General features: G+C 43.6%; 4 protein-coding genes and 1 long non-coding RNA gene across 6 annotated transcripts; 3 read left to right on the forward strand and 2 right to left on the reverse strand.

Moving 5' to 3' along the window:
- Positions 1 to 15,883: 15,883 nt before the first annotated feature.
- On the reverse strand, positions 15,884 to 71,230 carry BAZ1A (bromodomain adjacent to zinc finger domain 1A). The gene is made up of 27 exons (XM_073638962.1): positions 71,073 to 71,230; positions 63,291 to 63,569; positions 61,743 to 61,877; positions 58,361 to 58,462; positions 55,491 to 55,578; positions 54,725 to 54,850; positions 54,538 to 54,616; positions 40,540 to 40,697; positions 38,354 to 38,449; positions 37,792 to 37,930; positions 37,548 to 37,694; positions 37,303 to 37,398; positions 36,727 to 36,951; positions 36,469 to 36,634; positions 35,511 to 35,618; positions 34,111 to 34,226; positions 33,130 to 33,657; positions 30,545 to 30,705; positions 29,897 to 30,036; positions 28,879 to 29,027; positions 21,202 to 21,294; positions 20,866 to 21,113; positions 19,429 to 19,622; positions 18,517 to 19,013; positions 17,503 to 17,648; positions 17,320 to 17,407; positions 15,884 to 16,731 (listed from the first exon to the last, which is right to left on the reverse strand). The coding sequence occupies exons 1-27, from the start codon at positions 71,183 to 71,185 to the stop codon at positions 16,541 to 16,543; spliced, it is 4,608 nt and encodes a 1,535-aa protein (XP_073495063.1). The 5' UTR covers positions 71,186 to 71,230; the 3' UTR covers positions 15,884 to 16,540.
- LOC141153805 (uncharacterized) lies at positions 71,012 to 79,455 on the forward strand. Its single transcript, XR_012247357.1, has 4 exons — positions 71,012 to 71,249; positions 74,083 to 75,857; positions 77,836 to 78,177; positions 79,002 to 79,455. It is a non-coding gene; the product is annotated as an uncharacterized lncRNA (long non-coding RNA).
- Positions 79,173 to 98,760, reverse strand: LOC141153804 (uncharacterized). The gene is made up of 8 exons (XM_073638965.1): positions 98,594 to 98,760; positions 95,961 to 96,082; positions 91,299 to 91,437; positions 86,282 to 86,403; positions 84,891 to 85,001; positions 81,586 to 81,692; positions 81,014 to 81,104; positions 79,173 to 79,403 (listed from the first exon to the last, which is right to left on the reverse strand). The coding sequence occupies exons 1-8, from the start codon at positions 98,688 to 98,690 to the stop codon at positions 79,287 to 79,289; spliced, it is 906 nt and encodes a 301-aa protein (XP_073495066.1). The 5' UTR covers positions 98,691 to 98,760; the 3' UTR covers positions 79,173 to 79,286.
- A 208-nt stretch (positions 98,761 to 98,968) lies between these two features.
- On the forward strand, positions 98,969 to 117,255 carry SRP54 (signal recognition particle 54). 2 transcript variants are annotated; one of them, XM_073638964.1, is made up of 16 exons: positions 98,969 to 99,170; positions 107,123 to 107,229; positions 108,016 to 108,107; positions 108,258 to 108,342; positions 108,589 to 108,693; positions 108,778 to 108,844; positions 109,735 to 109,792; positions 109,874 to 110,024; positions 111,091 to 111,239; positions 111,379 to 111,479; positions 111,654 to 111,740; positions 111,902 to 111,975; positions 115,094 to 115,202; positions 115,679 to 115,849; positions 116,247 to 116,342; positions 116,799 to 117,255. In XM_073638964.1, exons 2-16 carry the CDS (start codon positions 107,152 to 107,154, stop codon positions 116,888 to 116,890), a joined length of 1,515 nt encoding a protein of 504 aa, XP_073495065.1. In that variant the 5' UTR covers positions 98,969 to 99,170; positions 107,123 to 107,151; the 3' UTR covers positions 116,891 to 117,255. The 2 variants fall into 2 exon arrangements, with proteins under 2 accessions (XP_073495065.1, XP_073495064.1); XM_073638963.1 differs by having other exon boundaries at positions 98,970 to 99,186.
- A 5,642-nt stretch (positions 117,256 to 122,897) lies between these two features.
- Positions 122,898 to 130,237, forward strand: LRRC14B (leucine rich repeat containing 14B). The gene is made up of 2 exons (XM_073637546.1): positions 122,898 to 123,865; positions 127,779 to 130,237. The coding sequence occupies exons 1-2, from the start codon at positions 122,946 to 122,948 to the stop codon at positions 128,419 to 128,421; spliced, it is 1,563 nt and encodes a 520-aa protein (XP_073493647.1). The 5' UTR covers positions 122,898 to 122,945; the 3' UTR covers positions 128,422 to 130,237.
- The last annotated feature ends 13,942 nt before the right edge of the window (positions 130,238 to 144,179 follow it).

Below are 144,179 nucleotides of genomic sequence, written 5' to 3' on the forward strand. Positions count from 1 at the left end.
AAAAAACACAAAAAGAATTGTCCTAAAGCCAAATTGGATACAATTCCATACCAAACCTAAAAAAGGGGGTGGACAAAAGTATTGGCACTGTTTGAAAAATCATGTCATGCTTCTCTAATTCGTGTAATTAACAGCACCTGTAACTTACCTGTGGCACCTAACAGGTGTTGGCAATAACTAAATCACACTTGCAGCCAGTTAACATGGATTAAAGTTGACTCAACCTCTGTCCTGTGTCCTTGTGTGTACCACATTGCGCATGGAGAAAAGAAGACCAAAGAACTGTCTGAGGACTTGAGAAACCAAATTGTGAGGAAGCATGAGCAATCTCAAGGCTACTAGTCCATCTCCAAAGACCTGAATGTTCCTGTGTCTTCCGTGCGCAGCATGGCACTGTGGCTAACCTCCCTAGATGTGGAAGGAAAAGAAAAATTGACGAGAGATTTTAACGCAAGATAGTGCGGATGGTGGATAAAGAACCTCGACTAACATCCAAACAAGTTGAAGCTGCCCTGCAGTCCGAGGGTACAACAGTGTCAACCCGTACTATCCGTCGGCGTCTGAATGAAAAGGGACTGTATGGTAGGATACCCAGGAAGACCCCACTTCTTACCCCAAGACATAAAAAAGCCAGGCTGGAGTTTGCCAAAACTTACCTGAGAAAGCCTAAAACGTTTTGGAAGAATGTTCTCTGGTCAGATGAGACAAAAGTAGAGCTTTTTGGGAAAAAGCATCAACATAGAGTGTACAGGAAAAAAAAAGAGGCATTCAAAGAAAAGAACACGGTCCCTACAGTCAAACATGGCGGAGGTTCCCTGATGTTTTGGGGTTGCTTTGCTGCCTCTGGCACTGGACTGCTTGACCGTGTGCATGGCATTATGAAGTCTGAAGACTACCAACAAATTTTGCAGCATAATGTAGGGCCCAGTGTGAGAAAGCTGGGTCTCCCTCAGAGGTCATGGGTCTTCCAGCAGGACAATGACCCAAAACACACTTCCAAAAGCACTATAAAATGTTTTAAGAAAAAGCACTGGAGACTTCTAAGGTGGCCAGCAATGAGTCCAGACATGAATCCCATAGAACACCTGTGGAGAGATCTCAAAATGGCAGTTTGGAGAAGACACCCTTCAAATATCAGGGACCTGGAGCAGTTTGCCAAAGAAGAATGGTCTACAATTCCAGCAGAGCATTGTAAGAAACTCATTGATGGTTACCGGAAGCGGTTGTTCGCAGTTATTTTGGCTAAAGGTTGTGCAACCAAGTATTAGGCTGAGGGTGCCAATACTTTTGTCCGGCCCATTTTTGGAGTTTTGTGTGAAATGATCAATGATTTGATTTTTGCTTCATTCTCTTTTGTATTTTTTCCTTGCAAGCAAATTAAATGAAGATAATAAGACCAAAGAATTTGTGATTGCAATCATTTTCAGGAAGAAACTGAGTATTATCTGACAGAATTGCAGGGGTGCCAATACTTTTGGCCACCACTGTATATGGTTTTGGAATTAGATGTTCCACAAACACTATGGTTTTGGAATGAGATGCCTCACAAAGACTATGGTTATGAAATGACATGTCCCACAAAGAATATGATTTTGGATTGAGATGTCCCACCAAGTCTATGGTTTGGAATGAGATGTCCCACAAAACCTATGGTTTTGAACTCTATAGGGGAGATGACAGGGAGTTCACTTCTGGACCTAAATTGACCATATGCTATGTTCACACTATATGCTGACCTTGCAGGGAAGGGCCCAGGATTCTGCAGTGAAAAGTGTCCAGATGCCGGCAAGCGGCAACCGCTGGGAGGAAAAGGCTGGCCCCATGAGGGAAAAAGGGCATGCGGTTTCCCGCTCCACTGAAGGAGAGGGGGCGTGTCTGCGCCGGGCCAGAGAAAAGCCTGTGTGATAATAAAGAAGTAAGAGGGCGGGGCCTAGCGCCACGGCTAGGCCGTACAGAAATCGGGGGCTAGAGTAGGAAGGGAGCTTCGTGGCTGTCTAAAAAGAGTGAAGGAAGGGCCTCATGCCCGGAAAAGAAACATGCACCTACAAAATAATACTTAATAAAGAGCCACACACACTTGCAAGGATCACTGTGTGTCACATCACAACTGTGCACAGATCTTCCATTTGCCTCCCGGGGGTTAGAGAGGGGGGAACCTGTGAAACAAAAAAGTACCTCTTCATCCCTGAAGAAGTCTCAGAAGATCAGACGTCCAAACTTTACTGGATTGTGTGATGTCTGTACCTCCTGATGTCGTCTGGCTCTGGTAGGCGAGCAGGCAGGAATGTGGGGCCAGGGCCATCCTCTGGATCACCTGAACACATCTCGTGTGTTAGGGGTTAGGGTCCTGCTGGATAGTCAGATGAGGATATGGGGTGTCAATCCACGCCATACTCTCTGTCTCTACGGGGGTTAACAGAGTGACTGTTCACACTGTTTCCCTCCAAGAGGTTAGAAGAAAAGAAACTTCTGAAAAAGAAAGAAAAAAAAATTGTGAAAAATGCTGAAAATGGAGGCAGATATGGGTCTAGTAAAAGATCCATGTTCGCCTCCTACTGACACGAAGCTAAATTGGTTAGTCCTCTTCCATCAGTGGGTGTAGCCTGTTTGGGAAACTTTAGCCTTTTTTGTTTCTGCCTAGTGTCAGCCTCCCAGTGGCAGCAGCATACACCCATGGTTTTCTGTGTCCCCCAATGAAGGGTTAGAGAAAATGTGGTTGCATAAATATGCATTGCACACCCTTAAACTCATACTTTGTTAAAGTAGCCTTTGAATTTATGACAGCATTTTGTCTTTTTGAATAGGAGTCTATCAGCATGGCACATCTAGAATTTGCAATCTTTGCCCACTCTTCATTGCAGTAGGTCCAAATCTGTCAGATTGCAAAGGCTTCTCCTGTCACTCTTCAGGTTACCCACAGATTTTCAATTGGATTCAGGTCTGGGCTCTGGTTAGGCCAGTCCAAAACTTTGATCTTCTTCTGGCAAAACCATTCTTTTGTTGATTTGGAGGTATTCCTAGGGTCATTGTCATGCAGAATGGTGAAATACCTCTTAATCTTCAGCCTTTTAGCAAAGGCCTGGAGGTTTTGTTGCAAAATTGATTGATATTTAGAACTGTTTATCATTTTGTCCCCCTTGATCAAAGCTCCAGTTCCAAGTGCCAGAAAACAGCCCATAGCAGAATGCTACCTCCACCATGCTTCACTGTGGGGATGGTGTTCTGATGATGCGCTTTGCTTTAAACATACCTTTTAGAATTATGGACAAAAGTTCAACCTTGGTCTTATCAGACCATAAAATGTAGATTTCAACCAGTACTTGCCAGGAAGTCATGCAGCTCCATTAATCTTACGGTGGGCCTCTTGGAATCCCCCCGGACCAATTTTTTTCTTGTCTTTATATCAATTTTTGAGGGACGTCCAGTTCTAGGTAATGCTACTGTTGAACCAAATTTAACACACTTCTTGATGAGTCATCAGTGTGCATGGTTTATCTAATGCAGTGTTCCCCAACCTTTCTGACCTTGAAAGCCAAAATCAACTTTGAGAGGATCGCTAGCCACATCCAGCTCCCGTCCCCTGACACACAGAGCCCCCGTTACTGGTATAATGACAGCCAAAGCTTTTCTACAGAAATCACACCAAAGCAGTATACCAAGATCCAAAGGTTCCCACAATACCTCCATTCAGTATTCTTGCAGCAATCACTCCCACCACACTGTTGCATGCAGCTTCAAGCACCTCCTCTGACAGCATCATCCGGTGTCCAGCTTACCATACTTAAATTATCTCAAAACTCCCAAGGCCAAAATATGCACATTTAGATCTGCTCTTTTGTTCAGGGCTACTCACAAAATTCACATTAGGCCTCCTTCACACCTCCTGATATTACTGGTACTGGAGAAAACAGTACTGTGCTATCTGTGTCCGTGTGCAACATACGCATCAGTATTAGTGTTGAGCGAGTATATTCTGTTCCGAGTATGCTCGGGCCGAGCTCCGAGTATTTACAGCTGCTCGGTGATATGGTTGAATCGCTCCCGTGTGCATGATTTGCGACTGTTTGACAGCTTTATTACATGTGAGGAATGTGTAAGAAATAGACATTCCTTACATGTAATAAAGCTGTCAAACAGTCGCAAATCATGCACACGGGAGCGATTCAAACATATCACCGAGCAGCTATAAATACTCGGAGCTCGGCCCGAGCATACTTGCCGAAAGGGTTAACAGAACATACTCGCTCAACACTAATCAGTATGTTATGTTGCTCCACTTAGGAAAAAGCAGTACAGTCAGCGCTGTTCCCAGGCGCCAGGTACTGAAGGCAGCTCTCATCATTGTCGCCTGGTCTCCCTGTGATCAGCGTGACCAGGCAACAATGATCAGAGTTGGAGTCAGCACCCGCTGTGTGTGCTCACAGTGTGTATCATGTATTAAATAAATAAGTTTTAAAAAATGATGTGGCGTCCCCCATCATTTTCCTAACCAGCTGGGGGCTGATGTTAATATTCTGGGAAAGGGGCCAATAGCCATAAACATTCCCAGGCTATTAATAACAGCTCACAGCTGTTTGCTTAGCCTTTACTGGTTAGTAAAAGGGATACCCCCCCCAAAAAAAACTGACCTTGGGTCCCCCTAATATTACTAACCAGCAAAGGCTAAATAGACAGCTGTGGGCTGATATTAATAGCCCAGGAAGGGGCAATGGTGGGCTGATATTAATAGCCTGGGAAAGGGCCATGGATACTGGCCCCCTCTTCCAGACTAAGAACATCAGCCCTCAGCTGCCCCAGAAATAGCGCATCCATAATATGCAATGCTTAGCCTCGCTCTTCCCACTTGCCCTGGTGCGGTGGCAAGTAGGGTAATATTTGTAGGGTTGATGTCAGCTTTGTAACGTCAGCTGACATCAAGCCCAGGGGTTAGTAGTGGAGAGGCAAGATATTTCTCACGGTGCGAGCAGTGACACATTGATGTGATCCGTGTGTCATCAGTGTGCAGGTGTGTGGGACGTTTTGTGGCCCATGCTGCTGGTAAAAAAAAAAAATCGACATGTCAGCAAGTTTTGCACACGGTCTGTGGAAACACACTGACGTGCGCAGACCCATTGATTTGAATGGGTCTACATGTGTAAGTGTCTCCAGTACGTGTGAAAACTGTCACCACGCATACTGGACACACTGACATGTGAAGGAGACCTGATCTAATGCTTTGGAAAGGTTTTTTTTTTTAACCATTCTCCTGACTGATACCTTTCTACAATGAGATTCCTTTGCTGTTTGAAAATGCAAGGAAACTCCTACTAGAACAGCTAAACTTTTTATGGATTTAATCAGAATCTATGTAAATAATGGCAGCTGTGTACAGACTAATTAATAATTCTGAACACAACCACATCCCCATTTATATAATAGTATTCACATTTATAGACTTCTGATTAGTACAAAGCCAATCTCTTTAGATCTTGCACAGAGCCTTAATATTAAAATACAGTCTGGGTTTCCTCCTTTGTGATGCTTTGCCAGGCCTTTACTGCAGCTCACTTCAGTTGTTTCCTTAAAGGGAATCTGTCACCAGAAAAAAAATGCTATTAACCTGCAAATATGGGGTTAATTAATGTTAACGTGCCCGACGCCCGCATTCAGCCAAATGCTCTTGGGAGAAAATGAACTTTATTCCCCCCAGCAGCGTTTGGCTTCCAGTCATAAGGGCGGTATGGGTTCAGTTACTGCTCAGTATATAGAGCAGTGGTCCTCAAACTTTTTAAACAGGGGGCCAGTTCACTGTCGTCCCTCAGACCATTGGAGGGCCGGAATATAATTTAAAAAAAAAAAAAAAAAAAACTATGAAGAAATTCCTATGCACACTGCACATATCTTATTTTGAAGTAAAAAAACAATACAGGAACAAATACAATATTTAAAATGAAGAACAAGTAAAGTTAAATCAACCGGTATTTCAATAGGCAGCATAGGTCCCCAATAGGCAGGTAAATATCCCCAATAGGCAGCATAGGTCCCCAATAGGCAGGTAAATATCCCCAATAGGCAGCATAGGTCCCCAATAGGCATCATAGGTCCTCAGTTGGGAGGTAAATGTCCCCAATAGGCAGCCTGTTTCCCCTTTATAATGCCCCATGCAGGATGTCACCCCCCCATATAATGCCCCATGCAGGATGTCCCTTTCTCCCACCATATAATGCCCCATGCATGATATCACTCCCCTGTCTTTATAATGCCCCATTCAGGATGTCACCCCCCCCATATAATGCCCCATGCAGCATGTCACCCCCCCCCATATAATGCCCCATGCAGGATGTCACCCCCCATATAATGACCCATTCAGGATATCACTCCACTGTCGTTATAATGCACTATGCAGGATATCACCCCCCCATATTATGCCCCATGCAGGATGTCACCCCTAATATTATGCCCTACGCCTCCATACATTAAAAAAAATTTTTTTTAAAAAAATACTGACCTCACTTCTCACCTCCTGCCGCTGTTCGGGTCCAGACTCCAGCGTCGCCGGCGTCTTCCCGCTCTGCGCAGCCTGTGACGGCTCAGGGGAGGGCGTGGTGGAAAGACGTCACCGCACCCTCTGACCTGAGACATCACAGGGAGTGCACAGCAGGAAGACAGCGGATCTGCAGAGGCACGGGGAGAGAGGCAAGTATCCGGCTGCCGGGGCCCTGAGCAAGCGGGAGGGAGCGGGCGCTGACACCGCTCTCCTCCGCCCACAGCCCGGCAGGCCGAATAAAAATCCTCCGCGGGTCGCATGTGGCCCGCGGGCCGTAGTTTGAGGACCCCTGGTATAGAGCGTGGCGGCTGTAACCGCGCCCCCGTTCCTGACTAACACTGGTTCAGTATTGGGGTTGGCTGTCTGTCAAGGCCGGGGATGCAATGACAACCTCCTCTCTGTATACTTAGAGCAGTGACTGAACCCAAACTGGTGCCGCCCCATGACTGCAAGCAGCTTGCTGCAGGGGGGAATAAAGTTCACTTTCTGCAAACAGCGTTTGGCTAAGTGCTGGCACTTTTATGTTAGTAATGCTATTAACCTGAAGATTAACCCCATATCTGCAGGTTAATAGTATTTTTTCTGGTGACAGGTTCCCTTCAAGTTTGGTCTTAAATTTATTCTATGATTGAATGCGTACATGCATTCAGGCACATATGTAAGTGTAATAAGAAGTAAAGACACTAACGCCCAAGGGAAGGGGATAGGTACTACTCAAAGCTGCTGACAGAAAAACGGGTCCTGTGTGGCAAATCAGTGGAGAAAGGTGATCAAATACAAACTGGATACTGTGGCACTAAACAGCTAGTAATGCACATGGAAGAAACACACACACACACACACACACACACACACACACACACACACACACACACACACACACACACACACACACACACACACACACAAAAATATACAGTACAGACCAAAAGTTTGGACACACCTCATTTAAAGATTTTTCTGTATTTTCTTGACTATGAAAATTGTACATTCACACTGAGGGCATCAAAACTATGAATTAACACATGTGGAATTATATACTTAACAAAAAAGTGTGAAACAACTGAAAATATGTCTTATATTCTAGGTTCTTCAAAGTAGCCACCTTTTGCTTTGATGACTGCTTTGCACACTCTTGGCATTCTCTTGATGAGCTTCAAGAGGTAGTCACCAGAAATGGTTTTCACTTCACTGGTGTGCCCTGTCAGGTTTAATAAGTGGGATTTCTTGCCTTATAAATGGGGTTGGGACCATCAGTTGTGTTGTGCAGAAGTCTGGTGGATACACAGCTGATAATCCTACTGAATAGACTGTATTATATAATAATAATTTGTATTATGTTAAGAAAAAAGCTGCTAAGTAAAGAAAAACGAGTGGCCATCATTACTTTAAGAAATGAAGGTCAGTCAGTCCGAAAAATTGGGCAAACTTTGAAAGTGTCCCCAAGTGCAGTTGCAAAAACCATCAAGCGCTACAAAGAAACTGGCTCACATGAGGACCGCCCCAGGAAAGGAAGACCAAGAGTCACCTCTGCTTCTGAGGATAAGTTTATCTGAGTCACCAGTCTCAGAAATCGCAGGTTAACAGCAGCTCAAATTAGAGACCAGGTCAATGCCACACATCTCTACAACAAATGTTAAGAGGAGACTTTGTGCAGCAGGCCTTCATGGTAAAATAGCTGCTAGGAAACCACTGCTAAGGACAGGCAACAAGCAGAAGAGACTTGTTTGGGCTAAAGAACACAAGGAATGGACATTAGACTAGTGGAAATCTGTGCTTTGGTCTGATGAGTCCAAATTTGAGATCTTTGGTTCCAACCACCGTGTCTTTGTGCGACGCAGAAAAGGTGAACGGATGGACTCTACATGCCTGGTTCCCACCGTGAAGCATGGAGGAGGAGGTCTGATGGTGTGGGGGTGCTTTGCTGATGACACTGTTGGGGATTTATTCAAAATTGAAGGCATACTGAACCAGCATGGCTACCACAGCATCTTGCAGCAGCATGCTATTCCATCCGGTTTGCGTTTAGTTGGACCATCATTAATTTTTCAACAGGACAATGACCCCAAACACACCTCCAGGCTGTGTAAGGGCTATTTGACCAAGAAGGAGAGTGATGGGCCTCCACAGTCACCAGACCTGAACCCAATCGAGATGGTTTGGGGTGAGCTGGACCGCAGAGTGAAGGCAAAAGGGCCAACAAGTGCTAAGCATCTCTGGGAACTCCTTCAAGATTGTTGGAAGACCATTTCCGGTGACTGCCTCTTGAAGCTCATCAAGAGAATGCCAAGAGTGTGCAAAGCAGTCATAAAAGCAAAAGGTGGCTACTTTGAAGAACCTAGAATATAAGACATATTTTCAGCTGTTTCACACTTTTTTGTTAAGTATATAATTCCACATGTGTTAATTCATAGTTTTGATGCCTTCAGTGTGAATGTACAATTTTCAAAGTCATGAAAATACAGAAAAATCTTTAAATGAGACGGTGTGTCCAAACTTTTGGTCTGTACTGTATATTTATAATATAACGCTGCAAGCGCCCCCTGTCTGAAGCCTGTCTGCGACGCGCAGTCTGGCTCCAGACAGAAGAACGCATGGAGCCGTTACAGGCAAGAGGAGTGCATGGCGCCGAAGATCACGGTATGCGTAGACACTGAACGCATACCGCGATCTCCAGCGCCATACTTGCATACTTACCTGACTGGGAGGAGCATTGCAGCGGCGCCTCTCTTCTCGCCGGAGACCGGGGCAGGAGTGAAGGCGTCAGTCGGCGCATAGCGCTATCCGGCGCCATTTTACTGAAGACACATTTGCAATGTCTCTTCATCAAAATGGCACCGGACAGCACAGTAAGGGCATGCGCGTACTCCGGTGCCACACTTCTCCCCTGGCAGAACAGGACACAGCAGCGCTGGAGCACGGAAGAAAGGTGAGTATGTGTTTTGTTTTTTGTACGTGTGCATTGTGAAAGGGATGAGGGGTGCCATACATACCAGAATTGGGATGAGGGGTGCCATGTATACCAGGACTGGGGATGAGGGGTGCCATGCATATCAAATTTGGGATGAGGGGGCCATGCATACCAGGATTGGGGATGAGGGTTGCCATGCATACCAGGATTGGTTGATGAGGGGTGCCATGCATACCAGGATTGGTTGATGAGGGGTGCCATGCATACCAGGATTGGTTGATGAGGGGTGCCATGCATACCAGGATTGGTTAATGAGGGGTGCCATGCATACCAGGATTGGTTAATGAGGGGTGCCATGCATACCAGGATTGGTTGATGAGGGGTGCCATGCATACCAGGATTGGTTAATGAGGGGTGCCATGCATACCAGGATTGGTTAATGAGGGGTGCCATGCATACCAGGATTGGTTAATGAGGGGTGCCATGCATACCAGGATTGGTTAATGAGGGGTGCCATACCAGGATTGGGGGTGAGGGCAGCACCACATAACAGGATGGAAGACCAGGATGGGGGCAGCACAAATAGCAGGATGGGAGACTATATACCAATAAAAATGCTCGCCACCCGGGCGTAGAACGGGCTCATTGGCTAGTATATTATCTATATCTATCTCGAGAGAGAGCATGTACAAAGTAGTGTTCAGATAATTCATTCAAAAATCATGGTCATTCAAATTTACACATGGGTATTTATGATCCAATACCGCTCTATAAATAGAAGAAATAATTTGTGGTGTTTCTGCTAACACCGCAAATCTAGCGTTTGGGCTACAGATCTTACATATAGAATATAAATAATTCACTAATCTTTCTATTGAAAAGTTTCACTTTATAATGCTACAAATAGTTACCACCGCAGACCTAGCATTTCAGCTAACAATCATACATGTAAAACATAAGAAGAGGTAACCAAAAGAAGACCTGCAGTTTGCAGATATAGCATCATTGTTCTAGTTCACTGGAGAATGGGGGTTATCCCTGTACCTCGGAGTGCGCCTGTGTGTACTGGTGTCTGCTGTAGGGATCCTGTATCCAGAAGTCATTAGAAATGTGTGTGGTAAGATGCTGTGAGTCAGTTTGGTGAACTATAACAAGGATGCTAGATCAGCAATCAGTTTCTATTAAAAAGTGTCAGTTTATAATGCTACAAATAGCTGGACTGCTAGATTTGCAGTGGTAACTAACAATCATGCATGTGAAACATAAGTAACAAAAAGAAGACCTACAGTTTGGCAATATAGCATCCTTGGTGTAGTTCACTGGAGAATGGGGGTTATCCCTGAACGTCAGAGTGCTCCTCTTTGTACTGGTGTCCACTGTTAGGATCATGTATCCAGAAGCAATTAGAAATGGACATGGTACAGCAAGACGCTGCAAGTCCTCTGGTAAGTTTAACAAGTCTGTGCTACCAGAGCGCTCCGGATCTCGGGATATCAGCAAACTGACTCACAGCATCTTGCTGCACTGCGCCCATTTCTAATTGCCAATATGTAAGTGTGTATATTGCTTATATGGCATATATATTTTTTTTGTATACAGGTCTACATGGCATGTTATGTTTATATGTATAACTGGACTCACAAGTGTATATGCACATACATTTCTGCCGGAGGCAGACAGCACTTGTAAGATACCCAATTCATTAAGTGGTGTGCATCTTTTAATGAATTAGGTGCATCTTACTCCAGCTGCACCATTCATTAAAGAGTGATCTGTTATCCCCCATCTCAGTAAAACAGAAATCTGTCTTAACTGAATACAGATTTTACTCCAGAATTGAGAATTTTGAGATGGAATTATGAGTCCTGGAAGAGAAAGATGCTAATTTCTCTGATCAGATATATAACAAAGTTTATTATTTGCATGTCCACTACTGATTTATAACATTTTAAATGATGGTTACTCTTTAACCCCTTAAGCCCTGAGGGTGGTTTGCACGTTAATGACCGGGTCAATTTTTACAATTCTGACCACTGTCGCTTTATGAGGTAATTACTCTGGAACGCTTCAACGGATCCCCCTGATTCTGAGACTGTTTTTTCGTGACATATTGTACTTCATGATTGTGGTAAAATTTCTTCGATATCACTTGCGTTTATTTGTGAAAAAAACGGAAATTTGGCAAAAATTTAGAAATTTTCAAAATTTGAATTTTTATGCCCTTAAATCAGAGAGATATGTCACATAAAATAGTTAATAAATAACATTTCCCACATGTTTACTTTACATCAGCACAATTTTGGAACCAAAATTTTTTTTTGCTAGGACGCTATAAGGGTTAAAAGTTGACCAGCGATTTCTCATTTTTCCAACAAAATTTACAAAACCATTTTTTTTAGTGACCACATCACATTTGAAGTAACTTTGAGGGGTCTTTATGACAGAAAATACCCAAAAGTGACACCATTCTAAAAACTGCACCCCTCAAGGTCCTCAAAACCACATTCAAGAAGATTATTAACCCCTCAGGTGCTTCACAGGAATTTTTGGAATGTGGAAGAAAAAAAATGAACATTTAGCTTTTATCACAAAAATGTTACTTTAGACCCAATTTTTTTTATTTTCGCAGGGGTAACAGGAAAAAATGGACCCCAAAATTTGTTGTGCAATTTCCCCTGGGCACGCAGATACCCCATATGTGGGGAAAAACCACTGTTTGAGCACACAGCAGGGCTCGGAAGGGAAGGAGCACCATTTGAGTTTTTGATTGTAAAATTTGCTTGAATAATTAGCGGACGCCATGTTGTGTTTGGAGAGCCCCTGATATGCCTAAACAGTGAAAACCCCCCAAAAGTGAACCCATTTTGGAAACTAGACCCCCCTGGGAACTTATCTAGATGGGTGGTGAGCATTTTGAACCCCCAGGTGCTTCACAAATTAATCCGTAAAAATTAAAAAGTTTTTTTTTTTTCACCTTTTCATTTTTACGAAATCAATTTGTGACGCACCTGGGGGTTCCAAGTGCTCACTATGCATCTAGATAGGTGCCTTGGGGGTCTAGTTTTCAAAATGGGGTCACTTGTGGGGGAGCTCCAATGTTTAGACACAAAGGGGCTCTCCAAACTCAACATGGTGTCCGCTAACAAATTGAATGGAAAATCCGCTCAAATTGTTAGCGGACACCATGTTACGTTTGGAGAGCCCCTGTGTGTCTAAACATTGGAGCTCCCCCACAAGTGACCCCATTTTGGAAACTAGACCCCTCAAGGATTTTATCAAGGGGTATAGTGAACATTTTAAACCCAGAGGTACAACACAGAATTTGATAACATTAGGTCATCATATTGAATAAGTTGTCATTAGTCTTGAGCGCAAGTACTCGCTACTTGAGTTTGCATCGGGTACTCAGGTATGCCTGTGCTCGAGTGACATGCTCGAGTCCCAGCCCCGCATGTTTCATGGTTATTAGACACCCCAAAAAAAACATGCGGGGATCGCTCGTGCATGGCAGGCAATCCCCGCCTAAGTTTTTTTGGCCGCGAAGCATATGGGGCAGAGACTCAAGCATGTCACTCAAATACCCACGATACTCCATGCATACCAGAGCACCCGATGCAAACTCAAGTAGCGAGCACTTGCGCTCAACACTAGTCGCCATATCGCCATCTTTTTTTCTTACTTTTGAATAAAATCCCAACCCCATGACAACCCTAACCCCAACCCAACCCAACCCTAACCCTAACCCAAGAGTTTATATTTTACGCCGTTCCTCGTGCGGTATAAGTGATTAGACGACCTTATTCTTCGGGTCGGTGAGACTACAGCGATACCAGAATCATATGAGTTTTTTATGACTGACAGCTGTCACACACTAAGAGACGCATTTTTTTGTAAAATCTAGTTTTTGCATCGCCATATTTTGAGAGCTATAATTTTTCCAGATTTTGGCAGACCGTCATGTGATGGCTTGTTTTTTGCGGGATGAGTTGATGTTTTTATTGGTACCATTTTCAGGCACGTGACATTTTTTGATCGCTTTTTATTCCGATTTTTGGGAGGCAGAATAAACAAAAACCAACAATTCAGGAACTGTTTTTTTTTTATTTTTTATTCTGTTCCGCGTGTGGTAAAATTGATAAGGGAGCTTTATTCTTCGGGTCAGTACGTTTACAGCGGTACCACATTTATATAGTTGTTCTATATTTTGGCGCTTTTTTTTTTTTTTTTTTTTCACAATTTTTTAGCATCGCTTTATTCTGAGAGCTATAACTTTTTTATTTTTCGGCTGATGGAGCTGTATGGCTGCTTGTTTTTTGCGGGACGAGATGACGTTTTCAGCGGTAGTATTTTTATATAGATTCGTCTTTTTGATCGCATGTTATTCCATTTTTTGTTTGGCGGTATGGTGATAAAGCATTGTTTTTTATTTATTTTTTTACCGTGTTCACTGAAGGGGTTAACTAGTGGGACAGTTTTATAGGTCAGGTCGTTCCGGACGCGGCGATACCAAATATGTGTACTTTTGTTTTTTGTTTCATAATATTTATTGATGGGTACATTATATTTTTATTTTTGGCGGATTATTTTTTTAAAATATTTTTACAATTTTTTTTTTTTTTTTTTTTTTCACTTTTTGAGAGTTTTTTAACTTGTTTACTTTGTCCCACTCTGGGACTTTAACTTTTTTTTCTCTGATCGCCTACATGGCACAGGAATGAAGCACCATCCCTGTGCCGTGCAGGCTGTCAGCGCTGGACAGGGAGAAGATAATTTGGAAATGCACTGCGCATGTCCAAAAAAATCTTCCTGCTGTCTGGTGACCCGGATGTTGTCATGACGACATCGGGTCCTCATGGCAACATCCTGGAAGCCGCGGCAGACAGCGCTGGAGGCCGGAAGAGGAGGTGAGTATACCGATCACCTCCCCTTAGCCACCGCAATGCTACGATCGACTTCGATCGCAGCATTGCGGGGGTTAATGTGCTGGGAGCGGTGCGGGACCGCTCCCTGCACATAGCACCGGGTGTCAGCTGTGACAATCAGCTGACACCCAGCGGCGATCGCGCCCGCACAACCTGTGTGCGGGCGCGATTGCGATGACGTACTAATATGGCACAGGCTTTTAAAGCCCAGTGCACAAACGCATATTAGTACGTCATAGGTTGTAAAGGGGTTAAAGCCCCCGTCACACTAAGCGAGATCGCTGCCGAGTCACAAGTTTTGTGACGCAACAGCGACCTCAGTAGTGATCTCGCTATGTTTGACACTTAGCAGCGACCAGGCCCCTGCTGGGAGATGGCTGGTCGTGTTGGAAAGGTCTGGACATTTCTTTGATCGTTGAGGTCCCGCTGGGTAGCATGTATCGGTGTGTTTGACACCTTACCAACGACCTTGTTAACGACTCAGACACAGAAACACATAGGTGTGCATCGTTATGCAGATCGTTACGGGTCACCGCATCGTTGCTGCGTCGTTGGGAAGATCTGACTGTTTGACATCTCACCAGCAACCACATAGCGACGCAGCAACGATCCCTGACAGGTCGTATCGTTGTCGGGATCACTGTAGCGTCGCTTAGTGTGACGGGGCCTTAAGACTGGCATGCACAACACCAGTCTTAATGAAAGCAGGACCATTGTTCTCGGTAGCACATTGCCCAGTGTAAATAAGAGATGTGCTGCCGATAACATGATATGTATGAGGACAGAATGATCCATTAGTGATCGTTCTTTAAATCTGCAGCATGTCCATTCTTTCAGCCGTTTTCACAGTTTTTAATGAATGGGGGGAAAAAAATGCAGAAAAAAAACAATCAAAAACGCATGTATTTTATGCAGTGTTTTTCCTGCCAACACATCAGTATTTATATTGAACGTGTGCACATACCTTCCTTTAACTGCATCAGGTTTGTGGTCACCATGAGTACTATGATCACCAAGACCTACCGTAATTAAAGCTCTCATGCTGTAAAATCCTCAGAAAAAAACCCACAAACTAAACTGCACGTGTTTTCAGAACAGTCTAGCCATCCAAGACTTCCTTTTTCATACTTTACAGTGTTCAAAGCATTTTCAACTCTTTAGAGGCCATAAATTGGGGATATGAGTGGTTCTGTGTGCTCATCTGATCCTGGGAAAGGGGCACTAGTTTGGTCCATAAAATGCACCAGGCTAGTTAGTGCAGTGTGAGATTAACAGTGTGTGAAAAATCTCCGGTGTGCAGAGACATCCCCATTATTATTGGATCAGTGTGCACAAGAACTGAAGCTACGTCTGTCTGACCCTGGCGTAAAGCCTCATGCACACTGGTGTATTACAGTTTTATACAAAGCCATAAGAGGATTGCTATAGAAGCAGGTCTCCACTATGCTTTTGTTTTGGGGTTACAACCAGTGCACCACATAGGTTACATAAAAGTGATATTATCTTAAAAAAACACATTAGAAAGGTGGAAAACAACAAACATTTATTGCTTTTAAAACACAGGCATCTGCATATGAAGATCTCACTGTGCTGGTAACCTGCCACAGCCCTCAGTTAGGTTGGTCACACGGGGAGAAGGGTAGACACAGATTTTTTTTTTTTTTAATATGGAAAAGTTTGTCATAACAAACAGTTTAACGTCAAATACAAAAAGATTCATAAATACAAAACAAAATTTTCAATGCTAAATAAATAGCTAAGATTTTCAAAATACTCTTAAGTGTGTATGGGCCATCCCGCAAAAAATATACCCCAGTCTATTCAACTTAAGTAGTGTTCAGGTAGAAAATCTATAGTCACTCTCTTCCTCTCCTGGATATAAACAGTATGTTATAACAAGAAAATACAAAATACCTACATCAACCAATTATAAAAAGTCATGGCAATTAGGACAGTACACTGTAACTCCGATATACATATATACTTTTATAAACATACATGTATGTGGCTTGGACCCTATTGAGCAGTTGGCGCATTTGCCCTGAGTGCTGAAAGGTGGGGAGGAATCAGTGCCGGCTCGCGATCTGGCGACCAAGTGTACCACTTGGCAAATGAGTTCAGCAGGACAACAGAACTATTAACAAAACCTTAATGTCTCCGATAGAACGTGTCTCACAACACTCAGATGCGGGACTTTTTAACAGGGGGAGCAGTTGCATTTGGAGCGCTGCTGTTGAACTCCAAGCCCAATTTCTGAGCTTCACTCATGAAGAAAGATTGTAGCCGGACTCCTGCCTTAGCTTCATTGCTGTCAACATTGTTATACTCAAAGCAATTGGAGAACATCAATTCAATGTCGGCTACAAAATCAGCTGCAAGTGAGAGAAAAACAAAGGTTAGAAAGCTTAATATAAAGCAATGGAAAAAAAATATCTAAAGGAGGGTTTTACAGTTGAAAGAAGAAGATTTTGCAAAGTAATATTAGAAATGAATGTTTCCTGTGATCAGTGGGAATCTGACCATCAGGACCTCCAACTATTAGAGTAAGGGGCAGCTGACTTCACCAGAAGTGAAGTCTTGGGTAAAACTGTATGGTAAAATAAAGTGGCCAACCCCTTTAATACATTCCAAATGTGTTGTGAATTATGACTTTGAGCAAGTTATTCGTTAAAACATTTCCTCCTTTGCCAAGTGCATGCCTTCTACCGACTGAACAGCACTGCCATTGTCAACACGGCTGTTTAAGGGGATGTCCTGGCTTATGATATGGATGGTCCATCAGCCTCCACACTGCACATTCACTTTCCCATGTGCAGAGACAGGTCTGGCCACGTGCCCCTCCATCAGTGGCCATGTGGAGAATGGGAGCAATAAGAGGCAAGAATAAAGGGTAATGACACTGGGAATATCTGGGCCTAATCAGGAGGACAACAAACTGGAGCATAATTCTCATAACTTACATGCAGACTTATATTCACATTTGTTCACTTTCTCCCGTATTATATTTAAGGCAATGGGTTTCTTGATGATATCAAAGTAGTCTGGAACCTATGAAGATAATACATAATGGCTAAATACACTGACTGCATGGAGACTACAGGCAGCAAATATATAATATTCATGCAACTTAAATATTACAATACCTGGATCTTAGACACCAGTCTCATGAAAGGCCAGCTGTCATCGTGCCTCACCAGCTCCACCACCAGCTGCTCACAAGCAGATAGCTCGTGTACACCCTGGTGTCTCCCAGAACTCCTCCTGTTTCCATGATCCCCTGAGGACATTTCTGTAGGAATAAACAGGTACAAATAACAGTAAAGGTGAAGATGTAACAGTCAATCTAGGAAAGGGAATCAGATACGAGATATAATTACAAAAATCAGATTGAACAGAATTCATTGAAAGTAAGAGCAAATACAATTTTTTTCTAATTAATTTCTGTAGAAAAAAAAACAAACAAAAAAACCCCCTACAAATGAAAGTGTGCAGGTTTCCATCACTCCTTCAGTTCAATAAACACCAAATACAGTCGACAACCTCTTCACTAATTTCAAGGAGTTGCAGTAAAAGTTCATAAAAATGGTGCTGTAGTTGAAAACACTTAATATAATACCATTTCCATGACAATTTTACTTTACTAGCACATTAATGGAGTTAGCCAAACATTACATTTCACATCCACTGTCACATATTGGAAAAATATGAATAAATTGTAATTTTCAAGCCGTGTAGGCTATTTCCCTAGGTAACAGCGCTTTCCCTGTGTAGAGAGTGGTGACTGATCACAGCTCCCAAAGCAGCTGCAGGGAGAATATAACATCATTCTCCCTGCAGCCCATCACCATGTTAGACTGCCGAATAGGTTTTAAATGGTATTTATGTATGCACACTTAATAGCTGCCATTCATTAGGAGCAAATATCAGATAAGGGTTAAATACATTTGGAAAACTAGGTTTTAACACCCCATCACTTTCCGAGTTTTTCTCAAAATTGATAGGCCCTCTATTCAGATTGTGAGAAAGCTTGGGGAAAATCTTCAGGCGTTTTCCTATCAAGTAACATGACTGAGCTATTAGGATTGGCCACTACATATTTGGCAAAAAAGTCCAGAGTAGAAATGTTAGATAAGAAAGGTAAATGTTAGCAAACTTACCAGCTGCTAAAAGTCTCTTGCCTCTTCCTTTTGCTTCGACATGGGCAGGTGGTGAATTCTGCGATTGCGCTTTTCTTCCTTTCGGGGTCGGCTCAACATTATCGAGGGTAAATGGACGGAAGGCAAACGGGCTTCCTACAGGAGTGCTGTCAACAGATTTCATTTTACCTCTGCCTCGGCCCCTGCCCCGACCCCTGCCTTCTGCATGAACTGAAACCAGCTCTAAAAGAGAAGCATCATGCGCTTCTACATTTTCTTGTGGACTCTGAATGGATAAATGGGAACAGAGTTTTTTTTCTAATGGGGGGGCAGAATGGGCCTTTTTCCCTCTACCTCTTCCTTTCGGAGACTGCAAACTGTTTTTGGGTGTGACTGGTTGACTTTTCGGAGTATTCCCAGACTCTTTCTTTGTTCCCTTTTTGGGTCCTGGTTTTCTACCAGGTTTTCCTTTAGTCTTTAAGGGCAATTTTAATTTGGCTTTCCCCTTCTTTGTAGCGCTGAAAGAAAAAATAAATATACAGTAAAACTAAAATGCATGCAGAGAAAAAGCTAGAATTAAATCCATGCATTTTTTTCCTGGTGCTTACATTTTAACATGTCAAAAAGAGTTCACCAATACCAGATGTGAAACACAAAGGAGACATTTATTATGGGACTTGCAATGTAATTTTTACGCTGATCTTGTCACTATTGCTGCAAAAGTTTTTTCAGAACCTCTCCAAAGTCTTTTTTTTATTATTCTTTATCTACTATTGTATTGTAGAGCTCTTTGGATATTTTTGGGGTCACTGTCAAAAATAAGATCTATTTTCTCACCATTCTGTGCAGTTATACCGTTAGTATGATACAATGGGCCACATGTATTAAAATGGTCTGTCACACAAGAATACATCAAGTTTGTTTCTATCTGACCTCTCTTCTTCTGACATGGCAAACTCCTCATAGTCTTCATCTTCCAACTGCTCCGTCACATCATCATCTTCTAGCAAATCTTCCTCCTCTTCTTCTTCTTCATCACTATCCACTGAAGGCCTCTTACAGTTCGGTCTACGGGTCCTTTGTCTAGGTTTACACTCTGGGCAGAACCAGTCTCCTTCAGGAATAAACTGAACAGGAATCAAAATAAACTTATGTTTCAAGGAGATTTTAAAGAGTAAACAAAAAAAAATAATACATATATATAAATGTGTGTGTGTGTGTACACACACTTATTTTTTTAATAGCCAAAAATGTAAATTTATAAGTATTGTAATAGGGTTAATTACCCCATTTTGCTCCATCCTGCAGAAAACAGATGCTTAACTGTGCTGTAACAACTGCTGAGAAGCATGTACCATATCTTGTGTACGGATCTTCCAACTTTGATTGGGGGCAGAGTGTGCACGCTCAGCCTCATAGCAGCCACGTTAGAGGATCGCGTGAGCGGTAATTATAATGATGCTAAGCTAGGGAGCGCTGTGCAGTAGGAAAAGCTCTCGGCCAAGGAGACCTGCAGTCTGTGGACCTGGGTACAGGCGAGTGAAGTACACTCTGCTTTCCATATAGCAGCCATAGTGAGAGGAGAGCAGGAGTGATATGATGTCTGTACAGCATCATTACAATCACAGTGAGTGCTGTTCAGTCTCATTTGCTTTCCTCTCACTCTGCCCGCTATATAAAAGAAAAAAGCAGAGCACACTAAGGACTCAAGCCTTGCACCTGTCTCCATGTGCCTGTGACAGGGGTCTGTAGACTGGTGGTCTGTTATGCCAAGAGCAAATCATGTCAATCGCGCACATAGACCCATGCTTGCAAGAGGAGGCACATGATTAGTCCAGGGTAACCAATGTCCTGCTGAACTAGACATTTCCATAATGCAAACACAGAATAAAACCAGATTTTAAAAATTCTATAGATGCCACAATCTTGTTAAAATGCAGAAATAGGGAGGCGTAATAAGGTGGCGTAGACATGGTGGCAGTCTAGTGGGGTTTGGCCAGCTGACTCTTTCCATTTAAATTATATGAAGTATGCCTTATTTATATGCCATTTTGAAAACTCGGTTGAGGTGGATTCTATAAATTGTTACTGAAAGCAGCAATCTGATCAAACTCCAAATTTGCAAATACATTTCATTATTTGAATTGCATTGGCTTCAAGCAAAAGATGTCCAACAACTACCAGGAAACTCAATTCTCTAGGATTGCCCCTTCACCTGCTCAGCAAATATTAGCCCAGAGGTATAGGGTCAAGTTTGCAGATTTAAATAAAGGAGTAAAAGGGTTCAATAAAAACATCGTGGCAGTCTGGCGGGCCTGGGGAAGCGGACAGGTTCCCTTTAATTAAATTTAATATGATGGCTCAAATTACCTTCAGCTTAGGCCTCACACAGTAGATGTGGTGCCCTCTCTCACACCCGTCACACAGGATCATGCTCTCATTATCTCCTTTCTTGCGACAAACTTTGCACCTGGCGTTACGAATAGATCGAGACCACAAAATACTGCGTTCCAGTGTTGACAAGTGGAGGAAGATTTGAGACAAGCTGCCAGATGCTATTAAAGATTCTCGCCAGCGGTCCAGCAAGGTTCTCTGAACACGGCCATTGTCGCTACCATCTACAATGAAACAGGACAAATCACAATTATTGTTTCTGTGTTTTAATAAGTCTCCAGTGAGAAGATAGAATCTATTAATGTTACTCACCATCTCTTTCACCAATTTGATCTTCATCTTTCTTATTTTTGTCGGCTTTCTTTTTATCAAACTTAGAGTTCTTCTTACCGTCTTCTGCATCACCTGTACAATGGATGACCACATATTACTCCAGGTAAGATCTACCCATCTACTTTTAATTAGCGCTGCTGTACTATGGCAATCTTACTGCACAGATAACACTTCATTAAAGTGGTTGTCCAGGACTCAACAATTGGTGACCTCTCTATAGGAATGTGATTGCTGTTATTTTGCACATAACAGTGTTTAAAACAACTGAGAAAAAGCTCAATCTTCATAATTGCATTAATTTTTATATACACAAAGGCACTGGGAGCTGCACAATCAATTTCACATGAAAATATGAATTTTTCAATTTTTAAACTGAAAGTGAAAAGGGAATAATCAGCTGCTCAAAAAAAATAGTTGAGTCTGCATTTTCATTTACAAATGTTTACAGTATAAACTGAAGTGTGTTCATAGACTTAGCTTTTCTGTTAATCACTGAATATTTAGTTGTGTAACCTTTATTTTTGATAACTGCTTTACATCTGTGCAGCATGGAGTCACCCGTGAATAGATATTCCAGTCCAAGCTGACTGGACGACATTACACAGTTCTTTCTCCATCGCTTCATTGGGGGACACAGGTAACCATGGGTGTATGCTACCCTCACTAGGAAAAAAAAAAATGTAGCTCCTCCTCAGCAGTCTACGCCCACCAACAATTAGGAAGCTAATCAGTTTTCACTTAAGGCCCCGTCACACATAACGAGATCGCTAGCGAGATCGCTGATGAGTCACGGTTTGGTGACGCAATAGCGATCTCGCTAGCGATCTCGTTATGTCTGACAGGTAGCAACGATCAGGCCCCTGCTGTGAGATCGCTGATCGTTACAAAGCTTCCTGGACCATTCCTGGGTCGTTGCGCTCCCGCTGGGCAGTGTGCATCGCTGTATTTGACACCTTGTCAACGACCTCGCTAGCGATTCAGAACTGAGACACATTGAGGTGCATAAATTGGACTTTTCTGCGTTCATCGTCCCTGATTGGTGGTCGCTACTGCGTCCTTGTTTTTTCAGATCCCACCAGCGTTCTCCGGCTGTGACTCCACTTTGAACAAATCAGACATCTTTAGCGAAGTAGGTATTGTTTGGGGTCTCAAATAAGTTTCCATTTTTAATTCATTTATAGGACATCTACCAATTATCTGCTATCATTGCTCTTCAGGGAGGGAGGGAGGGCTTGGCTTCTATCTGTATATATCTGTATATATATGCTTTTGCATGGGCAGATATTTTAGGGGTCTCGTGCACACACACCCACACAGCACGTTTTCTGACACGCTGTCGTGGCCAACCGCTTCAGAGTTTTTCATACGCCAATTAACATGAAGCTTAAATCAATAGACTCTGTTCTTTTGGCCTGTTGCACGCTTCAAAACTTTCTTTGTCGACGTGATGCAATTACGTACTGTCCGCCTGGCTTTGTGGACTCTGTGGACCGAGCCAATGGGGAAGTGGAGCTCGGTGAATAGCGTGCAAACGATCCTGCAATTGCAGGCCTTCAACCAGTGGGACATGGCAGAAACACCCATGATGCGAAGACCTGCCGCGACAACTGCTGCCAGTATTTTAACGGTCCTGGTGCCCCGTCACACATAACGAGATCGCTAACGAGATCGCTATTGAAGCCAAGCCCTCCCTCCCTGAAGAGCAATTGACGCGCCCCTGGGCCTGCTGCATCGCGCGCACGGGGGAGCTTACCCGGATCCGGATCAGATGGGGGTAGTAGTCTCGTGGCGGTGACCCGGTCCGTGCCCAGGGAGTCAAACTGAGTGGCTGGCAGTCTTGGTAGTTGTTGTTTCTGTGATCGACTACGCCACCCGTTGAGTGCGGCTTTGAAGCCGCCGCTGCAGAACAGTCCACTGAGGCCAGGTGTATAAGGATGTGCAGCGTGGTGGTATAACCCCCAACGGGAGGGGTATGGCCTCAGGGCAGCGCGGATAGATGATGGGGGTGATGGTGGTACACGAGCGCAACAAAGACAACTCGGAGTCTTGGTGGTGCAGTTCAGGGTCTTTACTCACGGTTACTCGGTTACTGCTCCAGGCCACCGCTGCAGAGGTGGCCGCCTGTGTCGCGCTGTGCTCACCAGGCGAGGGGCTCGGTCAACTCCCAGGTCTTTCCGGAGTGCTTTGCAGGACCCCCTTTATGTCCCCTGTTTCTGGTCTTCAACCCCACTAGTGACCACGCTTATGTCCAGCTGCCTCGGACCTTCTTGGTGGGCAAACGTTGGCCTGCGTTTCCCAGGTCCTATGTGGTGCCTTTCTAGCGGGTGTGGTGAGGGGCTGCTCCACATGTAATGTCGCAGCCTCCGGTTCTTAGTTGAGGGTAGTTTCTCTCCTCCACTAATTTGGGATCCGGTTCCCATCTTCTTGACCTGACCCCCCTACTCAGGTAGCGGCGGGCGTATGGTGGCTTCCAGCCAGTCCACACCCCTGGGGTCCCCTCTTTCCTTTCTGGAGCCCAGTCTGCTCCTCTTCCTCCTCCAGGCTCAGGCCTCCTGACAGGGCCTGCCTGTGGAGCAGAGCCCATAAAGCAGCTCTGCTCCCTGTCTTCTCCTCTCTCAACTCTCTTTCTTTCTAAGATGGTGCCTCCCTTTATACTCCTGTACAGAGTGCACCCAGGATCTACTTCCCCCACGCACACACTACCGGGTTCCCTTCTCTAGGTGTTCCCTCCCCCCACTCCAGCCAGGGACATGCTCACTCGTGCCTGCATAACTAATGGGAGCACCGTCGAGCTGTCCCCCGGAAATGTGGTGTAGTGCATGTGGGTGTTAGGGTCCTGAGCCACACTCTATCCTTACCTGGAAGTGAGATATCGCACATCTGGGTGAGATGCAATACCTCTGTAGCAACCGAACCCTCGGGGTGCTACACAATGATAGCAGATAATTGGTAGATGTCCTATAAATAAATTAAAAATGGAAACTTATTTGAGACCCCAAACAATACCTACTTTGCTAAAGATGTCTGATTTGTTCAAAGTGGAGTCACAGCCGGAGAACGCTGGTGGGATCTGAAAAAACAAGGACGCAGTAGCGACCACCAATCAGGGACGATGAACGCAGAAAAGTCCAATTTATGCACCTCAATGTGTCTCAGTTCTGAATCGCTAGTGAGGTCGTTGACAAGGTGTCAAATACAGCGATGCACACTGCCCAGCGGGAGCGCAACGACCCAGGAATGGTCCAGGAAGCTTTGTAACGATCAGCGATCTCACAGCAGGGGCCTGATCGTTGCTACCTGTCAGACATAACGAGATAGCTAGCGAGATCGCTATTGCGTCACCAAACCGTGACTCATCAGCGATCTCGCTAGCGATCTCGTTATGTGTGACGGGGCCTTTAGTGTCAGTAGGAGGCAGACACAGGTCTGCACTCAAGCCCCTTTCTACGTTTGGTTCCCTTGTTGTGTGTTAGTAATCATCTACCTTTGTTTTTCAGATTCTTCTCATCAGGGCAACAGAATGTAACTGCTCACTCTGTCTTCCCACCTAAGAGATAGAGAGAACAGAGTGGTCTGATCCACATCATACCCTCTGATCTGCGAGGCAGGATTGCTACCATGTCTCGTTCCTCTTTTCCAGAGACAGCCCCGCGGTCGGACACCCCCCCCCCCTCCTCTCTGAGTCAGACTCTGATCTACTGTAGACCCGGACCAGAATTCCAACCTACAGAACATGGACAGCCTAATATCAGCTGTCAGAACAAGAGTCAAGAAGGAAGAGCCTCTCCCCACAGAGCCCTCTGTCACCTTCAAGAAGAACAAACACCCCCCGCAGGTGTTGTCCAACCACAATGAATTTGATGGTGTGTTTGCAGAATGGGAACACCCAAAAAAACATTTCCAGAGCAGGAAAGGTTAGATCATCGCCCTGATCTCCTTAATAAATGGCCAGAGTCCCCTGTTGTGAACTCACCGGTCTCCCGGCTGTCCAGCAGCACCATCCTCTCGCTCCCGGACGGTGCCTCCTTGAAGGATCCAACAGACAGGCACGTTGAATCTCAAGCCAAGTCAGTTTTCAAGGCCACAGGCTCATCCTTTTGCCTCAACGAGGGTTGCCAAGGCGGTCTTCTGCCTGGTCACAGCCCCTGTATCAGGGCATACTATCTAAGGCCCCATCTGACAAGTTAGCGGGCCTGGCAGACCAAATCGCCTACACAAGAAAGTATCCGCTTTCCGTGTTCTTAGATGCCGATGCTTTCTCGGCTATATCAGCCAGCAACGTCATCGCCATCCGCAGAATACTGTGATCCAAGGCCTGGAACGCAGACGTGGCTTTCAAGAAGTCTCATCAGTCTTCCTTTCCAGGGGTCTCTTCAGAACCAAATAAACTCTGATGCCACTGGCGGTAAGAGTACCCCTCTCTTCCCCAACCAAAGCCTAAGCGTCCTCCCATCCCCAGGAGACTAGTTTTTCAGTTCCGTACCTTTCGGCATTTTGCATATTCTGGGCACTCTGTTAGACGGGAACAGTCCGCAGTTCATCAGGAAAGGAGAAGGCCGTCCTTCAAGCAGGCCCCCTCCTGGTGCCAAATCAGCACGCTTCAGATCTAACAGATTTTCATCTGCATGATGGACTGTCCCCACTTGGGAATCCTCTCAAGGTGGGTTGCAGTCTTATTTCCCTCTCGGGACGAGTGGCTCTTGTTGATGCCTGGGTCAGGGAGAGAATTTTCTTCCCTCCACCGCTATCTCTTCTTCGACTCCCTTTTTTTCAGGCCATCTCTACACGGCTTCAAACAGGTGTCATTGTTCCTGTTCAAGAGCACTTCTCAGGTTTTTATTAAAACTTTTTTGTGGTGCCAAAGAAAAAGGGGGCAGTTTGTCCCATCCTGGACCTTTAGCTCCTGAACAAGCGGGTCCAGATCCGTCACTTTAGAGTGGAGTCCGTCCGTTCGATGATGGCTTTCATGGAACCCAAGGAATTCCTTTGCTCAGTGGACATCCAATATGCCCATATTCACACCTCATCAGATTCCTCCAATTCGCAGTTCAGGGTTCCCACTGCCAATTCATAGCCCTTCCCTCTGGCTTAGCCTTGGTGCCCAGTGTCTCTAAGGTCATGGCAATTGTACACCCCAGAGGGATTCTGGTCATCCCATATCTAGACGACCTTCTGATCAAGGCTTCGTCCTACCCGGAATGCTGTGAGAGTGTCCAGATCACTCTCGATACACTTACTCACCTAGGCTGGCTCGTCATCAAGGCGAAATAGCTTCTGATCCCGGGCTCAATGCGTAGTCTTCCTCGGCATGCAGCTTGACACTGCACGCGCCAGGAGTCTACCTTCCCGAAGAAAAAGGTCGTAGCTCTGCTGCTTGGGATTCGCTCCCTCAGGTGCCCGTTGCCGCTCCCCCCCCCTCCACCTCTACCCATTATACCCAGTCTCGTCAAGAAGATTAAAGCGTACCAGTCATCCTCGCGGCCTTGGACTGGCCAAGAAGTGGTCTGGTACGCCAAGGTGGTAAACCTCCTTGCAGATGTCCTGTGGAAACTGCCAAGATTGATCAGACCTGCTCTCTTCCACCAGAAATCACGGTCTCTCAATTTAACGGCACAGCTGTTGAAGCCGCAATAAACTCCAGTCAGGTCATTTAGACCATGATCAAGGCGAGAAAACCTATATATATACCCCAAGAGCCAGGTCTCCGATCTCTCGATCCAGTTCAAAAGGAATCTGGCCTCCCGCTCCCAGGTCAAGATTTTGTTACAGGGAGTTACACATTCGGTTCCTCCATATCGTTCACCCACAGAGCAGTGGGACCTTAACCTAGTCTTGAGTGTTCTCCACAGACCTTCCTTAAAAGCCATTCGAGACATCGCCCTCATTCTTGGAAGGTTTCCTTCCTTGTCACGATCACCTCTATCAGGAGAGTCTCAGAACTGGCGGCTCTCTTGTGCAACTCTTTTCCTTGTCCTCCAACAGATTCCTTCCTTTCTTCCCAAGGTGGTGTCTTCCTTCCACCTTAACGAGGACATCGTTCTTCCATCCTTCTGCCTGTCTCCAACCCATCCTCTGGAATGGTCACTCCACAAGTTGAATTTTGTTAGGGCTCTGTGCCTATACCTGAAGAACAGCATCCGTTCTGAGTCTTTGTTCGTGATCCCTGATGGTCATCACAGCGGACTCCCCATCTCCATGGCCACTATCGCTCATTGAGTTTGCTCTGCCCTACTGGAGGCATATTGAGTCAAGGATATACCGCCCCCACCGGGAGTGAAGGCTCACTATCCGCGCTATGGGGGCCTCCTGGGCAGTCAGTCACCAGGTCTCTGCAGCACTGCTCTGCAAGGCAGCTACCTAGTCCATACCTTTTCCAAATTCTGCAGGGTGCATACAAAGGCAGGAAGGTTCTACAGGTGGCGGTTGTCCGCCATCTGACCTGATCTGGGCATATTTCCTACCCTTGGGACGGCCAATGGTTACCTGTGTCCCCCAATGAAGTGAAAGAGAAAAGAGGATTTTGGGTACTCACCGTAAAATCCCTTTCTCCGAGCCTTCATTGGGGGACACAGCTCCCACCCTGGTATCATTTACGTGCTAGGTTCGGTTACATGTTTGAATTCTTGTTGCTTCTTCTACTGCTTTCTCACTAACTGATTAGCTTCCTGCCAGTTGGTGGGCGTTCCCTGCTGAGGAGGAGCCAACTCTTTTTTGCCTAGTGTCAGCCTCCTAGCGACAGCAGCATACACCCATGGTTACCAGTGTCCCCCAATAAAGGATCTGAGAAAGGAATTTTACAATTCTCTTTTTACATTCTTAGGTTTTGTATCAAAAACTGCATTTTTGATGTCACTCCACAAATTCTCGATTGGATCGAGGTCTGGGGAGTAGATTAGCCACTTCATAACATCAATCTTGTTGGTCTGGAACCAGGATGTTCCCCTTTTTCTGGTGTGTTTTGGGATCATTGCCCTACTGAAACACCCATTTCAAGGGCAATATTTCTTCATGCTGAAGGAAACATGACCTCTTTCAGTATTTTGATTTATTCAAACTTGTCCATGGTTCCTGCTATGCAATAAATGGGTCAAACTCCATAGTATGAAAATCATCCCCAAACTGTTTCTTGCAAATAGTTTTGCTTCATGTAGGTGTCTTCTGATGGTTGCAAGACTCACAAGTAACTGAAAATCTTCTTTGATCTCCCAGGAGCTGATCACTGGATGCGATCAAAATATTGTATTGCTCCCAAAATAGTATCAATAAAAACCATCAGCTGAGGGAAGAAATAACAAGCCCTCACTCAGCACCATAAATCGAAAACAGAATACCCATAAAAAAAAATTGCGGAATTGTTAATTTTTTGCAGTTTCACTGCACTTGGAATTTGTTTCCTGAATTCTAGTACATCACATGATAAAATGAGTGGTGACATTCAAAAGTATAACTCGTCCTGCAAAAATCTATGTGTATGGAAATATAAAAAGCTTATGGCTCTTAGAAGAAGAGGAAAAAATGAAAGAGCACAAATGTAAAATCGCCCAGTCAGGAAGGGGTGTAACAGTTAGATCCTTGCAAACAAGTTAATGATTAGACTTTACCCTACAAAAGAACATGCTTCACCACCAGACACAATAACAGTCTCTGCCAGCTTACCCAGAGGAGCCTTTAGGTATTTGCGTTCCACTCCTTGCTCTATCTGCAGTAATGTTTGTGCCAGGTAATGTACAGAATTCGTTGCTGGGTGAGGAGTGCTGGTACCAGAGGATGTGCCACTTTGGCTTTTGGTTTTCAAAGTCTGGAGCCTGCAGGAAAACATAAGACTTACTATTGAATCCATACACCGCTGTGTGCGCACACGCTGGCATGAGGCCAATGCTCCTGCCTCCTGAAGTGCTTCTGAGTAGCACTTTGAGCAATTAATGGGGGTCTCAGCTGACAGCTAGGATTAAGCTGTAATGGTGCAGGACGCTCATTGATATCTGCAAGCAGATCATGTGTACCCAGTTGTACCAAGTAATTTAGAACAAGAGCGACTTTTAGCAGTGGCTGTTTTACTGTATGTACCTGCACATTGTAAAGTTTTAATTCTGTATAACAAAACTTGGACCTCTGGGTCTTGAGACCCCCACTAATTGCTCAAAGTGCTACTCTGAACCACTTCAGGAGGCAGGAGCATTGGCCTCATGCAAGAGTGTGCACACATGATCAGCTTGCAGACATCAATGAGCGTCCTGCACCATTACAGCTTAATCCTAGCTGTCAGCTTATCACCAGAGCAGCATCCACAGGAAAGGGTGAAGCATCAGGTGGGCAATAGTGTTGCACGAACGTGTTCGGATAAGGGGCTATCCAAGCACACTCGAGTCCTAACCGAGCATCTTCAGTGTGCTCGGGAGAATATGTTCGCGTCGCCGTGGCTACATGATTCACAGCTGCAAGACATGCAGGGATTGTCTGACAAACAGGCAATCCCTGCTTGTGTTGCGGCTGTCTAACAGCCATGAATCATGCAGCAGCGGCGGCGCAAACATATTTTCCGGAGCACGCTGAAGATACTCTGTTAGGACTCAAGCGTGCTCAGATAACCCCTTATCCGAACATGGTCGCAAAACACTAGTGAGCAACTCTAAGGAAGAAAGCTTTACTATTCATTTCCCTAACGGTTTCCAACCTGTCTTTGTTGCTTTGATTCATGTCATTTTCAATTTCCATGTCCTCCAGTTTCAGGTCTCCATTTTCTTTTGTTTCATTATCCATAAGGTCATACGAGCAGTTCTCAAGAGTCAACCTCCATGTCTGCCTGTCAGGTACCTGGATCAAGAGGTGAGACGGGTGGGAAAACAGGTGGATGTTACTGCAACACCAGAAGAAAATGGCCAACCCCAAACATGCTAAATTGACTTTAATATGGTCCCTGTGGGTTACAGTATTTTTATGGCAAACTGAGAATCTCGATGCCTTCACCTCCTTTAGGGCCCTTTTTTTTTTTTTTTTTTATATATATATTTTTTTTTAATACAAAACACTACACTTCTTAGGATTTTCCCCCAATGAAACGACCTGGAAAACTGGTTTAGTTTTTCCATACACTCACATGGTGCTTTACCTACCTATGAGTTCTGCTAATGAAATAGAAATCTATGATTACCTGGAGTTTGGACGGAGCAGCAACTACTTCCGATGATATATTTTATGTGAATGACATTTCAGTGTACAAACATGTCATTAATTACTACATGCAAAATAATCCACAGTTTGACTGAAAATTCTTTTAATAAAGAAAACAAAATGTTTTCCAAGCATTTGTCTTAAAACATACCTTAAGAGAGCCAAGTGTGCCCTGGTAAATCCGGTCTTCGATGTCTAGGAGGAGCTCACACAGTCTGAATTTGAGCTGCCTTTTTGGAGGGATCTGTGCAGAATCTTGTACTTTGCTCAGTCTCCCCCTGCCAGGTTTAATATCTGTTGCGGGTGGATTGTCTACAAAAGATAATAAACTACTTACCAAAGCTATCTACCATATAACTGCATTGTTATAGAATACATCAGATAACTATTGTATAGTAAAACGTTATATATATAATACAATTTATATTAGAAAATTTGCAGAACTTGAAAATGGCTCAGCTCTCTGGGTGCGTTAGAAAATCTAGTGCTTTATTTCATTCCATTAAAATAATAGCAAGTGCTGGAGAAGCCTCCACATCAGTGCGAGTACGTCGCCTCCTGTTCTAGGTGCAGAAGTGGAGCAAGGAGTCTGAATGGAGCAGTGTTCGGGCATGTGCAGAGGTGCTCCATCCAGTCTATGGGACTGACAGTTCACCGCTTTACACAAACCTTTCTTAGGGTATGTGCACACGATGCAGAAATGCTCAGGATTTTTTCCTGAGCGTTTCTGCATCTCTCTGGCAGGAAAAAACGCATGCGGATTGTACGTGCGGTTTCCTGCCAGGGACATGCGGAAATGAAGCGGTCTTCACTTTCATTTCCGCATGCGGGTTGACAAGCGCTTCCCAAGCGATTTTAGCATCACTTGGAAAGTGCTTGTCAACTTCACACTATATAAATCCATGCAACCGGCATGGATTTATATAGTGTGTGAATGTCAAAAAATAAATATATACTTTACCCTCTGATGGCCCCCGGTGTCCGGCTTCGCTCGGTCCCGGCTGCCGGCAGTGAAGACTTTAGGACCTTCCGACGTCAGCGTCACGTGACCCGTCACATGACTGACGTCAGCGAAGGTCCTTCTTCATTCAACCGCGAAGTGCGGGGAATCAAGCAGGAGCGCTGCGCAGGCCGTCAGAAGGTGAGAATATATATATTTTTTTATTTTATTCTTTTTTTTTTAATGGTACCTGGGTCTGGATGAGACTCTCCTCTCCTCCACACCCGGGTACCATCCGCACATTAGACCGCATGAAAAGCGCATCAACATATACAGTGATGCGGATTCCATGCGGTCTAATGCAAGTCAATGGCGGCAAAAGAGCAGCGTTTCCGCAAAATTAAAGGACATGCTGCGGATTTTTGACCGCAGCGTTTACGCTGTGGAAAAATCCGCATCATGGGCACAGCACATGCGGATTTCAATTGGGGAACATTGCTGCCCTTCTACCATGCGTTTTTCATGCGTTTCCGCAACTGCAAAAACGCCGTGGAAACACATGAAAAACGCATCGTGTGAACTCAGCCTTAGCCATAGGTCTTGCTGCTGAGGAAAACTAGGTCCCTTCACTAGCAATTAGTGGAGCACACAGTTGTCAGATCCCAGGAATCTAGCCCTATCCAGTGGATCGGTAATCATGCTTTAGACTGGAAAACACTTTCAAACATCTCCAGTTCACCAGATTTCTAACTCAGTTTAGTTGTATATTATACATCCGGATCATCAATTTTGGGTGGACCACCGATAAGACTGTAGGGTCATCTCCCCTTCTATACCAGTCTGTCACCGTCATTTTGTGCATTGTACTGTATCATTTTTTTTTCATCTTGTATATAAACCTTTTTCACATGCAAAAATGTAGCAGTTGTACACAACGCAGCATGGACTTTGTCTGTTGCCCCCTCGCTCTACAGTGGCCCATTAATAGTATTGTCTGGGTAAAGCACGTTGCCATCTGTCCACAGGATTAGTGTTAAATTAGTGATCGGTGAGGGTTCGAGCGCTGGGACCAGCACCCACCAATCAGGAATAATGAGGGGGGGACTTTCTTTTATCCGTTACAATATTGAGAGGCAGGTTGGATGCCTGATGGCCACGCCATTAATTCTATATGGGGCTGCCAGAAAAAAGCCAAGCGCAGCTCTTGTCGGTAGTGATGCAAGTGCTCGTTACTCGAGTTTGCCTAGGGTGCTCGGGTATGCACCGAGTGTTGCGGGTACTTGAGTGACTTGTTCAAGTCCCCGCCCCCCATGTTTTGAGGCTAACCGCCGTGAAACACGCAGGCGCAGAGACTTGAACATGTCCCTCGAGCACCCGCGATACTCTGTACGTACCCCAGCACGCTAGGCAAACTCGAGTAACGAGCACTTGCACTCATCACTACTAGTCACCATTACAGGGACTGAATGAGGCGCATGCTGCACAGTCCCACTGCTGCTCCATTCTAACAGGAGATAAAGTGCCCTGTTCTGGCGATCAGTGCAGGTCACAGCAGTCGGACCACCACCAATCAACAAGTCATCACCTATCCTGTGGATAGGCAACAATTGTTTTTACCAGACAACCCCCTTTCAACCAATAGATCTGGTGCTGTATTTGTTCAGGGCCAAATCTATCCAAACCAGTGGCTATAAACAAAAAGGTGATCTAACTGTTGTACAGTTATTGTGGCAAACTGGTTAAGAAATTGCACCATCGTTGATGCCATGTTGGATATTACGATAGTAAAGCAATACCTGATATATGAAAACGATTGGACGGGAAATTACTCAATCTCTGGCAGATCCTCGTCTTTTCTTGTACCAGCATGTCTTTAAGGTTACTCTCTCTATGCCCTCGTGTGTTCAAGTTCTCTATCAGTTCATCCAGCTGATCTATTGTACTGTAGTAGCTCCAGCGGTTTGGCTTGTCTACAGGTTTAGGAAGCTCCACTTTCTCCTCTGCATCCTTCACAGGAGAGTCATGACCGTTCATTGTAGGATTACTTTCAGTTTCTCTTTCAAAAAGAGGTTGAGGTTGTAGCATATCCTCTGTTATACCGGTATAATCTTCTTCCACAAAAAGCCCCGGTATAGAAAAGAAGGTCCAGAATCGCCGGTACCATCGATCTCGGCCCAGAGGGATGATGTTGGTGCAGGACGTGACATGCTGCATCTTCTTCAACAATTCCTGCTCTTTCTTCTCCTGTTTCCGCCTTAGTTCTTCTTCATAAACTGCAGTGGGCTCTTTCTTTTCTAGGGTATCAGTATTTTTCGCTTTCAGACCTGAGATATAAGCAAACAATATATATTTAGTAATATTTCCAATAGGGAAAGAGCTAAGAATGATTAAATTCTCTCCAAATTAATCATCGGTCAGCTTTAGCTGTTCACTATCTTTACAGCACAATGCTGGTGTGTAGGGTTGGAGAGAATGCTGCAAACATTACAGGCCTGCTACAGATATGAAGATCTTTGTTTGGAGGCTTATTCTTTATTTATTGTATTCACTTATATAGTGCCATTAATTCTACAGTGCTTTACAGACATAATCATCACTGTCCCCATTGGGGCTCACAATCTAGATTCCCTATTAGTATGTCTTTGGAGTATGGAGGGGAAACTGGAGTACCCGGAGGAAACCCACACAAACACGGGGTGAACATACTAACTCCTTGCAGATGTTGTCCTTGGTGAGATTTGAACCCAGGACCCCAATGCTGCGTTGAGTCCATTTACCTTTTTTTTTCTTGCCGCCAGGTGCCAGCCCTTCATCTTCAGCGGTCATGTCATGGTCTCCCTGCTCTGCATCTTTATTCTCAGTACTTGTGTCCAAATCATCTTGTTCTTCATTTCTGTGATTCAAGTGAAAGTACCGGAGTGTTAGAAACAACATATAATACAAATAAAACATCAACTACAGCATTAGGTGCAACTTCACTAAAAACTAGATGTGTTCATTACACTGATTCTGAAATTTGTTATAAAAATGATATAAATTATTAAAAAAGAACAAAAAACTTGGCAATAAACGTGTACTGTAGGTTTGAGTTGGGTAAACGTTAATAATATACTTGTATGAGGCTTTAATAACCCCACAGTTTCCCTTTCTGCAAACACAAGCATGACCTGTAGCACCGACCACATGCTCGAATGACAAAAGTATACTTTTGTCCAGGATTAGAAAAAACATGGTTGGGTTCTTTCAAAATCAGCACCACACCTGTGCGCAGGTTGTATGTGGTATTGCATCTTGGTCACAGTCCCCTAAATGGGAGCTGAGCTGCAATAACAATCCATGGACAGGTCCATGTTTCCCTACTGCTGGACAACCCATTTCAAGCTGTGGGTTTCTTGATTTAGTCTAACATAACCCTCTAGTTTTAAAGGGGGCTTTCCTGCAACATTTATAAATTAGCCACAAGATAGGTGACATTTTATTTTTGGAAAGACATCCCTTTAAAGCGTCCCTCGAGTCTCCTACAGAGCCCTGAGAGGATAAATTGTTTATTAGGGTAAGGCCAAACAGAGCGGTCATGACACAGCTGAAAACAGCAATGGCAATAAACTATCAAAAAATAGTAGCGGTTTAACAAGCAATCACTTGATTTTATGGGAAACAGCCATTTTACCTGCAAAATGGAAGAGTTAAAACTCAGCCACATGGTTTTGCAAGTGAAATAGCAGTTTCCACTCAAATCACGGTGACTCAATGGTTATCAATGTTGCTTTGTAGTATTGGGGTCCTGGGGTCAAATCCCACTAAGGACAACATCGAAGATCCTGTAAAAATGGATCACGTTAAAAACAGACTTGGGGTGTGTGCACACGATTAGGATTTGCGGCAGAAAATTCTGCTGTGTTGGCAAGAAAAATGTGTAAAATACGTATTTTTTGTTGCGTATTTTCCCCACTACTGCAAAATCACTGCAAGAATTGACATGCTACCTATCTGAATCTGATGCAAATCTGCATGGAAAAAAATAAGCAACTTGCATAAAGTTTCAGTAATTCGTAAAAACGTTGTGCATTTCCCACAGTGAATCCATGCAGAAAACTAACCGCAACATGTGCACATAGCCTAGCTGAGAATTTTCTCATAACTGAATGGATTAAGCATTAATATAAAGGTTACTTACCCTGCACTCTTAGTTGAAGTGTTGTTCTCATCTTCTCTCAGTTTATCTTCTTTATCCTTCATCTTCATCTCTTGCTCCTTCAGTTTGTCCTCTCTCAGTTTTCGAATTCTAAAACAAGTTTAATGTTTCATGAGTTTATACTTAAGACTCCCCATACACATCAATAAACAAAAATAAATAAAATCAATCTAATTTTTACCTAATACCAAAACAGCAGTATGAAATAGGTTATCCCAGGTGACCACCTCGGGCAACTTTATCAGGACCCCAATAAGCAAACAACGCACTGGGGATTGCGAGTGGGAAAAACACAAACACTTGTCATACGAGATCATAAGATCCCTCAAGGTCCAAGAAACCACCTTGGTCCAACCTTATATTTGGATAAGCAGGAATTCTGTGAGATTCCAGAAGATTCTCAATAAACGTTCATTGGTGAGTAACCTCCAGGCTATTGAACCTATCACGACACTGAAGATCTGATTGATGGGGACATCAAGAAGGACTTCAATCAAGAGCGTCTGAGTTATCTCCCCTCACATCAGAACAACATGCCAACCATTCCCTCAAAAATAAAGATTTAATTATAAAACCAACTGACAAGGGGGCATTATTATTGTGGTAGTGGATCACAATTACCTCAACGAGATCCAACACTCAGACAATGACTAAGAAGAATACCATAGGACCTACCCCTTCTATTACAAAAAAAAATGCAACAAACATCAAAAAATTGTCACCTTTCTGTACAATCCACACCCGTTACTCCGGTCTTTTACGTTCTACCCAAAATTCACAAATCCCAATAACCCTCCAGGACACTCCATAGTCACTTCACTTACTCGGTTTAATCAGCATTATCATTCTACCTTAAGAAAACCCTCAACCCTACTGCTAAAAAGCAAATCCTTCTTGCTAAACATATGCATTAATTTTTTATTTATTTTTTTAAACAAACCTAGCTGCAGCCTCTTCCCGTTCTCTCCGGTTCTGTTCTGCTTTTAGTTCCCTGAATTCTTGCTTCATCTGCCGCAGCTCTTCAATGCAATCCTCAATATAGTCTCTGGTGGAAACTAATGTCAGCAACTTCCCACACAGGGCGTGAAGAATTTTCAACTTTTCATCTAAAAACATAGATGTACCAATATGTATGGCTAAATATCCTCAATTTCTTTATAAAATGAGTAAAACAAGCATCAGAAAGGCCATTTCTCACCAGGTGACAGGTCATACACTGATGTACTAGAAAGCTTCTTTAAGATTGCAGGATGATTGATCCGAAGCTCCAGACAGGCATCATCTGTCGCAAGAAAACCACCCTGTTTCTGGTACCGATATTTAGCATTGGCAGAGTTTGATTCAGCTCCAGAAGCCAAAATATGGAGACGGAGAATTTCAGAAAGTGTGCAGCTATCCAAATCCAGCTCTTTTAGACTGCAGCCTAAATGAAAAAAAATCAAGTTTATTCGGCATTTTTTATTAAAATTGCAAAATAATTTCCCCATCTGTAATGAAATACATTTTAGATTTACATTTAGAAAATCTAATTTTCTAATGTCACCCAAGCTTTACATGGGGGAAGTGAAGGAGAAAACACTCGTTCATCAGGCGAAACGCTCTTTTGGCCGGCTCATCATTCTCGGCAGCACATCATCCTGTGTAAACAGGACCTGCACTGCCGAGAACAAATGTAGCATACGTGCACTGAATGATTACTGACAGTATAATGCTGCATATCACATAGTGTAAACATATTTTTAGGCATCATCAGTTATTAAGCAGCCAAACATACCATGATTTAATTGGGGCCACGCTGCTGCTAAAGAGGCTACTGCGTACAGAGCAGACTTTGTTGTGTCTGTAACCTCACCCAGAGCTTCTGTTAAGCCTGAAAAACAGTTAAAAAGCAATATAGAGACATAAAAATCGCTACAATTGTGTACAAAAAAACACTAAATGCCAGGTCATCCTCACAATCATTCTTAGCTGCCCTCTTAAAGGGCTCTTTTTACTTATAAGAATATGTTATACTTTTACCTTTTGCTTCTGTGTCTGTTATTTGGTCATTGGCCACATCTTCCTCCTCTTCTGCTAATGCCTGGAAAATGGCACTCAGGAAAAAGAAAAGAAGCTCGCAAAGTGGACCTTCCGGATCATTGCCCACTAAAGCCTCCTCAAGAATTTCTGGCAATAGAAAGACAAAAATCAAGCAATCATTGGGGGTTTTGTAGAACCACAAGGATTGACTTATTGCCAAGTGACAACCCCTTTAACCACCTACCAAATGTCATTCCTTCTGGAAACTCATCCTTAAGGTCAAACAGATCACCAAATGCATGAAGGAATTCTAACACCATGATAGCATCCCCAAAACAATCAGGAGGGAGTCTCGTTTTCACTGGAAGTGGAGAAGGAAGATCCTACGTAGCCAAAAAAGAAGAAAAATATATAAGAGAGCAGCTGGTTCAAGTGTTGGAGAGAAGTTTCTGAAACTGACACTTATGTGCCTTGATATATACTGGATGGCAAGAAGAAAATCTATTGTTCTGGATATATCAAGGGACGGTGATAATGAATGTGCGTAGGTTAATGGAAATCCACGTGGGAATGTACTGCAGAACTGAAATGTTATTCTTTATATGGTCCTCCTGCAAATTGGAAATGTTAATAATCATCTAAAGCATTAATATTTCTCTGGTGCTGTATATAAACGTGTACCCTTCCCTTCTGAATTGTGCGTCACTGTTTCTTGTGTTTTTGCAGATGCTCTTTTAGAGCCTTGACCTTGTTAAGGACAGTTCAGGAAGCAAAGAAAAAAAAATGTACACACTGCAACAACCTACCTTCAAGTCATCGCACTCAATGTCATCCCGTCTTTGATTCCACAGTTTTAAGCGTTCTGCATATTTACGCTTCTCTGCACGGATTTTTTCTCTCTCCTGAAACAAGAATATAAAATGAATACATGTGAAGCAATATATATCTACTGTATATCTGAACCACTTCCACTGATTTCACTCCATCCAAGTCAAGGAATCTTAGTCAATATAGTTTCCGCCCTTTGAAAGCCGTGGTTTACAGCACAGCCATTTATATACAGTGCATGTCACTACTCCGATGAAATTACCAATCCCTGCAAGATATCTATACCGTAGACATGGGAATGCAATTTTATTTGGTTCGCAATGACTTACGTGTTTTTTTATTTGTGTGTTTGTTTTATTTAGTTTTGATTGTTTCTAAAAACAAAATTAAAAACATGAAAAGTATTTTGATAGCTTTCACAATAAAAACTGATCTGGTTGAAAAAAACATGGGAATTAAGTAATAGGAACAGACAAATACCCTTTATAAATTAGGTCCAGATTTTTTTGAGAGGGGAAGCAGAGATAATGGTATAACCAAGTGGACAACCTATATATAGGTAACATGGAAACAAAACATTTATTCGAGGTTGCTAATTACATCATTTGACTTCTGTAATTAATTCTTCTACAAGATTAAAATCAACATTATAGCAGGGCAATAAATCTCAAAATTTCTAGGCCCAAGTGAGCTCTGTTCAAATGATATCACAATTACCTCCAAAGTCTAAAATCACACATTGTGGTGCAGATTAGGGGGTACAACATAAGGAGAGCTAGTACCCCCAAGATGCATGACATGTACCCGTCTTAGGGTAACATGCTTCAAATGTTCTTTTAAAGAAAAAGAAAAAAGGGAGCAGAGCTCTAAAGTAAGCATGTGGAAGCAAACTATTACAAGTGTCTGTACACCTGCCCCATCAGCTCTTATGACCTGTATATTGTAGTTAATACTTGCACTGCCCACAATATTTCTGGAGTCTCTTCTTATAACTCTTGTTGTGCCTTTCCCTTGTTCTTCCTAGAAATCAATTTATAAATTCACAACTGGATGTGGCCAGTGGGGGAAAGGCATAGTCAGTGGGTATAGAAACACCGAACTGGCAGCGCCCAAGTGTCAATCTAGAAATACATTTTCTAGCAAGAAAAACAGAGGGGACGAATAAATGGAGTAAGGCCATGCGCACACACCATCTGTTAAATTTGGCTGAACCTGACGAGTTTTTCAAGCAGATGATTTAGGAAGCTCTATGTTTCTTTTCTTGAAGTGTCTTAAGTATTGTATTTTTTTTTATTCTTCCCAGAGTATTTTTATGGCCTTAGGCATTTTTTGGGAGTGTTGTCGGGAGTATTTTTTACTTGATATAATTAATGAATGTCTGAGCCTCCCCATTGACTTGTACTATAAAGTACAAAACATTTTCCGAGCAGAAAACTGAAGACCGAAAACTGCTCTTCACACGGTAATGGCAGAGCTAACAGAAGAACCAAGGACAAGGATCAATGTAAAATCTCAGATTACTAATCTAAGAAATATTCAGCAAGTGAAATCACAATTAAATCACAATTTTTAACATGGACTTGAAGAAACCGTAATCAATTAGAAACGATTATTAGCTTGTGGTTGATTAGCATTTTCCACAGCCCCATTACTAAAAAAAAAAAAAAAGTTGTTGTTTTTTTTTTAGGTCTGTTTTTATGGCGGTGAACACAGTTCACTTATGACCGAAACGTTGGGCATGTTGCTACAGTTGAAGGTTTTTTTTTTTACTGACACTTCAATATATTTTCTTGTCTACTTCACCTGCAAATTTTGAGTGCTGTCGTCATTTTCTCAACTGGTCATCAAGACTGTTATCCCTACTGCTGTGCACCTACAGTACATTGATATCGAGCATAAACCTGATCTTCTATTAATTTACAGGCTAATGGCACAGTTCCTGTTCCAGGTATATTCTAAGACTTTGATGGTACTTGGTGCTCCATTCATGGTTGGTCTTTTAGATTAATATAAATACCATAGAGCAAACAAGTGACATTTCATCACTTTTTCACAAAGAAGGTGGTGAGGCTTTTCTTAGCTTTATTAAGAAGGCGAGGCTGTGATAGACGCCAATCTGAGAAGGCAGACGGCACCAGCAACATGAAAGCAAAGACTGCGTTACCTTTTCCCTTTCAAGTTTGATCATCTTTTGTTCCTCTAGCTTTTTCAGTCGCTCCACCTGAACGGTCTTTTTAAATTCTTCCTTCTGTAACACTTTATCTCTGTTCTTGGACTGCATACGTTCAGCACGTTCTTTCCGCAATCTTTCTTTTTCAATTTCTAAAAAAGAAAAAAATGAATATAGAGAGTTAAGAGAATTGCAGTCCTGAGCGCTAACATAGTATTAATTATGATCCTTGTTTTTAGGAAATGAGAGCAGCCCCCGAATGAATCCCAGAAAGACAAAATGTGAATAAGTTTGGAAACATCGGCACCCTTTTCTATTGGCAGAGGTGCAAGGCAGGACCTACTTTCGCCACTTTATTTGCATTTGTAATAGAGCCCTTAGCATTGAGGAATTATCAACCACCAAATATCACAGGTGTGCTCCCAGCTCAGACATTTATGGCACATCCACAGGAGAGGCTGCAAACGTCTGCAATAAAATGGATCACAGCTCTGGGACCTGCACTAATCTTAGGACTCGCAGCCCTAAACTCATTTTATAGAACTCTCAGCTCAAGTATATACAAGAAATCAAATACAGAAAGGTACAATATAGATTCTTGGTAAAATCAACATGTACAAGAAACCTTTACTCAATATATAACCATAAATAGGAATAAGATAAATAACCGCTATACCATTACAAAGTCAATATTATATCCCCAGCTCACAACCCCAAATTTTCAAATATCAGAAAACAGAACATTGAAAAAGTATCAACGCAGATCTCTCATCTAATGTCAGAAGGCAGGTGGGACCTGAGAGTATTAGAAGTGTAGGAGGTCCAAGAGGACGCATACCACCCATTCCACACTTAGGTGAATTTTTAAAAGGCAAAATCTATTTCTTTACTGCCTCATTGGGGGACACAGGTAGTCATGGGTATGTGCTGCTCTCACTAGGAGGCTGACACTAGGCTAGAAAAAAGAATTAGCAGCTCCTCAGCAGATTACCCCTACCTACTCTCACTAAGCTCGCCAGTTTAAGCTTGGTCAGTAGGAGGCGGACCTGGATCTGATCCCAGATCCATCTTTTTTCCTTTTTGGTACCCTGTTGTGTTTTATTAATGTTTTCCCTTTTCTCTTGCAGATTTTTGCTTCCCAGGGTAACAGTGTAACGTCTCACCCAAGAAAGCAATGTGGTGTCACCTACTCTCTGGTCTGCAAGACAGGACCCTTTCCCTGTCATCTCACGGTGTTCAGGATGGTTGGAGCGGCTCGGTCCTTGCCTTTTCCCACTCCCAGCCACCTCCTCGGGCCGTGAGGAAGACTGTCACTAGCAGTGACCTTCCCCCTCTCCAGGGGTCAATACAGTCTTCTGCACAGTCAGGGACCAAGACAGTGCGGGAAGGAGTACTATCAGCGACCCCACTACCTCCAGGGCACGTGATGCCATCCCAAGATACAGAGAAGAGGATCCCGAATGCAGCGCAGACTCTGTAGCGTCACAGGTACTGTACCCCTCTCCCTTTTCCACCAACGCAGCGGGCAGCGTCTTTGTTACCTGCCTCCTCTCCTCAGCGGGGGAGGCACATCTGGAATTACACTGTGTTCCAAATTATTATGCAAAAAGTGTTTAGGAGTGATAAGGTAAGAATTTTTTTGTTTGTCAGTTAAACTCCTTGATGGTGATGTGTGTCAGGGCTCTTTATATCACTGTAAGCAATTGCAGACACCTGTGCTAATTAGTTTGGCAGGTGTGTCTAATGAAAGTCAAGACTACTTAAGAAGGCTGTCCCACATTATTAAGCAGCCTACATTTTCCGCCAAAATGGGAAAGAAAAAGGATGTGTCGGCTGCTGAGAAGCAACAAATTGTGGAGTGTTTAGGTCAAGGCATGACTACAATCAACATTGCCAAGACACTTCATCCTGATCATCGCACAATCAAGAAGTATGTAGCGGATTCACAGTACACATGTGTGCGTGCTGATAAGGGAAAATTGAGGACTCTTTCCTACAGGCAATTACGTTAGGTTAAAAGAGCAGCGGCAAAATAGCCTTGTCATAGCAGCAGACAAGTTTCTGAAGCTGCAGGTGCCTCCAACGTCCCCCGAACAACTAGATGCAGGGTCCTTCAGAGGTTTGCAGTTGTGTGTAAGCCATCCTGTCGACCTCCTCTATCCACAGCACACAAGCAGAAACAGCTCCAGTGGGCCAAACAATACATGAAGACTGACTTCAAAACTGTTTTGTTCACCGATGAGTGCCGTGCAACGCTCGATGGTCCAGATGGATGGAGTGGAGGATGGCTGGTTGATGGACACCCCATGCAAACACTGCTACGGCGCCAACAAGGAGGAGGTGGAGTAATGTTTTGGGCTGGAATCATGGGGAGAGAGCTTGTCAGCCCCTTTAGGATCCCTGAAGGGGTAAAGATGAACTCCATAATGTATGTGGAGTTTCTCAAACAGCACTTCCTGCCATGGTTCAAGAAGAACAGTGCATTCCGCAGCAAGATCATTTTCATGCATGATAATGCACCGTCTCATGCTGCACATAACACATCTGCATCTCTGGCTGCTATGGGCATAAAAGAGAACAAACTTATGGTGTGGCCCCCATGCTCCCCTGACCTCAACCCCATTGAGAACATCTGGAACATCATCAAAAGGAGTGTCTATGATGGCGGGAGGCAGTTCACATCTAAGCAACAGCTCTGGGAGGGTATTCTGTGCTCATGCAAAACAATTGAAGCAGAAACCATCCAAAACCTGACAAATTCATTGGACGAGAGAGTTCAGAAGCTCCTTTCGAACAGGGCTGTGGAGTTGGAGTCGGAGTTAGTTTTGGTTAGAGTCGGTAGAAATGTACCGACTCCAGCTTTAAAAAAAATGTATTAATATTTCATAATTGAACTTTCATATGAATTTTATAAATGTTACTCAAATATATATGTTCTATCAAACTATGAACAACAGTGATAAGCAGTTCTGCTGGAGATAGAGACATTTCTTACTTCTTGTGTGTCACTGTTCTCCACTGCCCTTATCTAATCTTATACTTGGTTAACCTCATGCTGCCCCAACCCCCCTACTTAAAATGTATTAAACTGAAAGTGAAAATGTGTTGCAAATTCTTAGTAGTAAAGCTCCTCCTCTAGACTAGATGTTTACTAGGTGTGCGTCTTCCAAGCATCTCACAGCTGCTACTCAGAAGAGGAAGACTGTAAGAAGTATTATCCTTTCAACAAACTTTGCATCAGTTAACTGAGTACATGAGGAATAACAGTATTACTTACCACTATATCAGTTGTACGACCGGGCAATAATTTTGTACAATTCTTTTTAGGAAAAACAATTGTCATTTGGATTGTAAATGCAGAATTAAAAACCTGAGAATGTCAAAGAAGCGTCACATTAAATCAGCTGTATTTGAACATTTCACCATCACTCAAGATAGAAAACATTATGTCTGTCAGTGTATGACAAATGATCCAGACAAAAACAAATGCTGTGAAGCCAAGATCAGTGCATATTCAGGCAAAGATAAAAATGCTCCTACCAGAGCTTCTAATCTAAAGAGACATTTACAGCGCTTTCATCCAGAAGTACTGAAAGCAGTGGATGAGAAAGACTGCATCCAAACCAATGAACCAGTGCCCAGCTCTTCCAGCCAAACAAAGGAGCAGAGAACTTTTCAGCCATCAGTTGCAAGATATTTGGTCAGTGACAAAGTTACTGTGACAATGACAGTAGATACATTTAAAAAACAGATCATAGAGATTGTTGTAAAGGATAGTGTGCCTATTTCATTATTATCACGACCAGCTTTTATGTGTCTGAATGGGGAAATGGCCTGCAAGCTTGGTGTTTCTCTGGAGAGAGAGAGTATTAGAAAATTAGTAATCGAAGAAGCTTTTAAACAAAAGGAAGAACTTAAAAAAACTCTCAAGGGACGCTTTCTGTTTCTTAAAATGGATGCCTGCACACATCACAGAGTGAACTATTTTGCCATCAATGTCCGATTTGTTTGGGACAAAAATGAAATAGTTACCAAGACATTGGCAGTAAAAGACACCAAAGCTCATCATACCAGTGAGTTTCTCCAGGTCTTGGTGGAAAAGGTTCTGCAAGACTATGTACTTAAAAAAGAGCAAGTTCTTTCTGTCGTAACTGACAATGCTTCAAATATAAGTACTATTAAGCTAATGAATGAGAGTAATGATGGTGACCAGCAGCTAGAAGAACATTCTGGGTCCACAGACACAGAAATGTTTGAAATAGAGGAACACAGTATTGTAACTGAGGAGCAAACTGAAGTTGCTTCAGATGAACAGCAACATGATAGTTTAGATGATCTTGTTGAAACTGTGTCAATACGTTCTTTCATTCATCACATGCGCTGTGTTGTGCATACGCTACAGCTGGCTATAAGAGACAGTCTGCAAGAAGGACATGCTGCTGCACTGATTGGCAAGGTGAGAAAATTGGCTACTGTTGCCAGAACTCCTAAAGTTGACTCAATTTTGAAGAGACGTGCTGGAAAAGGGGCAATTATTGATCAAGCCACACGATGGGGCAGTACTTACTTAATGATTCAGCGCTTGGTTGAACTGAAAACCTTTCTTGTAGACATGGCTAACCCTCAACTGACGCTAAATGGAATCAGGTGACTGAGCTGGAAAAATTGCTAGAGCACCCATTTACAGTGACTAAAAAATTACAAGCAGAGGACTTAACTCCAGGTATTTTCTTAAAGGAGTGGAAGAACCTGATGTTTCGCCTGTCCCAAAGAGGAGGGTTAATTGCAAGTGGCATTGCTACATCAATGAAACGGAGAGAGGAGCTACTATTGCAAAATAACATTCTTTTGGCAGCTGTTTATGTAGACCCAATGAATCGGATTCTTCTAGATGATCAACCGCTAACTAAAGGAAAAGAAGCTCTGTTTGAAATAGCAGTAAGGATGAAAGGGTTGCAGAATAGTCAGGAGGAACAAGAAGAATTTGGTCGTCCTGCCACATTTTCACCCTCATCATCAACTGATGAAGAATTTAATTTGGAAAAATATTTGGATCACAAGGACCGTGCAAAGCGTTCCCGCATAGAAGAAGAGTCATCCCCATCAAAGAACACAGCCAGTACATTTCAGCAGAATTTTTCATGTGCACTAAAAGAAATTGCGAAATTTGACCGTTCATCAAAAATAACAGTGCAACAAGCGATTCCTCTGTATCCTGACATTGTCAGAGATGTTGCCCGAGTGGTTACTTCTTTGCCACCAACCCAAGTTAGTGTAGAGAGGTTGTTCTCTGCTCTCAAAATAATTAGATCAGATTTGAGGGCATCCATGAAGGAGGATCTGACAGAGGCAATACTTTTTCTGAGGACAAATTTATAGATTTCTTCTTATTAACTGCATAACAGTGTTTATTGCATATTTACTTACAAGTGTTTAGAAAAGTTTCTAAAAGTTATTTGCTATATTCTAATTGTATTCTAATAAATATAGTTTTTGCTCTAAGTGGTCTGATTACTTATATGATGGCGAGAAACTGAATAAGCACGATGTTAATATTTTACAACAGTAAATTTATTGTTATGAATTGGCCATTTATGAAGGAGTCGGAGCCGGAGTAGGAGTCGGAACCTGATAAAATCCAGGAGTCGGAGTCGCAACTGTGGCTTACCGACTCCACAGCCCTGCTTTCGAACAAAGGGTCCTATGTGCAAATGTAACATCACCTAGAATAAAGTTTTGAGTTGAAAACTGTTTGATTTCAGTTTGTAATAACCTGCTAATGCTTATAATTTCAAAAATGACCCTTTTTTTGTTCTTTATTAAAATGAAAAGGTTGAAAACTCTGCTGTGCATAATAATTTGGAACATGCATTTTGAGTGCAGTTTGAGTTTATTTTTTTTAAATATACTGTTATCATAGGCAGTTTGTACAAAAACCTTTCAATTGTACTCTAATAGTTATTTGACTGGAAAATTACAATGACTGCAATTCATATAGGTAACTTGGGAAAATCTGAGAAAATATTTGCATAATAATTTTGAACACAGTGTAGTCATCTCCCGATGTCCCAAATGCAAATAGGACCCGGATCAAAATAGAGCCCCCGGTCTCAGCCTGTTCCAGAACACGCCCCCTCATGCACCCTATAACAGCACGCTCCTGGCCTCAGCACCGCTCTCCGGCCCGCCCACACTCCTCTCCTGTTGCCGGTGAGAGCGCGGTAACCACGCCCCACTTTTTCAAACAGTCCATTTGCGTGGGGTCTTTTTCCTTGCGTGCTCCTACATCATAGGGGCGTCCTTCATTGTTTTCTCGTGCCCTGCAGAGTACGGCCTTCCACCTTCGCGCTCTTTGCACGGGACCACCCTCAGTCTTTCTCACACGTTGCCTTATTCTCATCTCTCTGCCGCCATCTCAGACTACGGAGACATAGCGCCGCTGCGGAACAGCAGCTGCTCCAGCCTGGGGGCCACTGCATCTGGCGACAGGACCCTTCCTCAGACCGGGTAGGCTGTGTTTAGGCTACTCTCTCCTCAGGCACACATACACATGTTCAGGGATCTCCTCTCCAGACCCTCTCCCAACATAATCCACTACGCCTGTGCCCTCTGAAATGAGAAATGGTCCAGAGGAGAGGCCTCGGCCTTCACCCTAACCTGTAGCCCCTCCACCAGGTCATCCTCACAGAAGCCCCCCTCCCCCACGCCGCCCAGCACGAGAGCACACCCCCCTCCTCCGGAGTGGGCTGTTGCCCTCTCAAATCGGTATCAGACCTCACCAAGGTCTCACAATCCTTGGTCCACGTCATGGAACGTTTACCCGTTCTACCAGCTGCTTCCACTGTTCCAAGCATTCCTCAGCAGGAATCGCAGGCTCCCAGCAGTCTTCTCAAAAGGACAGATCAGGGACTAGACCCAAGAAGCGAGCACGCTCTCCTTCCTCTTCCAGATCTCCGTCCACGTCCTCCAAGATGCCTTCGGTTCTGTCCTCCCAGAGATGTCCCCTGGATCAGTTTCCGGGTCTGACTCAGAATCAGATCCCAATACGTACCAGAATTCTAAACTGCAGGACATGGTCGACAGACTCCTTAAAGCGGTTAATCAGACCCTCAATATCAAAGAGGACGAGTGCTCCCCTCAGAACCATGCTGTATCCTTCAAAAAGTCATGTTTTCTAGTCATAAGGAACTCAAGGGAATCCTCTCAAAACACGGAGCACCCTGACAAGCGCTTTCATGGGAGGAGACAGCTAGACGTCTTGTATCTCTTTAGCTTGGAGCTAGTCAACCAGTGGTCGAATTCTCCATCCGTCGATCCACCGGTCTCCAGTCTTTCTGCCAAGACCATTTTGTCTCTGCCCGACGGTCCCTCCCTTAAAAGGACTCCATGGTCGGACAGATTGAATCGCTCGCCAAATCAGCCTCAGCACTTCCTTCTGCCCCCTTTTCGCTTCCACATGTGTAGCCAAATCTGTCTTCGCTTGGGCAAAACTTCTCAGTCAAGGTCTTGCCTATTCAGCCCCTCCAGAGGAGATGGCGGTTCTGGTGAACCAGATTGCCCAAGCGGGGCAATATCTTCTCTCTGCCTCCCTAGATGCTGCCAATTGCTCAGCTCGGGCCAGCAGTAATATCGTAGCCATACATAGGATGCTCTGGCTTAAGGCCTGGAACACTGATCAGTCTTCCAAAAAAAAAAAAAAAAAATTGTTCGTTTACCAACCTTCCCCTTCCAGGCTTCCCGACTCTTTGGATCTAAGGTAGACCAGCTAATTTCTGACGCCACTGGCAGCAAGAGCACCTCTCTTCCACAGCCTAGGCCTAAACATCCGTTCAACCTCAGACAAACTCCTCAGTTTAGTCTCTTTTCCTCTACCAGGGCCCCACCTCAAAGGGACCGACCTGCAGCCCAAAGGGTAAAAAGGAAGCCTTCAAACAAGCCTGCCGCTACCTGGTGCAGAAAGAGCCGCCCTAACAAGTCCTCAGGATCCCGTTATAGCAGGTTCACCTCTGCATGACAGGTCACCCTCACGGGGAAATCCTCTCAGGGTGGGTGGCAGTCTCCTCCTCTTCCAGGACGCATGGCTGGCAGCGGTTGACGATGCCTGGGTTAGATAATTAGTCTCCACAGGCTACAAGATAGAATTCTCCTCTATCACTACACAGTCGTTTTTTCCTGTCCCACCCTCCAAGGGATCCGGCACATGGCTCAGAAAAAAAGTGAAACATCGATTCCCTTCTGCTAACGGGAGTCATCATTCCCGTTTCATCAGAGGAGCACTTCATGAGTTTTTATTCCAACCTATTCATGGTGCCAAAAAGACGGATCACAAGCTCCTGAATTGGTGGGTGCAGCTCAGTTGTCATTTCAGAATGGAGTGCCTCTGCTCGGTTATCTCTTCCATGGAACCCGAGGAGTTTCTCTAATTTTTTTTTTTTTGTCTTATATGTTTTTTAACTGTACTTTTTAACTAAGTGGTGTTGTATGTCTTTTCTATAATAAAATTTCTGCAATGTTTTCTACACACTGCCTCTATATTTGATTATTTACTATGCTTGGTGCCTGTTCTACCCTTTGCTTCTTTTCTCTCATTTATTTCTCAGGGATTTTGGCACAGGTGTATGTCTTATCATAAGGTGGTGCTGGGTCTTATATATTTTTCGAGTTTCTCTAATTGGACATTCAGGATACTTCCCTTCATATCCCAATTTGCGAGTCTCAGATTCTTCCAATTTGCGATCCAGAAAAATCCATACCAATTCACGGCTCTCCCGTTCCGTGTTGTAAGACGCCCATCCGCTCACCCTCTGCAAGTCCTGTGGAAGATTATCGCCGCTATGGAGGGAGTTCCCTTTGCCCAGTTCCACATCCGCCCTCTCCAACTGGCTCTCCTGTCGGTTTGGGACAAGAGGACCTCCTCATTGGATCATCCCATTCTCTTGCCTCCTCGAGTCAGACACTGACTTGGTGAACTGTCTCCTCCTTGGGACTCGGGAAATTGTTTCTCCCTCTCCGTTGGCTAGTTGTCACGACGGATGCCATTCTTCTCGGTTGGGGAGCGGTTTTCCTTCACCACACCGTTCAGGGTCGCTGGAATGCCCTAGAGAACTCCCTTCCCATCAACTTGTCTGGAAATCAGGGCCGTCTACCTCTCTCTCCTTCATTGGCAGACCCTTCTTGCGGGCCAGCCAATCCAGATCCTGTCCGACAACGCCACGGCCGTGGCTTACATAAATCATCAGGGCTGCACTTGACGCAAGTCCGTCCTGTCGGAGGTCTCACAGATCCTAACTTTGGCCGAACGTCACGTCTCAGCAATATCAGCGGTTCACATACCTAGTGTGGAAAACTGGGCTGCTGACTTTCTAAGTCGTCGGGAGCTGTCATCAGGCAAGTAGTCTCTTCACCCAGAAGTGTTCGTTCAGATTTGTCAAAGATTGGGCACTCTCAATGTCGATCTAACGGCATTGGGGATGAATCATAAGGTCGCTCACTTCGTAGCCAGGTCTCGCGATCCTTTGGAGATCACTTACGACGCCCTAGTCATCCCATGGTCTCAATTTTGCCTTCCTTAGCTATTGCCACCCCTCCCATTCATCCCCAGAGTCAAGAAGATCAAGTTAGTGGGAGTTCCAGTCCTCCTCGTGGCTCCGGACTTGCCCAGAAGGGCCTGGTATCCAGAATTGGTCATTCTGCTTGCAGACGTACCCAGGAGACTACAAGACAGAGCAGACCTTCTCTCTCAAGGTCCACTCTTCCACCCAAATTCTCGGTATCTCAGTTTAATGGTATGGCCTGTTGAAGCTGCGATGCTGAAGGAGGCGGGCTTTTCTTCCCAGGTCATGCAGACCATGATCAGCGCAAGAAAACCTGCTTCTTCTCGCATATATCACCATACCTGGAAGGCCTTTTTTCGATGGTGTGATGGGAACCATTCAGCTCCCCCATGTCTTTTTCCCTGCCTATCATCTTGGCCATTCTTCAGTCTGGCCTTGATTCTGGCTTATCCCTCAGTACACTCAAGGGTCAGATTTCCGTGTTTTCCATCTTGTTTCAGCGTAATCTGGCCTCTGATCCTCAGGTGAAGACCTTCCTTCAGGGTGTTGCTCACTTAGCACCACCGTATTGTCAACAAGTAGATCCGTGGGATCCATTAGAAGGGTTTCCGAATTGGCAGCTCTTTCCTGTCGTTCTCCATTCCTCCATCAGGATAAGGTAGTTCTTAAGCCAGTACTTTCTTTTTTGCCCAAGGTGGTCTCTGCCTTCCACCTAAACGAGGACATTGTCTTGCCTTCTTTTTGCCCTTCTCCTGTGCATCCACTTGTAAAAGGCCCTGCATAACCAGGATTTGGTTAGAGCTTTGTGCTGCTACCTCTGAAGGTCTGCTTCTTTCAGGCGTTCTGACTCCCTGTTTGTCGTTTCAGAGGGTCGTCATAAGGGTCTCCCTGCTTCTAAATCTACCATCGCTCGCTGGATTCGCTCAACGACCTTAGAAGCTTATCGAGTAAAAAACAGACTGCCCCCTCCAGGTGTAAGGGCTCATTCCACCAGGGTGGTGGGGGCTTCCTGGGCCGTTCGCCACCAGGCTTCAGCTGCTCAACTTTACAAAATCAGCTACCTGGTCATCTCTGCATACCTTTACAAGATTCTACAAGGTTCATATCTACTCTTCAACTGATGCCGGACTAGGTAGGAAGGTGCTGCAGGTGGCGGGCGCCGGTCGTCCGACCTGATCTGCGCCAATTCTCTTGTTCCCTCCCCTGGGACTGCTTTTGGATGTCCCATGGTTACCGGTGTCCCCCAATGAGGCGATAAAGGAAGAGGGATTTTTTGGTACACACCGTAAAATCTCTTTTTTGGAGCCTTCACTGGGGGACAGCACCCTCCCTGGTTTGTGCCTATGTTTGGTCTAAGTACCTAAGTTTTGGCCAGTGTGCCTAGTTTTTGGCTAATATGCCTATGTTTGGCTTGTTGCCATGTTATACTTGTTTATACTTGTATTATTATGCTTCTCTTACTGATTTTCACTAACTGACTAGCTTTGTGCCAGTCGGTGGGTATATACTGCTGAGTAGGAATTATTTTTTATAGCCTAGTGTCAGTCTCCTAGCGCCAGCAGCATATACCCGTGTCCCCCAATGAAGGCTCAGAGAAAGTGATTTTACGGCGAGTACCCAAAATCCCTCTTTTGTATACCAAACTTTCATAAGGAATTACCATGTTAACCAATTTTTTTCATTGAGAACTAGAAATAGGAGTTCAGTCCCCCATCCATCTGAGAGCCATCACCCTCCTAGCCAGAAAAAAAAAATAAAAAAATCAGATTATGGCGAGACCACAAGGACTCCTCTAGGATACCCAGTGCACAGCCCTCTGGCGAGTGTGGGACGGGAATTCCTTAAGAGGTCTTCTAATAAACTCCAAAACTTCTTCCCAAAACGAACAAATGTGAGGGCATCCCCATGACATGTGCCAAATGGCCGCACCAGACATTCAGCAACAATGACTGTTGGAAGAAGACAGGCTATCCATTTTCTGAAGCCATGTAGGTGATACATAAGATAGGTGTAAGAAGTAAAGCTGCATCATTTTGTAATTGATTGCAGAAGACACATTAAGCGGAGACCCAAGCGCCTCCTCAGTCCTCCGGGGTTAGATGTGGAATCTTAGTTCTCCACCTATCTTCAACATAGAGCTGTTTTGAGGCCACTTTTAGGCTTGGTAGGTTTGTGTATAACATCAAGATCAGCCCCTTAGGTCCCTGGGTCATAAGAATGCTCATCATAGAAGAGCTCGAGATGCGGCTTCTGGTTATGGAAAATTGACTTTGTAAAGCATATCGAAGTTGCAGATACCTATATATTTAAAAAAAAAAGTTTTAGGGCTCTTATGCTCTTCTTGCAATTGGGAAAATGACTTAATGGCATTCTCCATTTACATGTCTCAGGGTGAGAATATGAAAGAATTTCCATAATGTCCCATATTATAGTATAAATAGGAGTTAAAACATAGGGTTGTCTTACAATGGATTCACAGACGGATGCCCCTGTGACAACCTAACCTCTTAGTTGCATGCCATACGTGTATTGCCAGTTTATAAAGTAACGAGGATAGGTATTTGATTTGTTGTATGAAACATCATCATAACGGCATTGATGTTCGCAGATTTTCCTGCTGGATAGAAAGCAAGTCCAGTAACCAATTTCTGCTATACAGTTTTACAGTTTCTGTACCTCCCATTCACTTATACGGAGTGCTGTCCATATGGCGGTTTATTTAGCCCTGACCGCTTGTAGCTGGTGATAGAGACAGATTTTCTCAGCGGAGATATAATAAATTTAAGAAAAAAAACAAAAAGAAAAAAACACTAACTAGTATACAGCATAGATGATACTCAAAACTTTTTCAAGTAACCCTATTACATTTAAAGGAAGAGGGGTCCACGCCCCCTAAGGAAGCAGAGTGAAACACGGGTTGGGGCTCCCGGACACACCCAAGGTAAGCGAAGCTCCTTCTAAGAACATTACATAGACCACTGAAATGTGAGAGCTATTTGATGGTATTTAAAATGCTTTATGTTATATACAGCAAAGGGACACAATGCCCACTGTAATTTCATTTTCGATAATGTCAATGGATGATATTGAGCCTTAAAAGTGCTCTGTCTGCACTTTGAAACGAACACAGATTTTAATATTAGTAAATACTATCATAGTTACGTATAATGTACTACTTATTTAATCTTTATTCACTATTTATCTTAACTATTACATTCATCCTAAAACTACTATAGAATCTATAATATAACCAGGGATGCGTATCTCTGTCTGAAGCCTTTATAGACTGCGCATGCATGACACGCAGTCTGGCTCCACAGAGAAGCAGGCATCCAGCCTTTACAGGTAAGAGGAGGTGTATGGCGCCAGAGATCACGGTATGCGTAGGCACTGAAGGCATACCGTGATCTCCGGCGCCATACTTACCTGACCGGGAGGAGCGTTGCCTCTCTCTTCGCCGGACACCGGATCGGCACATGCGCATAGCATTATCCGGCGCCATTTTACTGAAGACACTTTTGCCGTGTGTCTTCAGCAAAATGGCACCAGACAGCGCGGTATGGGCGCGTGAGTACTCCGGCGCCACACTCCTCCCCCGGCCTCCGGAAGAACAGGACACCGCAGTGCTGGCGCACAGGGAAGAAAGGTGAGTGTAAGTGTTTATTTATTTGTATGCGTGTACAGCGTGAAAGGGATGAGGGGTGCCACGCATACCAGGATTGGGGGTGAGGGGTGCCACGCATACCAGGATTGGGGGTGAGGGGTGCCACGCATACCAGGATAGGATGGTGGGGACAGGATGGGGTCAGCACAAATACCAGGAGGGGGGCAGCACATACCAGCATGGTAGACCATACACCAATAAAAATGCTCGCCACCCGGGCATAGAATGGGTTCAATAGCTAGTCAAATATAACAGACACCGAAAATTGTAACCATCCTTTAACACTTGCAATTGATAGTATGGTATCTAAGATACATATGGAAATATATACATAGGCTATGCATATGCTTTACTTGGTACCCAGTGTATGTCCTTGAGGTATTCTTGCTTTTTATATGCACGTTATTTCTTGATTTTAGAAAATATTTAATAAAAAGTAATTTTATTTGAGTTTTGGCATAGTAATTGCACCAAATGTCCCATTCTTCTGACCTTGATCAAAGGTGGGCTGTGGTATATAACGAACTAGTATGCAGCCTAGATGATACTTAAATTTTTTTTTCCAAGTAACCCTATTGCATTCCTTCCTGAAAGTGTAGAGGGGTCCACGTATACCTGGTAGTCGTCAATTTTGTACTGCATTAATGTATTGCAATGGAGGAGACATGCTTTTGCTTGAAAGCCAAAAGGTTAAACCAGAATGGTGAATCTGATGAAAAGAGTGAAGATTAAGAAGCTCCGATCAGGCCAGAAATCAGGAGGCAGAACACTTACCCATTGCTTTCATTTCTTTCCTTTGCTGCCGGATTCTCTCTCGCTCCCTTGCGGCAACAGCTTCCTTAGTTGCATGATCCTAAAGAAACAAGATTAGAAAAATAAATACATTTTAGAGATATCAAGCTAAAATCCCCAATAACACAGAATACCCTTTTAGGTAAAGAAGCTTCCATTTACCACTCACCCTTCTTAAGTGTCTTCTGGCTGCAGCCGCTTGCTTTTCTGCCGATAATACAAATCTTGGAGGCTCATCAGGAAAATAATTAAAGAATTTTTTCCCTAAGACTTGATACTTTGCAATACTGCTTGCCTACAAAACAAAGAATGGAATAATGCAACACAATGTAGGAATAAATCTGCACACGTGCCTCAAATATTAAAGGGAATCCGTCACCTCCCTGGGCGATATCAGACCACTACTATTTTTTTTATTTTATTTTTATTTTTTTTAAATAAAGTGTTATACTTACGTACATACCTGTATGGCCAATAGCAGTAGTCTGGTTCCTCCGGACGCCAAGCCTCTGGAGAGAAACTTTATAAAAGAAGATGTCTCTGGAATCAGACTACTGCTATTGGCCATACAGGTATGTATAGATTTACTTTTCTATCACCTGTATGCCCATAGTAGTGGTCTGATATCTCCCAGGGGGGTGACAGATTCCCTTTAAGTGCAGGAATTTCTGATTTCTACATTTTCAGACAATGAAGAAACAGCTTTGTTCCTGCTGCAAAAATCATCTTGACATAACGGAGGTGGTCGCCAGTCATAGCCTGTGGGCCAGTCTATTCAGAGTTCGTCAGGAACGCAACAAAGGTTTTTGGTCAGGGTAAAAAGTTAATACACCCCTCCAATAAGTGACAATAACAGAAACCAAAGAATATGATTTTTTAGTAAAAACAAATACCTCATGACTGCTGTGCTTCAAAATCAACAACTGTTACATTACCTTGGGCTTCACTATCCCATTTTGTATTTCACAGTGAAGTTTCAAGAAGTGTTTCAGTCTCTCATATGAAAACAGGGAGGATTTCCGACTAGAAGAAATACAGAAAAGCAAATAACATAGATCACATTACAACAGAGATCCCATGACATCCACGAGGGTAAAAACAGACCATGATGATCACGTTCTGCGGCATGACACAACCAATGTTTATCTGACCCTATAGGTGTTTCTCAATAGGAAGCCACGTCCATTACCAGCAGCACAGTTGAGCATTACTAGTAAAAAGAGAAAGATGTGCAAATCACCCCTTCACATCCCGGGGCCGCTGGATTATCCAGAACTGCTTGCGTCTCGCACTGTCGAGCCAGAACCTAAGGCTTCACATTTGCATACATTTAACGCATACAAATAACTGTTTTGGCTGGAAAGAAATAAGGCGTGCCTATGCGGTTGATGGATAAACCAAGACATTTTAGTAGGAAGCTATAAAATGACATTTTTCTCTGTTTGCAGCATATATCGTGAACATAAAACTTAACCAAACGCCAAATTAAGTCTGAACTGGGCCTTAGAAACATGGATGCTTTTGGGGTGTACTACATCAATGTGAACACCGCCTGCACTTTTAATGAACTGGACATTACAGTATTGATTGGAAAATCTCCGAAAGGAACAGCCATTGCAACTGTATTATGGAAACTAAAATATCCCCTTTAACTCCTTTCCATCGTGGTAAGTAATAGTACGCACCACATGATCAGCGCAGGCTCCGGCGCTGAGCCCGCACTGAACCGAGCACATGTCAGCTGATTTATACAGCTGACATGTGCCCACAACAGCCGCGGGTGGAATCGCAATCCACCTGCGGCTGTTAACTAGTTAAATGCCGCTGTCAATCTCTGACAGGGGCATTTAACAGCTCCGCATCGGAAGCACGTCACTTACCCCGCCCATCGATGACCCCATCACGTGATCGCAGTTCACTGATGGGTGGGCATGACAACCCTGGGTCTGCAGCAGACCCCAGTGGTTGTCATGTAATGATCGCTATGAGCGCCACCTAGTGGTCGGTGCTCATAGCACAGGAGCATTTCTACTACATAGAGGTGATCTGCTGATCACCTCTATGTAGCAGAGGCGATCAGACAGTTGCTGCTTCTAGTCTCCTATGGAAACTATAGAAGCAAGCAAAAAAAAGTGTAAAAAAAAAAAAGTTTTTTTTAAAAATATTAAAAAAAATATATATAAAAAGTTTAAATCACGCCCATTTTGCCCCATTCAAAATAAACTAAAAAATAAACCCCACATATATATTTTTGGTATCGCCGCGTTCAGAATCGCCCGATCAATATAAAAAAAAAATTAATTCGATCGGTACACGGCGTAACAAGAAAAAAATTATAAATGCCAGAATTACGGGGTTTTTTGGTCGCCGCAACATTGCAGTAAAATACAATAACGGGCGATCAAAACATCGGATCTACCCCAAAATGGTATCAATAAAAACGTCAGCTCGGCATGCAAAAAATAAGTCCTCACCCGGCCCCAGATCCCGAAAAATGAAGACACTACGGGTCTCGGAAAATGGCGCTATTTATCTATTTATTTTTTCTTTTTTTTAGCAAAACTTTGGAATTTTTTTTTTCACCGCTTAAATGAAAAAAGAACGTATTACATGTTTGGTGTCCACAAACTCGTAATAACCTGGAGAATAATAATGGCAGGTCAGTTTTAGCATTCAGTGAAAATGGTAAAAAAAAAAAAAAAAAAAAAAAAAAAACTGTGGAATTGCATTTTTTTTTTAAATTTTACCGCACTTGGAACTTTTTTCCCCCGTTTTCCAGTACATGATATGGTAAAACCAGCGATGGCGTTTAAAAGTACAACTTGTCCCACAAAAAATAAGCCCTCACATGGCCATATTGACAGAAAAAGTAAAAAGGCTATGGCTCTGGGAAGAAGGGGAGCAAAAAACGAAAATGCAAAAACGGAAAATGCTCCAGTCATGAAGAGGTTAATAAAAATCCATTTGGTCGAGAACAAAGTCTGTGGCATCAGCAAAAGTAATTACTACCTCAACAGTAGAAATGAGAAAGAGGCTGAAGAAGAAAAAAAAATAACTGATATTAAAAGCAGCAGGTAACTAAACTTTTTTTTTTTTTTTTTTTTTTTTTTAAAGCAAATATTTCTAATAGTATCACTATGGGGTTGTCTAGGTTTATCACGAAAGTCTGCAGTCATTATGTGACAGCAAAATTGGGAATTCTCACTTCAGGCACTGTGAGGATTCTCTAATGCCACCAGCGAGACCAAGCGGTCCTGTTATCGCAAGCATGCGATATACATACTCCTGGCCACATTCCGACAAAACGTGCAGTCTCGCTCAATTCACTTGTCTTGAGCAAGGCCGCAAACGTCTAGTCGGAATGTGGCCGTGAGTATGTATATCGCATACTTGCAGCCTCACTGCCGGCACTGGAGAATCCTCACAGCATACGCTGCGCGCGATATGGGGATTCCCAAGTCTGCAATTCCATAGGGCGACTGTAGACGTTCATAATTAACCTGGACAACCCCTTTAATAAGATGTGTATATTGACATTGAGGAAAAAGTTGTCTACAGGAACTTGGAAGTGTTAAACTTAGTAACTTTCCTTATTAATTTTAGAAAATAATGTGAGTTTAGCAGATATGTACCCCTTATGTCTGCAGGTACTCGTAACTCACCCAGGTGCCTGTCCTGCACACTGACTGTCAGCAGAGGTTTACAGCAGCCTTGGGAAGCTATACCATATACTGTAAGGTCATGCATGGCGATCATGTCAGCAAACGTCAGTACTACTCTACAGGAAGCATACATATATACATACCTGACTTGGCATTGCTTCACAGTAACCGATTCATACATTGTTTGTACAATGGGTTTTACTTTGTATTTGATTAAAGTCGAGTCAATTGGTTCTTTTTTCTTCCTGAATGGGAAGAGAAGAAGCCATTATTCTTTAGTACGTTATAATAACCTATAATGTATGACTTACCTGACTTGATAAAAATGCATTTCACAGTTAAGGTAAGAGCCTTATTAATTCAGGACCACTTAGTATTGGTCCATCCAGAACCTTATCCACATTTAATAGAAGTTCAAACAATAGAATGTCTCTACTCAGTCCCTGTGTTAAAGGGAACCTGTCACGTCCTAGCTGCCCTCTACACTGCCCGCATAGCGTTGATAGTGATGCAATGTGCATCACTAACAAGCTGTTTTCATGAAAATTGGAGCAGCTATAATGATTTTCTAACGTTTAATATACTTAGATCCTACCTGCCTTTTCAGTCATAGGGGCGTGCTTGTCATATTCAGTCATGGGCGGGAGCAGCATTCGCTCACTGCTGGGGCCGCCCATGTATTTGAATCCTGCTCCCAGCAAGCGCCGATATTGTGGGGTGCAGGCGCATTTCTACATGTCCGGCCGCCTGCGCAGTGAGATTACCGGCTTCACTGCGCAGGCAGCCAGTACAATTGCGCCTGCGCCCCACAATATCAGCACTTGCCGGGAGCAGGATTCAAATACATGGGCGGCGCCAGCAGTGAGCGAATGCTGCTCCCGCCCATGACTGAATATGACAAGCACGCCCCTATGACTGAAAAGGTAGGTAGGATCTAAGTATATTAAACGTTAGAAAATCATTACACAAATACCCACCTCTGAAACAGCTGAGCACACTGCACTACAATGTTTTTTTTTAACTCCCATACACTTCTATAGGAGTAACGAGGAAGGAATAGTACAGCCAGTTATCGGTTTTCCTACCATTTCCAACAGAAGTTAAGGACAAAGAGCATTATTATTTGTTTCTCATATAGCGCCATCGTTTTCCACAGCACCGCACAGACACAATCACTGTCCCCATTGGGGCTCACAATCCACATTCCCTATCAGTAGGTCTTTGGAGTGTGGGAGGAAATATCAAAATATGTATGGATCACGTTTAGTGTTGAGCGAGTATGTTCTGTTAACCCTTTCGGCGAGTATGCTCAGGCCGAGCTCTGAGTATTTACAGCTGCTCGGTGATATGGTTGAATCGCTCCCGTGTGCATGATTTGCAACTGTTAGACAGCTTTATTACATGGGAGGAATGTCTATTTCTTACACATTCCTCACATGTAATAAAGCTGTCAAACAGTTGCAAATCATGCACACAGGAGGGATTCAACCATATCACCGAGCAGCTGTAAATACTCGGAGCTCGGCCCGAGCATACTCGGACAGAACATACTCGCTCAACACTAATCACGTTGTGTTTTAATCTTTGCCACGCCTGCACACTTGAGTCCTTTGAGAGTTCCATTTATGTGCACCCATGTATTGTGAATCTCAACAAGCTTTATTTCAACTTCCAGTTTGCGCAAACATTATTCAACACCACTCAACTTTAATAACATTTCGCATGCACTATGGATAGTGGAAGACGCCTGGATCAGTTTATCACTCTGCCGTCTCAAACAGCTGGTAACTAATTAGATTTCATTATATTAATTTCTGCAAATATATATTATATATTATATATATATATATATATATATATATATATATATATATATATATATATATATATATATATATATATATATATATATATATATATATATATATATATATATATATATATATATATATATATATATATATATATATATATATATATATATATATATATTAGTTTTACAAGCCACATTCACTGCACTTTTTTCCCCTGAGGAAGCCACATCTATGACGGCGATACGTGTGGTGTTCTTCCCCCTTTCCTAAACATTGTATGCACAGGTTTTTCAACAGGTATTCACCAATGCTTTATTGGGAGTAAATCATTGGGTTGTGCTGACAGTATACGGCTTTTTATTGGTATTTTTGTAACCCTTTGTTAGGATAGGATATTATCCATTTATTATTATTCTATATCACACTGTGGTTACCCAAGAATTTCTGGGCATTCTTGTATCTGCACACTTGCTTTACATATATCCTGTGTTTTGTATGTTTGGATGGGGTAGACTACGGCCCCATTATGGGTTGCTAGGTCCATATCTGAGAGCCTGTGGGCTTTTTACTTTTTTAAATGTTTTTGGCTTGTTTTATTCACTGGTGATCCCTGTTTTGGCATACTATTTCTTTTTCTTGTTATATGCCACAGATGCGTATTCACATCTTGACCGTGAACTATGTGAACAGGACTTTAAAAGTCTAAAGCAAAAATGTATAAGTATTCTGAAGTCTACATGTTCAAAGATAATTTCATGCCATTTGTGGCATTAATATCTTTATCAGAACAAAGGTATGTTCTTGGCATTGTTTTGCTTTTGTTTTTTTGAGGGGGGGTGCTTTTTCCAATTGTTTACTCTATACTATTTTGAAAAAGACGGAAAAAAAATTAAAATAAAAAGCAAATTTCTTAATCACTACACAATGCTGGGTTTTTTGCCATGTAATCTGACAGCAGCACGATTCCAGCGATGTGTCACTTAGTTTACTGGGTGCAGCAGTTGTGATAAAATTCATCTTTACTCTGCTGTAGGATCTAGCAGAGCTCAGAACGCTGAGCAGTGTATAGCCCCGCCCACACTGATTATAGGATCTAGCAGAGCTCAGAACGCTGAGCAGTGTATAGCCCCGCCCACACTGATTATAGGATCTAGCAGAGCTCAGAACGCTGAGCAGTGTATAGCCCCGCCCACACTGATTATTCAGTGATTGGGGGCTGGGTTACAGAGAAGGTGACTAGGAGGCATGAGGCAGCTAGTCCGCTAGTGATCTCCTGCTGATAAAACACTGATTTTATTGAAACAGCAACAAACATCTTAGTAAGTGACATATCGCTGGAATCAGAGTCTCAGCCCCTACATCATGCTGTCCTCTGATTACATAGAAAAAAAACTGGTGATAGATTCCCTTTAATGGAAAAACCATAAAGTAGATCAGTAACAAAGCGCAGATCAATTGGGGTCTAATAGTCCAGACTCAACTGTTCACTAAAACGGAAAGAAAATCTGAGATCCCATCTTCAGTCTCCAGATAAAAATTGCGCTGAACACTTCTGTCCTTTTATTAACAACTGGTGGGGTCTCAGCACCTATACCCCCAACTATAAAAACTTATGACATGTCAAAAATACACTTTGCAGTTTCACACGGACCATTTATATTCCGATCTCGGCATACGGTTATTAGTGCTACATTGATGGGTATGTCCTTACCAGGTAACGGGAACCTCCTGGACAGAATCATCATCGCTGTCACTAATCACAATGGTGTCGCTGGGGATGTTGTGTCCATTTGTCATCCCGTTTTCCTCCGGTGGAACTTTAATTTCCAGAACAGTACACTCCAACCTGACACAAAAGAAAGCGAGTTAGTAATAAGCACACTGGAGGGCAAGTTATAACAAGTTGTCACAGCGTGAGGAATACTCGCATCTGCACAAAGACTGGTAATACTACACTCACAGGGTTACATCCTTTGTTCTCCACCATGTGAAATATGAAGGGAAAAAAAAAAAAAAAACAATGATGGCTTTTATGAAAGACACACTGGGAAGAATCGTGTAGTTTGTTAAAGTAAACAAAAAAAATTAAAAGAATCGAACAATTAAGCCAGGAACATACCCAAAAAAAGTCCACAAAAATATCCAGATCAAAAAAACAAAGCTATGTCGTCTTCTAATACTTGTTCTTGGTGCTGATACAAAGCATTGCACGGTAAAGATCTAAAGTAGAGTGGAGTAAAAAGTTTTACAGGACTCTGTTCCGGTGGTCTAGTCGGTAGTCTGTGGCCACAGCACCAGAACCTTGCTAGTCTCATTCCTACTTGCTGTCACCTCTTCCTATCGATAGCCCCTGGCACAATATCATGTGTGCACTGCAACAATGCGATAGCACAGAGACCTACTAATCAGGAGATAAGTGACAGTAGGTAAGAGGTGGTTCAGGGGCTCTGGTCTATCGGCCATGGACCTGGGAAGCTTTCTCCTCAACTCTAAAAGACAATTACAAGTGGTACCATATAAAGCATGGCACCGAATATATCCAATAGTGAGGCACGGATGACACTTGGATGTCAAGAATTTAGTAATTGAATCATAATTGAATTATTTTAAGTTCCAAAAGTTTATTCATCAATATGTTTGGGAGGTTTAATGTCACTAGACTGAACTGATACAGTTTGTTTTTTGTTTTTTTTTTAAATGCAGGTGTTCATAAAAAGAATTAAAAAGTAATCCTCTTCACAGACAGCAAGCAGAGATTTTGGAAACTGAAAAGACTTAAAAACAAAAAATGTAATACAAAGTAGTATAAATTTCCGCTGTAAGATGATCTTTGTACCACTGGATGACACTTAAATGAGTAACTTATAGAAAAAACATGCATCAGCAGCAGGTTTTGGGTATTTACTGTGTTGGGCTGATAACATTACGAGGATCACCATGAAAAGTGTGTGTGTGTGGGGGGGGGGGGGTCTGACATCTGGGATCCTGAGGGTGAAATTTGCACTAATTTCTGCACAAATTGACTGCTGCAGATTTTAAGATTCACACCACAGAGCAATATCCATGTGGAAATTTTCAGTAACGTGTAGATGAGATTTGTTTTGATTTTACTTACATGGCTGCTACTGTATTACACTGCCAAAAATCCACAAGCAGTGAACTCACCCGTAAACATAATATTCAAAACTTTAAGACTTATTGGAAAGGATGACCTTTCTTTAGTGACTCCGGTCCCTCAGTATTCCTAGAAGCACATTACCTGGCACCACTGTTTCTCACGACAGTCACGGTTTCATCAATGAAGAATCGGGTCTTCACGTAGTCATAGATATCATCGCATAAATCAGACACCCTCTGATGATTGGCAAGTGTGGCTAGGTAGAATATGGGCACCACTATGGGCTCAGGGAAATTCAGCAAGCTTTTCTTCACTTTTTTCTCAGATTCTAGTGCCTCTTGATACGTCAGACCAGATTTCCCGGTGAAGGAGCAGCTCCACACAAGACTATTGCACAGGATTGTACGTTCAAAAAACTCACTGGAATAAGAAAGTAAAAGAAGGAAAAGAAATGTAATCACTTACATCAGATGATTACTATACAGAAGTTGCCCTAAAACTTCACACATTAAAATGCTAATCTAGAATTACCAGGGGTAAAAATTAGATTGCAGACGTTGGACGAGTGATCCAGTGTTCTCTAGGAGAGAGCTGCTGTGGACATTGCTGGTGTTTGCTTATCTCAAGAACAAAAAGGATCAGATGTGCTGGATCCTTAACTGCCCCAATAATCATCTGTCCAGGGAGATTACAAAATTTTGTACAGTTCTTGCCCTCATACACTATAAAGATTAAATGTTCAGTGCAGTTCTATTATCTTTATAAGACTTGTAATTCGATGTGACAGGAGCTGCTCCTCACTGCTCACCCATCCAGTCTGGGACATTACATTACACACCATTGTGCAGCTCCCCCTGTGAGTAATAGCCAGCCTGAGAAGAGGGAGCCATGTCCCAGACGGGAGGGAGGAGCAGCTCCTGTCACACAATTACAAGTGTTATTAAGATAATAAAAGTGCACTGGGCATCTAATCTTTATAGTGTATGAGGGCAGGGACAATACAAAAATGTTTCATCTCCCCGGAGTACCCCTTCAATCCAGCTGCAAAGCAAAATTTTCTAAAAGTAGACATTGTGGCATGAATGCAAAGTGAGGCCATCACACAAAACTTTGAGACGCAAAAACGTTTTGTGTGCAAACTGGCTACCTTGATACTGTGTGCCCACTATACGTTTTTTTTAAGCATTTCCGCAGCGTCAATTCCGCCGCGAAAACGCTTAAAAAATGCTTGGTAGAAGGTCTGCAATGTTCCCCAATGACAATCCGCATGTGCTGTGCACATGCTGCAGAAATTTCCGCTGCGGATTATTATTGTGGAAAAATACGCAGCATGTCCATTAATTTTGCGGACATGCAGCGTAATTGCCGCCATCGACTTGCATTGAATCGCACAATATCCGCATCACTACATGTGCACATGCGGATATTAAGCGATTCAATGTGCGGATGGTACCCGGGTCTGGAGAAGAGGAGACTCTTATCCAGACCTGGGTACCATAGAACCTGTTAAAAAAAAAAAAAAATACATTATACTTACCTTCCGATGTCCCCCAGTCTCCTGTATGATGCGTCCTGGCTCCCCGGCGGCTTGCGATGGTGTAAAAGGACCTGCCATGACGTTTAGTCATGTGGCAGGTCACACGACCGCTGACGTCGGCGGTCGCATGACCTGTCACATGACTAAATTACATTATGGAAGGTCCTTTTACACCACCACGAGCCACCGGGGAGACTGGAGAAGGAGACCGGGGGCTATCGGAAGGGGAGTATAAATGTTTTTTTTTTTTTTTTTTACCATTTTATTCTTTTTTTAACTATTAACTTGGTCACACTATATACAGTTAGGTCCATATATATTTGGACAGAGACAACATTTTTCTAATTTTGGTTCTAGACATTACCACAATGAATTTTAAACAAAACAATTCAGATGCAGTTGAAGTTCAGACTTTCAGCTTTCATTTGAGGGTATCCACATTAAAATTGGATGAAGGGTTTAGGAGTTTCAGCTCCTTAACATGTGCCACCCTGTTTTTAAAGGGACCAAAAGTAATTGGACAGATTAAATAATTGTAAATAAAATGTTCATTTCTAGTACTTGGCTGAAAACCCTTTGTTGGCAATGACTGCCTGAAGTCTTCAACTCATGGACATCACCAGACGCTGTGTTTCCTCCTTTTTGATGCTCTGCCAGGCCTTCACTGCGGTGGTTTTCAGTTGCTGTTTGTTTGTGGGTCTTTCTGTCTGAAGTTTAGTCTTTAACAAGTGAAATGCATGCTCAATTGGGTTGAGACCAGGTGACTGACTTGGCCATTCAAGAATATTCCACTTCTTTGCTTTAATAAACTCCTGGGTGGCTTTGGCTTTATGTTTTGGGTCATTGTCCATCTGTAGTATGAAACGATGACCAATCAGTTTGGCTGCATTTGGCTGGATCTGAGCACACAGTATGGCTCTGAATACATCAGAATTCATTCAGCAGCTTCTGTCCTGTGTCACATCATCAATAAACGCTAGTGACCCAGTGCCACTGGCAGCCATGCATGCCCAAGCTATCACACTGCCTCCGCCGTGTTTTACAGATGATGTGGTATGCTTTGGATCATGAGCTGTACCACGCCTTCGTCATACTTTTCTCTTTCCATCACTCTGGTAGAGATTGATCTTGGTTTCATCTGTCCAAAGAATGTTCTTCCAGAACTGTGCTGGCTTTTTTAGATGTTTTTTAGCAAAGTCCAGTCTAGCCTTTTTATTCTTGATGCTTATGAGTGGCTTGCACCGTGCAGTGAACCCTCTGTAATTACTTTCATGCAGTCTTCTCTTATGGTAGATTTGGATATAGATACGCCTACCTTCAGGAGAGTGTTGTTCACTTGCTTGGCTGTTTTGAAGGGGTTTTTCTCTTCACCATGGAGATGATTCTGCTATCATCCACCACTGTTGTCTTCCGTGGGCGCCCAGGTCTTTTTGCATTGATGAGTTCACCAGTGCTTTCTTTCTTTCTCAGGATGTACCAAACTGTAGATTTTGCCACTCCTAATATTGTAGCAAGTTCTCGGATGGTTTTTTTCACCTGCATGGAGAGCTCCTTTGACCGCATGTTTACTTCACAGCAAAACCTTCCAAATGCAAGCACCACACCTCAAATCAACTCCAGGCCTTTTATCTGCTTAATTGAGAATGACATAACGAAGGGATTGCCCACACCAGTCCATGAAATAGCCTTGGAGTCAATTGTCCAATTACTTTTGGTTCCTTTAAAAACAGGGTGGCACATGTTAAGGAGCTGAAACTCCTAAACCCTTCATCCAATTTTAATGTGGATACCCTCAAATGAAAGCTGAAAGTCTGAACTTCAACTGCATCTGAATTGTTTTGTTTAAAATTCATTGTGGTAATGTCTAGAACCAAAATTAGAAAAATGTTGTCTCTGTCCAAATATATATGGACCTAACTGTAAATCCATGCCGGTTGCATGGATTTATATAGTGTGATCAAGTTGTCAAGCACTTTTCCAAGTGATGCTAAAATCGCTTGGAAAGCGTTTGATAACCCGCATGCAAAATCACATGTGTAAAACACGTGACAAACGCTTGTCCATGGCTGAAAAAAATGCATGTAAAACGCGCGTGCGTTTTTTTCTGCCAGTGAGATGTAGAAACGCTCAGGAAAAATCCGGAGCATTTCTGCATCTTGGGCACATAGCCTTAAAGAAGCTCTCCTGTGAAAGGACTAAGTTAGATGGCCGTATTACACGTGCGACGATCACATTGTAATGCTTGGAATCGCTGGCTCCTCTCCTGACCTGAGCGTAACAGCTGCCTATAAATAAATGAAGCAGTCATGCTCGGGTCAGGAGAGCCGCCGGCCAGTCCGAGCATTGGAATCAGGGCTGTGGTGTCGGAGTCATAGTCCATTTTGGAGGAGTCGGTATAAAATGGACCGACTCCTAAAATATATAATAAATTGGGTACAGTAGTTCAATGCAGGATGTGCTGGAAATGTTTCCATAAGAATTTGGGAGTTATGAAATGTCCTATAAATATTTGTCCTATTCCTGATCTAAGGGTCTATACTTTTAGCTGAGATGAATTTGTGCTACAGTAAATTGATCACTTAAACATGAGCCATGTATGAGGGAGTCGGAGTCGTGGAGTCCGAGTCATGGAAATTGAGGAGTCGAAGGTTTGGCTTATCGACTCTAGAGCCCTGACTGGAATGAGTCTGTCGTCCAGGTTATATGGCCATCTGATTGCATATAGTAATGTAATAATGCAAGTGTGTTAATATACTCTCCAAGCACTCCAGTAATCAGTACCTCTCCACTCCTCTTCTGAGTCTCGTAAAGGAAGTACAGACATTCCGAATTCACACTGCGCTGTATGTGACCGGAAGTGGCTTTAAGGCTGTGTGCCCACGATGCGTTTAAGAGTTTCCGCAGCGGCAAAAATGCTTAAAAAACGCATTGGTAGAAGGCCTGCCATGTTCCCCAATGATGATCCGCATGTGCTGTGCACATGCTGCGGAAATTTCCGCTGTGAATTATCAATGCGGAAAAAAACGCAGCACAACTAATTATTTTGCGGAAGTGCATGGATTACGCATCACTGCATCTGTAGATGCGCATTCCATGCATTTCAATGTGCGGATGGTACCCAGGTCTAGAGAAGAGGAGACTCTCCTCCGGACCCGGGTACCATAGAAACTGTAAAAAAAAGAATAAAAAATAAATATATACTTACCTTCTGGCGGCCCGCAGTGCGCTCCTCCTCTCATGCCAGCAGTTTGCGATGGACTGAAGGACCTGCGCTGACGTCATAGTCATGTGACGGGTCACGCGACGCTGACATCAGCAGGTCCTTCAGTGTACCGCTGCCGGCAAGGGAGAACGGAGGGAAGCAGGACATCGGGGGCCATCAGAAGGTAAGTATAGATTTATTTTTTTACCATTCTTTCGGTCACAGTATATAAATCCATGCTGTTTGCATGGATTTATATAGTGTGACCAAGTTGTCAAGCGCTTTCCAAGCGATGCTAAAAATCGCTTGGAAAGCGCTTGTCAACCCGCATGCGGAAATGCCAGTGAAGAACACTTCACATCCGCAAGTCTCTGGCAGGAAAAATGCATGTACAATCTGCATGCGTTTTTTTCTGCCAGGGAGATGCAGAAACGCTCAGGAAAAAATCCTGAGCATTTCTGCATCGTGGGCACATAGCCTTACAATGTAAGCTTATGGAGCCTTGTACGGACGCTCCATAGACATAATTGTAAAAGCCACTTCGAGGTCAAACAAAGTGCTGTGTAAGACGGCAAGTTGGAACAGTGTCCACGTGACCCAGAAGAACAGTGGAGTGGCGCAGGTACTGGAGAAGATGGCGATCGATGAGTACATTCACAAACGGGACACTAACATTTACACAGGTTAAAGGAATGCAAAAAAATAACGGGTGTTTTTTTTTTTGTTTATTCTTTAAGAGAACAGCTGACTTTGGAGTCATATTGACAAAGCTTCAGGGGAAAAACTAAAATGTAAAATAGCCTTCTCCTAATAGGGAAAGGAATTGCTAGTGTCACCTCTAATGAGCTTTGCAATATGTCACACATCCATTTACAGATAGCCATTTAGGGGCGATTCCCCCTCATTAGCAGAGAGAAATATTAGGTGTAGTTCCCTCAAAGTTGACATTACTGGTAGTTTTCTTCCTATAGAGGAAAGCTAATTTGTTTTCACCATGGACCAATGCCAATAGGACTTCATTCGCCGCTGATCATCTCAAAGAGAAACAGTCACCCCAAGGGATTTTCATTCAGTAAGACCATGCTCTACACTGATGAGAGGCAGCACTGCAAAACAGCAGTCTTGTCTAATATCCTTGTCATAATGCAAGACAAACTAATTGGTCAGAGACACAGACTGAAAAGTACCTAACCCCCCACCACCCATAGGTGGCACTTGTAAGATAGCCCTCACTTTCTAGGAAAATTATTGTGCATGATTTATAGAAATAAAGGATACCTGGTCTTAAAGGGTCTGGCACACAATGCAAGGTCAGCATAAATTTAACACGATATTGAAACTAATTGTACAGACTCATGGCCTTCACCTTAACCCAAGAACTCAAATCACCAGTAATACCCAATTCCATTATTAATCTTCAAATAGCAGCAAGAACTAACTCATGGCAGCATGATAGCCTCTAATTACATGGGCTTTGTGCTTTCAGCAACTTTTCTCCCTACAACTAAGCTGCAATGTGCCCGGCATGTCTGTCCGTCTAGAAGGAAGCAGCTGACAGTCGTGGAGGTCTGTCCATCTTACACAAAAGCAGCTCAAAACAAAAGAACAAAAACATGGCCAGATGGAAAACACAAGAGACTAATGCATGTACAAGACCATCTAAAAGTTCAAAGAAGGCAGATACAAGACTGGGTGCGCAGTGAACAGAACTTTTAAAGACAAGACATCACCAGACACGTCACTAATGTCAGTGGCCGGGTATTAGAAGTGGTCTGTAAGAAGTGTATAAGGACTTGGCTGTCTAACATGGCCGTGTCTAGGAAATGCCATCACCTCATGATCAGAAGGGAACAACCTATGGAATCATCACTAGCACATGACATACATAGGTAGAACATGAACTTAATTGTTAAAAGATAAATACATCTCGCATTTATTTTACATACACAGAGTACATTGTGTGCCATCAGCATGAAGACTTTATGGACTCACTGAAAACTCTCTTAAATTCCCACATCGCTGATGTCATTCGTGCAATAAAAAGCCTAGAGAATTGGAGGACTACTAGATCTCTGGGACCGATCATATACATTTACACACATCTTAGAAGTGCAGGAAAAAAAACATGAATTAGAGTAAAATGCCAGTAAGAGTACCCAGAGAAATGCAAAAAATATTTTCTTTTTAAATGAATTAATACCTGTAACACATTATCAAAATGATCAGGTTTCTGTATCGGGAATGACTGATGAAACTTGATCAGTTTGGAAACACACTGTATTTTTACTTTTTGTTTTAACATTTAATTTTAGATTTTCTGCAGTCCTCTGGCAGCGCTCCTCTTATTTCTATTTTCTCCTCCACCTTTAAGCAATTTGACCCTTAGTTGTACAGACAGAGCAGCAGCGGTTTGGGAGATTTGGTCATCCAGCCGATACAACCGTACCAGGCGAGCATCGCCCCTTTCTTGCCCTTGGCTTTTACACTATGGAGCGCTGCTTTTGATACTTTCTATGTGTATAGCCATCACCATAAATAGGACAGGGGCACAGATACACTTTTTGCACAGGGGGCCCCTGCACTGTCAGCTTCCGTCCCAACGCGGTCAGTCTGTCAATTGCACAGATTGCAGTGTGTGAACAATATCTGACGACAGCTCTATCCTAGGAAACAGAACTGTTTAATTTTTGATGATAACATGAGAAAAATGAGAACGGCTCCTGTCCTAACCAAACATCTGTGTGCCGGTAATGGACCAACATCACCACCATCTATAGGAGCGGTCTCAGCCATCAGCCTGCAGCCTCCGCTCCTCTACCGTATCATTACACCAGTCACCCACCACCACCAGGACATGACAGATGACGTAAGCGAAGTCTCCCCAATATCACAAGAAACTTTCCAGAGACTACATAAAGTTTCCCTGCACAATGGCAGCCGCTGCAATGTGACCAGCACTGGGGGGTGTACTCACTATCCTGACACTACAGGTGACACAATGCCCCATCATGTACATTATTTCTTGCACTTTTATACTTTTTGAATTAAAGTCAATATAAAAAGCCGTTTCTAGAACACTAGAATGGAGCGCGGCCCCTCCTCAGCCGGCGGCCCACACGGCGGCAGTATGGCGGCGCCCAGCACGGGGACGGATGTGGGGACCATAACAAAGGCGCAGTCTTACTCGTAGTCCCGGAACACCTCGTTGGTCGTCCGGCAGTAGAAGAGCAGCTCCTCGGGCTGCAGGTCGGCGGGCGGCGGCCTCCGGGAGAACGTCTTGCGGTGCAGCTGCGGCATGTCGCCTCTATGGTAACACTGAGGAGACAGGCAGGTCAGCGCCGACCAGAGCGCGGGGACAGAGGTAATGTCACTAATACCCGGGCACTACACCGGGGCGGGCCGGGCCCGCAGTCCTCACAGAACAGGTATTACGGTAACGGAAAGGAAACCAGCCCCGGGCTCCTGTATGAGGAGGCCACCACGTGACTGCAGCCAGAAGAAAGGAGCAGGAAGAAGCCGGTACCCATGGGAAGAGCCGCGGTGTCCGGGACTGTCTAGGCGGCGCGCTGATTGTCCCGCCGGCTACTTCCGGCTGTGAGGAGCTGGAGGAGGGCCGGTAGGCGGGAAGAGTACGAGGTGGCGGGCTAGTCCCTTGTGTCGGTGCCGCAGCTGGCGGGAGAGGGAAGTGAGCTCCAGATCGTCCCCTTTTGTGTCTGTCCTGTGTGACAGCGCCGCTGTGGTGGTGTGCAGTACTACAGGAGCAGCGGTTCTTCTGTCAGCTGCCGTCACCCAGCCCTGGGAGCCTCGCTGTGTGGCCCTGCCCCAGCCCCCAGCCAAAACCAGGAGTGGGTGATGAATACAGAAGCGGTGACGTGTTTCTATTATACTTTTCCTCTGATTGTTCCACTCCTGGTTTTGGTTTACAAATACTGATGTAAAATACTGACCGTGTGAACGTGGCCTTACACTGAGTATAATACAGGCTGATATGGTTGGGCCTGCTACGGTGCTCAATGTTATAGTTCATGTGCCTGACATAAATACAGATGTAGTAACCCTTGTCAAATGGTACACTATTTTATTAACAGCCATGTATCATTCTGACAAGTTTTGGATTACTACTTGCGTACAGCCCAGAACCACCAACAGTACATAAATACAACACCAGAACATAGTTACATAGTTAGTAAAGCCGAATAAAGACTTGCGTCCATCAAGTTCGACCTGTTAGTTCTGTAATTGCTAAAGTTGATCCAGAGGAGGGCAAAAACCCCAAATGATTTAGCCAATCTTCACCTGAGGAAAAATCCCCTCCCGACTCTGAAACCAGCAGTCAGAATAAATCCCTGTATCAACCTACTATTTTATTCTATTTTTAAGTATACGCTGAAATCTGCCTGGTATCTAGAAATGCATCCAGTCCCCGCTTGAACTGGTGTAGTGAATCCGACATTACCGTCTCCTCACTCAGTGAATTCCATATTCTCACTGCTCTTACCGTAAAGAACCCCTTCCTATGCTGGTGCTGAAACCTTTTCTCTTCCAGTCTTAGTGAATGCCCTCTTGTTACCGTAATATCCCTCCTTTTGAACAAATCCCGGGCAAGATCTCTATACTGTCCCCTAACATATTTGTACACATTTATTATGTCCCCCCTCAACCTTCTCTTTTCCAGGCTGAATAGTCCTAGTTTTGCCAACCTCTCTGGGTATTGCAGTCCCTCCATTCCCCTTATTAATTTTGTTGCCCTCCTTTGTACCTTTTCAAGCTCATTTATATCCTTTCTATATATTGGGGCCCATAACTGAGCACAGTATTCCAAGTGTGGTCTGACCAGTGCTTTGTACAGTGGAAGAACAATGTTCTCATCCTTTGCAGCTATACCTCTTCTGATACATCCCATTACCCTGTTTGCCCTTACAGCAGCAGCCTGACTTTGGGCACTCCAATTTAGTTTGCTATCAATCAAGATGCCCAAGTCCTTCTCCATCTCTGAATTCCCCAATGATTTCCCATTCAGTGAGTACTGGTGACTTCCATTTTTCCTTCCCATATGTATGACCTTACATTTCACCTCGTTAAACCTCATTTGCCATTTAATGCTCCACCTACCCAGCTTATCCAAATCCCTCTGTAGGTCTTCACTATCCTCTTTTGTATTAATTGTTTTACATAACTTTGTGTCATCTGCAAATATTGATATTATACTATTTATCCCGTTGACTATGTCGTTAATAAAGATATTAAATAACATTGGGCCTAGTACAGACCCCTGTGGTACCCCACTAGTGACGCTTACCCAATCTGAGTATATTCCATTTATAACCACCCTCTGCCTTCTATCCTTTAGCCAGTTAGCTACCCACTTGCAGACATTTTCCCAGAGCCCCATCATTCTCATTTTGTATACCAACCTATTATGTGGCACGCTATCGAACGCTTTTGAGAAGTCGAGATACACGACATCCACTGGTTCCCCCTGATCTACTCGAGAGCTAACCTCCTCGTAGAAGTCAATCAGGTTTGTTTGGCAGGAGCGATTCCTCATGAATCCATGTTGGTTCGGGGTTAATAGATTATTAGCATCAAGATGCTCCATGGTTGCCTCATTAATAAAGTCTTCAAAAATTTTGCCCACAACGGACGTCAGACTCACCGGCCGATAGTTTCCGGCGTCACTTTTCGCTCCCTTTTTGAATATTGGCACTACATTCGTCTGTCGCCAATCAAGTGGTACATACCCAGTCTCAACAGAGTCCTTAAATATAAGATATAACGGTCTGTCTATCACATTACTTAGTTCCCTTAGTACCCGTGGGTGTATGCCATCAGGTCCTGGTGATTTGTTTATTTTAATGTTACTGAGGCGTTTCTGTACCCCAGCTTGGGTTAGATTTGTCATACTTAGTGGAGGATTAAGTTTGTCACTTCTCATTTCGCCTGTTAGTTCTTTTTCCTTTGTGAAAGTTGACGAAAAAAATTTATTTAATAGATTAGCTTTATCCTCATCTTCCTCTATGATTTTGCCTTCCTCACTTTTTATCGGTCCAATATTATCCGATTTAATCCTTTTACTATTTATATACGTAAAGAACAGTTTGGGATTTGATCTACTTTCCCTAGCAATACGTCTCTCTGTTTCCTCCTTTGCTATTTTTATTTGTTTTTTACAGGTTCTCGTTTTTTCCTTGTAGCACCAGCAGGACATGAATACACCATCATCAGTAGGAGACCACAGCACCAGAACCACTATCAGTACAGAAATATAGCACCAGAACCACCATCAGTACATGAATACAGAACCATAATCCATAGAGGAATACAACATCAGAACCACCTAATTACAAGAATTCAGCACCAAAACTTCCTTCAGTACAGGAATGCAGCACAAGGATCACCATCATTACAGCAATGCAGCACCAGAACCACCATCAGTATAAGAATACAGCACCAAAGCTACCATCAGTACAAGAATACAGCACCAGAATGACCATCACTACAAGAATACGGCACCAGAACGACTATCAGTACAGTAATACAGCTCCAGACCACCATCATTACAGGAATACAACGCCAGAACCCCCATTAGTACACACATACAGAATCACAACTCTCAGCAGTACATAAATGTCACCAGAAGCACCATCAATGCATGAATGTGTCACTGGAAGCACCGTCAATACAGGAATAAAGAACCATCATCCATAGAGGAATTACAAGAATACAGCAACAAAACTACCATGAGTACAGGAATGCAGCACCAAAACCACCATCAGTACAAGACTGCAGCACCAGAACCACTATCTGTCACGGGTGTGTCAGGTGTGACTGTCGCTCTGGATCTGGCTGTAGAAGGTCACTGCGCTTGGCATTGCAGACACCTTTTTGATCCTCTATGGTTATATCCGTCTTCCTTTAGGACCCAGCAGCGACCTCCACCTTCTGCTGCTGATTGGTGCCTGCTCAAGCTAAGTGTATCCCCTTTGTTTGTTTACCTTGTTGTCTTGTTTGTAGTGGGGCCTGACTACTGCTCACCCCGTCCCCTCCCTATCTAGGGCCCAGCTCTAGGGACATTCAGGGATTAGGTTCCTGCTCGTCAATAGGTGTGGAACCTATATAGGGACAGTAGGGTAGGCAGGTTGAGATTAGATCTGCCTATGGGTCTCCACTCCCCCTTTCCCTAGTTGTAGGGCTCCCTTCCCGTTGTTGTACACTTGTGCCTTCCCTCACCTTATGTGACACCATCATAACAGGAATGCAGCACCAGAACCACCATCAGTACATGAATACAGAACAACCATCAGTACAAGAATACAGCACCAAAATCACCATCAGTGCAAGAATACAGCACCAAAACCACCATCACTAAAGGAATACTGCACCAGAACGACCATCAGTACAGGAATACAGCACCAAGACCACCATCATTACAGGAATACAGCACCAGCACACTCATCAGTACAGAAATACAGAATCACAACCATCATCAGTACAGAAATGTCACCAGAAGCACCATCAATGCATGCATGTGTCACTGGAAGCACTGTCAGTACAGGAATACAGCATCACAACCATCATCGGTACATGAATACATCAATAGAACTATCATCAGTACATGAATGTGGCATGGGAACCACCTGTCACGCTAGAAATGGGGAGAACCCAGCAAATAACGACGGGAAAAGGGGAGGGAGCCCTACAACTAGGGAGAGTGGAGACCCCTAAACGGAGCTAATGACCAACCCTGACTACTTTATAGACCCTAAATAGGTTCTGCACCTATCGTCGAGCAGGAAACCTGGCCCTAGGTGACCCTAAGGCTAGGCCCTAGGTAGGGAGCAGGAGGGGTGAGCACTAATCAGCCCCACTACAACCTAAAGTACACACTGGGGAAACAAACAGGGGAATACACTTAGCTCCAAGATGACACCGGAGAAAGAACGACAACAATCCACGAAGGAACTCCAAGGTAATTTTAGCCGACTACTAAAATCCCAAGCCTGAATAGGTAAAACACGCTCTCACCAGCAACGCTGAGGATCTGAGTGTATTTAAGGACACAGCAAGGAAGTGCTGATTAACAGCAGAAAGGTGAGGATACCTCAGGGTCCTAAAGGGAAAGGTACAGTCCCAAGCAAGGTGAGGATCACCGCTGGGTCCTACAATTTTCAGTGTGTCCTTAACAGTGGTGACGAGATACTGGGAGATGTTACCAGTCATCATTAGACTGCAGACCATACAGGAACCACAGCACTGACGAGAAGCAGTCAGTATCACAAATAAACATTTACATACAGGCACCTTTTATAGGTGATATCTCTGATTGAAATAGTTTTCTTATCCAGATACCATGGTGACCACAGCTTATCTCTGGAGATTTCTCTGGTCTTTTGCAGCACATCCTGACACGATTCCTTTAATAGTATTTTAATGTCTCTAAATAAAGAAAAATTCTTCCCTACGCTGTGTGCCTGAGTAACTGTTTCTCTGTGCTCCCTGCACAAAATATGTCCTTATGATACATGTCCTCCACTTTGTCCTCTCCTATAAAATTGTGCCTCCACACCATCCCCCTTATGAACTATAACCGCCACACTGTGCATCCTTATTAGTTATAACCACCACACTGCCCCCCTCCCCCACCATACTGACCAGTCTCTATACTGGGCCCCCCCATCACTTTCTCCCCTCTGCATACTGTCCCCTCATACTTCCCCGCTGCCCTTTCTTTATATAGCGGCCCCTTGACTCTTTTACTCCCATACTGTTCTTTCCCACTATTTCATGTTTTTCCGAAACCCAATCTTAGTAGCCATGGATTCTCTGCATTCAGCACATCTTGTCTCATGTACTACACAAATAGAGCAAGTTTTCAGTGCATTGAGTCATTGGCTGCGGCACATCACATGACACCTGACCACTGCAGTCAATTACAGGTGTCAGAGATCAGGTGACTCAATACTAGGACCCCACCTCTTCCTGTCCTGGCAGAGATCATGGGATAGGTGACATTATCATCTTTAGTCTTTGCCTCATGTAACAATGTAACTGTCCGACCATTGTAGAATGGTGGAAGCTGCTCACCCAACTCCCTCAGTAGGAGAGACATGGCTATTCTTCTGGGATGGAGTCAGAGAGCCACCCGTCTATGGCCAGTGTCAGGTTGCCCGTACACGTACAGAAATCCAAACAACTACTGTGCACACGCTTTTTGGTATCCACTTATTCCACAGATGTTGAGAAATAGATTGGGACAGCCTTGGTTCTCTAGGTAGATAAGATGTTGCCAGAGGAGTCTGGCAGCGGCTTACTCTCCATTTTGAGATCACATGCACACTCAGCTGAACTGAGTGTGCTTGCATTCACCCTGAGGAGGGTACTGGCGGTAAGATTGCAAGCTATTCAGACGACTGCTGAAATCATGTGGATTTTGCACCATTTCCAATATACGTGCACGCGTCTTATTCTGATGAACTGGACACAAGCACGATACCTGACGATCTTGCAAACGTCTCGCCAGTCGATCATCAGCACTTCTGATATGGAAGGAAGTGGCTCTGGCCAGCACCATATAACCCTTTTAAAGGTAACTTGTCACCAACATTTGACCCCCTAAGTAAAGTTTACTGTTCCTCGGTGTCTGAGAAATCATGCACCTTCACAATCCTTGTATCTTTAAAACCCACCGCATGAACCTCTTAATCCAAAGCTTTTACATGCCGTGTGTTAATTAGGGGAGAAGAGTCTGTTGGGTGTTCGGAGAATTATTTGATTGCTAGCCCCATGAACCAACTTCAGCCTGCGTGTACTTGGAACACGTACTCATGTAGACCCTCATCTAGGAGTCCAGACATAGGTTTTTTCATGGATCTTACCGCATTCAGTGCATGTTTTGCATTCCTATGCAGTGACGCAATGTCATATTTTCATCCTACTTTTCTCTATAGGTGCAATACTATGATCTATAGCAAACTTGAGCAAAAACCAGCTCGTAGCCACATCCGGCCCTCTGGCTGTTCCAGTCAGACCCATGGACCAAGACAGCCAAAGAGCTGAAAACACTGTCCCACGGGCCGCACCATGCTGCCACCTTTCCCCGCTATTTGCATCCTCAGGATGCAGTAAATAATATAATGGTGGGGGAGGGAGCCGCCGGCTTCTCCTTCCATCATTCTCCGGGGGCATCTGAGACAGGAGAAGCGATCTCATTACACCACGACTGCTGTGCGGAGCGTCAGTGAACACAGCAAAGACCAGAGCAGAGCGCCGGGGGAACAGGAGCAAGGCGAGTATGTGTCTTTTTTTTTACTTATATGTGTGTAATGTCTGTATATATGGGGGCTCGTACTGTATATAAAGGGTGCTGAATGTGGGCTAATACTGTATATAAAGGGTGCTGAATGTGGGCTCATACTGTATAGAAGAGGGGCTTTGTGTGAACTCTCCTGTATATAGGGGACTGTGTGTGGGCTCATACAGTATATAGGGGGTGTCAGCATACTTAATTCTGCTAAATTTTAAGTGATACAATTAATTTTAATATAAAATAAGAATTATAATTAATAAGCAGAATTCATTTCAGCCCTCCACAACAGTCAGTCTTCTCATGTGACCCCTCTGGTTAAATTAATTGCCCAGCCTTGATCTATAGGGATGCGTGTATTCAATCTAAAAAGGTTAGGACATTTGTTTTTCATTACTTAAATGCATGTATTTTGGGCTTAAAAATCACTTTTTACAACTGGATTTCATTTAAGAATTTTGCACCTTTTTGCTTCTTATAACTCCTGTGTTGCACTGTGTATTACAGGCTACAAAATGGGTTAACTGAGAATCAGTCAGGCGGCCTAATAGGAAGATTGTAACTTTTAAGTTGTGTTTTTATGGAGCACCCATCAGCTGATTTATGCCATAGACCACATAACCAATGAATGTGAAGTGAAACAAAGAGCCTGTAAAAGCCAAACTGTGCAAAACGCTAAGTGAAACTCAATTGCAAAAATGATTTTTAGTCCCACATATGAGCATTTAAGTAAAAAAAGAAAAAAAAAAAACCAATGGAGGACAACCCCTTTTAAGAAAAGGAGAAACTTAATTTATTTTCCCCTTCTAGGGTGCCGGAAGATCAAGAATCAAGGAAGTATTTGAAGGTGTGACTGCAATCAGCGTGTTACGTGTAAGAACTTCCTCCTTCTTACTGGCTCACATTCTACGGATGGATCTTGGTTTCTGTATTAACATCCAATATATTTGTAATGAAGATACGCTACGTCTGACAGGTGGGTGTAGTGACATATTGGTCTTTGATCAGCTTCAAACAGAGAAATAATAACATTTACTGCAAATATGCTATACATTGTCCAGCCGCATTGGTGAAAAAGACAAAAAATGTCATCTTCTAAAGGACTTTATACAAATGAATGTCACTAAGAGCCTCCTGGTCAGTGTCTGGGCCCACAAAGAGATTGGTATCCAGTTCTATTTCTTCCACCCACTGATCGAGCTGAAGATTTATCTGTAAAAACAAACACAAAAATCCAATGAACTTGTAAAATGCAGGAAAAGCGTTGAATGTAAAAAATAATAAAGAATTGACAACACTGTACAGTATTTGACATTATCTTGTGGGGTTCTCAGCTATAAAACTTTTTTTCCCTATTAAGATTTCTTCCATCTCGCATCTGAAAATCCAGAAAGTTTAAGGCTGTGTGCGCACGGTCAGGATTTGATTGCAGAAATTTCTGCATCTCTTGGCAGGAAAAACGCTGCGGCAAAATCGCGCGTTTTGCTGCAATTTTGATGTGTTTTTGTACAGCAATGAATGCTTTTTGGAGCTAAATAAAGATATTTGAAAAAAAAGAAACGTGAGACATCGCTTTAACCCTTGGATTTTTTTAGTGAGGTGTTTTTTTTTGTTTGTTTTTTTTTTTAAATGCATTTTTATCCTGTTTATTTTTCAACTGCAGTTTTTGTCCCTTTTTGGTACATCAGGTTTTAAATACTTGGTTTTAAAAACTGCCTGTTGCTTTGCTTTGATACAGTCATATGCAATTTAGATGCATTTATAGTGCCTGTCTGCTACGGCAACTCACTAAAAGCGTATAGGTGGGTTTTATCCACAGATTATCCTCATCTAGTCTATGGAGAAAAATCTGGAACTAAAACGCATTTGTAGTGCAAGTGAAATCGACAAGCTGAGGAATTAAATGCGCTGCAGGTTAGTTTATTCAGCAATAAAAAAACAGCACTGCGCATAAGTTACAGAACTCTCATCCATCTTGTTGCAACTAATATACTGCATTTTTTTTCTTTGTGCACGAAAATATGCAATGGAAAACACACCCTATACTGATCATGGGAACTTTAGCCTTAAACGTGCAAGGATCATCTTCCCAACCAACCCAAGAGGGCCTTTACCCAACAGGAGATGGGAGAATCAATTCGCAGGACGCTGGTCTGTCGGTCAGCTCAGTAATCTGCAACTGCTGGATGGAAGGCCTGCGAGTCTCCTTACCTCCCCGCATCCCTCTTATTTTGATTACCCGGGCCGGCGTGACCTTGTTATTGCATTGTAATGCATATATGATGTCACGCCAGCCTAGGCTAATCAAAAGAAGGGCCAAGGAGTAAGGAGACTTGTAGGCCTTCCAGCCAGCAGTCACAGATTAGGGACCAGGCTGACGCACCAGAGTCCTGTGAAGCGATTCTCCCATCTCTACCCAACACCCATCGCCTACAGTTCTTGTTGTTTGGAAAGATTTATCGCCAGGCTTGCTTCTATTTGATATAACTAGGCTGGTTTCCTAACTACAATTCTTTGTCTCACGCTAGCCCTGGTCTTCTGCCTGTTAGCCATCTTGAAATAACCTAATTTGCTACTGTGAACTGGTGTTTCATTTCTGCAAATGAAACAAGCCTGGAGATACAGCCCAGTCTGTCGCAGCATGGTGGACTTCCTACTACATGTAGACCTGAGCTGATATTGTTTTATGACAAGCTGCCTCCATCACATTTTCCCTGTAGGGGTAAGGTGATCTAAATAAAGGGTAATGTCTATGTGACTTAACGGTGTAGACAATCAATGGATGACTTCATCTTTACAGAATGCCTAAACTAACACCAGACCTGCAGTTTGGTGAAGGATTCCTTTAGGCTCGGTACTGTCACGACAAGGCATCCCTTCTTTGTTACGTTTTTATACATAAAAATCCAGGCTCTAGAAAGGACAATTGCAAAATACTGTTAACATGAAGAAAGGCAAATCTCAACATTGACAAAAACAATATGCTTTTATATGTGCAAATCTGACAAATATGGATCAATTTGCATGAATGATACATCTGAACTTGGGCTAAGATTGTAAAGGATGAACTCGAAGTCAGAACATCAAGGGGCGCTGCAGCACCTTCGGTCTAGAGGTCGTTGAGAGTCATTCGGCATGTCCAATCCGGAGACTGGAAGCGCTGTTTTAGAGCTTTAGTCCCTATTCCGCTTGCCCCTGGGCAGCCAGAAGCACCACTGTGACGAGGTTGTAAGGCTTAACCAGCGCTCCGACCCTTCATTCTCAGGGTCATTAGAGGTCCTAAGCATGCACAATATTAAGCTACAAAGATAGGATATTGGATAAGTAATATTTCACAGGAAAAATAAAATTTGTGACACAGTAAATATCATTGCATAGAAAGTTAATAGATTACTTCATCTGCTCTTCTTTGTTCAGGAAATATTCAAATACATTATTTAATACGACCACATCGGCTTGGTGCAGAAGGGTCTTCTGACTGCATATATCTGAATGGTGCACCTGCGTGAAGAAAAGGGAACAGAAAATTCACATAGTGTTATGCGTAACTAGGGTATAGCTAATAAAAAGTAATTCTAGAAAAAACTTTGCTTAGAGCGTTAATTTAAAAGGATGGAAGAGTAGTGAGAAAAAAACGTCCATATAATCACAGCACCATGAGGCTAATAGTGGTATTGCTGAGAAGATTATAATCAGGGTACTAAACCTGGGTGATAAACCTTTCCCTGCCAAGAACGTATCTAATATGTCCTTAAAGGGTGACAACTCAATAGCCAAAAATGTTTACGATACGTCCTGTCTACTAATGGCCATATTGTAGCCTGGATCGCTGCGAGAGGAGGTGCGAGATTCTCCAAAAGAGACCAGAATCACTGCTGTCCTCTCGACCCACCCAGAGATATCTCAGGTTAAAATGAGAGTTGTGCTCAAAATGAGAGTTGTGCTCTGGTTGAAGGGAGAACGGCGGCACACAAGTCTTACACGGCAATACACTAATCCAACAGCAGTGATTGGGAGAAAGACCAAATCCACATGCGGTAACATTGTGATAGACAGCAGTGATTGGTGAGCAACAACTTCTAATAAAGGCAATATAACATCAAAAGGAAATCTACAGTGCAGTGCCCATGTAAAATAGCATCACCAATCGGGAGTAAGAAAATCATCACTTATTTATAATATATTCTGCTATAGTAAATTGTCCAAATAAAAGCAGCATTTGTGGTAACAGTAACCATTATTCCATTTGCCACTCAGGTTTTTTGCAAGTTTAAAGAGGACCTTTTTAATGCTACATCTAGAAAGTTTACATTTTCCTGTATAATATAAATAAAACTATACGTATTTGCTGTCATGGTTTCCATAACGAACCAAACTATAAAATAAGTACCATAAAAAAAAAATCAGAATCGCTATTTTTATGTCATGTTGTCTGGCACAAGATGGAATAAAAAGTCACATTCAACCCAAAATTGTACCAATAAAAACTACGGTACAGCTCGCCCAGCCAAAAATAAGGCGTAACTCAACTTTGCCAACAAAAAAATAAAAAGCAAAACCAAAGAAAAGAGCCGGAACACATGTTGGTATAAGTGCAGTGTGTAGATGCCTATTCACACGGAGGTCATTTAACAGACAAAACCTAGGATAAAAAATAAAATAAAAGAGCTACGTCTCCTAAAGTCTGGTAAGACAAAAAATATTTTTTTTTATATAAAGCATATTTATTGTGGAAACATTAGTAAAAATGTAAATAAAACTATATACATTTGATATTATATAAATACAAAGAATAAAATTATATTTCAAAAATGATGATTTTTGGTACTCATCATAAAATCTCTTTCTCTAGTCTTCAATGGTGGACAAAGGAACTATGGGTTAGTCTTATGCCACCTGGAGGCTGATACTAATAATACAAATAAACAAAATGAAAAAAAAGTTGGCTCCTCCCCAGCAGACTATACCTCGCCTGCTAGCACCAAGCCTCCTCAGTGAGAAATCAGTAGAAGTCAAAAGAACTAAAAGAGTAACCACCTCAAGAAAAAACCCTCAAAAAAACATAAATGCACGCCTGACTAGGCAACCAAAGGTGGATGCTGTGTCCCCTAATGAAGAATACGAGATGGAGATTTTACAGTGAGTACCAAAAATCTTTATTTCTCGGTGGCTTCATTGGGAGACACAGGAACCATGGGACGTCCTAAAGCTGTCCATGGGGTGGAAAGACTTATACCAGTGCTGCAGAAGGAATAATAGCAATCTCTCAGGCTACTGCCGACCAACTATGGCTCGTAGCACCCTTTTGCTAAGACATGCATCCCTAGACACAAATATAAAAGCTCCACAAAGACGTGGACAGAAGACTAAGTAGCGTCCCTATGGAATAGAAGAACAGACACCTGGAGGTGCAAGACCCAGGAGGCTTCAACCACGTAGGCGGAGAGAGCTCAGTCGTTCTATCTTAATCCAACCTTCTGCATTGGCAGATTAAAACTAGAGAAGAATGGTTGCCCTAGTGGCGGTCCGACCTCTGCCAGATCATACCGGGATGACCCACAATGCATTCAAATGTAGAGCTGAACAAGTCTGACTATCAGATTGTGTGAAAACCTCTCACAGAGATGAGAGGCGAAGTACTCAAAAGGAAGGAGAGCAATCTCCTCATTAAAGTGAAAGGTGGAAAATCACGTTCAGGTAAAAGGAGGGTGCCGAACACCAAACTACTCTCCCGGAGAAGGAGAAAAACAAGCAAGAGCCTCCCTTGGAGCCTTGCTGGATAGAAGAGATTGCAAGAGAAGAGAAAAATCATTAGAAAGCCGAAATAGAGAGATTTCTCTGATCCTTGCGAAGGGGAAGGACTGAAAAGTGTCCAAAACCCAGCTGAAGTCCCCTGAATCCAGAGGGCGTATAAGGTGGCCTCGGGTTCTCCCTGCCCAGATGGGCAGTCCTGATCCATGGCCTAAAATTCAAGGTCCGCTGGACTAGGAAAGCCAAGGCAGGAACCTGGCCATTGGGAGTCAACCCAAGCTCAAGATAGGCATGCAAATATTAAAAAGGAGGATATTGCCATAGGTGTGCTGCATATAGGTTTTAACCTAAGAAAAAGGTCGTATCTAAATTAAATGGTAGAAAAGTGACATCTAAGGCCCTTGTTCCATAATCCTAGTCAGACAAACCTAATCCGAAAGGCCAAAAAGAGATAAGGTTAGCACCTAACCTACCAAAGCTAAGACTGGCCTGACACTCGGACACGTGTCTGCGAAGCAGACACTAACCTAAACTGAGGAGGCCTGGTGCTAGTAGGCAAGATATAGTCAGCTGGGCAGGAGCCATCTTTTTTTGATTAAGGTGTATTATGAGTGCCAACCTACAGGTGGCAGCAGACTAATCCTTGGTTCCTGTGTCCCCCACTGAAGTGATTGAGAAATTAAAATTTTTAATTTTTGCCATTTTGTGCATGTTAATTTACTACAAGACGCTTTTGAGATTAAAATGGTGCCTACATCACTCGGTAAATGCCTTGACAGTTATAGTTTCCAAAATAGGGTCAGTACTGGGATGTTTCTTCTGTACGTATACCTCAGGGGCTTTGATAATGCAGCTTGGCGTCGGACCAGGAACCTGTGACTCAATTTGCTAAACTCTTACAATGCAAAATGGGAACTTTGGCCCCGATACGCCATAAATCTAACTTACCTGAATTCTGTCTGAAAAATTATACTTATTTATGATCTTTTCTTGCAGTTCACAGAATTCAGCATTGACTTCTACTCCTTCTAATTTACTGGCAGAGCTGTAAATATAACCCTATATTGGAAAGAAAATACAGAAAAATGAAGTTCTAAATACATGCTTCGCCATCCATCAAATTCTTTCCTAGAACAACATGATTAGACGGATTTCTGAAATGATGGGATTTCTGTTATAGTCATATTATTTTGAAGAATATAGAACACAGAAAAGTAATAGTTTTTAACTATTATCCAATTCTCAAGTGAGAGTATAGCTCGTCTTGGGCTGATCTAATCGAGTATACTTGGGATGCCGAATTGGTAAAGGTGCACAATGTATCTTCATACGGTAGGATAAAGCGTAATTTATGTTTGGTTCTAGGATACAATACGATATTCTGAGCTGTGCAGAACTCTTCTGGCCAGCACACTATATTGTGATACATAATGCACACAGTCATATACATGAGACTTTAATATTTATACATTCTAACAAATAACAAAGAAGCTACATTTTATATTTACGGTTTATATAGTCCATGTGAAGTGGAGCTTCACTTTTATAAATAGTGCTTCCTCTTGTTCAAACAAATTGAGTTACAATAACTTGTAAAATTCCCCAGGCTCCCCTGATTCTGTCGCTCTTTTCCGTTTTGTGCTGCATCACTCGATTGCAAAGGTATTCACATTTGTTGCTTTTGGAACGCAGTATGTGTAATCTCTGCTTGCAGTACAACTGAGTGTTTCTTCAGAGTCTTCTCTGGGTGTGCCAGACGCTGCCAAGCTGTGACTGGCAGTGTCTTGGAAAGAGGAGTGAAAGCTCACAGACCCCGAGAAGACTCTGAAGAAACGCCCAGTTGCACTGCAAGCAGAGATTTCACATATTGAGCTTCAAAAACAACAAATGTGAATATCTCTGAAATGGAGCTACACAGCACAAACCAGAAAAGAGCTGCAGAATCAGGAGAGCTAGAGGACTTTTTTTTTACAAGGTATTTAACGCATTAGTTTTGAGTAAGTGACAAGTCCTCTTTAATAACTATGCGATTCATTTACAGTATAACTTTATTACGGTTGGTGGGATACAACCATAACTCAGAATTACACAAAACAAGTTTTAAAGGATTTCCTCACAAAAATAAATGATGACATATTGCTGGGACTGCAGTCGCCTTTCCGATCATCAGAATGCTCATTTCCTAATAACAGAAATGCTCTTTTTTTTTCACTTCAAGTCGTGTTTCAAACTATAAAGGAAGTAAGGCACAGATACCCCAGTCTTTTCACCCGTGTGATCAACAAGTTATACGTCATATTATTCTAAGATGGAAACACCCATGTGATCTCATGTCTTACCGCATACAGGACTGCTCCAAGTCTTGAGCCCACATCTAATACCGTCTTTCCACTCAGATCAGGTAAAACATGGTGAAAAAGAAATCTGAGCTCCAAAATGGAGAAAGAATGGGAGAGAAAGTCTGCAAATATAAGGATAAAGTAGTCAGTGACTCCTAGGTACTAAAATACTATTTAGAATATTGTATCTATGAAACGCCAGCTGTATGCACTGGATAACCCTTAAAGGAGTTGTCCGGTCTTAAGCTACAAGTCTGCAGTTACTCTATGTGACTGCAGACTTGTGAATCCTTACATCACGCACACTGTGTGCTGTGAGGATATGTGACTGCAGTTATGCGGTATGTGTACCCCCGGCCACATTCAGACCTCACTCAATACACTTGCATTGGAGGAGGCCGTGCACATCTAGTCGAAATGTAGCGGAGAGTGGGCATATTGCATACTTGCCATTACATGACTGCTTGATCTTGCAGCCGGCACTGGAGAATTCACACGGCACGCAGCGCGCGCAATGTGAGGATTCAAAACTCTTTAGAGACCGCAGACTTGTAGATTAAAAGCAGCCAACCCCTTTAACTTGTCACCTTCTTTAAAAGACTGTAGTGCAAAGACTTTGGCCCCATTTATCAAGGTTGTCATTTTGCACACCAGTCTGGATGAACTATGCGCATCTGTCATCTGCACCACCGCCAGTATTGTAACTCCAGCTAAACTTCTAATGATTGTACCCATGTAAGATTGTTCCACGTAGATGTTCATAAGATGCTCAGTGGGGCATATATATTAAATTAAATGTGCTAGAATTTTGGTTGTAAATAACACCAAAAAAAGTCTTTAAAAGGGGATTGTCCGACCTTACGACACCAGTCTGCAGTCACTCTATGTGACTGCAGACTTGTGAATCCTCGCATCGTGCGCCCGCTGAATCTGTACAAAAAGTGCTCAAATAAAGTGATAAGCGGTTTTAAGCATATGGAGAAAAAAATCTGCGGATGTATTAGTAGTCAACCAGCTTGTCAGTGGTATTTAACATATGTAAAATAAACTTTGTGTGAACCTGCCCTTACAAAAAATCCTGGGAAATGCCTGAAAACACATCTAACAGGTACAGACTCCAAATAGACTGAGTTTGTGTATCAGCCGTATTAGACAAACCTATAAGCCCGAGTCGGGAGCTTAAAAAAAAGAATATTGTTGTATAAAGGGCGCTATAGCGGCAAATCAGATTATTAAAATATAACCTTTATTGGTATAATTAAAAGTAAAATGCTTGTAAAAGGGCAATGTGCTCATACAAACAAAGGAGAACGTGACCTAATCACTTTATGTTAACCATAAAAATCATTTGACCAAAAGCCCTAGTCCACACTGTCTCACATATACGTGTCTTATATGGGGAATGATACCTCTTCGGTCATCACAATGTACTCAGAACCTTTACCCAGTATATTCAGTGATTTTACCCCTTGAATAACACACAGTTCATCATAAACTTAAACAATGCTCATTCAGCCCTAATATTCAAAAGATAAGCTAATAACTAGAATAATTAATGGAAAAGATGAGCAAAAATGTGAGAGCAAAATACCATCAAATATTCATATAGATTCCCATATATTCATGAGTGGAGAACATAATCACATACAGATACAAATATTAATATATACACACGTGGTCAAAATTGTTGGTACCCCTCGTTTAATGAAAGAAAAACCCACAATGGTCACAGAAATAACTTGAATCTGACAAAAGTAATAATAACTTAAAAATCTATGAAAATGAACAAATGAAAGTCAGACATTGCTTTTCTGCTTCCACAGAATTAAAAAAAAAATTAAACTCATGAAATAGGCCTGGACAGAAATGATGGTACCCCTGAAAATAATGTAACGAAAGGGACATGTTAAATCAAGTTGTGCCCACTAATTAGCATCACATGTGTCTACAATCTTGGAATCAGTCAGTGGGCCTGTATATAGGGCTACAGATACTCACTGTGCTGTTTGGTGACATGGTGTGTACAGCACTCAACATGGACCAGAGGAAGCAAAGGAAAGAGTTGTCTCAGGAGATTAGAAAGAAAATTATAGACAAGCATGTTAAAGGTAAAGGTTATAAGACCATCTCCAAGCAGCTTGATGTTCCTGTGTCTACAGTTGCATATATTATTCAGAAATTCAAGATCCGTGGGACTGTAGCCAACCTCCCTGGATTTGGCCAAAGGAGGAAAATTGATGACAAATCAAAGAGACAGATAATAAGAATGGTAACAAAAGAGCCCAGGAAAACTTCTAAAGAGATTAAAGGTGAACTTCAATCTCAAGGAACACCAGTGTCAGACCACACCATCCGTCGTTGTTTGATCCAAAGTGGACTTCATGGGACACGACCAAGGAGAACACCATTGTTGAAAAAAATCATAAAAAAGCCAGACTGGAATTTGCTAAACTACATGCTGACAAGCCACAAAGCTTCTGGGAGAATGTCCTATGTACAGATGAGACAAAAAAGGAAGTTTTTGGCAAGGCACATCAGCTCTATGTTCACAGATGGAAAAATGAAACATTTCAAGAAAAGAACACTGTCCCTACTGTGAAACATGGAGGAGGCTCTGTTATGTTCTGGGGCTGCTCTGCTGCATCTGGCACATGGGGTCTTGAATCTGTGCAGGGTACAATGAAATCTCAAGACTATCAAGGGATTGTAGAGAGAAATGTGCTGCCCAGTGTCAGAAAGCTTGGTCTCAGTCGCAGGTCATGGGTCTTGCAACAGGATAATGACCCAAAACACACAGCTAAAAACACCCAAGAATGGCTAAGAGGAAAACATTGGACTATTCTGAAGTGGCCTTCTATGAGCCCTGACCTAAATCCTATTCAGCATCTTTGGAAAGAGCTGAAACATGCCGTCTGGAAAAGGCAACCTGCAAACACGAGACAACGGGAGCAGTTTGCTCATGAGGAGTCGACCAAAATACCTGACGAGAGGTACAGAAGTCTCATTGACAGTTACAGGAATTGTTTGATTGCAGTGATTGCCTCAAAAGGTTGTTCAACAAAATATTAAGTTAAGAAGAACCATCATTTCTGTCCAGGCCTATTTCATGAGTTTAATTTTTTTTAAATTCTGTGGAAGCAGGGTTGAAAAGCAATGTCTGACTTTCATTTGTTCATTTTCATAGATTTTTAATTTATTATTACATTTGTCAGATTCAAGTTTTTTCTGTGACCATTGTGGGTTTTTCTTTCATTAAACGAGGGGTACCAACAATTTTGACCACGTGTGTATTTCCCTCTGTTCAGGAATAAAGAACGTAAAAGATTGAGAAATCAAATATGTCATGAAGACATTAATACTAGTGTTACCAGTGCAAAATGAGTCAAAATGTATGGCAGAAATGGTAAAATCCACCTGTATTGCAGCAAAGGTGTCCAAATCCTTACTCTGTCCTGGTGTGCACACCTTCAAAGGACAGATATCACTAGATATTTGCATTAGATCAGGGTTGCAAGTAAAAAACAATGGATAGGTATCACTAGGAGATGTTTAGATTATCCAGCCAATCTTCATTAGGGTGAGTATTCACTTACAAGAACCTCCCGACGCGTTTGAATCTATATGAGGAGACGTGTCGGGGGGTTCTTCTAAGTGGATACTCGCCCTAATGAAGATTGGCTGGATAACCTAAACATCCCCGGGTGAGACCTATCCATTGTTTTTTCCTTGCAACCCTGATTTAATGCAAATTAAAGGTCTATGTAGAAAACGAAAAGGAGAAAATCGGCACTCCATCAGGTAAAATATGACAAAACTTTATTGGATCATTTTAAAAAAAAAAGGGAAAAATGTTAAATTCTTACGCGTTTCTGGTGTTAGGGTTCTGCCCTTAGTCCTGCTATGACTAAGGGCACAACCCTAGCGCCAGAAACGTGTAAGAATTAAAAAATTTCCCCCTTTTTTTAAATGATCCTATAAAGTTTTTTCAGATTTTACCTGATGGAGTGCCGATTTTCTCCTTTTAGTTTTTTTCATATGGCTGTGCTCACCAGCAGGACCAGCACCCTTCAGTGGACTATTTTCACCCCGTTTGGATTCAGCGTTGCAGCTCCCTAACCCTCCCTACTGTTTTTCCATAACGGTCTATGTGTATAAGGAAACAATGGTATTCTTATGTGACAATCCTTAACCTTGCTGACTAGCGATTTCTGTCCTTTGTTTATCTTTTCCGTTAATCATTCTAGTTATTAGCTTATCTTTTGAATATTAGGGCTGAATGAGCATTGTGTAAGTCTATGATGAACTGTGTCTTATTCAAGGGGTAAAATCACTGAATATACTGGGTAAAGGTTTTGAGTACATTGTGATGACTGAAGAAGTATCATTCCCCATATAAGACACGTATATGTGAGACGTAGTGTGGACCAGGACTTTTGGTCAAATGATTTTTACGGATAACAAAGTGATTAGGTCACTTTCTCCTTTGTTGTTTGTATGAGCACGTTGCACTTTTACACGCATAACTTTTAATTATACCAATAAAGGTTAAATTTCAATAATCTGATTTGCCGCTATAGCGCTATTTCTAATTCTTTGAATCAGACGTCCTAAATGAGCCTTTTGCTAAATCCTGTTGTATAAAAGGCTGTCCGGATATATAATATTGATGAGCTATCCTTTGAACCCAGATTATTGGGGGTCTGACATCCGGCACCCCCACAGACCAGCTGTTATTAGCCTTGCCGGTAGCCGCAGCTGATCTGCGCTTCTTGTCTGTAGCCACTAAAGATTGAACAGAGCCGTGTTATTCAGATCTGTATGCTGAATACATCAGACTACCACCGAAGTGAATAACAGCTGACTGTGATGGTTCTGGGTGTCAGACCCCCACCATCCCATACTGATGACCTTTCCTAAGGATAAGTCTTCAATACCATATGCCCGGACAGCCCCTTTGATTATAGTTGCTTGGTGTAGAATCGGGGTTTAGTTCTCCATAATGGAGCCGGTGACTCACCTAATGGAGCTGTTTTTGTAGAACCACACGACACACAGTAATTACGGCTCATCTTTCCATCTTCACATAATGAGTCGATTGTGTCATCATCATAAAGAAAAGCATCTACATGAAGGGTCGGTCTCTGGAGCCTTTGAATCTAACAAAACACAAGATTTTTTTGGATTATTTTCTATGGCGGAGCTAAAAACTCCAGCAGAAACTTTCCGATGTATGCACAGAGAATTGCAGAGTCTATTCACATGTATGGAATATGGAGAGTAGTTTTCAATTTTTTAACAAAATGAATGTCAAATCCGACTCATGCGGACATAACCCCACAATGTTCTGTGTGGATTCCAGATACATTCCCATTCATATGGATACTGTTTTCAGAAACCCACCCACATAGAGCAGGAAAAGAAAAGTGTGCTGAGTTCAGGACATGATGCAGATTTTTAAATACATGGCATGAGCATTGCGTTGTGAAAATGATGAGAATTTTACAGTAAAATTTACCCTTTGCAATGGGCAAAAATTCTTTGCATGGGAAACTATCTGCAGCAAAAATCTGCATGTACATACCTATAGATTTCCATAGTGGAGAAAACACTGAATGATATGACTTTCCACTTAATATGTTTGCAGGGGAATTGTGCCTCCCACACAAGAAGGGTAGTCCAGGCAAAAAGAAAAAGTTTCCCAGGGACTAGAAGCTGTAAAAAGTAACTACTCCCCTATCAGCACCAGCCTGGATGCAGTGCAGTTCTCTGAGCACTGACATATGAAGCGGAAAGGTCATGGTGAGTAGCACATCATCGAATGTTTTTCTGAAGACCCGCTGCTCAAGTCACCTGAAACACTGCAGCCAATCAAAGTCTGCAGCGTTCCGGCTGCTGGAACAGTAACGTCTCCTCCTCCTGTGTCAGTGCAGAACACGGGGCACCCTGCCCTGGATTTAGGTGGATGCCATTAAGTGAGAATCACAGGTTTCTAATTTTTTACAGCTCCAGGTCCCTAGGAAATGTTTATTTTTCCCCGGTTAACCCCTCTAAAGGTTTATTGTCATCTGGAAAGTTAAAGGCTTTTGCTAGACTACTCCAGCACTTTAGTGATCAGACATCGACTCAATATTCAAACCTTCCCAAGAGGCTCCATAATGACTACACAGAATGATTTCCAATCCTGACACACACATTCAGTTTGGTTTAGACTTAACAAAAGAAAAGAGACTGGAAAAGTGGCAACATCAATGCTCAACTCACATGTGTGAAATCTGGAAATAATACGCCCAAGCAATTTAAGCAAATTCATGGGCCTATTAATCAAGAGTAAAACTCGTCGAGCAACATAGGTGACATTACTGAAGAAAACATAGCTTTCCACAACACCATGCCAACAGTGAAACATAGTGGGGCTAGTGTGATGGCATCTTAACTCCTTAATGACTTATGATGGACCATGTCTGTCATAAGTAGTCTCCCTGCCTTTGATGCGGGCTTGCACGCGGAGCCTGCATCTTTTCCAGCAGATGATGGCTGTGATATTCAGCCATCATCTGCTTCTAACGACCGCTGTTGTAACCTGTTAAATGACTACCTCTTGAAGCTCATCAAGAGAATGCCACGAGTGTGCAAAGCAGTCATCAAAGCAAAAGGTGGCTACTTTGAAGAACCTAGAATATGTAACATACCTGGCGGCGCCCTTGCATGGTGGTCCATCTTCCACTGTGCAAGAGCGCGCACTTGATCTCCAGTCCAGAATGTCTCTCTGGCTTCCCTCCATGCTGTCTGTTTGTGTCTGTTTCTGCTGCTTAAGGGTGGCGCCCGATCACTTCCTGCTTTTTGTACCTGCTGTGGGTCACACCCCTTGTGCGTCCTCAGCCTATTGCTGTCTGTCACCTGGTATATAACCCAGCTGCTCCAATCAATCCCTGCCTGAGCATTGTGTTTCATTCAGTGTGTGCTTGCACTCTGAAGGTGCCAGGTCCTGTTCTGTGTTCTCTTGTCTGCCTATCCTGGAGGCTGTACTTCCAGGCCTGTCTGAACACGCTCCTAGCCTGTTCCTCCAGCCTTCTAGGGGCCGATTACCTAGACCCGCTCCTGTATCTTGTCTGTCCTGTCTGAACTCGCTCCTAGCCTGTTCCTCCCGCCTTCTAGGGGCCGATTACCTAGACCCGCTCCTGTATCTTGTCTGTCCTGTCTGAACACGCTCCTTGCCTGTTCATCCCGCCTCTCTGGGGGCCGTATTCCCAGACCCGCTCCTGTATCCCGCTGCAGTGTCGGTCTCTTCCGTACACTCAGTTCCAGTCTGAACTCTCTCCTATCCTTTACCTGTTTTGCCTCTATGTCCGTTCCTTTCCTTTTTCTGCAGAGTCTGAACTCGTACCTAACTCTTGCTTGTTGTCTCTGTACTCCCGTTTGTGTGTTTGTGGTCCACTAGCTGCTTCACTGCGAGTACCTTCTGGGTATCTGGCTCTGCCTTTCCCTTCCTGTCTGTTCCGTGTGAGCAGAGCCCTGTTCGCCCTGCTCAGTCTCGCTCCGCTCTGACTCCTTTGCTCACCGCTCCAGGCGGTCTCGTCCTGACTTGCTCTTGCTCACCGCTCCAGGCGGTCTCGTCCTGCCCTGCTCTTGCTCACCGCTCCAGGCGGTCTCGTCCTGCCCTGCTCTTGCTCACCGCTCCAGGCGGTCTCGTCCTGCCCTGCTCTTGCTCACCGCTCCAGGCGGTCTCGTCCTGCCCTGCTCTTGCTCACCGCTCCAGGCGGTCTCGTCCTGCCCTGCTCTTGCTCACCGCTCCAGGCGGTCTCGTCCTGCCCTGCTCTTGCTCACCGCTCCAGGCGGTCTCGTCCTGCCCTGCTCTTGCTCACCGCTCCAGGCGGTCTCGTCCTGCCCTGCTCTTGCTCACCGCTCCAGGCGGTCTCGTCCTGCCCTGCTCTTGCTCACCTCTCTGGGCGGCCTCACTCTGCTGTGTTTGTCTGCCACATCTGTGGTTCTGTTCCAGAGTCCCAGTGTGTACTGGGTCCTATCCCGCCTGTGTTCCTGCCTGCTAGTGCCTTCCTGTCTGCACTCTAGCCGTGCTTGCCTGTACCCCCCTGCCCGCATACCAGTCGTGCCTGCCTATTCCCACCAGTCTGTGTGCCAGCCTAACCAGTCTGTTCCTGTATTCCCCTGTGTGGGTCAACAGCTGTGTCCGGGGTCTGTCCTGGAGTAGCACCTGGTCCCTCTGCTCGGTTCCTCCTGGGTGCACTGGCGTCGTATGCCGTCGTGCGACCCTGGTCGGATCGGGTGAATACTTCGTTACGCCCCTCCAGGCATTCACTCTCCGGCACGGTCCAGTGGAATCAAACGCACACGCCGCTCAGCCCGGGCGTGTGCATTACAGAATATAAGACATATTTTCAGTTGTTTCACACTTTTTTGTTAAGTATATAATTCCACATGTGTTAATTCATAGTTTTGATGCCTTCAGTGTGAATGTACAATTTTCATAGCCATGAAAATACAGAAAAATCTTTAAATGAGAAGGTGTGTCCAAACTTTTGGTCTGTACTGTACATGTTTGGTATCTGCGTAAGTGTACTGACCTGTAAATAAAAAACAATTTCAGAATTGCTTTTTTTTGCTATTTTTCCACACTTTGATTTTTTTTCCTCTCCAGAACATCATATGATAAAATAGATGGTGTCATTCAAAAGTATAACTTTTCTTGCAAAAAACAAGTCCTCACACGGATATAGCAACGAAAAAATAAAAAAGTTATGACTCTTGGAATAAGGGGAGGTATAAAGCAAAAGTGCAAAAACTAAAACTTGCCTGGTCCTTAAGTGGCTAAAGGGGTTGTTCAGGACTTACTGTACATAATGATGACCTGTACAATAGGTCATCAATATCAGATTGCTGAAGGTGTGATGCGCGGCACCCTCACAAATATCCTTTTTGCGGCACGTAATCTGCCTGAAAAGCAACATAAAATAAACATGATGCACAGCAATGTCAAAATGACATTGCTGTGCACATGTTCGATCTTATGTCACTTTGTGTAACCACTTCAGGGTTACATAACCTTGAAGTGGTTAAAAGAAGTGACATGCTCTTTCTAGTGGAAGTCGCCCATTCTCTATACTTGAAAGTGTAAAAGATGCCGGCGCCAGCAAGAACAGAGACAAACTGCTGGAGAAGGCTCAGCGGGTGCGCTGGCATATAAATGATGCTGTGTGCACATACCCTTAGGCAGGATTACAATGACAAGCAACACCTCTATACACAGCTGATAACACAGGATCCACCAATCAGAATAGGTGATGTCACAGCTGACCTACTCCTCCTCCCTTCACAATGACATTTGCACATGCTCATTAGATGCTTCAATTATATAGGGTCTGAGGCTATTGCAGCTAATGTACATGTGCATTTCTTTAAGCATGAGTCTAAAATACACAGTGGCCAGTGAGGAATGTATTTTTTTTTAAATGCAGATCCTGATATGAAAAATAATAAAAAAAAAAATTAACAAAAATGTGTAAAAATAGATTGAACATGAAGACCTGATTTAAAAAAGTAGGTCATTTTCAGATGACATACTCCCTTTCATGTTTCCCTGACACAAAGCCTGAAACATTTGTCATTACTGAAGCAACAATGAATTGTGCGGAGGACCAAAAATTATTCGGAAACAATATCTCACCTCTTCCATTACTTGCTTCTCCGATATCACCATCGCCTCCACCGGCAAGCAGTTTCGCAAATCATCAGCAATATTGTGGAGCAGAACCTCTGAATTGTTTGTTGTTAGCTCTTCTATTTCACCTTAAAAACAGAAAACACTTCAGTGTGGAAACCAGTTTGACACCAGAGTAACATAGATCTCCTATAGGACCAAGTGCTGTACTGTAGCCACCATCAGACACATGGAAGCAGCTTCAGGAGATTAGTCATCGGGGGACATCTACTACAGAGCGGGCAGCACTCTGATAGATTTGGCATAGTTTCTTTCTGGCCTAGTTTTGTACCGACTAACTTAAAGAGATTGTCCGCTACTTTTTCACTGATGACCCATCATTAGGATAGGTCATCAAAGTCTGATTGGTCAGGATCCAACACCCGGCACCTCCGCTGTTATCAGTGTCGGAGGCTCAAAAGTGAAGCATGAAGCACATTTTTTTCTTTTGACTTCCCAGGTGTTGATTTTTAGAAGAGTCAAAAATATTATTCTAATCCTACAAGACCCCAAAAGTGAACTCATCCCCAATTACAATTCTGCTTTGCCATGTAAAACAACATTTGCCTGTAAATATTCAGAATACAGTATCACTTTATTGGGGGCGCTGTGGCTATCATGGTTCATTTGTTTTTATTTGTAAGAACATTTCTCCTAAATTGTCCCATGTGTGTTGTGATCTACAGATTTGTAGAAAACATTATGTACACTTTTACAATCATATGTATTCCTGCATCTAAAATAGTGAAGCAATAGTCTTGATTTAAAATATTCTACTTTTGTGCCTACGGTTCCTGTGCAAAGCTGGGTATTTCTATGGTCACAAATTAAACTCTGGGTGTAGATTAGAGCCAGTGCTTCTCAAATCACAACTCGCAAAAGTGAATGTATTTGCCCAGAAATCTATCAGGTTATAAGTTCTTCCAACCCTCTTGTTCCTATAACTTGTGGGAAGCGACTTGATCACATTCACTGTCATTAGTTGTGATGTAGCAGCGGCTGTTCACCACTTTCAAGCAAATTCTTAAAGGGAATCTGGCACCAACGGTGCCATTCCTCCCCAATGAGCAGCTGGCTCAGACAATATCTAAAGACTGCAGCTGATGAGCAGCAGTGGCCATATAACGCATCGCATCGGATAATAAAGCAAGGAGATCGAGGCAGGTGAGCGCGAAATTCACTCTCTTCTATGCCTTTCGAACTCCAAATATCAAAGCAGGTTTCGAGCGCTCAAAGAAATCAATGCAGCACACAGTTCAAAATGGCATAGGTAATTCTCTAGTTCTTATACTAGACTATTTAATGCAAAATCACTCATCCGGAATGGAGGGAGACCAACGCTCAGTAAAAGTGAAATACAACTGTAAGAATAAGCTTCTTAATTCATGCTGCAGCTTTAGAATTCTCTTTTCCTGGAGGGTCCAACTGACTCAAGATAAGGATGGTATAATGAAGTCTAGTCCCGGGTTTCGGCACCAACTTTATGTGAGCTAAATTCACTCTCTTCTATGCCTTTCGAAATCCAAATATTAAAGTATTTTTTGAGATCTCAAGAAAATCAATACAGCACAGCTTTATATGGTGTACTAGATATGACTTTTGCTTTATTAGCACATGTAGGCTTTTAAAAAGGGTCACAGACAAAGGAAACATTCCCTCCGAACTATAAGCCATTAGGAATTTTAGGGGCATGAATACAAATGTGAAACTTCCCCACCCATCAGTGTTATTTGATCACCATTACACAGAAGTTATAGGGCAAAATGGATACTGTGCTCTCACACAGGACACAGTACTAAGTGCGGAAGGAGCGGTAGGTACTGTTGCGATTGGTATCTTTTTTTTCCCTTTCTCCTCACCCTGGACACATTAAGAAAGTGTTTGACAGCAATAGGTAACCCCACTGTGGGAAAGTCCCAAAAAATATTCACCCTGCACTTTTGAGTAGGACAGGAAATAGCTAAATTTCTGGGAGGGGCTTTTGGGAAGGTTAAGGGCTACAGCACACTCAGCGCTCCCCTGAATCTTGACCATGGCCCTTCTACTCTTATTACATGTCACCCCATTACCTGACCTCCATGAAATGTGTATTTGGATGCTGGGAATAGGTCTGATAATGAAGCATAGCAGCGACACGCACAAGGAACCTTCCCGGAAGAGCGGCTTACTCATGGATTTTAGGGGCACCATGGAGATTCCTTCCAGGATTTTGGAAAGTCTCCCTTTTTACCGGAGGCAGACAGATATTCGGGGAGAGGTAACAATTATGGTGTAACATGACTGCAGGATACAAAATAGGATTCTACCCACAAGAAAATTCGGAGACAGATCCAAATTTAACAAGACGCAACCTCCCCCCATCAAGCCCCAGAACGGAAGTGTGATTCTGACTCATACAAGGGTGCTGTAGAATGGGACACGTGAACGACAGACAACATCCCACAGATGTAACGCATGTACACTAAGAACTGGAGATAAATAGATCAGGGGGAGACATAATCACTGATGGACACACTAGTCAGGGCAACCCAGGCTGATAACAGAGAGAACTAGATGGCTTCTCCACATAGTCACACATAAAGGAGCCGCCGACTTCTTACTGCTGGTTTTCATCCACTGGATAACCTTGGGCAGGGCAGAGGGGGACACCTGCCCCAGTAATGTGAGGAGGGCATTCTGAGCTTCAGCTACATCCATCTGCCCCAGTCATGCAGATCACAGTATATTTATTGGGTGTACCAAGATGGCCGCCGCCACCGGCAGCACACCTCACCGGCTGTACCGGGGCACGAGCTCTGTGCGGCCTCAGCCTGTCACTCCGTCCATTAACCCTACAGCCAAAGCAGCATTTAATCCAAATCAGCCCACACTCTGCGCAGCAGCCGCTGCCTCCTCATCACTAGGAACGGAGATAAGCGTCTACAGCGGCAGGGGGACAGCAATATGGGTAACACCGGAGGTCCATGGGGGAAGAAGAACCCTGGGTAAAGGTTAAAGGTCGCCAGCATGTGGTGACGTTTCCTATAGACCGGAAGCTGCTGGGATATGCTCGGGTTTCCGTGAGCTTCTGTTTAGAATCTGGACGTCGTTTCCGAGGACTGGGGAGAGAGGAGGAGGAGGAGACGTGGAGGCGCCGTCCCGCCGGGGGCGGAAGAGACAGTGACACCCGGAGCAGGGGCGAGTTATACTGAGGGTAATGTGTGGGCAGGGATCCGGCTCCAGCAGCTGCGGGTTATCGGGTTCTCTCCTGGGAAAGCACAGGGCAGGAATAATGGCCTCATGACCAGAACCAGGGGCCAACAGGTCTCCTGATGTAAAGGTCTGAGATCCTCACTGCTGAGGAGAATATGGAGATCTTATGTTCTCCCAAAAGGTTCACACACTCAGCTGTGTACGAGATAATGATCTGCTGATCCAGGTAATCCACCATGATCTGGGGCCAGCAGGCTGGGATCTGGGGGGCCGGCGGGCATCCTGGGGCGGCAGGTTTGGATCCAGGAAACTGGGGCTGGGATCCAGGGGCTGGAGGGCTCGAATCCAGGATACTGGGGTCATAGAATCATAGAATGGTAGAGTTGGAAGGGACCTCCTGGGTCATCTGGTCCAACCCCCTGCTCAAAGCAGGATTCACTAGATCATCTCAGACAGATGTCTGTCCAGCCTCTGTTTGAAGACGTCCATTGAAGGGGAACTCACCACCTCTCGTGGCAGCCTGTTCCACTCATTAATCACCCTAACTGTCAAAAAGTTTTTTTCTAATATCTAATCTGTGTCTCCTCCCATTTAGTTTCATCCCATTGCTTCTAGTCTTTCCTTGTGCAAATGAGAATAAAGATGATCCTTCTACAATGTGACAGCCCTTGACATATTTGTAGACAGCTATTAAGTCTCCTCTCAGTCTTCTTTTTTGCAAGCTAAACATTCCCAAATCCTGCAACCGTTCCTCATAGGACATGGTTTGCAGACCAGTCACCATTCTGGTCGCTCTTCTCTGAACTTGCTCCAGTTTGTCTATGTCTTTTTTAAAATGTGGTGCCCAAAACTGTACACAGTATTCCAGATGAGGTCTGACCAAAGAGGAGTAAAGACCGATAATGACTTCACGTGATCTAGACTGTATGCTTCTGTTAATACATCCCAGAATTGTATTTGCCTTTTTTGCTGCTGCATCACACTGTTGACTCATGTTCAGTCTATGATCTATTAGTATACCTGTCTTTTTCACATGTACTGTTGCTTAGCTCTATTCCTCCCATTCTGTATATGCTTTTTTCATTTTTATTGCCCAGATGTAGTACTTTGCATTTTTCCCTGTTAAAAACCATTCTGTTGGTTGCTGCCCACTGCTCCAGTTTATTTAGGTCTTTTTGAATCCTCTCTCTCTCTCTCTCTCTCTTCTCTAGTATTAGCTATCTCTCCTAGCTTTGTGTCATCAGCAAATTTAATCAGTTTACCCTCAATTCCTTCATCTAAATCATTGATAAAGATGTTGAACAATACAGGTCCCAGGACGGAGCCCTGTGGTACCCCACTTGAGACATTCATCCAGCTGGATGTGAAGCCATTTACAACCACCCTTTGAGTCCGATCACTAAGCCAGTTATGAATCCACCTAACAGTTGCCTGGTCCATTGCATACTTGGTCATTTTTTCAATAAGGATGGTGTGAGATACTTTGTCAAATGCTTTGCTGAAGTCAAGATATACTATATCTACAGCATTTCCCTGATCCACCCAGTCAGTGATTCTGTCATAGAAGGAAATTAAGTTAGTCTGACATGACTTGTTAGTTACAAACCCATGCTGACTCTGGTTAATCACTTCATTCTTATCCATGTACTTACATACATGTTGTTTAATAATTTGTTCAAAGATCTTTCCTGGTATAGAAGTCAGACTCACCGGCCTATAGTTCCCTGGGTCCACCTTCTTCCCCTTTTTGAAGATGGGAACAACATTTGCTCTTCTCCAGTCTTCTGGGACTTCTCCTGTTCTCCAAGAATTTTCAAAGATTATGGAGAGTGGTTCTAAAATTTCTTCTACGATCTCCTTCAGTACTCTGGGGTGTAATTCATCTGGACCTGGAGACTTGAACTCATTTATGTTAGCTAAATATTCCCTCACAATCTTTCTGTTTAAAGATAACTTGGATTCCTCTATTCCTTTAAAAGGACAGTGAAGATCAGTTGATGTTACATTTTCTTTCTGAGAGAAAACAGATGCAAAATAGGAATTAAAAAGTTCGGCCTTCTCAACATCCTCTCTTACCATTTCTCCATTTTCATCCTGTAAAAATCCTATAGCATCTTTGACTTTTCTTTTACTTTTGACATACCCCCAAAATCCTTTTTTATTGCTTTGACATCTCTTGCAAGCCTTAATTCATTGTCAGCTTTAGCTAAACTGATACTTGCCCTGCAGGATCTGCAGACTGCATTATAATCTTCTTTAGATATGCCTCCCTCTTTCCATTTAATAAACATTTCTTTCTTTCTTTTTAGCATGTGTTTAAGTTCTGTGTTCATCCATCCTGGTTTCCTTAAATGCTTCCCATTCTTCCTACTTTTCGGGATTGTTAACGATTGTGCTTTGAGAATCTCATTTTTAAAAATTTCCCATCCTTCCTGGACATTTTTGTCCTTAAGGACATCCAGCCATTGGATCCCTCCTATTCTCTTTCTGAGTCTCTTAAAATCTGCCTTTCTAAAATCTAACCTTGAAGTTTGAGTCTTCACATGTCTTCCTCCTCTAGTTATCCAAAATTCTATAATAGCATGATCGCTGCCTCCTAGGGTCCCAGCCACCTTTACCTCCTCAACCATTTCCTCCCTGTTTATAAGGATTAGATCCAAAGTAGCAGATCCCCTTGTTTTCTCCCCTACCTTTTGGAAGATAAAGTTGTCAGCAAGATAGGATAAGAATGTGCTTGACCTGTTAGTTTTACTTGAGAGAGATTACCAACAAATGTCTGGATAGTTGAAATCTCCCATGACCACTACGTCATATTTTTTGGAGAACTTGGTCATTTGATACATAAAGAGTTCATCCATATCTTCAGCTTGCCCAGGTGGCCTGTAGTAAATGCCTACAATGGTGTCCTTTCCGTTGTTCTCTCCTTGTATTCTTACCCAAACAGTTTCCACAGAACTCCCAGTCTCTGAAGCTTCAATCTCTGTGCAGATATACGCTTTTCTAACATACAATGCAACACCTCCTCCTCGTTTATCAAGTCTGTTTCTTGCAAATAAGTTGTATCCTTTTAGCCTTTTATTCCAATCATGTGTATCGTCCCACCAAGTTTCAGTGATTCCAATGACATCATATTCCTTTTCCTGCATTAGTAGTTCCAATTCTCCTTGTTTGTTGCCCATGCTTTGTGCATTTGTATAAAAACATTTTAGTGTTTGATTGGTTTCTCTTCCTCCCATATTTTTATTATTTAGATTTTTTTGTCTTTGTTCTTCTTTTCTACTTCCAGTAGCAGAGATCTCAATAGTATTTGTCAGCTGTATGGCTTTTTCTGGCCTTTTGCTTCCCTTCCCACATTGTTCTAGTTTAAAGCTCTTCTGATGAGTGTAGCAAGACGACTTCCAAATACATGTTTTCCAGTCTTCGTAAGGTGCACCCCATCTCTAGCAAGTAGTCCATCGTATAGGTAATTCATTCCGTGATCCAGAAATCCAAATCCTTGTTGACGGCACCATCGACGTTGGGATCTGGGGGGCTGGTGTGTTGGGATTCAGGGGGCCAGCGGGTTGGGATCTGGGGGGCTGGTGTGTTGGGATTCAGGGGGCCAGCGGGTTGGGATCCGGGGACCTGGGGCCGGTCTGATGTCCGTAGTCGTACACATAAGAATAATAGCAGGCACTACTAAAATAATCTACGTTTACTGATCATTTGCAGCAGAGCCGGCTCCCGGGCCCTTGGCTGACAATCCCGAGGATTACTCTTCGCTTTTTTTTCCCCACAAACACCTGTAACTTTTTTATTATTAGACTCTTACATATTCGACTTTCTGATCTTTTTTTGTTTTGTTGGGGACGGGGGGAGGATAAAGGAAACAAGAAGCCGCAATTCTGATATATAGAGATGTGTGTGTGTGTGTATATAGATTATTATTCATTACGCTGGAGAATTACACACGCTACAATACCAAATATGTTTACTATTAGTTGTTATTTACTTTCCAGGAAAAGTTATGACATGAATAGTTTTTATTTAAAACAAAAAGTAAATAAATATTTACAGTACAGACCAAAAGTTTGGACACACCTTCTCATTTAAAGATTTTTCTGTATTTTCATGACTATGAAAATTGTACATTCACACTGAAGGCATCAAAACTATGAATTAACACATGTGGAATTATATACTTAACAAAAAAGTGTGAAACAACTGAAAATATGTCTTATATTCTAGGTTCTTCAAAGTAGCCACCTTTTGCTTTGATGACTGCTTTGCACACTCTTGGCATTCTCTTGATGAGCTTCAAGAGGTAGTCACCGGAAATGGTCTTCCAACAATCTTGAAGGAGTTCCCAGAGATGCTTAGCACTTGTTGGCCCTTTTGCCTTCACTCTGCGGTCCAGCTCACCCCAAACCATCTCGATTGGGTTCAGGTCTGGTGACTGTGGAGGCCAGGTCATCTGGCGAAGCACCCCATCACTCTCTTTCTTGATCATATAGCCCTTACACAGCCTGGAGGTGTGTTTGGGGTCATTGTCCTGTTGAAAAATAAATGATGGTCCAACTAAACGCAAACCGGATGGAATAACATGCCTCTGCAAGATGCTGTGGTAGCCATGCTGGTTCAGTATGCCTTCAGTTTTGAATAAATCCCCAACAGTGTCACCAGCAAAGCACCCCCACACCATCACACCTCCTCCTCCATGCTTCACGGTGGGAGCCAGGCATGTAGAGTCCATCCGTTCACCTTTTTTGCATCGCACAAAGACACGGTGGTTGGAACCAAAGATCTCAAATTTGGACTCCTCAGACCAAAGCACAGATTTCCACTGGTCTAATGTCCATTCCTTGTGTTCTTTAGCCCAAACAAGTCTCTTCTGCTTGTTGCCTGTCCTTAGCAGTGGTTTCCTAGCAGCTATTTTACCATGAAGGCCGGCTGCACAAAGTCTCCTCTTAGTTGTTGTACAGACGTGTCTGCTGCTAGAACTCTGTGTGGCATTGACCTGGTCTCTAATCTGAGCTGCTGTTAACCTGTGATTTCTGAGGCTGGTGACTCGGATAAACTTATCCTCAGAAGCAGAGGTGACTCTTGGTCTTTCCTTTCCTGGGGCGGTCCTCGTGAGCCAGTTTCTTTGTAGCGCTTGATGGTTTTTGCAACTGCACTTGAGGACACTTTCAAAGTTTTCCCAATTTTTCGGACTGACTGACCTTCATTTCTTAAAGTAATGATGGCCACTCGTTTTTCTTTACTTAGAATTTGTATTATGGCAAGAAAAAAGCAGCTAACAGTCTATTCAGTAGGACTATCAGCTGTGTATCCACCTGACTTCTGCACAACACAACTGATGGTCCCAACCCCATTTATAAGGCAAGTAATCCCACTTATTAAACCTGAGAGGGCACACCTGTGAAGTGAAAACCATTTCCGGTGACTACCTCTTGAAGCTCATCAAGAGAATGCCAAGAGTGTGCAAAGCAGTCATCTAAGAAAAAGGTGGCTACTTTGAAGAACCTAGAATATAAGACATATTTTCAGTTTCACACTCTTTTGTTAAGTATATAATTCCACATGTGTTAATTCATAGTTTTGATGCCTTCAGTGTGAATGTACAATTTTCATAGTCATGAAAATACAGAAAAATCTTTAAATGAGAAGGTGTGTCCAAACTTTTGGTCTGTACTGTATATTATGGGGGAAATAATTATTTGATCCCTTGCTGTTTTTGTAAGTTTTCCCACTGACGAAGACATGAATAGTCTATAATTTTAAGGGTAGGTTAATTTTAACATTGAGAGATAGAATATCCCCCCCAAAAAATCAAGAAAATCACATTGTATAAATTAGATACATTTATTTGCATTTTAAAATAATAAATAAGTATTTGATCACCTACAAACCATTACGAGTTCTGGACCTTCACAAAGCTGGAATGAGCTACAAAACCATAAGTAAGATGCTGGGTGAGAAGGAGACAACTGTTGGTGCAATAGTAAGAAAATGGAAGAAATACAAAATGACTGTCAATCGACATCAATCTGGAACACCATGCAAAATCTCACCTCGTGGGGTATCCTTGATCATGAGGAAGGTGAGAGATCAGTCTAAAATTACACGGGGGGAACTTGTTAATGATCTTAAGGCAGTTGGTACCACAGTCGCCAAAGGGGACATGAAGACTGCACCGTACTGAAGGGAACATGGATGGGGTCATGTATCGCAAGATTTTTCCAACAACCTCCTTCCCTCAGTAAGAGCATTGAAGATGGGTTGTGGCTGGGTCTTCCAGCAAGACAATGACCCGAAACATACAGCCAGGGCAACAAAGGAATTGCTCAAAAAGAAGCACAGTGAGGTCATGGAGTGGCCTAGCCAGTCTCCAGGCCTTAATCCCATAGAAAACTTATGGAGGGAGTTGAAGCTCCGAGTTATCAAGCGACGGTCTCAAAATCTGAATGATTTAGAGATGATCTGCAAAGAGGAGTGGACCAAAATTCCTCCTGACATGTGCACAACCCTCATCATCAACTACAAACAACGTCTGACTGCTGTGCTGCCAACAAGGGTTTTGCCACCAAGAATTGAGTGTTTGCCAGAGGGATCAAATACTTATATCTCACTGCAAAATGCAAATAAATTTATATAATTTATACAATGTGATTTTTTTTGGGCTATTCTATCTCTCAATGTTAAAATTAACCTACTCTTAAAATTATAGACTGTTCATGTCTTTGTCAGTGGGCAAACTTACAAAAACTGCAAGGGATCAAATAATTATTTCGCCCACTATGTATGTGTGATATATAATCGTCTTATCCCATCTGTCTGTCCTTCTGTCCAGGAAATCTCGCGTCGCTGATTGGTCCGGCCGCGGCCAATCAGCGACGCGGGATTTCAGAAAAAGATGGCGGCCGTTAGCGGCTCATCTGCCGCACGGAGGTCAGCGGCGATGCAGCCGGGAGATGACCGGCGCTAGCTGGTCATCTTCCGGCTGCTCGCAGCAGAAGTACCCCGACTGGCGGCGCTGCTGACCTCCATGCGGCTACCGTCGGGAGATGAGCGGCTAGGGCCGCTGATCTCCCGACGGCAAGTGTGAAGGGAGGACCAGGGAGCTGCGCCGCCGGTCGGGATACTTCTGCTGCGAGCAGCCGGTCATCTCCCGGCTGCTCGCAGCGGAAGTACCAGCACAGGCAGCGCCGCTCCCCGGTCCTCACTAATACTATTCCGCGACCAATCAGCGATATTGGCGCCAAATATAAACACCGCTCTGCACAGAGGTCAGCGGCGATGCAGCCGGGAGATGACCGGCGCTAGCTGACCTCCATGCGGCTACCGTTGGAAGATCAGCGGCTAGGGATGCTGATCTCCCGAGGGCTAGTGTGAAGGGAGGACCGGGGAGCCGCGCCGCCGGTCGGGATACTTCTGCTGCGAGCAGCCGGTCATCTCCCGGCTGCTCGCAGCAGAAGTACCCACATAGGCAGCGCCGTTCCCCGGTCCTCACTAATACGGTTCGTTGATTGGTCGCGGCCGCTGGCCGCTACCAATCAGCGATATTGGCACCAAAGTGCCGAGTGTATTGAGCGAGGCTGAACATGTCTAGTTGGAATGTGGCCAGAAGCATGCAATTCACATAATTGCAGTCACATGACGCCCGCTCCTGGCACCGGAGAATCCGCAGTGCGCAGTCATAGTGACTGCAGACTTGTACCCAAAGGTTGAGCAACCCCTAAAGACACAGTAAGCAGAAATCTTGAATACTGGGCAGAAGTACAGACTGTAACCGTAGATTGCACTTTTTTTTTCCCTTTCTTATGCTATAGCTATAGTGATTCTTATGTACTTATCATGTGTTCATGTAACAGTTTTCTGTCTGACTTTCAGTTTTTATAACTTTTTTGCCATGAAATAATTTCTTTTAATATTATTTCTGTATTTTTCTATTGCAGGTTAGGGTGATTAGTTTTCAGCCGCCAAAATGGTTTTGGCAGACCTCGGACGGAAGATAACCTCGGCCCTGCGCTCTTTGAGCAATGCCACAATCATTAATGAAGAGGTGAGTCTTGTTCTCATGCACTCGAACCTAAACATAATGGGGTGCAGAATTAATTCTGGATAATACTTGGATTTCTTAGATGTTAGATGGGTTCATTAACTTTTTCCATATAAGTTTCTATTTGCAGAGTAGTAATCTCAGGTACTCGAGCACCCTCGAGTATTGTTGAGTTGCATTGAGTAGGGGCAATCTGTTAATGATCTTTTGACCTACATGATGTATATATGTAAAGGTGCCCATACACATTAGATAAATGTTGGTCCATGCTGTCACAACTGGCCGACCATCAAAAGTGTAAGTGGGATGTCCTCACTCCCCCTCAACTGCTCAAGGGTGGGGAGAAGGATTGGACGTGTTGAAATTCAACATGCCCACTCAATTATTTTCATGGGATATAAGCCAAAAGGAGTCTGCCGGCAGCATATTCCCATCTCTATTGAAAATGCATGCTGGGTCAAGCTGAGTGTACATTTTTATGCATGTGGGGATAGGAATAAGTGTTGGATGAATGAGCATTTGGCTGACCCCTATATCATGTGTATGGGCATCTGAAAGCCAAATTCTTGTTGCATGATACAATGTAGTGTAGGAGCTCGGATGGCAATTACAGAATTAGAGCCTGAGATGGAAGGGGCAATATGACGTTATGTATAATGGAGAAAAGAGATGTCTCAAAATTAGTACAAAACCGTAAACTATTTATACCCCTCTTACCTTTAACATTGTATAAGTGAATGAGCTCCGGCCCCCTGAAGTGCTCACCTCTGTCTGCCTTTGTGTTTTTAGGTGCTCGGTGCTATGCTGAAAGAAGTCTGCACGGCCTTACTGGAAGCCGACGTCAACATCAAGCTTGTAAAGCAGCTAAGAGAAAATGTCAAGTACGGCTCCACTATTACATTTTGGGGTTTTTGCTTTTATTTGTTTTTTTTAGTGATCTATTGCTCATGTTAATGTTACTTTTTTGCCGGGTTTTAACTATGGGAATATGACAGATGGTCACGTACATAGTTAATTTTTGTCCTCTCTAGGTCCGCTATTGATTTGGAAGAAATGGCATCTGGCCTCAATAAGAGGAAGATGATCCAGCACGCTGTTTTCAAGGAACTGGTCAAGGTACGGTCTTCTGTGCCGCTGTCTATTACTGGTAACTGATCAGCAATAACTTATGGATTTTTTTTCCTTTTGCTCATTATCCTAAAAACATTTATGACATATTAGGTTCTGTTACCACCCCCTACCCATGCACAATTAATGCAAATAATGTATTTTATAGTTCTCTAAAATGTCACCATTAGCACAATGTATACTGGTTACCATCTTGTCCTATTGAATCTCTGAAATGCCGCTCTTGTTCCATAGCTGGTAGATCCCGGAGTGAAGGCATGGACACCTACGAAAGGAAAACCAAATGTTATAATGTTTGTCGGATTGCAGGGAAGTGGAAAGACCACAACTTGTTCTAAGGTAAGGTATATGGCCGTGTTTATTAAATGTGGGCTTGTGAGTTACCTAGGATATGGCAATCCTTAGTGTATTTGTCTTTTCTAGCTGGCATATTACTATCAGAGAAAAGGATGGAAGACGTGTTTGATATGTGCCGATACCTTCAGAGCAGGTGAGTGATGCAGCCACAAATTAATACTCACATTGGAGTAGAGCCATGTGTCTCGCTGTACTTTGTGAGACTCGATCAGTGGGATTGTACCAGTAGGTTCACATCACGCCTCACCGTTATGTTCTGGGTAAACTTTTGATCTAAACGGGATTCTAGATCGCTCCATATTTCTATCTATCTGGTTGCACATGTTTCTCATTGTCTCCCATATTCAATATGCGTTTCAGTTCAGTTAGAGCAAAGGACAAAAACAGCCAGTAGGACACTACAGCTAGTTAATGGATATCTCTGATCTTTCTGGGACTTGTGATTTGCTGTACGTTTAAGGTCATGTGCACACAATGTCTTTTTCGGGTGGATGCCGTCTGAAAAAGTGCTACAAAAAATCAACATAATGCACAGCAATGTAAAAACGATATTGCTGTGCATATGTTCGTCTTTTATGTTCAACTGCTTCAGGGTTCTGAAATTGTGAAGATGTTACAAGAAGTAGCATGATCATCTCCAGGCGGCTTCTGCTAAGAAGCTGCTCACTTCAGAAAAAACAACAAAAAGAGAAAAAAGATGCCAGCGCACAAACATCGGCTTGTGCTTTTTCCTGAAGCAACTTCCCCCGAAGAAAACTTCAACAGGTTTGTTAGCGTCTTAAAGACGTTATCTGCATACAACCTAAAAGGTGTATTGGAAAACCAAAGGCTCAGTTTGCTTTAAAGACAAATTCTGCTTTACTCGCCCACTCTGGGTCCAGTGCGGAGTCTCCGCCATTGCTCCGTGTGTCTCATGTCTGCAGCCAATCGTTGAGATGAGCAGCCCATGCCGTCTTCTCTTCTTTACGTGCTTATTATCCCAGACTATTGGATGTAACCAATAGACCATAAACTTTTTTGCAGGTGCCTTTGATCAGCTGAAACAGAACGCTACAAAAGCCAGAATCCCATTCTACGGAAGGTAATTGGATCTATTCTTTTAGTCTTCAGATGAGGCCAATTTATTGCCAGCGCTCGATAACAATCCGTCTTTTCTTCTCAGTTATACAGAGATGGATCCAGTAAATATCGCTTATGAAGGTGTGGAGAAGTTCAAAAATGAAAACTTTGAAATATTAATTGTGGACACAAGTGGTCGACACAAGCAAGAAGATTCTCTGTTTGAAGAAATGCTTCAAGTCTCCAATGCCATAGTAAGGCAATCTTTCTATTAGCTTTCCATTAGTATGGGGAGGTGGGGGATCAGCCATGTGCACTGGCACATTGGGTATAATTGGTGTGTGTAGTCCATGGCACACACATCCGTATAATGCACTTATCTGAACGAGCCCCAAGTCGTGCAGTCTGCCTCTGTTTGCAGTCACACAACAGAGATTGTAAGCCAGCACTGGCTTAATATTTGGCAGGTTGATAATGTAGATTTCTCCGTGCTCTCATGCCGCTGGTCCTTAGGAAGTTGTCCACTACTTTTTCATTGATGACCTACCCTTAGGATAGGTCATCAGTGTCTGATTGGTTGGGGTCTGGCACCAGCTGTTCGCGGCAGCCGCCGGCTGGAATTGCTCAATTGTGGAGCTGCTCCGTCTTCTTGTAGTCATGGCCGGGTACTGCATAGCCAGCTCCTATTGATTTGAATAGGGGGTGGATGTGCAGTGCCTGGCCGCGGCCACTACCAGAAGACGGAGGAGCTCCGCAATCGAGCACTTACGGCCACTGACAGACAACAGCTGATCAGCGGGGGTGCCGGGTGTCGGACCCCAACCGATCAGACACTGATGACCTATCCTAATGATAGGTCATCAATGAAAAAGTAGTGGACAACCTCTTTAACACTTGCTGTTTACTGTCTTGCAAAGTGACACGTTATCCATAGAGAAAACATGACATCTGTCAATCACTCCCAGTTTCTTCCATCCACAGCGATGCCTCATTAAACAATATATTAAACAGATGGTGGCTGGGACCTGCAAATTCCTGAGGTTGTGGATGGGAAAGAATCATTGCTATAGCGCATATATTTCAAGTTTTCACACACCTCTGCTTCTATTCACTCCCAACAGTTTGAATGGGTTTTACATTTTTTCAACGTAATAAAGTAACAAGAGCCCAACATGCATGGTGACCAGTGTGATCGTCAATAGCAAGGCTTTTAGATGGGAAAATATCATTGAATTTTTTTGTTTTTTTTTCTAGTAAAAATTTGTCTACTATTCTAAAAATGTGTAATTTTTTTTATTTTATTTTTTATCCAATACTTAGCAACCCGATAACATTATGTACGTTATGGATGCCTCGATCGGACAAGCTTGTGAATCTCAGGCCAAAGCCTTCAAGGATAAAGTAGATGTAGCATCAGTTATTGTCACCAAACTGGATGGTCATGCGAAAGGAGGCGGCGCGCTTAGTGCGTAAGTCCACTTCACTACTTAATGTTTGCAGATTGATTTCTAAATGATTGTATGTATAGTATCAGCTCCTTATATTTCTTGGTCATGTGTGAGGCCGTGCTCCCGGATAATCCATGATTACTCTATTCTATATTTTTAGTGTTGCTGCTACAAAGAGCCCTATTATTTTCATCGGAACCGGAGAACATATTGATGATTTTGAACCATTTAAAACGCAGCCTTTTATCAGCAAACTACTAGGTAAGTTAGTCCCATGGGAATACTTTGTGGTCCATATACGGACTGTGAAATACGGTTGTGTGATCCCGGCTTAATACTTTTAAGGTGCCAATGTCTCAAGATGTCTTATTGCATGTGTGTCTGCTTTAACGTTGAAACGGCCTTTTATTTTTCTAATCCTCTTATTTCCGACAGGAATGGGAGACATTGAAGGATTGATTGATAAGGTGAATGAGCTGAAGTTAGATGACAATGAGGCTCTGATAGAGAAATTGAAGCATGGTAAGCAAAATGCCAACTAATATTGGGTGTCAAGGTCTGTGGGCAGTGGGGTTATAATATATTTTTTTATGTTTAAAAAAATGCGTATAAGACTTTTTGGGGGCTCTCAAACCTTGATTGCAGAAAGATTAATAATCTTTGCTTTTTCTTTATATTCTAAGGTCAGTTCACACTTCGAGACATGTATGAACAATTTCAAAATATCATGAAAATGGGTCCATTTAGCCAGATTTTGGTAAGTGTTTTCCTCTGGTACTACTACATGCAGTATGAATGTGGTAGCTATTTTTGCGATTATCTTGGGTGTTAACCATTATAACCCCTTCACGACCTTTGACATACCCATGTCATAGTCGGATGGGCTCCCCAACCTTTGACGTATGGATACAACATGGTGATGCTGGTGCATTGCCAGGCATTATACCAGTGATCAGACGAATAAAAGTCCTATAGAGAGACTAAGTAAGAAAAAAAGTTGAAAAATGGTAAAAAAAACTTTTAAAAAAAAAATCACAAAAAAATAAAATATACCAATAAATACACACTTGTGTGGTGGGAAAAAAAATACACATTTGATATCTCCAAGTCCGGAACAACTCAACCTATAAAACTGTCATACTAATTAACTTCTTCAGTGAACACCGTAAAAAAAAAAAATGAAACGTGGCAAAAACAGTTTTTCATGATACCGCCAAACAAAAAGTTGAAGAAAACACGATCAAAAAGTTCAATTGGAAATAAAAATGGTATAGCTGAAAACGCCATCTTGTCCCACAAAAAAACAAGCTGCCATACAGCTCCTGCAGCAAAAAGATAAGAGTTATAGCTCTTGGACTATAGCGATGCAAAAATAATTATTTTTTTTCTATAAAATAGTTTTTATTGTGTAAACATGGCAAAACATTAAAAAAAATGAATCGCTGTAATCGTACTGACCCGAAGAATGAAGCTGCCTTATCTCTTTTACCACACAGTGACCGGCATAAAATAAAAAATCCTGAATTGCTAGATTTTGTTCATTCGTCTTCCCAAAAATCGGAAAAGAAAGCAATCAAAAAAATGTATCCGCAATTTATTCCAGCCAAAATTGTGCTCCAGAATTCAATTGGTTCTCCTTCCAAGCCCTGCTGTGCGCCCAAGCAGTAGTTTTCCACCACATATGGGGTATCTGTGTACTAAGGAGACATCGCACAACATGTTTTGGGGTCCATTTTCTCCTGTTACCCTTGTGAAAAGGAAAAATCTGGGGCTAAGGCAACATTTTTGTGGGAAAAATGTATTTTTTTTTGCACGTCAACATTATAAACTTCTGTGAAGGACCCGGGGGTTCAAGTTGCTCACCACACTATTAGATAAGTTCCTTGAGGGGTCTAGTTTCTAAAATGGTGTCACTTGTGGTTGGTTTCCACTGTTTAGGCAGCTCACGGGCACTCCAAACGCGACATGGCGTCCGCTATTGATTCAAGTCAATTTTGAGTTCCAAAAGTCAAATGGCGCTCCTTCCCTTCCAAGCTTTGCCGTGCGCCCAAACAGTGGTTTTCCCCCATATATGGGGTATCTGAGTACTCGGGAGAAATTGCACGACAAATTGTATCGTCCATTTTCTCCCTTTTTTACCCTTGTGAAAATGTAATACTTTGGGGCTAAATATTTTGGTGGGGAAAAAGTAAAATTTTATTTTTTTTTCCTTTCATGTTGCTTTAATTCTGGTGAAGCCCCTAAAGGTTTAATAAACTTCTTGAATGTGGTTTTGAGCAGTTTGAGGGGTACAGTTTTTAAAATGGTGTCACTTTTGTGTATTTTCTGTTAAAAACTCCCTTCAAATGTGGTGGTCCCTAGAAAAAAAATTGGTATTGGAAAAATGAGGAATTGCTGATTTTAAACTTTTAAACCTTCTAACTTACTAACAAAAAGAAATTGTTACAAAAAAGCTGATGTAAAGTGGGAAATGTTACTTATTAATTATTTTGTGTGGCATAAGGCTATATGCCCACGATGCAGAAATGCTCTCAGGATTTTTTTCTCCCTCGCAGAAACAACACATGCGGATTGTACATGAGTTTTCCTACCAGGGACATGCGGATGTGAAGCTTTCTTCACATGCATTTCCGCATGCAGGTTGACAAGCGCTTTCCAAGCGATTTTAGCATCACTTGGAAAGTGCTTGACAACTTGGTCACACTATATAAATCCATGCAAACGGCATGGATTTATATAGTGTGACCTTAAAGAATCGTAAAAAATAAAAAAAATAAATCTATACTTACCTTCCGATGGCCCCCAGAGTCTTGCTTCGCTCCGTCCTGGCGTGCCGGCAGCTCGCGGTACACTACACTGAAGGACCTGCCATCACATGAATAGGACGTCAGCGCAGGTCCTTCAGTCCACCGCGAGCTGCCGGCAAGGGAGGACAAGCGCAGCAAGGGCCGTCAGAAGGTAAGTATAATATTTATTTTTTTATTTTATTCTTTTTTTTTTTTATAGGTTCTATGGTACCCAGGTCCGAAGGAGAGTCTCCTCTCCTCCACACCTGGGTACCATCCGCACATTGAAACGTGTGGAATGCGCATGTATTTATGTAGTGATGCGGATTCCATGCGTTCCAATGCAAGTCAATGGCGGTGAAAACGCAGCACTTCCGCAAAATAATTGGTAGTGCTGCGTTTTTTTCCGCAATGATAACCCGCAGCGGAAATTTCCGCAGCATGTGCACAGCACATGCGGATTATCATTGGGGAACATGGCAGACCTTCTACCATGCGTTTTTGCCGCTGTAGAAACGCTTAAAAAAACGCATCGTGGGCACACAGCCTTACTCTGGTTTAAGGGCATAAAAACTCTGAGTTTGAAAATTGCCAAATTTTCTCATTTTGTCAGATTTTCAATACTTTCATAAATACAACAAATATTGGCCAAATTTTACCACTATCATGAAGTACAATATGCCACGAAAAAACAGTCTCTGAATCAGTGGGATCCGTTGAAGCGTTCCAGAGTTATTACCTCATAAAGTGACAGTGGTCAGAATAGAAAAAATTGGCCTGGTTAGGAAGGTGAAAACACAATGTGATTTTTGTGTCAAGTCCCCAAAGTCTCAACGTTTCCAAGGCTTAAGGCAATTGCATTGCATTTAATTGCATTTAGCCATAAATGAGTGCTCACAAGTTGCAGTTCCCCAAAAGTGAAACATGTTGGGCATTTAAAAAAAATAAATAAATAATCTTGTGGCCACTTCCCTTTGTATGTTTCTTTTTGTATGGTCTATTTAAAAATAAATGAAAAATAAAACCCCTTCTGTAGCTGCTTTTGCATTTTGTTCTCCTTCTCTGTCATTATTTTGTATTTTCTCCTAGGGCATGATTCCCGGTTTTGGACAAGATTTTATGAGCAAGGGTAATGAGCAAGAATCAATGGCACGACTTAAGAAACTTATGACCATAATGGATAGTATGAATGATCAGGGTAAGATTATGTTGTACGATAGAGCACAACCATGCATATGAATTTATACTGGACTTCCTATAATTAAAGTGATTGTCTCGTAAAGACAAACTTTCTTTAAAATTACACCAACGTACCAAGGTAGTAAACCCTATAAAATGTTTGTAAGCTCATATACACAAGGGTTACCTTCTGACACTACCCCTTTAATTTTGCCTCTTGGTACAATGATGGTGTCTGAGCCCGCTATGTTATGGCATTACAAGCTTAGAGGTTTTCCAGGACTTTGATTGCATATCCCTAGTATGAGTCCATCGGTATCAAACCAGTGGAGGTCTTGCGTACGGCACCTCCAATGATCAGTTATAAGCAGGTCGCCAAGGCGGCCAGAAGTAAATGGGGATTTAATCAACACTTGATATTGCCTAATTGACATGGGAAGCATCTTCTGTGGGTTTTTGGGCCTCACATGTAATTTTTTTTTCTGTTCTCTGTAGAACTTGATAACACGGACGGTGCCAAACTCTTCAGCAAGCAACCTGGGAGAATTCAGAGAGTGGCCAGGGGGTCGGGAGTATCTACAAGAGATGTACAGGAGCTCTTAGCACAATACACAAAGTTTGCACAAATGGTTAAGAAAATGGGTGGCATCAAGGGACTTTTCAAAGGTGTGTATATTACGTGTAATATGTGAATTTAAACCCTTCTGACCTTTTTAGGGAACAAGTCTATCATGTCGTATTCTAAATTTGCCACAAGTTTTGAGAACTTTTAAAATTATTTGTATTTGCTCCAGCAGGTTCCACCAGACCACAAATGATGACGTCATTGACCAGTTATCTGACCACTGCGGCCAATGATTAGCTGCAGGGTCAAGACGTCATCGCTTCTGGTCTGGCAGAGAAAATCTGAGTGGGAAGTGGATTCTCAGTAAGTATCGATAGAAGAAAGGACGCTATCGGCAAGGCTACCCACTTTTAATATATTGTACGTTGCTCTGAATGGCGTTGCCTATTGTAAAACAGACTTTTCAGTCCTTATTACTTTGCGATTTTTAACTTCCAGGTGGTGACATGTCAAAGAATGTAAATCCTTCACAAATGGCCAAACTAAATCAGCAAATGGCAAAAATGATGGACCCCAGGGTTTTACAACACATGGGTGAGTACTGCTGTTCATTATGACTGACGGGGACTAAGTTGGGGCAGAGAATCTGGAACTGCGTTCATCAGTCGCCCATTGGGGTGCAGTTATTGAGCTCATAACTGTGCCGCCATAAGGTGTTACTGTGCCGCCTTTATTAATACATTTGGAAGTTTTGCTGACTTCCGGTAAGACTGCATTGAGGGGACATGGCTTTAGGCCACGACTAAGGATCGTTCAGACACACTGGCTTGAAACGTGTAGGAAAATGTTTTTGGTTTGCCAGGATGTCTAGTTTTTAATTGTGAATGTTTGCAATTTTATTATGGATTGAATAATTATATTTTTTTCCATTTCTGGCATCTGAGTGCCGGGCTACCTACCCCTTGTATTCCTGGGAGCCGTCTTAATTTTGGACCCTCTTTTTGTTGAGTAACAAAAGCCGATTTTAATGCACGTCCTTGTGATTTTCAGGAGGAATGGCCGGTCTACAGTCTATGATGAGACAGTTTCAACAAGGAGCAGCTGGTAACATGAAAGGAATGATGGGATTTAACAACATGTAGCCGACCATTTTGCCTTTATCAACAGAGGATTCTTCATACTGCAGCCGCATCTTTTCTTTTAGAGACTTTCAAAACTCTTCTAGAAAGGGAGCGACGTCACTTCTGGAAGAACGTGAAATAAATTGGATGTAGAGACTAAAGATTACATATGGTCCTTGTCATGTTATTACTTGGCTTTTTACTTCAAGTTATGACAAGGAAATCCAGTTTTAAATTATATCACAAATTAATTTAAGTTTTGAAATAAATAGGAGATGTTAAAAAAAAAAGAATATTTACAACCAATGTTAACCTCTTTGTATACTTCATCACTGGCAGTTTCCTGGAAAATTGTCTGCTGTAAAATAAATTTCTTAATGGTTGTAGTCTGATTGTGTAGTTATTTGTGCGATGGGACCTTTTCCTGTTCACAAGGTCTTGGTTCAATGACCTACTTAAAGAGGTCGTCCACTACTTTATCATTGATGACCTATGCTTACGATAGGTCGTCAATGTGTGATCGGCCGGGGTCCGGCACCCCCGCCTATCAGCTGTTCTCGTTGTCGGCGGTAGTGGACAACCCATTTAAGCCTTTTAAGTCCTTGTTAAACAACTCTTAAAGTGCTAGTCAGACTCATTAATGAAAACTTTCAAAGTACATGCACATGGAGTTTTGGATGCAGAAACTGAATGGAAACTCTCCCAAATGTAAAAACGCCTCAACAACTTTGAGTTTCTTCTCTGAAAACTCAGCAAAAAGACTCCTTGCGCACATAGCTTTAGGGTATTTTGACTTGGATTTTCAAAGGAAGAAGACCAACATCATCTGGTATAAGATTTATTTTTTTTATTGTCTGCAGTTATTATATTCTTAATATGTAAATGAGTGGTTAAGATTTATGGGCCGGACATAGATCTCGCTGAGAATCTGCCTCCAGAGCTTATTTTATATGAAAGGTGTTACCAGTGTGAGACATGTAATGACTTACAGTCTGCTCTCCTGATCTACATGTCTCACACTGGTAACGACCCATTTAACTTAAAATAAGCCCTGGAGGCAGATTCTCGGGGAGATCTATGTCTGGCCCATAGATCTTAACAGCTCATTTACATATTAAGAAAAATCTGGAATTAAAGATCGGATCGCAGATAATAAGGTGGTATTTTATTCAGCTTCCTATGACCTTCATGTCCATATAGACGGCTTAGGAGGGCTGATCCTACCGACAGATTTTATTTCAATGCTGCTGGGCACCATACGTCCTAGTGTGGCTCCCTTACTATATACAGGTGATGTACACTGCTCAAAAAAATAAAGGGAACACTTACATTCTGTTGTTTAACTCCAAGTGAATCAAATGTCAGTGAAATCAAACTCTCCACTTAGGAAACAACACTGACAATCAATTTCACATGCTGTTGTGCATATGGAATAGACAATGGATGGAAATTATTGGCAATTATCAAGACACACTCAATAAAGGAGTGGTTCTGCAGATGGGGACCACAGACCACATCTCCGTACCAATGCTTTCTGCCTGATGTTTTGGTCACTTTTGAATGTTGGTTGTGCTTTCACACTTGTGGTAGCATGAGACGTACTCTACAACCCACAGAAGTTGCTCAGGTAGTGCAGCTCATCCAGGATGGCACATCAATGCGAGCTGTGGCAAGAAGGTTTGCTGTGTCTGTCAGCGTAGTGTCCAGAGGCTGGAGGCTCTACCAGTAGACAGGCCAGTACACCAGGAGACGTGGAGGGGGCCGTAGGAGGGCAACAACCCAGCAGCAGGACCACTACCTCCGCCTTTGTGCAAGGAGGAACAGGAGGAGAACGGCCAGAGCCTTGCAAAATGACCTCCAGCAGGCCACAAATGTGCATGTGTCTGCACAAACAGTTAGAAACCGACTCTATGAGGGTGGTATAAGGGCCTGACATCCACAGATGGGGGTGGGCTCACAGCCCAACACCATTATTGGATGCTTTGCATTTACCACAGAACCCCAGGATTGGCAAAGTCGCCACTGGCACCCTGTGCTCTTCACAGATGAAAGCAGGTTCACACTGAGCACATGTCAAAGAGTCTGGAGACGCCGTGGAGAGCGATCTGCTGCCTGCAACATCCTTCAGCATGACCTGTTTGGCAGTGGGTCAGTAATGGTGTGGGGTGGCATTTCTTTGGAGGGCCGCACAGCCCTCCATGTGCTCGCCAGAGGTAGCCTGATTGCCATTAGGTACCGAGGTGAGACCCTCAGACCCCTTGTGACACCATATGCTGGTGCGGTTGGCCCTGGGTTCCTCCTAATGCAGGACAATGCCAGACCTCATGTGGCTGGAGTGTGTCAGCAGTTCCTGCAAGATGAAGGCATTGAAGCTATGGACTGGCCCGCCCGTTCCCCAGACCTGAATCCGATTGAGCACATCTGCGACATCATGTCTCGCTCCATCCACCAACGTCACGTTGCACCACAGACTGTCCAGGAGTTGGCGGATGCTTTAGTCCAGGTCTGGGAGGAGATCCCACAGGAGACCATCCGCAACCTCATCAGGAGCATGCCCAGGCGTTGTAGGGAGGCCATACAGGCACGTGGAGGCCACACACAATACTACAGCCTCATCAGGAGCATGTCCAGGCGTTGTAGGGAGGTCATACAAGCACGTGGAGGCCACACACAATACTGAGCCTCATTTTGACCTGTTTTAAGGACATTACATCAAAGTTGGATCAGCCTGTAGTGTGTTTTTCCACTTTAATTTTGGGGGTGACTCCAAATCCAGGCTTCCATTGGTTAATAAATTTGATTTCCATTGATGATTTTTGGGTGATTTTGTTGTCAGCACATTCAACTTTGTACAGAACAAAGTATTCAATGAGAATATTTCATTCATTCAGATCTAGGATGTGTTATTTCAGTGTTCCCTTTATTTTTTTGAGCAGTGTATGTATTACAGATAACAATATGGCAAAGTTACGCAACTAAGAAAAAAAATAGGATGTCCTACACATAACAGTGCAGTGAATATCTGATTACAGAAGAAACACATAATTACTGTCATTGTGGTTTCAAAACTTCAGTGCAGAAACCAAAGTTCCTCCTCTATCCTACGCCATCTCCTACATGTGTTAACCCTTAATAGACCCACACACCTCAGAAGAAGAATCTGAAGAAGCATTACATGTTCTGCAATGTAAAGGGAAGCTGTAATCCAATTCATCCTGCCTGTGGTTCTGGCAATGTTCTTGCAGTCGTGTAGGGTTTAGGGTATGTCCACACATTTCATAAAAATCTGCTGCAACTACTGATGTGCTGGCAGGAAAAAAATCCAGCATAAAATATGTACATTTTTTTGTGTGGGTTTTTCCCTCATGTATTTGGAATGGGTGAAAAACACTGAAAGAGTTGATATATTGCAGATATGAAACAGCTTCAAATCAGCAAGGAAAAAATAAGCAGTGTCTGCATGAGATTACAGACATCTCATTCACTTTACTGGTACAGTAAAATGCTGTCTAGCGGGGTGGGGAGAAGAGGCTGGGGACCACTCACTGACTAGTCTGGGAGTATGAATCATGACAGGTTCCCTTTACTGCAACTTTACTCCTACACCTCATCACATATTTTCCATATTTCCTTTGATCTGCTAAAGAAAACTAGGTTTATTCAATGGACTATGATGACATCTGGAGTGCTCTCCGTATTCTGCTAATGCCACAATATAAGGATTTGTTTTAAGACCATTTCTTTGAAGGTATAAGTTTCTCCCTCTTTTTATCTTTAGAATATGTTTTCTTAATGATCTCTTCAGTGTAAGTTGTTTTTTTGGGAGTTTTTGGAGCAGAAACTGTGGAAATCTTCAAATCCTCCCCCAAAAAATCGGTTAAAACTCAGCAAAATAACTCAGTGTTCATGTACCCTAAGAATATGTGCACACTTCATGTTATTAGGTGGATACCGCCTGAAAAAGCACAGCAATATGGTTGAAAGAAATGAACATAATGCACAGCAATGTAAAAACCACATTGCTGTGCATACGTTTAGTCTCATGTCACTTCTTTTAACTGCTTCAGGGATCGCAAACTGTGAAGCGGTTAAAAGAAGTAACGTTCAGTCTTCGGGCGGCTTCATACATTTGAAAGTGAGGAGCAAAGGCAGTGGAGCAGATAACGACAGTGATGCAGATTCAGCTGGCAGAACAAAGACGACATGGGCTCGTACCCTAACCTAGTGATTTACAAAATGGATTTGTAACCAGGGTTTTTGTTTTCCAATCGGAGCGCAGCATCAAATTTCGGCAGAGGCCCTACTGATCAGCTGTTATTACCTCCGGCAGTGGTTAGACGTAAACGCTATCACGGCTGCAGCCAAACAGTAGAGACCGAGGCAGTGGCAGAGACACTGCTGAACCCAGGGAAGATAAGTAAAGTGAAAAAAAATCCCAAAGGCATATTGCCCAGAAACACACAATCGGTGCCACTGACTGTGTGCAGCTGTGAGCACAAAACTCCAAAGACATATATAACATCAGAAGGAAAGGAGTTTTTTCAAAAATGATAAAAAATGTATAAACTTTATTGACAATTAATTTGAGCAAGACAATACATATAAAAAGAGACGTGAGCCGGAAAAAAGCGGACGCGGCAAAGATTGACTACCTTGACGTCAGCCTGGAGGTTGATTGTGACTTCTCCATCAGGACTGACGTATTTAGGAAGGCAACAGCCGTGAATTCACTGATTCATGCCTCCCCTGCACATAATCCCGCAACCATTAGAGCTGTCCCGGTTGGACAGTTCCTGAGGGTTAGGCGGATCAGCTCCTCCCCTGAGGACTTTGAGGACCAGGCCAGGTCTCTGAGGTCAAGGTTTCTCCAACGTGGCTACAGTAAACGTTCAATCAAAAGGGGATATAATAGAGCCAAGGCAACACCTCGTTCCTAACTGTTATATGGTCATAGAAAAATTAAATCAGTTGAAAATCAGACACGTTTTATTACCACATATAATACCAAGTGGAATGACATGCGTACCATCCTTAAGAGACATTGGCCTATACTTACAGAACCCTCTCTTGCGGGATCCATTGGAGATTTCCCGTCCATGACGTCTAGGAGAGCATTTTAGTAAACTGCTTTTTTTTTTTTTAAGACAATGAATTGATCCGGCAGGCAAGTTTTCAGAAAGGGGGCAACCACTTCTTCCAGAAATTGGACGTACTGATACATGCAATTTTGGGTATTGTCTATGATGCAGCTCAGGAGCTGAGTCCACATTGTACTTGAGAGATGATGGTTGTATTACACAGCCAGCATCTGCCTCTGACTGCAGCTCTTCTTACTGTTGTTAACCCTGTAAATGCTAATGGCAATCTCTGACAGCAGCATTTAAGGTCTATGCGCCCATCCCACCTCTGCCCACCAACAACCCAAGTGCGGGGGTGGCCACTGGTAGCCTTGATCGCCAAGGTCCTGCTGAAGGCCCCTGTGACTGCCATGATGGTGTTTTGAAGGCTAGCCTGTGGCTGGGCTTCATAGGAGACCGTGATTTTTTCTTCTATATACTGCAATACTGTGGTGTTACAGTACATAGATCAAGCGATAAGACGATCGCAGGTTCAAGTTCCCCAAGAGGACTAAAAAAATGAAAAGTAAAATAAAATAATATAATGAAATCTAATCACCACCATTAAAATAAAGAAATAAACATATTTGTTATTGCTGCGTTTGTAAAAGTCAGATCTATCAAAATATAAAATTAACCTGTACAGTAAAAGCCGTAAAGAGAAAACACATTGACACACCAGAAGTGTTTTTTTTTCTTTCAGTCAAGCAAACACAAAAAAATGGACAGCATCGGGCTGCAACTAGTCAGCAGATCCATAGACTTGGATTGAGCTCTTCGATTGTCCACAGCACAACCAAAATACTGCCTGACGAACTAGTTTATAAAAGTGAGACGGACAAGTGGCTGGAGGGTTTCATCTCCCAACAAATTCCAGTGTCAGCTGCAACTAAAAATAACGTGTCATGACACTGTGAGCTCCAGAGAGCGACGGGACAGTGACCAAGACAGGAGCGAAAATGATCAAATACGACATGAAGACGCTGAGATTTATCGGGGCCGAGTGCTTAATATCCAACCAGGAATATGCTAAGGAACATATCAGGAGCCTGGCACATAATCTGTACCCCCTCTTACTCAAGGCTTGCTACATGCATGAAAAAGAAGAATTAATTGTTCTGTTGTTGGAGAACTGGCCTCAGCAAGAATTCAACTTTGGCAAACTATTGGGCAAGACACTGGACTACCCAGAAGATATCAGCCACTGGGCATGCCATCGAAGCCTGACAGCTTGTCTGAAGGGCTTGAAGAACTATGTACTGAACTCTTCAACCACCTATGCAAAAAGACTTAAAGCTGTGGACCTGACATCAATTCAAGACGTTGAATTTCAGCCGTGCCAATGTAAGAAGTCACTAGGAAGGTGGGCAAGGACGGAGATGATTTCACAGCTATGTTTTGAACTTCTGGTGGAGATTCAGAGATTTAATTTCCATTCCTCCATATTTGAAATTGACATTGATATCTTCTGTAACCTCTTTGTCACAGAGAAGAACTATGAACTTGTGGTCCAAGCCTTACTGATGCGATGTCACTGCCCCCTGAAGATAAGATGTGTAGACTTTAGGGTAGATAATTTAGCCTTGAGAAAGCTTTTTTATATCATAAAACTTGTAGAGCCCAATTCTATCCACAAGTTGGAAATAGTTCACAACGTCCGCTTACAAGATTACCATCTTGAGGTCCTTCTAAATAATCTCACTTTCCCACAACTTCGGTCTCTCACCCTGCCAACAAGGACTTTCAATGTTGAACATTATACACCAGAAGATGATGCCTTATTAAGTACCATTGGCGAGAAACTAAGCAACATGGTCCATCTCACAGAGCTAAGTGTTTCCTTCTCTACGCTTACAGGACGGCTGAGAAAGCTGCTCAGGTACATTTTATACATTTCATATATCTCAAAATAAAGAAAACGCAAATTTCTACGCAAATTATGCTGATTTCAGATGTTCGTGTGTGGACCGGCCCTGGGTCTCCTGACCTAGACTCAATAGCCTCATATATGCTTATGACGCTGTCAATGTCAGAATACCCTCTGCCAGTCTATGCTTCGTGGTCCGTACTCAGACAGTGATACACAGACCTCTCATTTTGCCCTAATTCACACATTACAGTCTAGATCAGGGGTGGGAAATTACTTTTCCCGAGGGGCCACATGATAGACCATGACTGTTGTGGAGGGCAGAACCCATAGGCTGAAATTAATTCTGCTCAATATTAATATTGATTATAATTATTATCTTATATTAACTGTAAAACTTAATATAGAGCAGAATTAAGTATGCTGTCATCCCTCCTATATACCCTATGAGCCCACACATAGCCCCCCTATATACAGTATGAGCCCCAACACTAACCCCTGTATACAGTATGAGCCCCCACACAATCCTCCTATATACAGTATGAGCCTCCCATATACAGTATGAGACCACACACATCCCCCCTATAAATAGTATGAACCCCCATATAGCCTCCCTATATATAGTATGAGTCCACATACAGCCCCCTATATACAGTATGAGCCCACTCACATCCCTCTATCTCTATATACAATATAAGCCCCCACACTGCCCCCAGTATACAGTATGAGCCCTAACACTGCCCCCTATATACAGTATGAGCCCTCACACAGTCCACCTATATAAAGTATGAGTCCCCATATACAGTATGGGTCCACACACAGCCCCCTATATATAGTACGAGTCCACATACAGCCCCTTATATACATTATGAGCCTACACACATCCCTCTATATATAATATGAGCCCCAACACAGCCCCCTGCATACAGTATGAGTCCCCACACAATCTCCCTATATATAGTATGAGCAAACATATAGCCCCCTATATTCAGGCACACATCGCATATATGACCAAAAGTTTGGACACACCTTCTCATTTAAAGATTTTTCTGTATTTTCATGACTATGAAAATTGTACATTCACACTTAAGGCATCAAAACTATGAATTAACACATGTGGAATTATATACTTACCAAAAAAGTGTGAAACAACTGAAAATATGTCTTATATTCTAGGTTCTTCAAAGTAGCCACCTTTTGCTTTGATGACTACTTTGAACACGCTTGGCATTCTCTTGATGAGCTTCAAGAGGTAGTCACCGGAAATGGTTTTCACTTCACAGGTGTGCCCTGTCAGGTTTAATAAGTGGGATTTCTTGCCTTATAAATGGGGTTGGGACCATCAGTTGTGTTGTGCAGAAGTCTGGTGGATACACAGCTGATAGTCCTACTGAATAGACTGTTAGAATGTGTATTATGGCAAGAAAAAAAGCAGCTAAGTAAATAAAAACGAGTGGCCACCATTACTTTTAGAAATGAAGATCAGTCAGTCCGAAAAATTGGGCAAACTTTGAAAGTGTCCCCAAGTGCAGTTGCAAAAACCATCAAGCGCAACAAAGAAACTGGCTCACATGAGGACCGCCCCAGGAAAAGAAGACCAAGAGTCACCTCTGCTTCTGAGGATAAGTTTATTCGAGTCACCAGCCTCAGAAATCGCAGGTTAACAGCAGCTCAGCTTAGAGACCAGATCAATGCCACACAGAGTTCTAGCAGCAGACACATCTCTTCAACAACTGTTAAGAGGAGACTTTATGCAGTAGGCTTTCATGGTAAAATAGCTGCTAGGACACAACTGCTAAGGACAGGCAACAAGCAGAAGAGACTTGTTTGGGCTTGTTTTCGGACTGACTGACCTTCATTTCTTAAAGTAATGATGGCCACTTGTTTTTCTTTACTTAACTGCTTTTTTCTTGCCATAATACAAATTCTAACAGTCTATTCAGTAGGACTATCAGCTGTGTATCCACCTGACTTCTGCACAACACAACTGATGGTCCCAACCCCATTTATAAGGCAAGAAATCCCACTTATTAAACCTGACAGGGCACACCTGTGAATTGAAAACCATTTCCGGTGACTACCTCTTGAAGCTCATCAAGAGAATGCCAAGAGTGTGCAAAGCAGTCATCAAAGCAAAAGGTGGCTACTTTGAAGAACCTAGAATATAAGACATATTTTCAGTTGTTTCACACTTTTTAGTTAAGTATATAATTCAACATGTGTTCATACATAGTTTTGATGCCTTCAGTGTGAATGTACAATTTCCAAAGTCATGAAAATACAGAAAAATCTTTAAATGAGAAGGTGTGTCCAAACTTTTGGTCTGTACTATATATATATATATATATATATATATATATATATATATATATATTATTTATATAAAAAGTAACAACACATACTCACCTTGCTCCTGTTTCCCCGGCGCTCCGCTCTCCGGTGCACTGACTCCACACAGCAGACGCGGTGTAGTGATGTCATCGCATCTGTTGTCTCAGTCGCACATGCTGATTGGTGGAAGAAGCAGTCGGCTGCTCCGTCCTCCACCAATGTACTCACTGCCATCTGCAGTAAAATATACATATAATATACAATATATAAAAAAATTGTAATAATATATTATTATTATTATTATTTTTATGTTTAAAAGGAACATAATAGTTCTTGCTTTTTTATCAACCACAGTGATTTGCTATTAATGATGGGTTTATTATTTCTGGGCTGTATTAGACAATCTCAATGATATGGGAAACAATCCATATCAACAGTCACTTGGCAACAAATTGTTAGGAAACAACATATGCAAATAAATGTACACTACAATTTTTAGCACTTCAGATAATTCTAATTACTCAGTTCTGGTAGTAGTTAGGCATAAAAAATAAATTGCTGGTCTGCATCTATCCCACCGAAATGATCTTATGTGCTACCAAAAGGCACAACACTGTTTGAAGGTCAAAGAATGGTAAGTCAACTGCAGCTCGACCCCAAAACCTGGTCAGTTATAACAATCGCCGGTTGGACAATAAATAGTTAAAAAACAGGGAAAATAAATGAGATAACCAATGGCACTGCTAATTAATTATGAAACAGAATAAAAGTAATGGGTTTATTCATGATAAAGGCAAGCTACTCATTTCAACACTAGACCGGAAGAAGGACCAGTGACAGTCATTGGTCCAGTGACATCACGAGTAAGGCCGCTGACAGCACCAGAAACGCGTTGATGTTTATCTGTGGACTAATAATGCATGTAAAGATGTTTTGATCAGGTACAATTAAAGGTGATGATTTTATAGTGCTGAGCTGGATTTTTTGTACCACATTCTGATAATCATGGTTGGTGGCAGCGATGTTCATTCCGTCCTCCGGAGGGACTACTGTGGTGAGCTAGCTTTTTTTTTCCCTTTTTACTATTGGTCTAGTGCCAAAACGCATAGTCTGTTTTCATCATGAATAAACCTGTTACTTCTATTCTGTCTATCTTCATAAATCAGCAGCGTCATTGGTTACCCCCTTTTTTTCCTACAGTTTTATAAATCGGGTATTGTTATGACTGACAGGAATTTTAGGATGAGCTGCAGCTGACTTGCCATTCTTTGACCTTGAAACAGCATTGTGCCTGGTGGTAACACATCCACAGATCATTTCAGTGGAATAGGCACCAATCAGCAACCCCCATTTTTACCCAATTACTACCATTCTCTACCACACTCTTCAACGGATATGTGGCTAGGAGAGGTCACCCAGAAGCTTTTCTGGATGTTATACGCCTAGGATAACTGCTTCTCCCATACCTCATTGATCCATACAGTGGTGCCCTATGACGCGCGTTTCTGTTTTCCATATAATTATTCAGTTCTAGCATTGTCACTCTTTCTACTTGTGCCCCCTTATAATAGTATTTCTATCATTTCCTTTTTAGCCCACTGCAGACCCCACTGAAAGTTCTTGAAGTAGGCAATTGTTCTCTGAACCAAGTAGACATGGCGTACTTGGCAAACAGCCTTCATGCTGAACATCTGGAGCTCTTGGACCTCAGTGGCCACAATATTACAGAACTTTTCCCATCAACCTTCTTCAAACTTCTCCAAAAAGCTTCATCTACTCTAAAGACGTTGGTTTTGGAAGAATGTGATATTGGAGACATGAATATCCACGTTATGGAAATGGGATTGGTGAATTGCCTCAAACTCAAAGATTTTAAATTCCTGCACAATCCTCTGACCTCTGTAAGTCTCAGGCGAATATTCAGAGTTCTTGTCAATTTGCCAATGTTGAAGTATGTTGAGTTTCCAGTCCCAAAAGACTGCTATCCTCCTGATGTCAGCTACCCCCTCGATGAAGTGACTCTTACAAAATTCGACAGTCAAAAATTTAATATGGTGAAGGAATCTGTGCAGCGTATCTTGGTTCAGGCAACTCGAGATGATATATCGGCTGTCACCCCTCTTTTTGGCAGCTATGATCCTGCTATTGAAGAGACCAGCAAGGAACTGGGGGTTGGTTTATTGACTTCATTCAGAGAAGCTCTGCAGAGTTTCACAACGTCACTACAAAAATTGTAAGGATTGGGGTGTGAAAAAAACGGGTATCAAAGGGTAAAGTACGATGTCGGGATTACAACTGACCTCAAGTCTCTCGTCAATCCTCTCATTACATGACTGTAGTAAAAATGCTCAAAAGATATACTGTGATCCAGAAAACTAAATAAATGCAAACACTAAAAAAAAATACACAATATAGAGGATAATCAGGTGTGCCTTCTACAGTAGCCTAAAGCCCACTATAGCTATCGGCCAAAAGATGGTCCAGTTGATAGTTGGGCTGATAGTGTCCTCTCCCGACTCCTCCACGCACAGGAGCACTTGGCTCAGCCCCTGTCTTCTCTACGAGGGAGCTGGTGCCAGGCTCCTCTGGAGACAATTGTCTGTGGAGAACGAAAGGATCAGTCCAAAACAGACATGATGGACCTTTTTTGTGAGTCAGGAGGCCCCCATACAGATTAGACTTTCAGCTGATCCCAGTGATTCCCAAGTTCGGCCGACATTAGACTGTGAGTTGATCCTAGTGATTTCCAAGTTTGGCTGACATTAGACTGTCAGCTGATCCCAGTGATTCCTAAATTTGGCCGACATTAGACTATCAGCTGATCCCAGTGATTCAAATGTTCAGCCAACATTAGACTTTCAGCTGATCCCATTGATTCTCATGTTCAGCCAACATGAGACTGTCCCTGATCCCAGGGATTCCCGAGTTCGGCCGACATTAGACTGTCAGCTGATCCCAGGGATTCCCGAGTTCGGCCGATATTAGACTGTCACCTGATCCCAGTGATTCCCAAGTTCGGCTGACATTAGACTGTCAGCTGATCCCAGTGATTCCTAAATTTGGCCGACATTATACTGTCAGCTGATCCCAGTGATTCCCGAGTTTGGCCGACATTAGACTATCAACTGATTCCAGTGATTCCCAAGTTCATCTGACATTTGACTATCAGCTGATCCCAGTGATTCCCAAGTTCGGGCAACATTAGACTGTCAGCTGATCCCAGAGATTTCCAAGTTCATCCGACAATAGACTGTCAGCTGATCCCAGCGATTCCCAAGTTCGTCTGACATTAGACTGTCAGCTGATCCCAGTGATTCCCAAGTTTGGGCGATATTAGACTGTCAGCTGATCCCAGGGATTCCTGAGTTCGGTCGACATTAGACTATCAGCTGATCCCAGTGATTCCCAAGTTTGTCCGACATTAGACTGTCAGCTGATCCCAGCGATTCCCAAGTTTGTCCGACATTAGACTGTCAGCTGATCCCAGAGATTCCCAAGTTTGTCCGACATTAGACTGTCAGCTGATCCCAGAGATTCCCAAGTTTGGGCGACATTAGACTGTCAGCTGATCCCAGAGATTCCCAAGTTCGGCCAACATTAGTGTAATATGCATGAGGATCTTAGAGGTAGGGTCATATGCAATGTCTGACAATGCCTGAAATAGACCAGTCATACAATTCATGTTGGACAGTGAAGATGTCAGCTCGTTTCTTCCAAGTTCACAATAAAATTACCCAAGGAGATCTTCCCGCTGTGTTTTTGGAAACCCTTGAACATAATCATGTGCACCACATTACCAATGCCGGGAGTAATGATCTAATCAGAGAGTTTCCTGCCAATAAGTTGTAATCAATGAGAATACATAAAGCGCTCCATTATCCTGCTGTGTTGTCACAGGAGAATCTTTACACAGGAGGAAACGTTAGATGAGGAGTCTCAACAATTCCTTAAAGGGCTTGTCCGGTCTTAAGCTACAAATCTACGTACAGTCACTCTATGTGTCTGCAGACTTGTGAACCCTCACATTGTGTGCTGCAGACTTGTAGCCTGAGTCTGTACCACCCCTTTAAAGAGAACCTGTCAGCACACTTTATATACAGAAGCAGTGGTGTGGCTGTATAGCTGCTTGTCCCCCAATAAAAATAAACCTTTTTTTGTAGAGATCTAATGTCTCAGTGATTAAAGATTTAGTTTAGAAACCAAATGCAAATAGTCTAGAAGTGCACTTGGGTGTGCCAGTGTATTTGAAGAAGCAGTCCAGGGGTATTGACACTCCCCCATTGCACTACCATCCTAATTTGCATATGACTTCTATGTTAGATTTCCTATGACTGGCACATGAAATCTCTCTAAAAAAAAAAGGTGTAATTTTTATTGGGGGGACAAGCAACAATATAGCCACACCACTGCTTCCATATATAAAACACGCCGACAGGTTCCCTTTAAAGGGTATGTAAGAAGGTTGTCTGCATAACCTCCTGTCTAAAAATTAGAATGTACTTGTAAGAACAAAGGACTTTCAGAAAGAAAGCACATAAGATATGCTGGAATACTATAAAACAGAAGACTAGGAAGCACAAGCCTGGCGTCTTCAGAGGGGACCCTCCCTGAGTGGTCTGTACGGGAAATCTGCTGTGGGATCACATAGGTGCTCGTCTGGTATAGATAACATGGAGATGATTATTATCATTGGCTTCTCTATTTCTCATGTTTCTTCTTAATACAGATTTCTACATATATGGCATGCGATTCATTACACTGCACATATGAGCACTACCACACCCAGCGTGCTGGAGGGATCACTTTTTTTCCAGGCATTTGACTGTCATTCAAAAAAAACAAAGCTTTCATCTGTGAAATGCTGAGGTGCCAGATTCTGAGACCTCCGGTGCCTGGTGCTGAGACCTCCGGTGCCTGGTGCTGAGACCTGCAGTGCCTGGTGCTGAGACATCCGATGCCAGGTGCTGAGACCTCCGGTGCCAGGTCCCGAGACATTCGTTGCCAGGTGGTCATACCTAAATTGTCAGGTGCTGAAACATCCGGTGCCAGGTGCTGAGACATCCGATGCCAGGTGCTGAGACCTCCGATGCCTGGTGCTGAGACCTCCGGTGCCTGGTGATGAGACCTCCGGTGCCAGGTCCTGAGACTTCCAGTGCCAGGTGCTGAGACATCCGGTGCCAGGTCCTGAGACATCCAGTGCCAGGTGCTCGTACCTAAAGTGTCAGGTGCTGAAACATCTGGTACCAGGTGCTGAGACATCCAGTGCCAGTTGCTGATACCTCTGGTGAAAGGTGCTGAGACCTCCGGTGCCTGGTGCTGGGACATCCGGTGCCAGGTTCCAAGACATCAGGTGCCAGGTGCTCATACCTAAAGTGTCAGGTGCTGAAACATCCGATGCCAGGTGCTGAGACATCCGGTGCCAGTTGCTGAGACCTCCGGTGCCTGGTGTTGAGACCTCCGGTGCCTGGTGCTGAGACCTCCGGTGCCTGGTGCTAAGATCTCCGGTGCCAGGTCACGAGACATCCGGTGCCAGATGCTCATACCTAAAGTGTCAGGTGCTGAGACATCTGGTGCCAGGTCTCGAGACATCCAGTGCCAGGTGCTGAGACATACGGTGCCAGGTCCCGAGACATCCAGTGCCAGTTGTTGAGACATCCGGTGCTAGATCCTGAGACATCTGGTGCCAGGTGCTCATACCTAAAGTGTCAGTTGCTGAAACATCTGGTACCAGGTGCTGAGACATCCAGTGCCAGTTGCTGAGACCTCTGGTGAAAGGTGCTGAGACCTCCAGTGCCTGGTGCTGAGACATCCGGTGCCAGGTTCCAAGACATCAGGTGCCAGGTGCTCATACCTAAAGTGTCAGGTGCTGAAACATCCGGTGCCAGGTGCTGAGACATCCGGTGCCTGGTGCTGAGACCTCCGGTGCCTGGTGCTGAGATCTCCGGTGCCAGGTCCCGAGACATCCGATGCCAGATGCTCATACCTAAAGTGTCAGGTGCTGAGACATCTGGTGCCAGGTGCTGAGACATCCGGTGTCAGTTGCTGAGACCTCCGGTGCCTGGTGCTGAGACCTCCGGTGCCAGGTGCTTAGACAGCCGGTGCCAGGTCCCGAGACATTCAGTGCCAGGTGCTGAGACATACGGTGCCAGGTCCCGAGACATCCAGTGTCAGGTGCTAAGACATCCGGTGCTAGATACTGAGACATCTGGTGCCAGGTGCTCATACCTAAAGTGTCAGGTGCTGAGACATCCGGTGCCAGGTGCTGAGACATCCGGTGCCAGTTGCCGAGACCTCCGGTGCCTGGTGCTGAGACCTCCGGAGCCTGGTGCTGAGACCTCTGATGCCTTGTGCTGAGACCTTCAGTGCCAGGTGCTGAGATATCCGGTGCCTGGTGCTGAGTTCTCCGGTGCCAGGTCCCGAGATATCCGGTGCCAGGTGCTCATACCTAAAGTGTCAGTTGCTGAGACATCCGGTGCCAGGTGCTGAGACATCCGGTGCCAGTTGCCGAAACCTCTGGTGCCTGGTGCTGAGACTTCCGGAGCCTGGTGCTGAGACCTCTGATGCCTTGTGCTGAGACCTCCAGTGCCAGGTGCTGAGACCTCCGGTGCCTGGTGCTGAGACCTCAGGTGCCTGACGCTGAGACCTCCGGAGCCTGGTGCTGAGACCTCTGATGCCTGGTACTGAGACCTCCGGTGCCAGGTGCTGAGACAGCCGGTGCCAGGTCCTGAGACATTCAGTGCCAGGTGCTGAGACATCCGGTGGCAGGTCCCGAGACACCCGGTGCCAGGTGCTCATACCTAAAGTGTCAGTTGCTGAAACATCTTGTACCAGGTGCTGAGACATCCAGTGCCAGTTGCTGAGACCTCTGGTGAAAGGTGCCGAGACCTCCGGTGCCTGGTGCTGAGACATCCGGTGCCAGGTTACAAGACAGCAGGTGCCAGATGCTCATACCTAAAGTGTCAGGTGCTGAAACATCCGGTGCCAGGTGCTGAGACATCCGGTGCCAGTTGCTGAGACCTCCGGTGCCTGGTGCTGAGATCTCCGGTGCCAGGTCCCGGGACATCCGGTGCCAGATGCTCATACCTAAAGTGTCAGGTGCTGAGACATCTGGTGCCAGGTGCTGAGAGACATCCGGTGCCAGTTGCTGAGACCTCTGGTGCCTGGTGCTGAGACCTCCGGTGCCTGGTGCTTAGACAGCCGGTGCCAGGTCCCGAGACATTCAGTGCCAGGTGATGAGACATACGGTGCCAGGTCCCGAGACATCCAGTGCCAGGTGCTGAGACATCCGGTGCTAGATCCTGAGACATCTGGTGCCAGGTGCTCATACCTAAAGTGTCAGTTGCTGAGACCTCCGGTGCCTGGTGCTGAGACCTCCGGTGCCAGGTGCTTAGACAGCCGGTGACAGGTCCCGAGACATTCAGTGCCAGGTGCTGAGACATACGGTGCCAGGTCCCGAGACATCCAGTACTAGGTGCTGAGACATCCGGTGCTAGATCCTGAGACATCTGGTGCCAGGTGCTCATACCTAAAGTGTCAGTTGCTGAGACATCAGGTGCCAGGTGTTGAGACATCCGGTGCCAGTTGCCGAGACCTCCGGTGCCTGGTGCTGAGACCTCCAGTGCCAGGTGCTGAGACCTCCGGTGCCTGGTGCTGAGACCTCCGGTGCCTGATGCTGAGACCTCCGGTGCCTGGTACTGAGACCTCCAGCGCCAGGTGCTGAGACAGGCGGTGCCAGGTCCTGAGACATTCAGTGCCAGGTGCTGAGACATCCGGTGCCAGGTCCCGAGACATCCGGTGCCAGGTGCTCATACGTAAAGTGTCAGGTGCTGAGCCATCCGGTGCCAGGTGCTGAGACATCCGGTGCCAGGTGCTCATACCTAAAGTGTCAGGTGCTGAGACATCCGGTGCCAGATGCTGAGACCTCCACCGATCACTGACTGGAAGGGGCAAAAACGCTGAGCTGGGCACTAGGTCCTTTCCGATGTGATATAGGCTCACAAAAGATGCTGATCCCACCGCTCAAGGGAGATCCCAGCAGAGATGATCACCGGTGGGGCTTGCTATCCTGCACTTTATTGATTGGTGAGAATCTCAGTACCTGGACACTCACCCATTACATGGTCAGAAGTTTTCTGGAATAATTAGTTGGTTTCATACAGAAGAGGTTTTGTGAAGAAATAAAAAGTATTTGTGGTGTTTTTTTCTGATTTAATGATACATTTTTAATGATATAATAAAGAGGTTTTTCAACATTATGTGACATTGGTCCTAAAGGAATGTTATAGAATAAAGAAATAACAATTCCTTACCCCTCGCTGTCTCCACCAGACCTGGGGTGATAATATCCTTTCCATCAGTCACCTGACCTGTGCAGCCGATCACTGGCTGCAGTGGTCATGTTCAATACACGCAAATATCGCCGCTACAGGTACCCCTAGAGTGGTGGGGGATTCATGGTGTAAGTGTTGATTGTTAGTTCATTTTTATTTATTTTTTCCTGCATTTGACATGCATTTTCTGTTTTTTTTTTTTTCTATAAAAGTGATAGAAAAAAAGATTGGAAAATTCCTGATGTTTTCACAAGTATTTAAAAACACTAATAAAAAGTAACTAGTCTATAAGTCTCAATGTGCACAAGTATAATGATAGGATAAGGGATAATTTATTGATCTATTGATCTATGGGGGTCCAACTGCTGGGACGCCACCAATCCTGATTACAGGGCACTGCAGAGCCCCGTCTGAATGGACCGGAGGATGAGTATGTTCACTCCATGTCTACAGGACTGCTGGAAATTGACAAGCGCTGTACTCAGTCCCATAGACAATGAATGGAGCAGAGGACCGTACACTTGACTTCCCCTCCAATCACACCTGGCCCTTTCCAGGTACTGATAGAGGTCCCAGCTGTTGGGCACCTAGCGATCAATAAGTTATCCCCTATCCTAACTTGTGTATTTGGTACAACCAAAATGTTTAAAATGTTACAAAAAATGCCTGTTTTATTATGATAATGATGATAGATAGAAAGAAAGAAAGAGATTTTACGGCTCCAAAGTTTGGGTCCCTATTGATTTCTATGGCGTTCGGGATCAAGTTTGGGTACAGTTCCAGTACCACCCGAACCGAACTTTGGACTAAATTTTGGCCGAACCCGAACTTCCACGGTTCCGCTCATCCTAGTAAAATCCCATTCACTACAAAGTAACTTGTGACATCATCAGTAAATGACCTCAGGGACCAAAATCCAGAAAAGGTGGGAAAAAGCCTATAAATATCTGACACTGACTGCATAGTAATCTTAGTAATGAGTGACATCTGATGGTGACATGTGGAATTGCACAAGAACAATGAATCGTTATATTTTTTCCTCCAGCAGGGGGCAGTGACACTCTCTGTAGCCTTTACATCTCCAATCGGATACAGACCCTTTCAGGACCAGTTTCTTCCATCATTTCTTGAATATTTACATTTGTAAGATTTTATTTTCTCATTTTTCACACCATGCAAAAAATACAAATTTTATATTTAAAATTTTATAAATTTTAATAAATGTAATAAATAAAATAAAATAATAAAATAATAAATAAAATAAAATAATAAATATAATAAAAAATTTTATAAAAATACAATAGAATTTTATATTAGTCTAAAAAGTCTGTGTCACGCTGTGTTGTCCAGGCTGCTCTACACTGGTATTCACAGGCGCGGTCCCACTACTGATCGGCACGGGGGTTTTGACTTGCTCCGTTTCCGACCTGGGCCGGTTCACCCCTCCTTAGGACAACCTGGTAGCTCTGAGCTCCCCCGGAGTCACCATATTGATGCCAAACTTAGTGCGGACACCCGATCGACATAGCTCAGGGCAGCCCAGAACTCCTGGACTCAAGCGATCCACCAGCCTCAGCCTCCCCAGTAGCTGGGATTACAGGCGCACGCCACCGCACCCGGCGATGTGTACTGCTGCTATCACTGACTTGAGGCTGTAGGAGCAGTGACGTCATCGGGAACCACAGCGCCATCTAGTGTCTGTTCCGTAGTGTAAATCTTTCACTCCTTCCACCACTAGCTAGCGTCAATTGGAGAACATTGGACACAGGGGCTGCTCTTCAGCGCCACCTAATGCTCACTCTAGTGTCCTGACATCCAGGTAATTCCAATCACACTTCTTCCGCCTCTTCTATCTGTGGGGAGCGATGCCGCACCTGGACCTGACTGGACTAATAATAAGTCTGTGCTGTCTAGTACTCTGACAGACACCAGGTCCGGGCTGAGAGACTCTATTATGTGTGTGGGGGGGTGGGGGGGAGAGCTGATTGGACGAGGGTCAGTCTGAACTTGTGACTGACAGCAGCTCCTCCAATCAAAACTCTCAGTCACTAACCACAGCCCCAGAAAGTGGGAGGAGTCTGTGTTATTGGAAAGAAACTAGTGCGGACAAGTAAGAGGTGCTGAGTCCGGAGCAACAGCCAAGGAGGTGTGATGTCAGAGGGAGTGTGCATGCGTGTGGCCAGGGAGGTGTGATGTCAGAGGGAGTGTGTGCATGCGTGTGGCCAGGGAGGTGTGATGTCAGAGGGAGTGTGTGCATGCGTGTGGCCAGGGAGGTGTGATGTCAGAGGAAGTGTGTGCATGCGTGTGGCCAGGGAGGTGTGATGTCAGAGGGAGTGTGTGCGTGCGTGTGGCCAGGGAGGTGTGATGTCAGAGGGAGTGTGTGCATGCGTGTGGTCAGGGAGGTGTGATGTCAGAGGAAGTGTGTGCATGCGTGTGGCCAGGGAGGTGTGATGTCAGAGGGAGTGTGTGCGTGCGTGTGGCCAGGGAGGTGTGATGTCAGAGGGAGTGTGTGCGTGCGTGTGCCCAGGGAGGTGTGATGTCAGAGGGAGTGTGTGCGTGCGTGTGGCCAGGGAGGTGTGATGTCAGAGGGAGTGTGTGCGTGCGTGTGGCCAGGGAGGTGTGATGTCGGAGGAAGTGTGTGCATGCGTGTGGCCAGGGAGGTGTGATGTCAGAGGGAGTGTGTGCATGCGTGTGGCCAGGGAGGTGTGATGTCAGAGGGAGTGTGTGCGTGCGTGTGCCCAGGGAGGTGTGATGTCAGAGGGAGTGTGTGCGTGCGTGTGGCCAGGGAGGTGTGATGTCAGAGGGAGTGTGTGCATGCGTGTGGCCAGGGAGGTGTGATGTCAGAGGGAGTTTGTGCATGCGTGTGGCCAGGGAGGTGTGATGTCAGAGGGAGTGTGTGCATGCGTGTGGCCAGGGAGGTGTGATGTCAGAGGGAGTGTGTGCATGCGTTTGGCCAGGGAGGTGTGATGTCAGAGGGAGTGTGTGCATGCGTGTGGCCAGGGAGGTGTGATGTCAGAGGGAGTGTGCATGCGTGTGGCCAGGGAGGTGTGATGTCAGAGGGAGTGTGTGCATGCGTGTGGCCAGGGAGGTGTGATGTCAGAGGGAGTGTGTGCATGCGTGTGGCCAGGGAGGTGTGATGTCAGAGGGAGTTTGTGCATGCGTGTGGCCAGGGAGGTGTGATGTCAGAGGGAGTGTGTGCATGCGTGTGGCCAGGGAGGTGTGATGTCAGAGGGAGTGTGTGCATGCGTGTGGCCAGGGAGGCGTGATGTCAGGCTATGTGCCCACGATGCAGAAATGCTGCATATTTTTTCCGCTTCTCCCTGGCAGGAAAAACGCATGCGGATTTTACATGCGTTTTTCCCGCCAGGTAGAAGCGTTTGTGAAGCGTCTTTGCATGCATTTCTGCATGCGGGTTATCAAACGCTTTTCCAAGAGATTTTAGCATCACTTGGAAAAGTGCTTGACAACTTGTTCACACTATATAAATCCATACAATCGGCATATATAGTGTGACCAAGTAATAGTTAAAAAAAAAAGAATAAGAATGGTAAAAAATAAAAAAAATAGATTATACTCACCTTCCGATGTCCTCCCGGTGTTTTCTCCGCTGCATCCGGTGTCTTGGGCGGCTCCCGGTGACTGGTCACATGACTCAATGACGTCATGGCAGGTGCTTCACAACACCGCGACCCATACAGCAGATCAGACGGAGGGGAGAATACACCGGGAGGACATCGGAAGGTAAGTATAATCTTAATTTTTTATTTTAAATTCTTGATTTAACAGGTTCTATGGTACCTGGGTCTGGAGAAGAGTCTCCTCTTCTCCAAATCCGGGTACCATCCGCACATTGAACCGTGTGATATCCGCTTGTGCAGATGCAGTGAGGCGGATGTCACGCGGTCCAATGCAAGTCAATGGCGGCGATTACGCTGCATGTCCGCAAAATTAATGGACATTCTGCGTATTTTTCCGCAATGATAAGCCACAGCGGAAATTTCCACAGTATGTGCACAGCACATGCGGATTATCATTGGGGACCATGGGGCACGTATTACCAAGCGTTTTTTAAGCGTTTTCACTGCGGAAATTCTGCGGCAAAAACGCTTGAAAAACGCATAGTGGGCACGCAGCCTCAGAAGGTGTGTGTGCGTGTGGCCAGGGAGGTGTGATGTCAGAGGGAGTGTGTGCGTGCCTGTGGCCAGGGAGGTGTGATGTCAGAGGGAGTGTGTGCGTGTGGTCCGGGAGGTGTGATGTCAGAAGGAGTGTGTGCATGCCTGTGGCCAGGGAGGTGTGATGTCAGAGGGAGTGTGTGTGTGCGTGTGGCCAGGGAGGTGTGATGTCAGAGGGTGTGTGTGTGTATAAAATTGTGTGTCTAATTGTGTGCTCCTATGTGTGTGTAATTGTGTGCTCCTATATGTGTATATGTAATTGTGTGCTGCTATATGTGTGCATGTAGTTGTGTGCTCCTGTGTGTATAATTGTGTAACTCCTATATATGTGTATGTAATTGTGTGCTCCTGTGTGGGTGTGTGTGTGTGTGTGTAAGGGCAGTTTCACAAGTCCTGATATTTGCAGTACTGGAGATTTCCGTGTCCATGTGCACCGGTGTGACATACATGTGGCAACTGTGTTCCGCATCAATTGACACGTATCGGCGCCTGGGAATCAGCAGTACAGTTCGTGCTGTTCCCAGGTGCCGGGTGCTGAAGGCATCTGTCAGCATTGTCCCCTGCTTGTGCTTCGATCAGCGCCAGCAAGGGACAATGTTAACAGTTGTATTCAGCCCTCGCCATGTCCTGTAAGTGTAAAAATAAGAATAAAATAAAAAACACTTATACTCACCTGTCCGAGATACTGTCCCACGCTGTAATGAATCTGACCGGTAATTCTGTATCAGCGTCTGCTATGGCTGTAAGTGACCGCACATGCTGAGGAGCAGAGAATGACTCACTCAAGTGCTGAGCTCAGTGAGCGGCGTCCTGTCACTCACTGAGCTCAGCGCAGCTCAGGGCCGCTCGTTGCAGCGAGTCATTCTCCTCTGCTCCTCAGTGTTTGCGATCGCTTCCAGCCATAGCAGATGCTGATGCAGAATTGCCAGGCAGATGGAATACAGTGTGATCGGACAGGAGAATAAGTGTTTTTTATTTTTATTTTTACACTTACAGGACACGGCGGGAGCTGAATACAACTGTTAACATTGTCCCCTGCTGGCGCTGATCACAAGCAGGGGACAATGATGACAGATGCCTTCATCACCCGGCACCTTCGAAACTGTACCGCTGATTCTCAGGCGCCGGTACCTGTCACACAGATGACACACAGATGTCATTCGTGTGTCATCAGTGTGGGACATTTTCCTGCTCGGCAATAGGTGCGGAACTTATATAGGGACAATAGGGTAGTCAAGGTGGTATTAGATCTGCCTAGGGGTCTCCACTCCTCCTTTCTCTATTTGTTGGGCTCCCTTCCCACTCTTCCCGTTGTTGTACACTTGTTTCTTCCCTCACCTTGCATGACACTACTGTGCTGCCCCCTGCTGTACCTGGTGTAGCCTACACTTCTCTATCAGGGCAGTCTGTCATTTGTAAAGCACAATCGCTCTGTTCAGACTCGGCACACGTGTCTGCTTTGTTCTGTTATCGGAGGCCTAGGTCACATCTGTGTTATAGCTTCTGGTACAGACGGAGACCAGGATGAGTGCCAGACCGTCAGACACCAGCAGAACCCTTCAGTGCGGTTTCCATGTGATGATCTGTGCTGGAGGCTTCAGACAGAACCAGAGACACAAATGTGATCGGAGCCTAATATTTGCAGGTTGGTTCTGGTACCAGATCCATGTTCTAGGCTTGGTTATGTTACTGATATTTACAAATGCCAGGTTCACCGCAGCAAATCAGACATGTATTTACAATAGGATCTATGGATTTCTGCTCCTACTGTGCCGTGCGCCCTGTATACCCCAACTGAGTGCAGGACCCCTGGGGGGCACAGTCCACATCATGACAGGGAGATTTTTACAGTTATGTAGCTACATTTTAATTCCCTTCTTCTAAGACCCAAAAAATTTTAATTTTTCCATCAACATTGTCGTGTGAGGACTTGTTTATTGAGACACGAGTTGTAGTTTAGAGCAAGAACATTAATTTTACCATATAATCAATGTACTGAAAAAAGGGGAAAAATCCACAGGGTGACCTACACTGTTATTTGGATCTTATTTCTTAAGGTGTTCGTTGTGCGGTAAAGATGATTTGGAAACTTGATCCTACCATTCTATAAGACTGCGGTGATTGACCAAACTTACAAGAATTTTTTTTCATATTTTAGTAGTTAAAAAAAATTGAGAACTTTGTAAAATAAAAATTCAGTTTGCGTCGCTACTTTCTGGGACAGGTGACATTTTTCTGTTTGCTCTGATGAACCTGTGAGAGTTTTTTGTGCTGAGCTGTAGATTTTTTGATATCTTGGTGAGATAGATGAGAAGTTTTGGTGGCTTTAATTGTATTTTTTAGGAAGTGCAGCAACCAATAAAGAGAAATTCTGCCATTTTGAGTTTTTTCCTTCTCATCTTTTAACATTACAGTTACAGATGTGGCGATATAAAACATTTTTTAGGAGGATTTAAACTTTTATATTTTTAATTTCTTTTATATTCTGTAAATATTAGTTTTACTTTAGGGAAAAAAATCAAATGAGAAAAAATGCACAATCAATGTGTAGTAGTGAGATGAAGCCTATAATAATTACAGCACAGCCTAACGTCGTAATCATCTGTGGAAAGGAGAAAGCTTCACCGACAGGTTTAGTGTTGGACAGTTTTGATTGTTTCATGTTATTTGAGCAACTGAAGAGGAACCTCGTGCTGGAGAAGTGTCCAGACTATGGGATATACGGCCACTGTACGGCCATGAAACTGTCTGCTGCCCATAGCAACCAATCACAGTGCAGCTTTCATCTCTCATTGTGCTCTTTTACAGTGAAAGCTGCGCTGTGATTGGTTGCTATGGGTAACACAGACTGTTCCTTGTACACTGTGTTATAAAAGAGCCACGCTGCCCCCATATAGCACTGTTACGCTCCGTGCACAATGGCGGCAGCTCCGCTGTGTGCATCGGATAAATGACAATGTACAGAGAAGTCATGACATGTGGCGGACACATTTGTTGTCTTTACGGTTTATAGACGATGGTCTATACAAAATCATTACATCCATCTTCCAGGACTAGATAGATTCTGGTAACAATACACTTTTATTGACCTCTCCAGTGGCGGAATACAAAATACCGTCATATACAGAGATAATATGTGATGTGTCTGGACAATCCCATGTAAGGAGTTTATCAGGCCTCCATTAATAAGTATGGCCGCTCCAGGAAATCTAGTTCTTCATAGTAAAATAGAGCGGATCCGTCCTGTACACGGTATTACAGATATACTGCACACATGGCAATCACTGGAGCCCGGGTCACATTGTACATAGAGCAGATATAACAGACTCCTTGGTGGTCCCTCGTGTAGCGCCGATCACTTGCAGCAGCTGCAGGTGTCACATCCATCGCTGCACTCACAGCCCTGGCTGCACTTACTGCACTCAGCCGGACAGCAGGAGCAGCAGCCTGGGGAGGAGACACTGGTGAGAAGACTGCAGGAATGGCGGACGTCACATAGTGTGCACAAGGACAAAACACAAGGGTTAAAGGAAACTCAACATGATATTACACACGGAAGAATTTGTAGGACTGTATAGGCGCTTGTACCCCAATTAAAATGAGACCTTTTTGTAGAAATCCAATTTTCTAGTCATAATCAATCTAGTGTCAAGTCATATGCAAGTCAGGTAGGAAGTGCACCGGGGGCTAGAAGCAGCCCAATTACACTGACACGCCCCCAGTGCACTTCCAGCCTGATTTGCATATGGCTTCTACACTAGATTTCTCATTACAAGCCAATGGGATTTCTACGAGAAAGGTATCATTTTTATTAGGAAAGAAGCGCCTATAGAAGCATACCACTAATTACATATGTAGAAAATGTGCTGACAGGTTCAATTTGAAGGAATTTCTCAGACATTTATGACATGGATATTCACGGCCATCAGTTTTCACTGACTTGAATGGAGGAAGTCGTAGAACATTCTAGGTCTTGCATTCATTCCTCAATAGAAAATCCAACAGAAGAAGAATCATGCCATGCTCCCCCCATGCTGTAATTTAGTAAAGCTTCTGTGGCGCCCCTGAGGGTTCAGTCGCCACAGAGGTACTGCACCTCACCCAGAGGTGCGGTGTCTCCCTTCTCTCAGGTAAGGAGGGAGTGCTGCCCGGAACCCCAACACCTGCATCAAACACTACACTGCTACAGGCCGGCAGGAAGGGCAAGACGCAATGTATGTTTCTGCTGAGCCCTGACCCTGGGAACCAGTAGTGGGTGTGGATGGAGGAAGTAGTTAGTGGGAGCACTTTAGTAGGAGTATATATAGGGAAGCCATCTTAGGGTGGCAAATGAGTCAGGTCAGTAGAGGAGAGCAGTTCAGAAGAACAGTCTGGGAGCAGAGTCTCACTAGGAGCTCTGCTCCACAAGTAGGGCCTAGTGATAGAGGCCCAGGAGGGGAGCAGGGAGTTGGCTCCGTTCTGTTGAAGGGATCCTAGGGGGTATAGCGAGTGCAGGAAGGCACCCGTACGCGCCTCATCTGTCAGAAGACAGAGGGATTGTAGGCCGCAAGAAGGGGACCGGCCCCTGGCCCAGTTGTGTACTTCAAGTCCCAGCTGGAAAAACCGGAAGCTCCTGGCTTATATAGTCAGTTGCTGAAGCCGCATTCTAATCCCCAGGAGGGTCAAGCAGGTCCGGGAACTCCGACGCACAGGAGGGACTTCAGAGCACCCGAGCGGGATTGAGAGTGGGCAGCGCAGGGCAGGAGGGAGAAAGACCCAGCATGAAGTTGGTCTAGCTAGGAACACGAGAAAGTGGGGTTCTGTCAGGCATTCCTAAATCACCTGAGGAAGAACTGAACCCCTGCCTGGTGAACACAGCGCGACATGGGAGGCTAGCAACTGTACGGCGCATCCGTGGAACCGTCATAATAACTGTGAGTAAAGACTCGGATGACTGCACCGTGCTGCCTCTGTCCATTCTTTGATCTGCGCCATCTCTCCCCCTGCACTACAACACCCAGCGCAACCACCATCTACCTACTCTGCCCTGGAGCTTGCTCTACCTGTGGAGAGCCACACCATCCCTGCTGCCGTAACACCAGCTCCAGAGGACTGCTCCGCAGCGGCGGCACCCCTTAGCCGCATTCCACAGGTGGCGTCACGAACAATCCCAAAAATCCCATATAAAAGTATCCCCTTTTTGCACTGACCGCCTTGGGTCACGGACCGGGCCAGCCGCCGTGATACTCCCCTACCGGCAAACCCAGAGGCCCGGCTGCCGAGTAGCCCACGGCCCTGGGGGCGCGTCACTTCTATGGGAGAATATCACTGTACCTGGTGGAGCATATTATATAGTATGGACTCACAGGGACATCTGTATTCAAGCTTGTAATGTTCTACACAGTTTTGATATTTTTTTCATCTATCTCTATTTTTAAGAACCCAAAGATGAAATCATGATGTTGGAGCTTTTGCTTCCATATTTAATATTTCTTCTAGATTTTAAAGAGGTTG

The sequence above is a fragment of the Phyllobates terribilis genome, unplaced genomic scaffold (genome assembly GCF_046119375.1).
Source record: "Phyllobates terribilis strain yellow unplaced genomic scaffold, ASM4611937v1 Scaffold_7__3_contigs__length_470593459, whole genome shotgun sequence".
Lineage (NCBI taxonomy): Eukaryota > Metazoa > Chordata > Amphibia > Anura > Dendrobatidae > Phyllobates > Phyllobates terribilis.

Excerpts from the sequence above, each read along its gene's own strand:
- BAZ1A (XM_073638962.1), bottom strand. The coding sequence starts at position 71,185 with ATGCCGCAGCTGCACCGCAAGACGTTCTCCCGGAGGCCGCCGCCCGCC. Across the intron at positions 61,878-63,290 it reads GTGAGAAACAGTGGTGCCAG|GTTGGAGTGTACTGTTCTGG; the intron begins GTAATGTGCTTC and ends CTTTTGTGTCAG. Across the intron at positions 37,399-37,547 it reads AACAGACACAGAAGCAAAAG|GCTTAACAGAAGCTCTGGGT; the intron begins GTAAAAGTATAA and ends ACTGTTTTTCAG.
- LOC141153804 (XM_073638965.1), bottom strand. The coding sequence starts at position 98,690 with ATGGATGTAGCTGAAGCTCAGAATGCCCTCCTCACATTACTGGGGCAG. Across the intron at positions 86,404-91,298 it reads TACAAAAACAGCTCCATTAG|ACTTTCTCTCCCATTCTTTC; the intron begins GTGAGTCACCGG and ends TTATATTTGCAG. Across the intron at positions 81,693-84,890 it reads ATTTTTCAGACAGAATTCAG|GTGCACCATTCAGATATATG; the intron begins GTAAGTTAGATT and ends TTCTTCACGCAG.
- SRP54 (XM_073638964.1), top strand. The coding sequence starts at position 107,152 with ATGGTTTTGGCAGACCTCGGACGGAAGATAACCTCGGCCCTGCGCTCT. Across the intron at positions 115,203-115,678 it reads GGATAGTATGAATGATCAGG|AACTTGATAACACGGACGGT; the intron begins GTAAGATTATGT and ends TGTTCTCTGTAG. Across the intron at positions 115,850-116,246 it reads CATCAAGGGACTTTTCAAAG|GTGGTGACATGTCAAAGAAT; the intron begins GTGTGTATATTA and ends TTTAACTTCCAG.
- LRRC14B (XM_073637546.1), top strand. The coding sequence starts at position 122,946 with ATGATCAAATACGACATGAAGACGCTGAGATTTATCGGGGCCGAGTGC. Across the intron at positions 123,866-127,778 it reads CGGCTGAGAAAGCTGCTCAG|CCCACTGCAGACCCCACTGA; the intron begins GTACATTTTATA and ends TTTCCTTTTTAG.